The sequence below is a fragment of the Lampris incognitus genome, chromosome 5 (genome assembly GCF_029633865.1).
Source record: "Lampris incognitus isolate fLamInc1 chromosome 5, fLamInc1.hap2, whole genome shotgun sequence".
In the NCBI taxonomy this organism is placed as follows: Eukaryota; Metazoa; Chordata; class Actinopteri; order Lampriformes; family Lampridae; genus Lampris; species Lampris incognitus.
The window spans coordinates 62,768,443-62,912,621 of NC_079215.1; the positions used below are offsets into that span (position 1 = coordinate 62,768,443).

At 44.1% G+C, this 144,179-nt stretch overlaps 1 protein-coding gene and 1 pseudogene across 1 annotated transcript; both read right to left on the reverse strand.

The window, feature by feature from the left end:
- Positions 1 to 22,927: 22,927 nt before the first annotated feature.
- On the reverse strand, positions 22,928 to 26,065 carry LOC130113068 (myosin-9-like; annotated as a pseudogene).
- A 14,805-nt stretch (positions 26,066 to 40,870) lies between these two features.
- Positions 40,871 to 116,732, reverse strand: LOC130113258 (immunoglobulin mu heavy chain-like). The gene is made up of 14 exons (XM_056280818.1): positions 116,687 to 116,732; positions 116,276 to 116,576; positions 90,767 to 90,773; positions 59,033 to 59,090; positions 57,341 to 57,640; positions 48,186 to 48,503; positions 47,471 to 47,770; positions 47,075 to 47,389; positions 46,678 to 46,962; positions 46,064 to 46,387; positions 45,061 to 45,384; positions 43,532 to 43,819; positions 41,305 to 41,450; positions 40,871 to 40,920 (listed from the first exon to the last, which is right to left on the reverse strand). Exons 1-14 carry the CDS (start codon positions 116,730 to 116,732, stop codon positions 40,912 to 40,914), a joined length of 3,021 nt encoding a protein of 1,006 aa, XP_056136793.1. The 3' UTR covers positions 40,871 to 40,911.
- Positions 116,733 to 144,179: the final 27,447 nt, after the last annotated feature.

A 144,179-nucleotide genomic window follows, 5' to 3' on the forward strand; every position in this document is an offset into this window, starting at 1 on the left:
TCAGAAGCACCGCACCAATCAAGACACCATTAGATGGAGGTGCTGGAGGTGGAACTGTAGAGTGCCACTGATCACAAATAGATTTGAAGTGGAGGACGTGGATGCTAACATTATTGTGCACGATGTTGGGGAACACGTGCATCCCCCTGACGGAGAAATGGTGCACCGTGCAGAATTCCGACGGGGTGATTGCAGAAGTTGCGAGGGAGCCAACAGTCCCAATCAGAAGGATCTATAATGCGCAAAGGGTCCTGCAGCGTCGGCAATGTCAAATCCAGGGTTTTAGCCCCTCTTTGTTGAGTAGCCTAATGGACTAGGACTACTCATTTTGCTTTTTTGAAGAAGAAAAAAGCCTTAACGTTAGGCTAGTTAGGCCTTGGAAATTTTTGTTTTAGACCATGCCTTTTCTGGGGGGCTTCTGCCATAGACCAACCCTTTTTCAGCCAAACTTTTACTAGAAGCATTTTGTTATTAATAGCCTATTATCAGTGTTACTATTGATAGTATTATGCCTGTAATTGTTATTTGCTATTAGGCCTCTCTTACAATTAGGCTATTATTATTATTATTATCATTATTATTAGGCTGTTATTATTATTATTGATATTATTATTATTATTATTATTATTATTAAAGAAGAACATCAAAGGATGTAAGGTAGCACTCATCAAATGAAAAAAAAAGACACAATTCTCTATTTTACCATTTCATTGTTTGGCATCAGTCATTAACTTGGCCGGGTGATCTTCTTCAGAAACCTTAATGACTGATGCCAAACAATAAAATGGTGAAATAGAGGACTGCCTCTGTTATTTCTTTACCATTTGGTGAGTGTTACCTTACATCCTTTGATGTTCGTCTTTGATTCATGTTTTTGGTTTCGCACCTCCACAAGCCTTTAGTTTTTTGAGAAGCACATATTATTATTATTAGGCAATTAGCCTATTGTGTAAGGTAGGCGGCCCCCGTTGATGGATACTTTGTGCTGGTCCTAAATTCCCAAGCCCTGGTCTAAGTTCTCTGCCTAAAAAGTTAATCATTAAAGTCTTTTTGAAAGAAAGTCTGCCAAGTGATTTAATATGGAAAACGAACTGCAAAGTAACAAGAAAGTGGCTGAAGTGTCCAGTGCTGTGCAAATTGAACTTTGAGCGAAGGTGGAAATGGCTAGGTTATACTGGTAGGCGGGCCTACTGCAAGACAAACTTGCGTTGGTTGCCGACTGTCCATGCTGAGCCGTAGAGCCAACTAACTAGGCCTACTGCAGTAAATATTGGTAAGAAATAACAATAAAGCAAATTACAGCCTCCTCTAGGCCGAATTTGGATACGCACTCAAGGTGGCCTGCGATGTACAACAGCCAACAATGGTAATACGGCCTAATTTAATCAGCGGAGGAATAGATTGTCGTAGCCTACAACTCAGCCATGACCCCAGTTTTTATTATTTTGGACCCGTTAAGGAAATAATTTGCAAAAAGGGTTCTAAGTTCCCCGGTTGGTTCCTCGATTGGCAATAGCGGGGAATATAGGACCCTTTATTTGGAAAAAGGTCCTATGTTCCCCTGGAAACAGCGGGGAATATAGGACCCTTTTTCCAAAAGAGGGTTCTATGTTCCCCGGTGTCTATTGCAACGGGGATTATAGGACCTTTTTAGGGGAATATGGACCCTTTTTTTTCGAAAGGGTCCTATGTTCCCGACCCGGGGAATATAGGACCCGGGGACTATAGGCACGGCCCCGAAACAGAGATGGTCAGATTTGCAGTGAAACAAGGTGGAGTGATTAACATCTCCACAAACTCTACATGGCGGTGCGCTGAAAGGGCTGGGGCGTTTCTGACTACGCTCAGGATTGCGCGGCTCCACCCTGGCCAAGACTCTCTCAAGCATGCTCCTCATGCGGCCAAGGACTCCATCATCAGGCTGCTGAGCATTCTGTGGCGGCGGGACGTGCTGTGGTCGCTGGACGTTCTGCTGGACACATGCAGAGTCTGAGCATGAGCTGGGAGTCTGAAACAAAGATGTGGCATGAGAACATGGTGGACAAGTTGACTGGGGGTCCATCCGATGAGAATCAGAGTGAGCGCAGGTGTTTGAATCATTGTCGAACGCAGCTGCAGGGTGACTTTTCAGCTGTGGGACACTGTAAGATGTTGCAGACGCACCCCATTCCCTTTGATATTCATCTATCCTGAGCTGGATGTCTTTAGAGGTCCACTCACTGACAGGCTTGCATTTCAAAATTGAGGAAAGCTGCGGATCAGGGCAGTGCTTCGCGAACATTTGTGCCACCTCTCCACTTATGTTCTCCATTCTCCTACCCTGACGGTGCAGTCCCTCATCAGCTGTGTCTGCTGCTTTGTTTAGTCTGATCCAGTAGTCGACTGGATTTTCTTTTGGATTGGGCAGTGTGGTGTAAAAATCTTGCAACGGAAGTGATGATGAAGACTGACTGAAATATCGCTTTAGAATGTCATACATGAGATCTGGGTTCTGCTTCACATCAAGTGTGTCATCACTCCTCAGAGCTACTTTGACCACGTCTCTTGCCTTTCCTAAAAGCCTTCCTTGTATCTCATCCGCCTGTTCAGCTGTTGTGTAAGACTGTTTCCTAAGGTGAGCTTTCGTCATGGCTGTCCATTCCTGAACAGAGTACTTGTCAGAACTATTTCCCCTAAAAGTCACAGGTTCACGTTCAGTCTTGACATGAACTACTACTGGCATTGTGTTATGTTGTGTAGGGCCTGAAGTCAGAACAGTCGCTGGTTTGTCAGTCAAAGGTGTATCATGTGTATTAGTACGATCAGTAAGTCCAGAAAAGAACATTCTAGCTGCAATGGAGTTACCTATTTGCTCTCCCAGTTGGCCTACCATATCAGTCAGGCGTTGCATGGCAATGCTATCATTCACCGGAGTAGAAGTCTGTGCATCCACCCTCAAAAACTGTTCACTAGGAGACCAGCCCGGGCTCACACTATGCTCCCTGTCCCAAACATCACTAACATGTTCTTGAAGACCGCCTGCACTCTCACTTCCATACCCACTAGACTTGGGGTGCCCAACCAGTCGATCGCGAGATGATTTTGAAGAATTGAGTTAGATTTTGAAAAAAAAAAAAACGGCAGTCCCTTGTGTTCACATCTTGATTGACATCGAATCTGACCAACCATGAAGAGGCAAGGTCAGCACTGGTCCTGTATTAGTCAGATTCAACATCAATCAAGCTATTATTGGTCTCTCACTCGCGAGCTCTGACGTAACTTAGCGTCAAAGTGGAGAGACGAGAGCCGCGGCTAACGGTACCGAGACCGACTTCTCTTTAACTTTATTGTGTGTGTTCAGCGACAAACAACAAAAGTGGCAGAAGCCAACGATCGAAACCTTATCATTTCCACAGTGAATGGGAGGAAGCTTATTTTTTCGTTTACTCAAACACAAAATCCATCTGTCTGATCTGCGCCGCGATTCTGTAACCCAACCAGCTACAAAGAACTGGTAAGCATCCAGACTTTTGTATGCTTTTAGGTCAGCACCTGTGTAAGGGGACACTCCGTTGGTAATGTAACCGGTTATTTTCTTGCCCGGTGCGGGATTCGATACGGGGTGTACTGCACCACAAGGTGACATCACTAACCGCTCGGCTAAAAGGTCAGACTCGTTAGCTAGGGACTAACGTGTCTTATTAGTAGTTTACAGTCGTCACCCTCCCCGGAAGCGCGCCCTCGCGCTTTGTTATTCCCGCGCTCCGAAGAGACTTCTGAGGATCTGCACACTTCCGGATCCCACCGCTGCCACCAATGTAACCGGTTATTTTCTTGCCCGGTGCGGGATTCGATACGGGGTATACTGCACCACAAGGCGACATCACTAACCGCTTGGCTAAAGGGTCAGACCCATTAGTTAGGGACTAACGTGTTTTATTAGTAGTTTACAGTAACATAGTGGTACAGATCGTGTGGATTGAACTCGGACAGACTGGACGGTTTTGCTAGATCCGTGAACACATCGGTAGGAAGAAAGCACGGGTCGGTAGCTAACCCTGCTATCGCTAGCTTCTCCACATATCGCTCTTTGTGCCGTCCTACAAGGTGACTCACTTCACAGGACAACTCCACAACATTACTCTGACTATTGGTAGCCATCTCTTAAATTTAAACTATAATAGCTACTCATCCGTTGCATTTATTTTTTTTTGTTCGCTTTTGAATTTCCCGGTCTATCACTTCCTGCCGTCCGTCATGGCGTTCATATTCCCCACGAGTGGGACGTGACGTCACGTGCAAAGGGTCAATACCGAAGAAGGGTCATTGGGAGCGCCATTTTAAAACGGTGCCCAAAAGCCGTGATACAGATTTCCCGGTGAAAACAGCTCCACCAACCAGAAAACTGCAGGAGTTGAAGTCTCAGCTAGCAACGCAGCAGTCCACTTTTACGAGACCCAGCGCCAAGGGTGAGGCTGCAACGACAGCGTCGCATCGCGTCAGTCATGTTCTTGCTAAACTGTGGAAGAGGCGTTTGCTGTGGCTGCACGCTTCGGTGATTTCAAGAATAAAACGGACATTGTGAATGCCATTAAAGACGTTCAACTACTCCGGAATACTGTCACACGGCGCTGTGAGGAAATGTCCGGGAGTCTTCATGAGCAACTGAAGAAAGACGCTGAGGCATGTGAGTGTTTTCCCCTCCAGTCCGACGAGTCAACCAATATGGCGGATGTGGCGCAGTTCTGCATTTTCATTAGAATGGCCTTTGACGACATTATGAGCGCAGAAGAAGAGCTGCTCACTATTTTGCCACTTAAAGGACAGACTAGAGGCGAAGATATTTTTCAAGGATCCATGGAATTCGTTAACCAGAATAAACTGGCCCCTTTTTAAACTCATCTGCATTACAACTGATGGCGCACCTGCTATGGTAGGCCGTACTAATGGGTTCGTTGGATTGTGCAAGCAAAGTGATTATTTCCCCTACTTCCTTAATTATCATTGCATAATTCACCATTAAGCGCTGTGTGGGGAGATCTTAAACATGAAAGAAGTAATGGATATTGTTATGAAGATTGAGTTCTCGGCAGAACACACACATCTGTTGATGCATACGGATGTAAGGTGGCTGAGCAGAGGCACATTTTGTGGAGAGATTTAGTGAGTTGTTGCTTGAAATCAGAGATTTTCTCAAGCTCACTAAATATACACAGCTAGAGGACAAGTGGCTTTTGGATTTGGCATGTTGAATGAGCTGAATTTAGAACTACAGGGAAAGGATAAATGCGTAATAAACATGATCAGCTCAGTGAACGCGTTTAAAAGCAAGCTCCGACTGCTGTCAAGTAGGTTGCAATGCAATGACCTGCGAAACTGCTCACATGCAGGCAGGACTTAAACGTCAGGGTAACAACACAGCACAGCTTGGTAATGCACATTATGAGGAGCAAGTTCAGAGCATCTTGTCAGAGATTGATGGGCGCTTTACTGACTTTGCATCCATTGGACCTGTTGCCAGCTGTCTGTGTTTTCCATTTGGAAGTATTGATGTGGATGACATTGCCTCCAAAGTGGCATCACTGTTTCACATGGACAGCCCTGCTGTGGAGAATGAGATCCTCACACTTCAAACTGACATTGAGATTAAATCCAGGGCAACACAAGGGGTGAAGGGAGCTTTCTGGGAGCTACTGCTGCAGGAAAAGTACCCCATCCTCAGGAGATGTGCCATGAACTTCGCAGCACTTTTTGGATCAACCTACCTGTCTGAATATGCTTTTTCTCACATGAGGATCATCAAGTTGGAAGTACAGAGCCACAATGACAGATGACTGCCTTCTGGCCTGCCTAAGGCTTGCAACCAGCTGCTACAACCCTGACTATGAGAAACTATCCTCATCCTCCCAGTGCCAACGGCCCCACTAAGGTAGAGAATGACATTTATTTCTGCTTTTTTAACAGAGAACTATACAGTATAGTGGCTGTACTATTTTCTGTTTGTCGTGTGTATTGAATGGGTATTACAGTAATGTGGTTCCATATTTGGGCTGGTAGATGTCGGCTGGCTGACAAATGTAAAAGTAGATCTTGGTTCAAAAAAGGTTGGGCACCCCCGCACTAGACAATGTGTTAGCATTCAGATCATTAAAATGAGCACCCCTGCCCCTATTCACGGAGAAGCCTTTAAACCCATTGACCTGACTGTTATTTCCCTCAGCCATGATACCTTTAGAAACATAAAATGAGAAAAAGAAATAATTATAAAACTAGAAATGACAAATGCAGAAAATTGCTGTCACACCACCTGAAAAATACTGAACACTAAACTGTAGTGTGATGTGAGAAAAATATTTCTAAATATAGCAATATAGTACACTGAAATTAAAGAGAAATGGCTAGACAATGTACAGTGTAGTTACACTTCCTCGTATCAAAACTAGCATGGATATATCTTAAATGCAGTGTTAGAGTGTCCCCTAGCGGTCATATACGGAATCACCAGAAAAATCACGCTGTACATTCCAGGAAGACAGCGCAGCGTAGCCCCCTCGGCGATCTGCTTGCGGAGCTGATCCAATTGATCCAGAAGAAGTCACGGCACCAGTGTAACGACCCTCACTTGTGCAGGTGTTCGTGATAGAGATTCAGACCAGGGGTTCCTAACAGTGGCTTTTATTGCCTGCATTCACAAATAAAACAACAATCCATGAGATTTCTGCTGCAACGCGACTGCATACAAGTCTCCAGCGGAGATGGTCTAGCTCTAAGGTACGGGTCGCGCAAATGCCCAAAATGTGTCAAAGCGAAAGTAAATAGACAAACAGTCGCGCAGCCTCATATTTAACCTTAGTGAATGCGGTACAACATCTGGGGTTTACACAAACCATCAAAAAGCATTGGATTACAATAACATGTTAAAATACAAATTTTGGGAGAATTCACTTTATCTGAGTGAGGTCATTTTCAACTTTTACACTCACCTCAGACCAAAACTCCCATAACCCAAACCTGGCCCGGCATTTCATTCCCTGGTCCAGTCCATTGCACTTTACTCAAATCAATCAACTGCAAAAATACATCTAACATCTTACAATAAACAACTCTATCAAAAGACAATTACTCAATTCATTACACAACACCATAAATATCTATCATAGCCCCAAACACCCCTCTAATCCCAGACACTTAACCCCATCTCAATTATGACGTCACGCCCTCCACAGTTCAAATGTCCGCTACGACTTTCTGTCGGGTTCTCTCCCCATCCAAAACCGGAAGACTGTCAACTGCAACAGTGAGTACCTGATGAGTTCATGTGATATGGCTAAACAGTCCATAATTTCTTAACATTCAGCCGGCCGATCTCAACACCAAGTAATATTACATTTGCGTTTAGGTTTATGTCTTGCAGACAGGGGAACGATCGCGTTGCGATGCCGTCCGTATATTGTGGAGCGACGTTGACTGTCGGAGTGTGTGTGTGAATCGTGTGCGCTAATAAACACTTGTTTGTCAATATTGTTGTCCGTCTAGTTTATTCTGATCCGGAATGTAGGATGCCGGCTAGTTCTGCAGTAGCGGGCAGCCGCACCGTTACAAATAACATATATTCCTGTTCAAATCACAGCATTCACTTTTGATCTACCTTCTCAGTTTCCCGTCGTTCTCGGTTGTCCTCTTCTCGCGATATCTCATCAACTCTGTCTAATCAGCTATACTACAGAGTGGATGGAGGGTAGAGGCTAGTTCCAAGCGATGCAGAGAACGGTCAACTGAGCATGCGCAAGTACTCGTTGCCTCCGTTGTTTGGGTAGGTTAGGGTTAGGGCGGAGTTAGGGTTAAAGTTAGCTAATCAGACGCAGAGTAGGGGTGGGTCTTCCTAGAATCCTAGCGCCTGGATGCTGCGCGGGGCGTGTGGAGGCATGGTAGAGGCATTTCGCGCATGCTCAGTTGACCGTTCTCTACTCCATTTCCGTTCTCTGCATCGATGGGAACTAGCCTCTACCGTGGATGGAGCCTAAGGGGTCAAGGATCAGTCTAATTCGCCAAGTATGTTTGTGTATGAGGAATTTGACCTGGTACCTTGCTCTCTTAATATATTAATCATAGAGAACGATATGCCAAAAAAAAAGACACGGTAAAAAGTAAAGACGTGTTAGAAAATACAGTTATGGTGTGAGCCCCGGCCGATCCAAGTTTTTATTTTATTTATTCATCTATTTATATATTTATTCATCTATTTTTTGTTTTTCAGAATCAGAATACTTTATTCATCTCTGAGAGGAAATAGTTTATTTATCCTTTATTTAGCCAGGAAGGCCCCATTGAGATAAAAGATTTCTTCTTCCAGGGAGCACTGGTCATGAGTATCAAGTATGAGAAATATACTGTAAAATTATATTTTTAAAAAAATCATAATTTCGAATCGCAATATTGTGATATTTGAAAAACTGTAAGATGTAGTGACTCATCAGTATTCACTAGTTAGTATTGGTAACTCAGTTCACAGATAGTATGCGCAGTTGCCTCACAGCAAGAAGGTCCTGGGTTCAAACCCCAGCGTTGTCCAACCTTGGGGGTCATCCTCTGTGTGGAGTAGCATGTTGTCCGCATGGGTTTCCTCCGGGGGCTCCGGTTTCCTCCCACAGTCCAAAGATATGTATAGGTCAGGTGGCGTCCACCTTCTCTCTCTACTCTCCTATCTCTGCGGTTATTTTTGGAAATTTGTAATCAATGTCTTCTTTGAATTTTGTCAGTTCTGTAATGTTTAGTACTGCCAGATAAAGGGACGACTACTACATTTCCAATAATGCGCTAACCGGATGTAACGGAGGTGGTTAATCTAATGGGACCATGCGGTCTACCACGAGTGTGTGTAACTAGCAGGATGACATAAACGAGCGGAAGAATCAAACTCCCAGACAACTGAGTGTACCTGGCATTATTGTTTTATTAGACAGTCACGACAAGTTCGTTTCTCATTTGGACGATGATTGTCAGTGAAACTAGGATGAAATAGGAACTTTATTTACAAAAATATATAACATAGAATCAATAAAAACAACCAATAAAAAAAATCAAAAAACAATCAGTTAAAAACACACCTCAGTCAAAAAGCAGATGGGCGATGATTTTGTCCTTGACCGATTTCAGGTCTGTTTTCAGTTCATTTCGCAAGGCTTGAATCTGTTTGCTAATGCAATCCAGGGTCGTTTTTTTCCCCTTTCCATTCCTTAATGTCTCCTGCGCCAGACACAGCTCCGCTACCTAGGACACATCATAGACGAGGACGGGGTCCACCCAGCCACAGCGAAGGTCGAGGCCATCCCACAGCTGTGCCACCAAAGAGCACCACAGAACTCAGACGGGTGCTAGGGATGGTCCACTACCTGGGCAGGTACCTTCCACATCTATCGGAAGTGACAAAACCACTCAATGACCTACTGAGAGGCGACACGGCATGGGTCTGGAGTGCAGTACAAGACGAGGCCTTCAGAAAGGTGATACTGCAACCTACTATACACTTAACATCCTTCTTTTTAAAAAAAATAACCTTCTTTACCAAGGGGCAAAAAAAAAATTTTTCAAAAAAATAATCAATAAAAAAAACAATTAATTAAAAAAGAATCCAGGCTAGTTTGAAATGACACCATAGTGTTATTAGCATGCTTGTCATCGGCTGAACGGGTTATTTATTTATTTATTTTTAACTTGGGTTGTTTGGGTTTCTTTTGTTCTTGGTTTTTTATTGAACCTCCAATCATTGTCAGGGGTCTTAGGTCCTTCTGCGTTTACTTGTCAAGTTTTGGCGGAGTTTAATGTTTTGGCGCGAGAGTGTTCACAGCTCAAGCGTGCATGCTGCTCTACCGTCCCACTGGAAGTCCTATCTTTATCTTTTATATCGTTTGGGGTTTCTTGTTTTCTCTGTTGCTGCTCCATCCTGCTCTTTCTCTGTCCTAAAGCTCTTGTTTTGCAGGGATGGATCTCTGCTGGTGAGGTGGGTCTTTCTCTTGGTGGCGCCGTCCTTTCTGGCACTTCCTGCCTGGCTGGTTTTCACCGGCATGACTGGCACCTCTGCAGTGTTGGGCAGCAGTGGGAGGTTGGGCTATTCTACTCTTGCAAATGATGGCAGCGGGTAAGTTTGGCATTTAATTTCACTAGCCATTCTGTTCGGTCTGCCACTCATCGGCCTGGATGGTTTGAAGCTCTCGACTGAGATTCCCCCTGCCTGAGGAATCTGGGGGAGCTGTAATCTCAGGGATGGCTCTTTGCTGGTTAGTTGGGTCTTTCTCTTGGTGGCGCTGTCCTTTCTGGCACTTCCTGCCTGGCTGGTTTTGACCGGCATGACTGGCACCTCTGCAGTTTTGGGCAGCAGTGGGAGGTTGGGCTGTTCTACTCTTGCAAATGATGGCAGCAGGTCAGTTTTGTCTTGTACTTAATAATACTTATATTAGTAAAGAATGGACCGGAGACCAAGGCATAACGTTGACCTTTTGCTAGGCATATCTTCAAGTCTCAACACTCGCGCATGCGCGCTCATTACATATCAAAACCTGCTCACTACATCGCCCCCTTTTAAACTGATAGTTTCAGGATCTTTACAGACAAATTAAATCATATGTTAATAAAGCCTAATGCTGATTTTACCAACAAGGCAGGGGAACAGCTGGCACCTTAAACATCTCTGTAAACGTGAGCATATGTAAACTGGTTAAATGAACTTCACATTTTACATCTCATATCTAGACACATTTCACATCTCATTTTCTTTTTTCTTTTTTTTTACCTATCAACATATCAAAACAAGTACATAACCTAACTGAGAGGTAGGGTAGACTACCTGATCCTCTCTGTTGTGGTATGGAGGTTATTCTGCTCCGTGTATACTTACAACACTAAACTACAAATTCAGTCTTTTAACAGGCTTGACTGCCCTGCCAACTCTGGTGTGTAGTCCAGAGTCTGGCTGGCTTCCAGACGGTGAAGGCACTACTCTCAAATGCGAACGGTTTCTTCGGAGACTGCCTGTTGAGGTTTGGATCACGTATGAACATGGTGTCCCTGCTGATCCAGAAACGACTCCTGTGTGTGGAACATTCCGTATCCAAACTCTCTGACCTGGTTGGAGTGGTGGTGTCTCCCGTGCTCTATGTCATCTGTTGTGTCCTTCAGCCTGTTGTCTTTTAAGCTCCTGGTCTTTCAACTCAAAAGCTCTCAAGTCTCGCCATGCTGGTTTGAGAGTGCGTGGACATGCCGGAAGGGGTGTTTGGATGTTGCGGCCCATCAGGAGCTGTGCCGGTGATACTCCATGGGCAAGAGGAGTAGCTCTGTACGCCATAAGCGCTTTGTGAGGGTCCTCACTCTTCTGCAACAAGGATTTCACAGTCTTTACTGCAAGTTCAGGTTCCCCATTGCTTTGCGGGTAATGGGGGCTATTGGTAACATGTTGAAAGTTGTAATCTTTAGCAAGATCTGCGAACTCTGCAGCAGCAAACTGTGGTCCGTTGTCTGTGACGAGTGTATACGGCACCCCGTGGCGGCTAAAGATGACTTTTATTTTCACAATCACAGACAGCTGTTGCTGAAGTGCTTGTTAAATTGGTAACCTCAATGTATCTTGAATAGTAATCAATGACTACTAAATACTGACCCTTCTTCCACTCAAATAAGTCAGCTGCTAGCCGTTTCCATGGGCGTGATGGCAAGGGTGTGGTCATCAGAGGTTCGGTGGCATATTGACTCTCTTTAGCACAAATTTCACACTGACGTAGTACCTTCTCTCTGATCTGTTTTGTCAGCCCAGGCCACCACACTGCTTCATGGGCCCTGGCCATGCATTTCACCATTCCCTGGTGACCCTGGTGAATTTTGTCCAAGATGTCCTTTTGCATGCTTGCTGGAATCAGTATTCTCTTTCCTTTCATCAACGGGCCATCCACCATCAACAGGTCGTTTCTGTATTGCCAGAAAGGCTTTAACTGTGGCGCAGAACTGCTTCTTTCCCATCCTGTGTGGATCAGGGAGGACAGCTGCTTACACACTGGATCTTCTTCTTGTGCTCTTCTTATTTGTAGCAACTTCTCAGGTGAGGCCGGGAGTTGCTGGATGACCTCATTGATTTGAGCTGTGACGTCGTTCTGAAGCGCAAGGTCTTCCTCTGTTGCAGTACGCTGGAGTGGAGCTCTTGATAGAGCATCAGCTGCAATAAGATTTTTCCCTGGTTCACGTACGATTGAGTAGGAAAAACGCAGAAGTCTCAATCTGAAGCGCATTATACGAGGCGGGACGTCATCCAGCGGCCTTGAGCTGAGAAGGCTGATTAACGGTTTGTGGTTGGTTCGCATCACAAAGTGTAGGCCCAGGAGGTAGGTCTGAAATCTTTCGCAAGCCCAGCTCACAGCAAGGGCCTCCTTTTCAATTTGGGCATATCTGCACTCTGTTTCAGTCATGCTGCGAAATATGAAAGCCACTGGCCTCCAGTATCCAGGTTATTGAAGCTGAGATAAGATCCCTCCTAATCTGTAAGACGATGCATCTGCTGACATCCTGGTCAGTTTCTCTGGACTGTACCGGGCAAGGACAGTACATGAGCTGAGCTCGTTTTTCACCTTTTCAAAGGCACACTGCTGCGCTGCTCCCCACATTCACATGTTTTCTGCTTTCAGGAGTTCTCTGATTGGCCCATTGAGCTCTGCGATGTTAGGAGAGAATTTCCCCACATAGTTGACCATCCCCATGAAGCGTTTTACGTCAGCCACATCTTTGGGTGGTGGCATCTCTCTAATTGCCCTAATCTTCTCAGGATCTGCTTGTATGCCCTCTGAACTGACAACGTGTCCGAGAAATTTGACCTGCTTCACTGCGAACTGAAATTTGTCATTCAGACTTAGGCCCCGCTGCTGCAGTCTTTGCAACACTTGATGCACCCTGTCATCATGCTCTTTGGTCGTGGCACCGAACACCAGGATGTCCTCCGCATGACACAAAATTCCTTCTAGGCCATCAAGCATCTGCATTAAATGCTTCTGAAAGTGTTCTGGCGCAGATGATATTCCAAAGGGAAGCCGATTAAAACAGTAACGGCCAAATGGTGTGATGAAGGTGGTGAGTGGGGCTGAATCTTTGTGCAAAGGCACCTGCCAAAAACCGGCAGTGGCATCCAGTTTGGAAAAAATCCTAGCTCCTGCTAGCTTAGCTAGCGTCTCATCAACAGCTGGAAGAATATGTCTCTCCCTGCACACATTTTTGTTCAGGCGGGTTAGGTCGACACATATTCTAATTTTTCCATTAGGTTTTGGTACTACGACCATTCCTGAGCACCACTCTGTAGCTTCCTCTATGGGAGAAATAACGCCCATTTCCTCCATCCTTTTTAACTCTTCTTGAACTTTTCCTCTTAAGGGCAATGGCACACGGCATGGCACAGCGAGGGCAAAGGGAGTGGCATTTTCTTTTAATTTAATTTTGTATTCTCCCTCTAGCTTACCTAAGCCTGTGAAAACTCTGGGATATTGTTCTTTGTAGCTTACCTCAGCTGCTGTGATAGCTTGCACAGGGCTGAGCAGGCAGAGGTCTTGTATCGCTGGTAAGCCAAGCAAAGGAGTCACTAACTCTGGCACAACATACACCTGCTGCTTCGCTACAATTCCATTGTGACTAATATCCGCAGTAAAATGTCCCTTCCCTTCTATGGGAGAGTTACTTGGTCCACACAGTCTTTTGGTTGTCAGTAGCAGCTTTCCATGTCGCTTTTGTGAATACAAATTTGCCGGGATAGCTGTCACTGCAGCGCCCGTGTCCAACTTGAACGTCATCTGCTGACCATTCACTGCAACCGATTTCTGCCAGAATGTGTTGGATTTTGTACAATTCACTGTGCCCAGGAACAATGTCTCTACGCTTTCATCCAAGTCATTTTCCTTAATTTCTTCCACTCTCATTTTCGTTTTACAAACAGCGGCAAAATGCCCCCTTTTCTTACATTTCTTGCACTCAGCAGTGCGCGCGGGACATGCATTGAATGAATTTTCATGTGCCTTCCCATATCTGCCACATTTAGTATTTGCATTATTTTGCACTCTTTCCTTTGGTTTAAAACCACTTTTTCCGTGTGGAGAGTATTTCTGTTTGAACTAGAATCTAACTGCACCCATGTTTGCATCTGTGCCATCTGTGCTACTCTGTCTCAATGCAGGCTGTTGCTTTTTAATTTCCTCACTTTGGCGGATTTTTGTGATAGCTTTCACGAGAGTCAACTCAGAATCTAGCTGTAACTTCTCTGAAAGTCCACGGTCTCTGATACCTACGACAAGGCGGTCTCTGATCATCTCATCTTGGAGAATTCCATACTGACAATGCTCAGCCAGTTCATGCACAGCAGTAATAAACGCTTCAACCGTCTCACCAGGCTCCTGGCTACGTTTGTTGAATTTAGCTCTTTCGTAGATCACGTTATGCTTGCATATGAAATGTTTATCGAATGCTTGCTTTACTTTGTCGTACTTTTTCTTGTCCTCACCCGTCAGTGCTAATGTGTTCAGAACGTCATCCGCCATGTCTCCCATAGTGTAAACTAGCGAGTTAACTTGATACTCTTGACTCTTTGCATTTAGTCCTGCCACTATGTGGAATCTTTCAAAACGTCGGATCCAATTAGGCCAACTACCAAAGTCTCCGAAGTCAAATGCTTCAGGCGGACTTATTGAAAATAGAGAATCCATTCTGTTTTACCTTCCGAATGCTCCTCTCAAACGTTGTATCAACGCAGCTCCACGTTAGCGTAGCTCTGCTAGTGCACTCGGCGAATTCAAGTTCTTTTCTCACGTAGTCAAACTGCACGGATCATGCCGGTCACTTGCGTCGGGTGATTATATTTATCTCAGAGGCGAGGACGACGACTTTTGACACCATGTCTTGTACTTTATAGTACTTATATTAGTAAAGAATGGACCGGAGACCAAGGCATAACGTTGACCTTTTACTGGGCATATCTTCCAAGTCTCAACACTCGCGCATGCGCGCTCATTACATATCAAAACCTGCTCACTACAAGTTTGGCATTTCATTTCACTAGCCATTCTGTTCGGTCTGCCACTCATCGTCGTGGATGGTTTGAAGCTCCTGACCGAGACTCCCTCTGCCTGAGGAATCTGGGGGATCTGTAATCTCATGACCTGATTCTCGTTACTTGTGGAGGGCCTCAAAACGACGTCGCTGGCCTTCTCTGCCCTGTCGGCCTTTTGCTGAGCTTTGGCTTTTTTGGTGGCCTCCAACTGGGGCAGACGTGCAGGAGACAGATTCCTTCGGCTGAGCAGGTTGGCTTCCATGCCAACAAAAGAGTTTCTGGCCAGTGTGAGAAAATCAAGTCAGTAAAAACACATCTTGAAAAGGCTTTGAGAAGAACCACAAAACAAGCGACCTGGGTCAGGAACTGAATATATTTGAGATGATTATCAGGCACCTCAATTGTCTACAATAATCAAAAAGTATTTGTAAATGAAGTTTTTTTTTTCCACAAAGAGATGGCCACTATTTGGAATAGAATAATGGGAATAGTGGATATCACAAGTTCCTTGTTGACAAACTGATGATTTGCTTACAGACCAGATCTTTTATTTATTGATTGTTTTGTTGATGTTGAACTTCAGGCAATGCTTTCTTTTTTTCCAATATTTCAATATTATCAATTGATAACAGTTTAACCCATATACAGTGGCTCTGGAAAGTATTCAGACCCCTGACTTTTTCACGTTATGGCGTTAAAACATGGCATTAAAATCAATTTAATTGGGACTGTTGTCTCATTTATCTACACATAGTACTCTATTATATGGTGGTGTGAAATATTTTCTAAAAATTTTCAAAAGATTGGTAAAAATGAAAAACCCAAATATTCTAGTTTCAGACCGGTTTCAGACCGCTATTTACTCCCATGTATTTTGGATAGCCTAATTTAGCCTACAGATTTAGTTTTTCATTTTTAAAATAAATGTCAATACATTTTTAGTCAATTTTATTTTGACACTGACATATTCCTCGGTTTATGCTGATGACAAGCATACCATTAACATGATGAAGCCACCACCATACCTGAAAATAAACATGGGGCAAATTTGTGTGAGGTTCCCTGCCATTTAATTTCCATTGATTTCTATGGGCCACAGAGTGGCAGGGAACTCTTAGCTCTTCTACCCCCCATTGGAAACACATGGTACTACATGTGGTGGAACTGATGTTGGGACGGACCCCATGTTCATTTTGAAATACGGCAGTTGGTCCTTTTTTAAATATGAAAAATCTAACAGCTCCTGGATTTAACTGTCACGTTCTTAACGTAAACTAAATATTTTCTTACGGCGTGGCCTCGTGGCCGGAGCCGTCTGGAATAGGGTCTGTCTGTCTGTCTGTCTGTCTGTCTGTCCCCACGAAAGTAGACCGCTATTGATCAAATCTTAGCTATCAATTCCCATCCCTTGTCACTGTTGAGGTCCCCCTCTTGGTGATTTAAAAGGGTTATTTTATGTTTTGTAATGTGCGACAATTGACCCTAACTACAGATGGATGTTTACCTTTTATCATTTGATTATTTGCCAGCTGACAAGTTCTTTTTTATATATCATTTATACATGACCAGAAAAAGAAAATCACAGAAAGAAGCCCTCAACCGGAGTCTTTGACGTGTAAGTGAAGGAAAAGAAAAAAACAACAGAAGAAACCCTCTTGTTTCCATAGATCTTAGTTAGTTAGCTGTTGGATGGAGTTATTAAAGTAAGAATGTGCATAGATAGAAATAGAATCAAACTTGCAGTATATGTTTGAAATTTACAGAAATGTTGCTGACAGCATAATTTCTCATAGTCTATCATCTTAGTCTTCCTCATAGACTGCAGGTCTTCATTTAGAAATGTATTTGGATTTGCAAATGAAGGAATTTTTTCTCTGACATTTTTTAGGGCTTGACACAGAGGGACTCCATGAAGAGCGAAGGCAAATGAAATAAGTATGCACACATCACATATGTAATAACTCGATAAAATGTAATACATTTTCACCTCATTATTTAATAACCTCCGTCTTCCTTTTGCAACGATGCAATATGGAAAAACGGGGGGGGGGGGGTCGTATATGTGATAACTAACGCACGCAGAGTGCACGTGGCATTACGATGAGATGATGCAGAATCTTATCTTTTCCCTTTGTCAAAACATGTTTTGACTCCTCTCCTGTCCTCCTTCCAAACCAGCTGTAACCATTTTATGAAATCCCGACAAACCTGTCCGAAAAGGTGTAGAGCTAGGGGTTCCCGTTTTATATCCCAATGGTTTTGTTTTGGGGTTTTTCTGCAAAAAAGGCCTCAATGACTGCTTCCCTCCCTCCAGCCTGAGCCCGCATGTCCAGTTTTGCTATATACCCTTTTTTATATCGCCCCATGGTCTAACTCGGGATCGCCGACTTCTGAGAAATAAAACCTAAATAAAACGCTCTCATAACTCGCAGTTCCTAGTCGGGAAATCGGACAATCTCTCAGCATTAAATTAAAAAAAGAGAGAACATCCATCTGCAGCGGTGCATTAGTGCAGGTCAAGGTAAGTCATGTTTTTCAGCAATAAATATTTTGTGCAACATAGAAATTAATGGCGAGCTCACAAGGTTCGTATATATGATTCATAGCATCTTAAACTCTCTTCATATACCGACCACACAAACAACAGAAAATGTGTCCTTAAACTTAAAAATATACCTGTGTCTCTGTCACTGTAACTCCTGTTTAGGATCATTCAATCTTTCTGAGAAGTTTTTTTTCCCTCACACACACCAATCAATCTTTTTGAGAAATGTGGAAATATCGTGACACTACCTAAAGTGACATAGTACTAGAACCAGGCATTGGGGGTAGTGAGTCAAAATGGGCACAATTCTTCCTATTACAAGTCGGAACCATCAAAATGATTTTAAAGCTGTTATTTCAAGGTCAAAAGGCTACATAGATCTCCTCTGATTAAATGGAATAACATGACAGATAATAGCTGATCCTTATTTCTGTCATATCTTCCTCATCTAGAGACAACTGATGCCCACTGTTGTCCCCACCCCTGAGGACCATGTGGCTGTTGATACAGTGTCATCAAGTTCCATCAACTTACACAAATCTCCTTGCTAGATGGTGTGAAATTGTGCATGTTTAATTCAATCGTTAATAACATTGTATATGATTGTCTCGCAGTAAAAATACATGTTATGCGTTTTCTCAAAGTGTAATTCATGACAATGTTGAATTGTATGTGTTCACCCATTTCTACTGTAAATATCTAGCCTAAATATCGCTTAGAAGCCGAAGACAATTTTTACTGCATTAAAATGTATTGTCACTCTCACGCCTACCCATTTGTCTGATTTCTACCAGGTGGAGTTGGCTGAGGGGGTGTCAGTCAAAAAACATGTCCTTTCCCGGCCGAGCAAGGAGCCAAAAAAGAAGGTAACGGAACTAATGTCCGTCTTGTTGAGCCGGGAAACCATGGCTGCATCATCACTGTCTGGCAAGCAGGCAAATGCCTGGAAAGGGTTGGAGGCAAAAGCGCAGCTCCACCCCAAAGCTGTGTCTGCGATTGCAAGTGAGTAGACCCTTTTCCGAGTCCACCAGTAGTTATTTCTGGTGTTGTGTTTTGCTAAATTCTAATAAGTTTTCTGTTCTGTCCCCTACAGAGTATGTGCAGGAGCAGCACCCTGACTCCACCTTCAATTAAAGTTTGGCCGTCATGAGAATGAAACGGAACAATGAGAGTAAATACTTCAAAATGTAAATTGATTAATAAATAGATTAAAATGTGGTTTTGTTTTCACTTTTCTTTCTGTGAATGTGTTTTGGTTAATGTGTAATCTTACCCATTGAAACTGCTCTGCATTCTAGTGTAACCCAGAGTGGGCAAGTAGGGAGTAAGGACAAGCTCTGGTCACACCGACACTACATATGCTTTCATTTGTGTGAGACCATATTGACTATAGGGCTGACTATACAAATATTATAGCTAATTCACTAATATCAGTATAGCTAGCTGTATGCTATTACTATAGTTGTTTCATATAGTGGAATACTACAGATAACATTATAGCAATACTATATAAAACTCTACAGTATAACTATAGTTATACTATAGTTGCTATAGAAATACTATAGGGAACACTATAACAAACACTATAGTATAACTAAATCATCACCATAGCCAACTCTAAAGTATTACTATAGTATTTTTCTATAATGCGTCCCAAAACACTATAGAAATACTATAGTAAATTTTGATAGTTTTTTTTTCTTTTTTGTGGTATTTCTAAAGTAATTTTCTTGCGCCGCCGTCTTCCGACACTTGAAGCCAGAAGGAGTTACACGGTGTCTTTGTGGAGTTAGAGAAGCCATATGACAGGGTGATGAGAGAGGAGGCGTGGTATTGTATGAGGAAGTCGGCAGTGGCAGAGAAGGTTTGTAATACATCAGTTATCAGTCAAGTCAACAATAATGTGGTTTTAAACATGAGTAGATCCTGCCAATTTAACTTTACTAGATTCAAATAAAAATAACCTTGTCCTCTTTCATCAAGTCTGCATAACGTGATTGAAACAGATTTCTATACCAACTAACGACAAAAGACTCAACACATTCACCCTGTGCTTTAATTATGTTTATTGTAGCGCTTTTAATTTTTATTTATCAACCATAGGTGTGGGAAGATGGCGGCGTGAACTCGCATTTGCGGCAGCCTCACCCAGTGCCGACTATGCAGTGTCTTTGTCCATGTCTACGTCTAAGTTTGTGTCTCCGTGTGAAGTTGTTTATTTTCATTTATTTATTTGTTTATTGTTCATCGATTTTTTTTCTCTCTGTTTAATGGCTAGGAGAGCTGGCGCTGGATCAGCGGAGGGGGCTTACAGCCCTTTCCGGAGCTGTACGGCCCTGCCAGGAGCTGTACACGAGATGAAACACTGAGGCGGTATGACGGCGGCCTTGCCTAGCGTCGACTGTCCAGTGGTTTTGTCTGCGTTTGCGTCATCGTGTGGAGTGCGGGGGAGGTGTGTCGAATGTATCTGGGTGGGAGAGCTGGCGTTGGATCGGCTGACGGAGCCTGGTGTCACGGGATTAGCAGGGAGAGGACCCAAGTGTAGACGGTGGAGGCCACCACCGGTTCAGACAACTCTTTTATTAAAGGAAAATGACAAATAGCAAGTACAGACAGCGGGGAAAGCTGACAACAGATGCAGCACTCTGGCGAACAAAAGTCTCTGTGTGTCTCAGTGTGTGAGTGAGGCGAATCAACAAAGAGCAGAGCAACCAAGGGGCATATATACCCTGTGGAGGCCAATCGGGGAGATTGGGCGCAGGTGAGCAGAACAGGGCAGAAACCGGAGAGCCAATCAGAGAAGGGGGAGGTAAGGGAAGCCGGGGCATAAGGGTCATTCAGGCAAATGGACGAGGATGAACAAAGCCACCAGTCGGGATGGGAAAGCCCAGATCACAGACCATGACAGGACCTCCCCACCTTAAGGGACGGATTCCAGACACCCCAGACCAAAGGACCCAGAGTCCCCAGCAGGATGGACGGAGGGGCCCAGGGGGAGAAGGAATAGGGCCAGGGATCTCAGGCGGACAGGCCAAGGGCTTGGACCAATCGGGAGGGTGACCAGGACGTAGGACCAGGACGCACAGCAACTCCGGTGGACGGGTTGATGGATGACCCGCAGGCCAGTGATGCCAACAGTATCACCATGGCTTGAGGGCCGCTCGGGAAACAAATTTCGGAGGCGGCTGGAGGGCCGCTGAGCCAACAGAATTTGGAGGTGGCGGGACAGCTGCTGGGCAAACATACATCGAAGGCGGCGCGACGGCCGTGGGGTAAACAGATTTCGGAGGCGGTTGGACGGCCGCGGGACAGGCAGACTTCGGAGGTTGCGGAAGGGCCGGTGCTGAAGGACCAGACCTCGGAGGCGGCGGAAGGGCATCAGCTGGGCGACCAGACCTCGGAGGTGGCGAGACAGCCGCTCAGGGGACAGGCTTCAGAGTCGGCAAGAATGCCGCTCGGGAGACAGGCTGTGCAGGCGGCGAAACAGCTGCTCGGGGGACAGCCTCTGGAGGCGGCGAGATAGCCGCTTGAGGAGCAGGCTTCATGGAGCTGGCTTCGGAGGCGGCCCGGAGACGCTGGGCAGCTGAGACTCCGGGACGCTGGGCAGCTGAACCTGACAGGTCGGCTGGTGTGGCTGGCCAAACAGGAACTCATAGACGTATTCGGCCAGTGTGGCCGGCGGCTGTTAGTTGGACAGGACATCGGCTGGCTGCCGAGGGACATGGGCCTGGAAGAGACTACGGGGACCTCCCCTGCCAGGCGGGTTCCCCAGAATGGGTCCTGGGCTGGAGCTGGCTCAGCAACACCCCTCGACTGGTGGTTTACCCGCCGGTGGGCAGGCTGGTGGCTAGCGGGTTCAGGGCCAGCAGACCGGGATACAGGCTGCTGGTTATCCAGCCGAACAACCTCCTGCCGGAGGCCATTCACCCCAGACACCGGCCTCAGCCTACGTTGTCTCCGTTACGTTGAACCATCTTCAGGGTCCATATTGGTCGGTTCGTGCTGTCACAGGAGTAGAAGGGAGATTACCCAAGTGCAGATGGTGGAGGCAACCAGTTCAGACAGCTCATTTATTACAGGAAAATGACAAATAGCAGGTACAGAGAGCGGGGAAAGCTCACAGCAGGAATGACACAAAACTTACACAACGCAGGAATAAAACGGCAGGAACAGACAACGGGGAAAGCTGACAACACACACGGCACTCTGGTGAACAAAAGTCCCTTTGTATCTAAATGTGTCTCAGTGTGTGAATGAGACGAACCGACAAAGAGCAGAACAAACAATGGGCATATATACCCCTTTGGAGACCAATCGGGGATTGGGTGCAGGTGCGCAGGACAGGGCAAAAACCGGACAGGCAATCGGAGAAGGGTGAGGTGAGGGAAGCCGGACCATCAGGGGTCATTTAGGCACACAGACGCAGGTTAACCATCCCACCAATCAGGGGATGGGAGAGCCCAGATAACAGACCATAACAACACCCCCCCCCCCCCAAGGGGCAGATTCCAGACGTCCCAAAACCAAAGGACCCAGAGTACCCAGAGGATGGACAGAGGGGCCCAGTGGGAGGACGAATGGGGCCAGGGATCTCAGGCGGATTGCCCGAGGGCTGGGACCGATCGGGGGGGCGATCAGGATGCAGGACCAGGAGGCAGAGCACCTCCAGCGGGTGGGCAGATGGATGACCCGAAGACCAGCGATGTCGACAGTACCGCCATGGCTGGAGGGCCGCTCGGGAAGGCAGCTGGATGGCCACTGGGCAAAAGAACTTCGGAGGTGGCTGGAGGGCAGCTAGGCAAACAGTCTTCGGAGGCGGCTGGAGGGCCACTGGGCAAACGGACTCCGCAGGCAGCTGGCAGGCCGCTGCGCAAATGAACTTCAGAGGTGGCTGGATGGCCGCTGGGTAAACAGACTTAGGAGGCAGCGGGACGGCCGCTGGGCAAACAGACTTCGGAAACAGCGGGACGGCCGCTGGGCAAACAGACTTCAGAGCCAGCAGGAAAACCGCTGGGCAAAGAGTTCAGAGGCGGCGGGACAGCCGCGAAGCAAACAGACTTTAGAGGTGGCGGGACGACCATCGGGCAAACAGACTTCGGAGGTGGCAGAATGGCCGCCGCTGGGGGACCAGACCTCGGAGGCGGCAACACAGCCGCTCGGGGGACAGGCTTTGGAGGTGGCGAGGCAGCCGCTCTGGGGACAGGCTTCAGAGGAGGTGAAGCAGCCGCTCGGGGGACAAGCTTCAGACGTAGCGAGTTAGCTGCTCGGGCGACAGGCTTCAAAGGTGACAAGACAGCCCCTCGGGGTACAGGCATGGAAGGCGGCAAGGAAGCCATTCAGAAGACAGACCTCGGAGGCGGCGTGGCAGCCGCTCTTGGAGCAGGCTTCATAGGCGGCCCGGGGACGCTGGGCAGCTGAGACTCAGGGATGCTGGGTAGCTGAGGCTTGGGGACGCTGGGCAGCTGAGGCTCGGGGACGCTGGGCAGCTGAACCCGACGGGTCGGCTGAGGTGGCCAGCAGAACAGGAACCTGTAGAAGGAGTTGGCCACTGTGCGGGTTCCCCAGAATGGGTCCAGGGCTGGAGCCGGCTCGGCACCACCCCTTGACTGGTGGTTTATTGGCCGGTAGGCAGGCTGTCGGCTAGCGGGTTCAGGGCAAGCAGACCGGGAAACAGACTGCTGGTTATCCAGCTGAACAACCCCCCCGACGGAGGCCATTAACCCCAGACAAAGAGCAGAGCAACCAAGGGGTATATATACCCCATGGAGGCCCATCAGGGAGATTGGGTGCAGGACAGGGCAGAAACTGGACAGCCAATCGGAGAAGGCAGAGGTGAATGAAGCCATGCAATGAAGGTCATTCAGGCACACGGACGCAGTTGAATCAAAAACCATGGCATGAGAGAGCACAGATTACAGATCATGACACCTGGTATGTTTTTCCTCGTCGCTTTCAATACCGGCACGGCTAACAATCTGACACATGGTGAGAGGAAGGTGGTGCTAACTTCACGGTTCATGGCATCCGCGGACTCTGTGGCATCCTCCAGCTCCCGCTGCAGTTTCCTATGGTTCAGCATGTTGTTGACCACTTCTTTGTTATTCTGCTCCTCCTCGAGCTCCTCGTCTAGCTGAACAATGCGCGCCTTAAACGTTCTCTTCTTTTTTTATTTGTATCCTTTTTATTATTTATTTGTTCGTCGATTTCTTTCTCCCTTTTAATGGCTATGAGAGCTGTCGTTGGAATGGAGCTGTACGGCCCTGCCCAGAGCTGTACCCGAGGTGAAACATTGAGGCGGTCTGGCGGCATTCTCCAGCTCCCACTGCAGTTTCTTATGGTTTGCATTTGCTCTCTGTGCCTCTTCCTCAGCCTCCTCCAGCTGCCTCTTCAATTGCTTTATACGAGATTTTTAACTTTTCTGCCTGGTCTTTGTACCGCTCTGTGTTGCGTATCTCACCCTCCACCTACACGATGACTTCTTCCATCTTCTTCTCGATGCGTCTGACCAACTTGGAGGTGTCCTGCCTCTCCCTGGTCTCTATGTACAGATGATCCTCCGGCTGGGCGATTTTGGTCTCCAGGGCGGAGATACTGGACTTGGACTTGACAATTCCCTTCAGCTCCTTGTTCAGGTGCTCCAGCTGGGCTCGAACCCCCTCGATGCGCTGGGAGGTGCTGCGCTCAGCAGTAAGCGCCACATTCATCTGGTCATTCTTCAGCATGGCTCTCTTCAGCCTGTCGTTGACCAGTTCTGTGTTATTCTGCTCCTCCTTGAGCTCCTCCTCGAGCTGAGCAATGTGCGCCCCAAGCCTTCTCTTCTCCGCTGCAATTTGCGTATTCTTGCTGGCCTGGTTGTTAATCTCACCCTGTAGTTCGTCTCTCTCCTGCTGGGCCTGTCTTTTCACATGCTTCACAGCTGTCAACTCCTTCTGCAGCTGGATCATGTCATCCTCCATGCCCTTCAGCTTCTTCTCGGTCTCCTTGGCCTGAGCAAGGATCTCTTCCCTGGACATACAAGTGTCTTCTAGCTTCCTGCTAAGTTCCTTCATCTGGGGCTGGAGTTTCTTCAGCTGCTTAAGGGCCTCGTCGCGGTTCTTTTTGGCCATATCAGTGGCTGCCTCCAGTTCCTTCAGGTACAGTTCAAGCTTCTTACGGGCTGCCACAGCGACAGAACGCTGTTTCCTCTCATCCACAAGCTCAAGCTCCATCTCTCGCACCTGTTTAATCAGTGCCCTTTTCTTCTTTTCACCCATCTCATCTCGTCCTGCCAGGTCCCTCTTGTACTGGGCCTTCATTGCCTGCATCTTGACCTCCAGGCGCAGCTTGGCATCCTCTGTGGCCTGCAGCTCATTCTCTACTTCCTCCAGCCGGGTCCTCATCTCATCCAGCTGCTGCCTCATTCCACGCTTGGACTTCTCCAGCTCCTTCATTTCAGCACGCAGCAGTTTATTGCTGCTGTCCAATTCATTCTTCATGTCGATAAAAGATTCCAGCTTACGGGTCAAAGTCAGGGCATGAGTCACCTTCTCCCTTGCCTTAACCTCAGCACGGTCACGCTCCTGTGCATAATGTGCAGAGATGTTCTTCTCTTCTGTCAGCGTCTGGTCAAACGTCTTCTGCTTCTCCGAGTTGGAGATGATCTGTCTGAGATGGTCCTGGCCCACGTGCAGGTCATCCAGCTCCTGCTGGAGATGCATCTTGGTCTTGTGCATCTTCTCAAAGGCAGCACACTTCTCCTCCCATCGCTGGTGCGCTGCCTTCAGCTCCCTGTGAAGCTTCTCCTTTCCTTCCTCAGCATTCTTCAGACAGCCAGCTTCTGCCTCCACTTTCTTTTTCATGTCAGCAAGCTGAGCCTGCACACTGAAAAGCTGTTTCTGTACAGATTTCTTGGCCTCTTCCTCCTCCTCCAGCTGCTCTCTCAGGCTGCTCTGTTCATCCTCCAGCTGATGCATACGTGTGTTGAGAGACAGCTTCTTGCGTGTCTCCTTCTGCAGCAGTTCCTGGACATCCTGTAGCTGGGACTCAACAGCAGAGCAGTATGTTCTTGCCTTGATCAACTTGCCCTCCACATCACTCAGCACACTATTGACATTTTCCAGCTTGGTCAACTTTTCAGCCAGCTCCTGGCGCTGATGCTCAGTCTCTGCTTGTTTGGCAAGCAGTTCCTGGACCTGGGCTTCAGCCTTCTTCCTGTGATGCTCAGATTCTCCTTTACTCTGCATCAGTATCTGCAACTTTATGGCAAGCTCATTCCTCTCAGACTCCAGAGCCTCCTTGGCCTTGTCTACAGACACCTTGTTCCTCTTAGCTTGCTTAAGCTGCTCATTGAGCTCGTCAAAGGCCTGGCTGTGTTTCTGTTTCATCTCGAGCACCTGCAGTTCATGGACCTTGGCCTCATCATACAGAGCCTTTTTTAGCTGAGCCTGTGCCAAGGGGTTGTTGACCAGGTTGCGGTCCACGTACAGGAACGACATGGTTGCTGTGGCTGCTTTTCAGATGCAGGACGATTTTATGGAGATGATAAACAACAACTGTGGGGATCTGAAAAAAAAGAATAATAAGAAAGATAAGATAAGATACTTTACTGCCATTGTGTGCAAACAACGACATTTTATTTGGTAACTCTCAGACCAGCAACACTAGACAAGGTAAATGATTAATTTTTTTTTAAAAAAAAACAAGCTAAAAACAAGAACAAACAACATTTAGCATAAATAAGTGAGGTAGTAAAAACAGTGAGGTAGCAAAATGATAAGAATAGAAGAAGCCCCTAAATATAATAAAAGAAGTGGCGGCTCAGACGATGTCAGCGTTGCTGTGAAACAAACTCCTTCTCAGACGACCGCCGCTTCGTTGTAGAGCTCAAACAAATTAGAGTGCTCACCACTTCCCCCCTCTTTCACTTTTTCAGTCACACTTTTCTTTTTCTCTCTCTCCCTGCCCCTCTCTCTCTTTCTGGGTCTCCCTCTCTTTACTAATCCCTCCCTCTTCCACGAGCTAGTTCACGTATATTCGAACCTTGCGCAGTCATTCGTTCTTTCGGCTAATGTTCGTCAAATGCACAGACGTGATGACGTCACTGTAGTAAATACTTCAGATCAACTGTCCCCACACTCAGATTACAAATTTCTACAACAGGTCAAATTCGTTTTGAACGGGCACTGCAATAAGTGCTCAAAAATCCAGGTGTAGAAATCCCAGAAAAAATTGAATCGGTTCATCTGGACACTACGTTTAGCAGGAAACACGTTTCATCACTCATCTAGTGACTTTGTCAGTCTCAGCTGACTGCAGGTGGTATCCCCAACATTATAAAGAATACCGCTGCACTATTTCCCAGTTTGGAAATCATCTGGTAGAAGGTGTGTAAATAGTTTTAATCATCTGATAGAATGTGTGTAACTAGTGTTAATCATCTGGTAGAAGGTATGTAAATAGTGTTAATCATCTGGTAGAAGGCATGTAAATATAGTGTTAATCATCTGGTAGAAGGTGTGTAGATAGTGTTAATCATCTGGTAGGAGGTGTGTAGATAGTGTTAATCATCTGGTAGAAGGTGTGTAAATAGTGTTAATCATCTGGTAGAAGGTGTGTAGATAGTGTTAATCATCTGGTAGAAGGTATGTAAATAGTGTTAATCATCTGGTAGAAGGTGTGTAGATAGTGTTAATCATCTGGTAGAAGGTGTGTAAATAGTGTTAATCATCTGGTAGAAGGTATGTAAATAGTATTAATCATCTGGTAGAAGGTATGTAAATATAGTGTTAATCATCTGGTAGAAGGTGTGTAAATAGTGTTAATCATCTGGTAGAAGGTATGTAAATAGTATTAATGATCTGGTAGAAATTGTGTAAATAGTGCTAATCATCTGGTAGAAGGTGTGTAAATAGTGTTAATCATCTGGTAGAAGGTATGTAAATAGTGTTAATCATCTGGTAGAAGGTGTGTAGATAGTGTTAATCATCTGATAGAAGGTGTGTAAATAGTGTTAATGATCTGGTAGAAATTGTGTAAATAGTGCTAATCATCTGGTAGAAGGTGTGTAAATAGTGTTAATCATCTGGTAGAAGGTATGTAAATAGTGTTAATCATCTGGTAGAAGGTGTGTAGATAGTGTTAATCATCTGGTAGAAGGTGTGTAAATAGTGTTAATCATCTAGTAGAAGGTATGTAAATAGTGTTAATCATCTGGTAGAAGGTATGTAAATATAGTGTTAATCATCTGGTAGAAGGTGTGTAAATAGTGTTAATCATCTGGTAGAAGGTATGTAAATAGTGTTAATCATCTGGAAGAAGACATGTAAATAGTGTTAATCATCTGGTAGAAGGTGTGTAAATAATGTTAATCATCTGGTAGAAGGTGTGTATCATCTGGTACAAAGTGTAAATGTTGTTAATCATCTGGTAGAAGGTGTGTAAATAATGTTAATCATCTGGTAGAAGGTGTGTATCATCTGGTAGAAAGTGTGTAAATAGTGTTAATCATCTGGTAGAGGGTGTGTATCATCTGGTAGAAAGTGTGTAAATAGTGTTAATTATCTGGTAGAAGGTGTGTAAATATAGTGTTAATCATCTGGTAGAAGGTGTGTAAATATAGTGTTAATCATCTGGTAGAAGGTGTGTAAATATAGTGTTAATCATCTGGTAGAAGGTATGTAAATATAGTGTTAATCATCTGGTAGAAGGTATGTAAATATAGTGTTAATCATCTGGTAGAAGGTATGTAAATATAGTGTTAATCCTCTGGTAGAAGGTGTGTAAATAGTGTTAATCATCTGGTAGAAGGTGTGTAAATAATGTTAATCATCTCGTAAAAGGTGTGTTAATAGTGTTAATCATCTGGTAGAAAGTGTGTAAATAGTGTTAATCATCTGGTAGAATGTGTGTAAATAGTGTTAATCATCTGGTAGAAGGTGTGTAAATAGTGTTAATCATCTGGTAGAAGGTGTGTATCATCTGGTAGAAAGTGTGTAAATAGTGTTAATCATCTGGTAGAAGGTGTGTAAATATAGTGTTAATCATCTGGTAGAAGGTATGTAAATATAGTGTTAATCATCTGGTAGAAGGTGTGTAAATAGTGTTAATCATCTGGTAGAAGGTGTGTAAATAGTGTTAATCATCTGGTAGAAGGTGTGTATCATCTGGTAGAAAGTGTGTAAATAGTGTTAATCATCTGGTAGAAGGTATGTGAATATAGTGTTAATCATCTGGTAGAAGGTATGTAAATATAGTGTTAATCATCTGGTAGAAGGTATGTAAATATAGTGTTAATCATCTGGTAGAAGGTGTGTAAATAGTGTTAATCATCTGGTAGAAGGTGTGTAAATGTTAATCATCTGGTAAAAGGTGTGTTAATAGTGTTAATGATCTGGTAGAAAGTGTGTAAATAGTGTTAATCATCTGGTAGAAGGTGTGTAAATAGTGTTAATCATCTGGTAGAAGGTGTGTATCATCTGGTAGAAAGTGTGTAACTAGTGTTAATCATCTGGTAGAAGGTATGTAAATATAGTTTTAATCATCTGGTAGAAGGTGTGTATCATCTGGTAGAAATTGTGTAAATAGTGTTAATCTGGTAGAAATTGTGTAAGTAGTGTTAGACATCTGGTAGAAGGTGTGTAAATAGTGTTAATCATCTGGTAGAAATTGTGTTTAATAGTGTTAATTATCTGGTAGAAGGTGTGTAAATAGTGTTAATCATCTGGTAGAAGGTGTGTATCATCTGGTAGAAGGTTTGTAAATAGTGTTAATCATCTGGTAGAAGGTGTGTATCATCTGGTAGAATGTGTGTAAGTAGTGTTAATCATCTGGTAGAAGGTGTGTAAATAGTGTTAATCATCTGGTAGAAGGTGTGTAAATAGTGTTAATCATCTGGTAGAAGGTGTGTATCATCTGGTAGAAGGTATGTAAATAGTGTTAATCATCTGTTAGAAGGTTTGTAAATAGTGTTAATCATCTGGTAGAAGGTGTGTAAATAGTGTTAATCATCTGGTAGAAAGTGTAAATAGTGTTAATCATCTGGTAGAAGGTGTGTAAATGTTAATCATCTGGTAAAAGGTGTGTTAATAGTGTTAATGATCTGGTAGAAAGTGTGTAAATAGTGTTAATCATCTGGTAGAAGGTGTGTAAATAGTGTTAATCATCTGGTAGAAGGTGTGTATCATCTGGTAGAAAGTGTGTAACTAGTGTTAATCATCTGGTAGAAGGTATGTAAATATAGTTTTAATCATCTGGTAGAAGGTATGTAAATATAGTGTTAATCATCTGGTAGAAGGTGTGTAAATAGTGTTAATCATTTGGTAGAAGGTTTGTAAATAGTGTTAATCATCTGGTAGAAGGTGTGTATCATCTGGTAGAAATTGTGTAAATAGTGTTAATCTGGTAGAAATTGTGTAAGTAGTGTTAGACATCTGGTAGAAGGTGTGTAAATAGTGTTAATCATCTGGTAGAAATTGTGTTTAATAGTGTTAATTATCTGGTAGAAGGTGTGTAAATAGTGTTAATCATCTGGTAGAAGGTGTGTATCATCTGGTAGAAAGTGTGTAAATAGTGTTAATCATCTGGTAGAAGGTGTGTATCATCTGGTAGAAGGTTTGTAAATAGTGTTAATCATCTGGTAGAAGGTGTGTATCATCTGGTAGAATGTGTGTAAGTAGTGTTAATCATCTGGTAGAAGGTGTGTAAATAGTGTTAATCATCTGGTAGAAGGTGTGTAAATAGTGTTAATCATCTGGTAGAAGGTGTGTATCATCTGGTAGAAGGTATGTAAATAGTGTTAATCATCTGGTAGAAGGTTTGTAAATAGTGTTAATCATCTGGTAGAAGGTGTGTAAATAGTGTTAATCATCTGGTAGAAGGTGTGTAAATAGTGTGTTAATCATGTACTTACACTTTCTGAAGGATGTTGTGATCCTTTAGACTGTTGTGAGTCTCAAGGTACCGCTGGTCTTTCAGTCTCAGGTGTAAGTGCTCTGTAAAGCATAGATAGTCCTCACTTTAGATGAGGTCATACAAAACACTTAACTAACAACTAGTAACGACCTGAATTAATCATGAGTTGCAGTATTGAGTGTTGATAAAACATCTGTTAACACACTCACTAACCATTGGTGCATGTCTTGCTTTACAAATGATGAGTTTTTGTGACTAATGGAAGCAACAAATTCCATTCATCCTCTACCTCTTCACTGAAGGTACCATCACCAGGATGTTCTCATGATCGGTTCGTATGATATCGTACGAAAAGTAGTGCACGGAAATTCGTATGTATTCCAAGTTATTCTGGGCCACGCCTACCCCTACCCCTAACCTTAACTCCCTCCTACGCAGAAAAGCCCCCCCGGCAAACCCTAACCCCCCCGCAGAACAGCCCCCCCGCAGGCCGGGCAGCTCCCCGAACAGCCCCGAGTGTCCCCTCAATAGACCGAACAGCCCTGGGTCACCCTAACCCCTCTTGCAGAACAGTCCACCCGGCCCAACCCGCCGAACCCTAACCCCCCCCCCACACACACACTGAACAGCCTCGCGCACCCTCCCAAGGACACACTAACCCCCCGCAGAACAGCCCGGGCGCCCCCCCCGTGCACCCTAACCCCCCGGCCTGCGAGGGGGCGGAGCGCAACCCCCCGGGCACACTAACCCCCCCAGAACAGCTACCCGGCCCCCCCGCCAAACCCTAACCCCCCCAAGAGAACAGGAACCCTGCTAAACCCTAACCACGCTCCCCGCAGAACAGTTCCCCTGCATCTTACCCCCCCACTGGCACCCTAACTCTTCCCGCAGACAGCCCAACCGGCCCACCCCGCTGCACCCTAACCCCCCCCCGGCCTGCTATGGGGCCAGGCGCCCTCCCCGGGTCACTCTAACCCCCCCATAGAACCGCCCCCCCGCCAATCCCTAAGCCCCCTTGCAGAACAGCCCCGGGCCACCCTATTCCCCCCGCAAAACAGCCCCCGCCGCCAAACCCTAAATACCCCCCGCAGAACAGTTTCCCCGCAGGCCGGGCGACCCCCGAAAAGTTCCGGGCGTCTCTCCAAGAGGGCACACTAACCCCCCCCCGCAGAACAGTTCCCCCGCACCCTAACCTCCCCCCCCCACTGAAAAGCCCCGGGCGCCACAACCTGGGACAACCTAACTCTTCCGGCAGAACAGCTCACCCGGCCCTTCCCGCCGCACCCTAACCCCCCCTCCCGCCTGCGAGGGGGCCGGGCGCCCCCCCGGGGCACTCTAACCCCCCCGAAGAACAGCCCCCCCCCGGCGCCCCGCCAAACCCTAACCCCCCCTGCAAAACAGACCCCCCACCAAACCCTAACCCCCCCCCCCCGCAAAACAGTTTCTTCGCAGGTCGGGTGCCCACCTGAACATCCCAGGGCGTTCCCCCCAAGAGGGCACCCTAATCCCTCCCGAAGCACAGCCCACCTTGCCCATCCCGCCGCACCCTAGCACCCCCAATGAAAAGCCCCGGGTGCCCCCTCGGGGCATTCTAACCCCCCCGCAGAACAGCCCCGAGTGTCCCACTTCACCCTTACACCCCCCGTAGAACAGGCCTCCCGGCCCCCCGCCAAACCCTAACGCCCTCCTGCAGAACAGAACCCTGCATACCGGGCGCCCCCAAGAACAGCCCACCGGCCCACCCTGCTCCCCTGCCGCACCCTAACCCCCCCCAACTGAAAAGTCCCAGCCGCCCCACCCTGGGGCACTCTAACCCCCCCACAGAAAATTCCCCCTGGCCCCCCGCCGCACCCTAACCCCCCTCCACTGAAAAGCCCCGGGCGCCCCAACCCGGGGCACCCTAACTTTTCCCGCAGAATAGCCCACCCGGCACTATAACACCCCCCAATGAACAGCCCCGGGCTCCTCCCGGGACACTTTAACCCCTCTCCCCAGGCCGGGCGTCCCCATGAACAGCCCGGGGGGGGGCACCCGGGTCGGTCTAACCCCCCCCCGCAGAACAGCCCCCCCGGGCCCCCCGCCAAACCCTAACCTCCCCCTACAGAAAAGCCCCGGGCCCCCCGCCAAACCCTAACAGCCCCGGGCGTCCCGCGGCACCCTAACCCCCCCGAAGAACAGGCCCCCTGGTCCCCCGCCTAACCCTAACCCCCCCTGCAGAACAGTTTCCGCAGAGGCCGGGCGCCCCCCCCCCCCCCGAACAGCCCCAGGCACCCTAAATCTTCCCGCAGAACAAGCCGCTGCGCCCTAACCCCCCCCCCCCGGGGCCTGCGAGGGGGCCGGGCGCTTTTCCGGGGCACTCTAATCCCCCCGCAGAACCTTCCCCCCGGCCCCCCCGCCGCACCCTAACCCCCCCGCAGAACAGTTTCCCCACAGGCCGGCGCCCCCCCGAGCAGGCCCAGGCGTCCCCCCAAGACGGCACCCTAACCCCTCCCGCAGAACCGTCCCCTGCCCCCCCCCCGAAGGCGCGCCCCCCACAGAACAAGCCCCCCCGCGGGGGGAGGTTGGGCGACGGGGGGATTGCGCATGCGTTCTGAATCGCAGAATTTCGTAGGATATCTACGAAAATGTGGACCTCACTTTTCTTACGATATCATCCATGAGAATACGTTGCACTCGTGACTTTTTTAAGGAGAATGTAGAAAATGATGGAGCCATAAAAGTGTGACGATACTTACCTCGTAGTCTTCAATGGTCGCTTTACAGTTATCTCTTCACAGTGGACGCGTTACTCTCGTTGTTCTCTCGTAGAAGTCTAGAAGCAATGGTGCGGCCGCGCTGAGCGCACCAGTTTATATACACTGCGAGGCGCAGCGGGGGAGGGAACGCCGTGACGACACAGAGGGGGGAGGAGCTGAGGGCACGTTCCCTTCCTGTCCGTTATCCAAGTAGTCTGGTCAGTTAAGGGCAAATATGGGGTCAAGGCTGCAAAAAGTCATTCACATTTGAGCCAATGTTTTTCTGTTAATTTAGGGTCCAATAAAGAAAAAAATGCAAGGAGCCCAAAATTTTAGGTGGGGGAAGTCTCTGAAATGGCCACGCCCACTTTTTAGGCCTGGAAATCAGTATCTCGGCTCCTGAATGTCGCAGAGAGCTGATCATGGGCTCAAAAGAAGCAGAAGCACCACATTTATATAAGCATTATGAACAAACATATACCCCAAAACCTTTACTTTTTCAGGTATTTACAAAAAACTAATTTTCACTGGTCACATACATGGCCACGCCCACTTTTTAGCCCTGGGACTATATCTCAGGCTCAGCTCTCGGAGGTTGCCCCGAGTTGATATTGGGCTCAAAAGACGTGGAAATAACTATTTATATTAGTGCTCTGAACAAATATACTGTATGCCCTAAAACCTTCACGTTTTGAGCTATTCATGAACATGTTCTTTTTTCCATTGAATTGATCAGCAGCATGCAATCAACTTTAGCCAAATCTGTGCAAGAAGGCTATACAGTTTGTTTGAGTAAAAGTGTTACATCTACTCATGGAGTGCTAGTATTCAAGTTGACTCTTTGTTATAAGAGGAGGAACCCAGTAACCACCAAAGAAACAAAGCAAACCATGTGAGGTCCAAAAAAATCTTTATTTTAACCTCACACATCCCATCAGACTGGATTCAAACACTTGCTGAGGCACTTGCAATAAATGAGACATTTCATCCCTCTGCCAGCACAAGAACATGAGGTACACTTATTAGATCTGCAACTACACACCCCTGTTACTTGAGACAATGTATCTCTTGTGGAAACTGTGCTCCACTTGACGAAGAGTTCCTCTCCTTCGGTAGTCCAACCCCATTCAATGACAGGGGGACAAGGGAGTTGTAGCAGGCTGTTTCCCCACAGCCATCCTGCCTGGAATGTAGCTCTCAACAGATGCTGTAGAAGCGCATCCTGACTTGGGGGAAGGTCTCTCAGCTCATCATTAACTGAGTGCTTGAACAGCTGGAATCTGAGCTCATCTATACTGACACAGTTGTACAGTCCAGTCTTGTTGTACCAGCTCATTACCCAGGGCTCAATAACTTCCATGCTTTCCTTAACTGTCTCGATACTAGGGCAGCAACTTAGTCCTCTCAAAGCAGCAGTGAGTTCTGTGGACTTACTGTGGTTTATCCAGGCTTTGTATTGAGCAGTCTTTGAGTGGCCAAAGAAGGCGCTCACAGAATCACAGCCACTAAAAGAATGGAACACAGGCATGGCATCGGCCACATCTCCACCAAGCTTCTTGTGTGCTTCTGTGATTGAGTAGAATTGGCGTTTGCCAGGAACTGCAAAGTCAACTATAAGTTGCAAGTCATTACATACTGATAGGAACTGTGTAGTGAACCCTAGTAGGATGACTACCACATCGGAGTCGACTGTTCTAACTGTAACTGACTTGATCCCCTTGTTTAGCATGTGCATCACATGGCAAACGATGCGGTTGTCAGCCTCCTCAAGCATATCTATGCTGTCATAAAGCTGGATCTCGAAGCTTTCGCCGAAGTTTGCAAGCACCTTTCTGCCGTAGGTGATGCTGAACTCCTTGTCCCAGTTCCACGCTTGTGCCTGAGCAATCCTGGCGAACATTAGATTCAGGGCTACTTTGTTGTCTACATTAGACAGAAAAGCTTCAAAGAATTGCTTAGATTCTGGCATGGTGTCATTCTCACTGAAAGCCATCTGTGAACTACCTGCTGATCCCCGGTTCTTCCTAGTCGCAGTCTTGATACTCATATTCTGGTAGAGGTCAGCCACAATGTCAATACGATTGGCTTTCTTCTCATGACCGATCCTGGCAATGCTGTTCAACACTTTGATTACAAAGTCTTGGAATGTCATGCCTTTGGTGAGAGACTTTGCCATGATTCGTACTTGCACAGACAAATCTATCACAAGTCCTTCTGAGGATGTAGATTGAACTTGTACACCGATGTCCTTAAGAATTTGAGACTTTTGGCTATGATAAATATCTCCATCCTTTGTTGACAAGGCGTCGGGTAAACCTGAAATTGAAATGAATAGTTAAGCTAAGTGTAACTCTTGGGCTTACTGTCAAATCAATTAACTTGAATGTGAAATTGAATCAATGAATATCACTGTATTAAAAATCTGGTAAGACTTAAGTAACATCTAAAATATTTGAATAACTGACTTTACAATGGTGAAACAATTAGTTTCACCTGTGAATTCACCACCAAATAACTTCCTTGTCTCTTCTTCTCTTGATCTGCAGGCCTCCTTCAGCTTTGCAAAGGTTCCTTTGGGTGGCTTGATTGCAGGGCTAGCGAGTTGGACTTTTGCACATGAACTTGGGAGTTTCAGGGCATTTCGTGAGATGGTTGCATTGACATCCTTCTTACTTAATACAATTCGCTCCTGCACAAACTGGTCATGCTGAGTTTTGCCGACTGTAAAGACAAAACTGGAGTCTTTACTTATGACATCTGGGAAGGGAATGGATGAGTTCAACCTCATGAACTGAGCTTCATCGAACGGGTTGGTAAGGATACCCTGGTACACCTTGAGGGTGTGGCTTGAAAATGTTTCCTTGAAGGAATCCAGCATTTCTTTGTGCCCGTGTGATGGATCTTGACCTTCGACCTCATCTAGGTAGCGCTGGATTTCGGGTAGCGCAAGTTCGAGTTTCCTGAAGAACTCTTGATCTTCCCGATTGATGATATCGACATATCCAGTGTCAGACTTGATGACCTTTATGTTATGTTCCTGCTTTTGATCACATGCAATCTTTGAGAATGGGTTGTCTCTGGTGTTTACTGTGAAAGAGCCTGAAAGAAATTCCTTGAACAAGTATGGGTGTCTCCATTTGAGCTCTTTGAGATCCTGAAGAAACACTGATGCCCATCTGGCATAGTGTGTATGATCAAGTGCAAAGAAAAGAGGAATGAGCTGCTCAAGTGCACTGATCATCATGATGAAGTTTGCCTCTCGAAAGGATCTTATGAAGATAAGAACCTTCTTGATTGTGTCAACAACATTGTTCCAGTAGTGAAACATAACTCACTGATATGAAGGCCAGATGAGGCATGCATGTCATATTTTGGCAAATGTTTACAGTAAACTAGCTTTACTGAAACATGTGCACTTCTGCTTCCTTTCCTGTAGAATCAACCACTTGATAAACAAACAGCGCCAATTTGTAATTGTGATCAGAGGCGGCATTACATCCCAAGTGATAAGAAGAACCACAGACAACTAAGATATTTTCTAAACTCATGATTCGTGTGTGTATTGTGCTTCATGCTTTATAACATAGGCAGCGAATGAGATTCATGTCAAATATAGCTTTTTACAACCTTCAGGAGCTGATACGTGAAACGTGACCAGTAAAAATTAGTTTTCTTAAAATATCTGAAAAAGTAAAGGTTTTGGGGTATATGTTTGTTCATAATGCTTATATAAATGTGGTGCTTCTGCTTCTTTTGAGCCCATGATCAGCTCTCTGCGACATTCAGGAGCCGAGATACTGATTTCCAGGCCTAAAAAGTGGGCGTGGCCATTTCAGAGACTTCCCCCACCTAAAATTTTGGGCTCCTTGCATTTTTTTCTTTATTGGACTCTAAATTAACAGAAAAACATAGGCTCAAATGTGAATGACTTTTTGCAGCCATTTTGCCTTAACTGACTAGACTAAAGCCGGCTTAAGGCCGCTTCATAGTCTTGCGGACCATACAGACTGTACTCGGCTGGGGTCCTCGCGGACTAAAATGACGCAATGGCGGACCTCAGCGTACGTCCTACTGCCGATGTCCCCGCGAAGCTCAATTTTTGTGACCACGCCTACCCGATCTGTTACGGAAACCCGATTTGTTTTGCGCATGCGCGACCATTCGTCTACATCCTGGCGGCGTCTGTTGAAGCAATTTACGGTAGTCTCTGGGATTTAAATAAAATAATGTTAGGTGAATCGGCTGAGGGACCTGGTCTGCTGCGTCCTGTGGGCCCAAGAACCACGGCCTTGCCTGGAGCAGCGCCCGAGAGGGACGCACTGATCGAGGGCGTTCTGACAGGACGCGGAAGCGGAGCAAGCTAAGCTAACTGCTAGCCCATACAGACCGGAAGTTCCGACAGTCATGCTGCTTGGCTTCATTATCCAGACAGCGGAGTTTTTGGACTGTGTTGCACTGAACACACTGTGTTGTTAACTCCGTGTGTGTGTGTGTGTGTGTGTGTGTGTGTGTGTGTTTGGCTTTGTTTTCTGGTTTTGGTGCTTTTGGAAATGTGGATGTTTTTATCTTTTGTGTTGCACTGCTGTGGGCTGGTGAAAGGAACTTCCGTTACATGATAGAAATGACAACACATTGTTCTTGATTCTTCATTGATTCTTGTTATCTTTGTTTTTATTCATGTTGAAACAGATTATATGTTTCATATTCAGTAAATATGCATGTTTCTTGTTTTTGTAAGGAACGTCTAACACGTGGCGCTAATGAAACAGAAGATGACACGTTTCCTTCTTGAATGACCACCTTGTTCCTGTTGTGATGAAGAACAATATGTGGAGCCAGTTTCGTCCTCCATGAAGAGAAAAGGCAGGTAAAACGCTGACGTTGCTTTAAGCTGCTCCGATGGCGGTGAGCTTTCAATGAAGTGTGTGGGCGGCACGGTGGCGCAGTGGTTAGCGCGGTCGCCTCGCAGCAAGAAGGTTCTGGGTTCGAGCCCCGGGGTAGTCCAACCTTGGGGGTCGTCCCGGGTCGTCCTGTGTGTGGAGTTTGCATGTTCTCCCCGTGTCTGCGTGGGTTTCCTCCGGTTTCCTCCCACAGTCCAAAGACCTGTAGGTCAGGTGGATCGGCCGTACTACATTGTGTGTGTGTGTGTGTGTGTGTGTGTGTGTGTGTGTGTGTGTGTGTGTGTGTGTGTGTGTGTGTGTCTCTCTCTCTCGGCCCTGTGTTGGCCTGGCGGCCTGTCCAGGGTGTCTCCCCGCCTGCCGCCCAATGACTGCTGGGAGACTCCAGCATCCCGCGACCCCAGTTGGATAAGCAGTTTGGATGCTGGATGGTTCACCCCCCCCCACACACACACACACACACACTCAAGTGTTCGCAACCACAGACAGTTGTCCCCCCCTCTCTCTCTTTCCTTCGACTGTTGCTGTTTGTGTTGTCCAGGAGGTGCTGCCCTGACTTCTGCCATTAGATATCTCCAGATGATTTCAAACCTGTGAGCATCTGCATACAGACCAGTGCCACTGCCACACATGACTTGACTTGTCTTTCACGTGGGGACAGACGAAACATTACAGCTGAAGATAAAATGGAGTTCGACACCTTCAGGTTCGGCACTTTGTACAAAAGGCTATCACCCTTTCCCAGAGCCACCTCCAAGCATCCCCTTAGATGCTCTTTTAGGATTTAACACTAGTCTCACAGGCGCCATCTCCTGGATGCATGATGTAATTAACACTTTTAACCCACAGTCTCTAAACAACCTAAGGACAGTTGGGGAACAAGACCTCGGCCTGTCTTTTGCAGAGGACCGGTGGACTTCAGTTCTCGACCTAGTGCACTCCTCATCTCCTTGTGCTAGACTCGGTCTAATACAATTCAAGATAGTTCACCGTCTTCATCTCACTAAGGAGAAACGGGCAAGGATGTACCCAAACACTGATCCCACCTGTGACCGGTGGAAGACCACCACTGCAAACTGGCTGCACATGTTTTGGTCACGCTCAAGCCCTCAGACTTTTTGGGAAAAGGTCTTTGAATCCCTTAGTGACGTGTATAATAGGACAGTTGTCCCTCAGCCCATTAGTGCCCTGTTTGGACTGAGGCCAGAGGACGCAGTGTGGTCGACTGAAATGTGCCACGTGGTTGCCTTTACTACCCTGTTAGCTCGCCGTCTCATCCTCCTCAACTGGAAGAGAGCGGGGCCACCATCCCAGACCAGATGGCTTAAAGAGATGATGTTTCACCTGAAGCTCGAAACAATCTAGTTTACATTGAAGGGGAAAGCAAATACATATGAAAGAGTCTGGAGGACTTTTCTTACCTACTATGAGAACCTAACCCAAATAACAGACTGGATAGTTCAGAACCTAATCTTTTCTTGGTTGGAGCAGAACTGCAGCAGAACAATGAAGAATTAGTTTAAACAGATAAAAATGAGTGTATTTTTATCATTATTTTTTTTATTTTCTCCCTTGTGTGTTTTTGTGAATGAGGTCATTGTATATCTGTCATATATTTATTTGTACTCGATGTTATTTGGGAGGATGTTGGTTGGGGGGGTAGGAGACATGTTAGGGAGCAGAGGAGGGATGGGAATTATACTGGATTTATTTCATGCTGATTCTGTGATTTATAAAATGCAACGCCCAATAAATGTAAGTTTGAAATGGGGTTATGGCTCCCTCTTGTCGATACTCTTGGTACAGCAGCGGTTAGACAAAATTGAAACTAATGCCTTGCATAGATGGTCCCGAGGAGTGAGTTGAGTGGTTTGTTTTGATATCAAGCAAGCAATCAAAATGTTATTTATACACCACTTTTAATATCCTATCAGACACGGAATAATCAGCACGCCGACACACAAATTCATGTAAACAGTTTAATTCATTTCACGAGGTGAAAATGACACGTGACTGCATTTTCAACCATCAGCCATGACAAGTTAAATACAACTGTAATGTTTTAGTATTTGTGTTACTCTCTGCAATGTAGAAAGCAGCGAAAGCTGCGATGACAAATTGCCAATATGCACATTACTACACCAGATATGACACTGAAAAACTAATGAGATGACATAATTTGTTATACTCCATCCATGCGTCCATTCATCCATCCACTGTCCAGTCACTGTCTTGACCTTATTCGGGGTTCTGGCTGAGGGTGGAAGTCAGAGAGGAACAACGGACACGTCCATTGTCACACACGCACATCCCACACACAATTAAGAGTTTCCACTTCATCTAAAATACACACCTTTGTGCAGCGGGAGGAGAGCATGTGTAACACAACCCCGTGCACACACAGGGAGCACGTGGATCTCCACACAGATGGGCTGGGATACACAGGGGCCCTCTGGCTGGGTGGAAGCGGTGCTGACCACTTGGTGTCCACGTCACTAAATCAAGCTGAGTAGTATTGAAAGACAGGTCCGGAGAGACCGGAGTGGTCTAAGAGGGGTCTGGACTGAGCCGTTGTTGTTCTGGCATAAAGATGTGAACAACCCTCGAGTTGTCAGGCTGTTCTCCACTGAAGCGGGTTCGACTGTACAAGATGGAATTACTCAAATCAGCTTACATGAACAAACATTAAGAGAATGGGTAAACTTTATATATACGTATATATCTGCCCGTTAAAAAGGAAAGAAAAAAAATCCACATTTCCGGCCATAGACAGGAATCCGTTGGATCTGTCTTGGGATGTCATTTAGTCTGAAAGGAAAAATATATATTAAAAAATGTAAATTGTCTTTTGTAAGATATGTGCAGAAATTAACTAAAAATAACACATTTTTTGAAGTCACACACACTTTAGATATCATAAGACACCATATCAACATCTTGTTTGTCTTATTCTGATTTCATCTTGGTTCTGGCACAAAACTGAACAGCATGTGTAACTGCTGTGATACCAGAAAGTTCCAGCAGGCTGGAAACACATCAGGATGGGTGTTGTCTTACGTTTTAGACCATAATGAATATGGATAAATAGTTTACCTGCATATAACCAGCATGTATTCATGTTAACAGAGGTAAATCATACCAGTGACACAAAATGCTGCCAAAGCCCTTCAGAGCCGCTGCTCATATGCTCACCTTTATGAGGGTGACTGTCACTCCATAGAGAAGGGAAATGAAGAAGAGCAGGAGGAAAGTGAAGGCCATGTACCAGTCTTCTTCCTCCACATCTTGAATAACAACATCATGCTGGTTCTGGTCAACGTACACATGGTCTAGAAGTTCTGTAACAGTAGATGATGTTTGCCGAATTAAAGACCATCTTTAATGAAATGACTGCACCACAGACATAAAACCCCTGCCCAGATGTTTCTGAAGGGACATTTTACCCCTTGCAGGGGTAACATGCTCTCACAATGCAAGTCATCTGTCATGCAGCACACTGGTGTATGTACGTAGTCCATGTGTATAAAGTGGACGACGTCGCCCGTCAGAGGCCTGGACATTCTGCAGAGCTTGCAGACGGGGTCTCGGTGTGTAGAGGGTCTGGAGTAAAATGCAGAACCCCTGAAACTCTGTGGTCATAAGTGCACCTTTCCATGTGGTCCAAGTGTGTCCTACATCTGAAAAGCGTTCAGCCTACAGTCCACGTGACCGACACTGGGTGCACCCTGATGCTGATACCGCTCCAGAACAGTGTCCAGAGTCACGTGTAGCCACCATGTTGCTGCCGGTGTTGGAGGAACAATGGCTGCCGAAACGACGGACAAGAAGTGTTTTTAATGTAGGCTATCTTTTTAACACCTGTTATCATCTTAGCACAGCTTATTACACATTTACTACACCTCATTGTTGAATATTTGATGACTAATCAAAAAAATGAGGCTGAGGTAACAAACTCAGCCTTCCGAGCCGTCCCGCTTGCTGCTCCACCCTTCTGCTGATGTGGGGAGGGCTGCAGACTACCACATGCCTCCTCCGACACATGTGGAGTCCCCAGCCGCTTCTTTTCACCTGACAGTGAGGAGTTTCACCAGGGGGACGTAGCGCGTGGGAAGATCACACTATTCCCGCCAGTCACCCCCCCCCCCCGAGCAGACCAACCACAGGAGGCGCTGGTGTAGCGACCAGGACACACACCCACATCCAGCTTCCCACCCGCAGACACGGCCAATTGTGTCTGTAGGGACGCCCGTCCAAGCCGGAGGTAACACGGGATTCGAACCGGCGAGCCCCGTGTTGGTAGGCAACAGAATAGACCACTACACTACCCAGACGCCTCGTGAGTCAGTAAGTGTGTTAAAGTTGAGAGCAGATGTCACTGAATAATCTTGAAGTCAGCAGCCCACAGCTTGCCGGTGGCTAAAACAAGTGTTTAGCTGTAGCGTGAGTGACGTGGTGACAACAACACCTCAGTGTGCGACTTTGTTTCACAAGTTCTGCACAGCCTTGGTCCACACTTGCCGTCTTACCAGACAGGAAAGTGCAAGTCAAGTAGGGCCTAGCTTACTAGGAACCCTGGTAACTTAGGTGCGGGTAATGGGACAGGCCCAGTATGGTCACGTGATCATTACAATGATCTGTCCTTGTCCAAGCAGTTGTGTGCTGGTGTGCCGGTGAAGTCCAGAAGCCACTAAGCAGCAGAACAAGAGGCGGCGACAGAAGGAGAAGGCAGCAAGTGACCGCTGCAAGTCCCACTCCTGTCCATGGTGAAGTCCTGTGGTGCAAGATGTGGTGTTGTTACAGTAGTGCTGAGCCCATCGTCCCGTTAGAGAGCTCATTATTTTATAGAATACTGAGTTTGTCCTTTATCAGGTCGACTGTGTTAAGTCCACCCAGTCTCTAAGATTTGAAGCCCTTTTTGGAAGCATTTTAACATTTTATGATTGTTTTTATTGTCTTGTTTACATTTATTATACAACGATATCTTGTAAGAAACTGGTAAAATAAGTAAAAACTTAAATTTAGACAGTTAATCAGAACCAGCACTACTTTCTTCACCCCCGAGGGGACATGGGACAAGTGGCAGTGATTAAATGATTAAATCTATACAGTTAAACAAAGAAGAAAAGAGAGAATCCAGGAAAAAAGAAAACCGGAAATCCCGAAACTGGGAAAAAATAAAAGGGAATGGAGAAAAAAGTAAAATGGGTTTTATGAGGCCCTACTACCCCACAGTGCAGAAACCCACATCTCCCCCTTTCAACTCAGAGCAAGAAGAGTTCAAACTACCGTGGCTTACGGCCGCGGGCTACAGGGACCACGTGGCGCCAGTGCACGAGACATCTTTCTGGTCGAGCTTTGATATTTTGTGGGAGAACCGTTTCATCTTCTCGTGTGACGTGTTAATGAGTCGTTTACTTACTTGGTTTGGTGAAATTTAAGGCCAGTGTCAGGGTAACATGTGTCACCCTGCAAGTGTAGACTGCCCCGAGTGGCCAGTCAACAGGGGGCAGGCGGAGTCGGCTCTGGACGCTGAAGTCCCCCTGTGGTCCTCTGTGTGGCTCACTGGTGTTGTAGCTCCACAACTCTGTAGTCTCATCAAGGAACCAGCTGATGTTCACCGGTGCAGGCCTGAAACCATTTGCCAGACACACAAGCTCGCCAGGGCCATGGAGGAGGGTGACTGAAGGTGGACTCGGTGTCACTGGAGCTGGGGAACACGTGTCACTTTTATAAATGTTCTTTGAATATAGAGAATTAAGATCCACTATGTATGACACCCATGAGAAAGTATGTTCAGCCCAGTGAAATGAAACCTTCCGGCTGCTCCGGGAACGCCTTTTAAACCTGATGTCTGAGTCAATAAACCTTCACCTGCACCTGCCAGCAAACGGGTGGAAAGGTTCAAGTTGTACATATCCAGTTACGTCCACAATCCCGTCCGTCTGCTCGTCCTCATAATGGTGGCCGTAACTTGATATGTACAACTTGAACCTTTTCACCCGTTTGCTGGGAGGTGCAGGTGAAGGTTTGTCGACAGTTGTGTGCATGTCGTTGACATTGATCCACGGCAAATCTTGCAGGCATCGCGGAAAATATGCCACTGTCAATAGCACGCGCCAACAAACAGGAAACTAGTATGACCACTGCAGTAGAAACCGGAATCGGCACTGTGCAGCTGTCCAGGTCGCTGCTCCACCCCCTCTGCCGATCCGGGGAGGGCTGCAGACTACCACATGCCGCCTCCGATACATGTGGAGTCACCAGCCGCTTCATTTCACCTGACAGTGAGGAGTTTCACCAGGGGGAGGTAGCGCGTGGGAGGATCAGCTAATCCCCCCAGTTCCCCCTTCCGCCTTGACAGGCGCCCTGGCCGACCAGAGGAGGCGCTAGTGCAGCGACCAGGACACATACCCACATCCGGCTTCCCACCTACAAACACGGCCCATTGTGTCTATAGGGACGCCCGACCAAGCCGGAGGTAACACGGGGATTCGAACCGGCAATCCCCATGTTGGTAGGCAACGGAATAGACCGCCATGCCACCCGGAGGCCCTGTTATATCTGTGTGTAGTTTGAAGGTACGTTGAACGGTGAGTTTAGCCTAGCTTAGCTCAGATGGATATCTACTTGGACCATTCGTAGAATGAAGAGAAATGGTGAATGGCAGGCTAGCGAGTAACAAGTATGAACACTCGGTTTCAAAGAAAGTGTGTTTCCCTTCTTTTAAGAGGATCCCGGTAGACCTGCAGCAGCTGAGCTCAGCGAGGCCAGACTCCCTGTCAACCTACCTTCACCCTGCAAGCACAGCCACATGCACCCACGAGTTGTCTGACTTTGTCTAAGTAGGATACACAATAGAAACCCTGGAAACCCAACTATTCTTTTAGACAACTGTACATTACAAGTGCTGATGCTTCCTTCTACTAAATATTATTATTTACTGCTTACCAAACACAGGTTGTACTGTGCTTTTGAATAGTTCCTCATATGACTCGTGTTTTACTACACAGGAATATGCAGCTTCCTGGTCCCTCTCGGACCGCCGGGATATGTTCAGTCTGCTGTTCAGTGAGAAGGTGTTGCTGTCTGTGTATTTCCAGACAGGGCTGATAGTATATTGTGATACTGGCAGCCTCAAGGCGTCCTTCTCCCAAAACACTAAGATGCCAGAGGGGGAAAATCCAGTCACAAGGCAAATGAGCGTTTCCATGTTTGAGCCCGGCAGGTCCGTGTCATTCAGCCTTGTTATCTTCACAAATGGCGGCTTAGGATCTTTTGAAAGGAAAAAGGAAGACAACAATGAGCAGAGTATTTTGCTCTTTTCATTTCCATCATTTCATTTATGGGAGCACAAGCGACAGTTTAGATAATGGTGAGGTATTAATGCAGGGTTGATTATTGATGCCACCCGTTTGTCCTGCAATATTAAGGCCCTGGTCACACCAGCATTTACGACAGGGATGTTTCCCGCCAAAACCAACTACTCTGAATGAAACTGTTGCTATCAGTGGATTTGCATCCGGTAGCAAAGTAAATTTCTCGATGACGTCACGTAGAGTTCAGCTTTGAGGAACTCTGACATGCAAATTCACACTGTCAACCAGTAGCAGAACTGCTTGGACTGCGTTGGCATCTGATGGGGCAGTGGCTAGTGAGGATCCAAAATGGAGGAAGCTCCCTGTTTCACTAGCGTTAAATCATCCAGTTTTAACTATTGTGCTCTGCCAGAAGATAAATTACTACACAAGAGAAATGCAGCGTGGTTTGCAGTTGGTTGTGAAGCAAGACTGGATGGTCTCACCATGTTCCATTCATTTCACTGTGCCGAGTGTTTTTTGGTCAGCAAGTTTGTTCCCACAGGAGCACGCAACATTCTTTTGCACTGCCAGTTTCTGGTGTGACCGGGGCCTGAGGCTGCAGGTCAACTGTATGCTTGTGTTGGTAAGGATACCTCTACTTCTGCTTATGTGCGCCTCGTAACCCTGTGTGGAGCATAGGTGCTTCCCCTCACAGGATACTTGCGTATATGTGAGCCAAGCCTTTGCTGATACGTTCAGGAAGCTACGAATGGTCTCCGTCCCATTGTCGTGACTCAGCCGTGGTTCAGTCAATGCCCTCTGAGACTTATTTCCACCAACTTTCCAAGTGATGGAGAAATCTTCAAGATTTTGACCAACCAGAAGACAGGTGAAAGCCAACTGTTCATCTGTCTGCAGTTCCTGGAGAGCTGGACCCTGAATGAAGACACCAGCTTTCCGAGATGATGCTGCTGTTATTGAAAATAAAATAAAAAAAATGTTCCTTGTCAAAGTGAACAAGACTATGATGTACATGTCTGACTGGCATATCATTAAATAAAGACCAAATGATATATAAAATACAGCTCCTTAATACTGGATGACTCATCGTGGAACTCTTATTGATCATGAAAATACATTTAGAAATATTCTGAACGTACAGTTATAAGTGGAATTATAAACACTATATTTTCATATTTACTTCGGGGTAGTGACTGTTATTCTACAGTTAGTGTAGGTTTTTACTTCCCTTTTTGTTTCACTTTACCTGAACAGAAGCCCATTTCATCGCGGACAGTTTTATTTAAAACCTTGTCAGAGACTTCACAAGTAAAGACCACTGCTTTTGTCCACTCGTTTTGAGGCACATTGAGATGACTGATTACTGCCACACGACCGTCTTCACCTAATAAGATGTCTTTAGTTGATGCCGATCTGTCCTGAGACCCAGAAAGCCATTTGATTTGGGGACTGAAACCCCAGCCAATGCACAAGAGTTTCTGTTGTCCTGAGTCTTTACTGGGGACCAGAAGAAGCTCCATTGACAGGTCACCTAAATGTCCCCACACAAAGTCAAGAATTACTATTGAAAGAGTTTGACAAAGAGACATTGGACACCAACAGACTAAACACAACTGACAACAGAAGTTCAGCTGGTCACCTACCAAAAATCCGTCCGGTTGAGTCTGATACCGAGCTGTTGACGAAGCCTTGGTTCACTTTGCAGGTGAACGTGTTGTCTTTTCCCTGGTGGGTTTTTGGAACTGAGAACTGGAGAGTGGTTGAAGTGAGGCCTGTGACTTTGGAAAGATCAACAAATTGTTTTTCAGATATGTCACTTCCGTTGGCCTGAAAGGTGACGTAGAGGTCGCTAGAGGAGAGTTGTCTGACATCACACTCCAGCACGGCATCTTCTCCATGAAGCAAGTGTGGCAGAGATCTTCTGATCAGCACCGACGGGGCCCTGTCCGCTGTAAGCCCTTTGAAACAAACACAGGGGTTGCTGCAGAGTTCAGTTGTATCAAATATCACATGAACATCATTTGGTACAGGTGACTTACTTATATCCACCGTCTTTTCAGCTGGAGGGGAGCAGGGGTGTTCAGCCCTACATGTCACGCGACTGTACGTCATCCACTTGTCTGTGGAAACAGTCAGGTTGCTGCTGAAATAGGTCTTGCTGCCGGTCCGGTTCGGCACGGTTCTTGTGGCTGAGATTTCTTCCCCATCGACATGCCAGGTCACCTTGGCATCATAGACAGTCTCAACCACACACGTAGCCGTCACTTCAGGCTTTGCCATCATCACTGTTTTGAAGCTGGGGGTCTCCAGGTGAATGCAAGGAGGGGAGGAAGGGTAAACTGCCAAAAGATCACTTGTTTAGCGAAGTCGTGTTTATCTGACTCCATAACAGCCATATCATATCTTTAAATCTTTATATCCAGTGGCAACATCTCTCATGATTATCGTTCAAATCATTTGCTGGTCAAACGAGTCAAAAATCAAGTTCATTTAACTTGAAAGCATTGATCAAGTCAGACCAAACATCCTGGATGTTACTTCTTGTAACTTCTTATCTTTAACTTCATCAATCAAACATGCATTTGCCAAGCTCAACATCTTCTCTCTGAATGTTTAGACTTTTGTCATCAGTTGTGTTCTGCTGACGCCCCTAAATGTACATTTTAAAGGAGTTGTAGTGTGAAACGCGTATGTTGAGAGGAGTGATGGAGCAACGACACTGCTGCATCGTCACTGAGAAGTAGCCGCACTTACTTGCACAAATACTGATTGATTTGCTCAACTCGGCGTCGTGGTGTTTGGACTTGCACGTGACATTTGAGCCATTTGTCCAGTTTTTCCGGTCCAACTCAATCTGGCTGCTTAGGCTGAAAGTTTTTCCCTCCTTTTCCACAGCTTGAAACTTCTTTTGGACCGGAACGATGTCGACAGCACGGCTGTCTATTTGCCACTGCACCTCTAGGTCGTCTGGGTAGTAACCGCTGTAGGTGCACACAAGGCTCACTTCTGCAGCCCCAGAGACCCACCTCCAGTCAGGGGACATGGTGACGGTCGGATGGACAACCCGCTGCACTGAGACACAGGAAGTATGTATAAGATAAGCGTTTCTTTTCATCTAGTGTGTTCAACGTGAATGTTTGATGGCTCGGGCCCTTTTTCAGAGCCGCTGGAGATACACATACCTGTTGTGACGTGTGTACATGTCACCAAGTCTACCGTCAGTACTAAGTCTGTTGTCTTGTTACCCAGGCTAGAGGGCGCAGATGTACTGTCACAGTGGCAGGAGCTTAGTTTCGGGTGGAGCTGGATGGCTGTTGCACAAAAGCTAGAGCGGGGCAGGGCTGAGCGAAACAGGCAGGAAGCAGGCGGAAGCGTTGGATAACATGCTGGTACCAAAAAAAGCTCCCGAAAAACAGAAGTGAAAGACTGAACAGAGCAGCGGTGCGTCGCCAACAGCAGGTGTGAAGTTTGGCTCTGCCAGATAGGGAACTAAAGTGTAACTCTAAATATCTCAGAAGTATTTACATGTGGGCTTCTCTCTCTGTTGTGCTGCTTGACTGAGTTCTCTGGCCTGTTTTTACCACCACACCGCAGTAACGGTCCATTTGAATATGGAGCTGGACATGGTCTGGTAAGTCCAGCTGCGGGGCGGTGCAAAGTAAAATACACATTTCAAAGCAAACAAGCTGCAGTTAAACACGTTTCAAAGGCAGAACCAGCACCAATATGAGAGGCAGATATTAAATTAGATCTGATCATTTAAAAGCCAACAGGACCCCAATGAGAACCTACTCGAAGAAGTAGGAGAGAAAAAGTACCAGTTCCCTAAATCATTTTCTTCAGTTCCACATTTATTATTTTCAATGAGAATACAAAGCCGACATAGTGAATGAGAGAAATGACGGTTGTGAACACTTACATTCTGAACAAATGAGTAGACAAAGAACCAACATGTGAAACATTACTTTTTAAAGCAATCACTCGTCACCTTTTCCACGTTTTCATTTAATCTGGAAAGGAAAAAGAAGAGAAATACTGACTCAGAAACAGAAGAAGAATCACTATGTTGTGTCTCTAGTAATGACATGTGTTGTGTCTCAGCCATCTTTTATAACATCATCCTTCTTCTTTTCCTCACTGCCACAGGACAACAGCTTTGTGTGTTTTCATTCTTGATCGTTTCTCTTTGTTTCATTTAACCTTATTCAAACCCTGTTGTTGTGTGTAGTTGTACTGGATTGTGTTGCATTACCACATCTCCCGGACCACAAGGGAATCGCAGTATAAGTCTCACTCAGAGAGAAAAACATGTTGTGAGGAAACAACAAGTCTCTTCGGTGTCTATGTATACTCGGGGTGTAGACCCCTGCACGGCACTGTTTTCTTAATCCTGCTCCCACTGCATTTATTCCTTCCTTTTTTCTCTTTTGTGATTTCCCCCCTTTTCTCCCCAGTTGTACCCGGCCAATTACCCCTCTCTTCTGAGCCGTCCCGGTCTCTGCCCCCCCCCCCCCCTCTGCTGATGCGGGGAGGGCTGCAGACTACCACATGCCTCCTCTGATACATGTGGAGTCACCAGCCGCTTCTTTTCACCTGACAGTGAGGAGTTTCACCAGGGGGACGTAGCGTGTGGGAGGATCAAGCTATTCCCCCCAGTTCCCCCTCCCCCTGAACAGCCACCCCGACCGACCAGAGGAGGCGCTAGTGCAGCGACCAGGACAGCGCCGTGTGTATAGAGAGAGTCTGGCCATCCTTTGATCTTTGCAAAACGCGCTGTGATTGGCTGAGATTGGCCCCTTTGGTCGAGCGGTTAGCGATTCCGCCTCGTGGTGCAGTACAACGCTGGTTCGAATCCCGCAGCGGGCGGAAGATATGCTCGGTTACATTGGTGGCAGCTGTGGTGTCCGGAAGTGTGCAGATCCTCATAAGTCTCTTCAGAGCGCGCGGGAAAAACTAAGCGCGAGGGCGCACTTCCGGGAGAGGGGGACTACTGTAACCTACAAGAAGACTCGACCTCCTGCATCTGTGGTGTTACAGGACTGAGGTTTATTTGCTTCGGTTACATGTTCAGGTGTTCTGCTTGAAAGAGGGAGATGTGATGTGTAGTAACTAGGCTTAGCCTGTGGTGGCGCTGCTGCTGTAACGTACCTGTTGAATGACATGTAACACCACAGAAGAAGGCCTTCAGTAAAAAGACAGTCAAGCTGAATCAGCGTGCTATCCGTCTGAGTTATTGTGTCGCCTCATTGTTAATCTAATTAACAATACGACTCTTTTTATGACTGCTGGGATAGGACCTTGTGATGGACTGGCGGCCTGTCCAGGGTGTCTCCCCGCCTACCGCCCAATGACTGCTGGGATAGGCTCCAGCATCCCCGCCACCCCAGTTGGGACAAGCGGCTTGGATAATGAATGAATGAAATGGCTTTGGAATATATATCGCAGGAGCAGCCAGACGAGCAAAAGAACAGCGACTTATAGTCCGGGAAATATGCTAAATCCAAGTTGCATGATATACCAATGCCAGATATTGAACTCTAACTTATCAAACCATGCTGTCTCAGAAACTATTTCATCCTTAATGTTTTGTAATGGAGGCTCACTACCTTGATGGCAGTGGTTCCGACGCTATAGAACAGAGTGATGAGGAAGAGGATGATGAAGGTAATGGCTGTTTTCCCGGTGCTATCTTGCTCCGTCTCTGTGGTGTGACCCCACTGGTTGTCTGTCAGAAAAATAAACTCTGCATGAAGAGATTAACGTGGTGTTACATTGGCAGTTTTACCTTTGTCCTCCACTGAATTTCAAATAAATTAAGATTTCATACAATAGCCACCATATAGAGACTACACATCCTTACACGACCCAATATTATTACTTGATAGCTGTTCCTGGTGCCCTTTGTACACTCGCAGAAAATATACCCAGAAGCTGTCTTCTCATTCACACTGATTCTGTTGCCTTACAAAGAACATGGTTTATTCTGCAGCTTTAACTAGTGCACATGGTGTAAGGGTTTTGTGTGCTTCTTGTGTGCTTATTCTTTGGACTTGACTGTATTTGAAACTAATACTCAGGCGTGCAAGAGGCAGTGACCAGACTGCCTTACGTCTTTTCATTCCCAGCTCTCCAGTTGTGTATTATGGATTACTAACTGAACAATACGTTTGACCTTAGTCCTAAGTCCACAATACATATTTGTATAATAAAATGGAGATGTTGGCAAAAACAGTGATTCCTGACTTGCTCTAGAAAGACCCTTCTTTACAAAAGAAAAATAAAAAGAAAAGATAATGGCATGCATGTGGCTTGGCTTGTGGAGTACTATTGTGAGTCCTTAAAACACAGTGATGTCTTGGGAGCCCAGGCTAAGTGATTTAGTTCTTGAAAAGATATCTATTTTGACAGGCTAAAACCAACAGAGGTAACACAGGCACATGAGACAAGACAATACAGTACAAATAAATGCACCATAACAACAGAAAACAACAACTAATAAGTTATTATTAGTCATCTAGTCATGTAGTTGTTAAGATTAGTGTCATTTAGGCTTTACTTGTTAGGCTGTTTGGGGGATTTTTCATTTTTATGGTCAGTGATGAGTATCGGACGCTTCATTTTAGAGCATTTAATTTTGCATATAAACATGTCTATGGCCTACTGGTCACTATACTTTAAGCTGCTGGTATGCTGATACCTCCATCTGATGTGTACTTTCTTCAACTTGTATGTTAACTAAACATATGGCATTGCAAAAATGTTGAAATGAGGATACAAACTGAATTGAACATACATCAAAACAGTCCTGAAGTAAATCTTTTTTATTTTGATTTTAGTTCTGCATTTAAAGACAAACAGCATGTCATATCACAGGCAACAAACAAAACACACACATAGCAAAACACACATGGACACAACATCACATCTACTCGGCCTTGCAAATTTGAGGGATGTTAAGGCTGACGTTAACCAGGTTGGGTTTTTCATTGGTGTTTTGTACAAAGGACCTAATAATGACTCCTGTTGTTTTCATCATAGACTCGTGGTAGACAACGCAGCTGAACACCTTGTCATTTTTCTTCCAAAGGTCCAAGCTCAACGTAAGCTCACTATATACAGAGTAGAATCCGCTGTTTTCTAAAAGATTTGTGGTATTGAATGTATAGGTAGCTGGATCTGCTGCCACATCATCAACAAGCCAAGACACTACAAGCTCCTTGGGGTAGAAATCTTTCACATAGCAAGTCAGGATCACCACGTCATTACTAGTTTGTTCTACTGGACTCAGCAGAAAAACAGATGGACGCTTAATCGTTTCTCCTGCAAGCATGAGAGAACAATCACAACTTAGTGCCAGAACTGAGAATGCTTCACACAAACATATATATGTGTGTGTGTGTGTATATATAAATAATCCAGTAATTCAAGTAAATTCTTTATGAGACAGACAGCACAAGCCTGTTTCCTGCCATAAGCAATCATCAGCTGATGATTACTTATGGCAGGAAACAGGCTTGTGTATATTTTATAGATATGTTAACATATTTGACATTTAACATTAAAATATACTATATGTAAAACATGCACTAAATGACAGCACAATACATTGTTAGTCTTTCATGTACTGTAACCAAAAACATTCTCACCTTTGTCCCTTTGAAAACGCTCCCTTACAGCTTGAAATAAGTCTTTGTGTTCAACAACACAATAATATTCCATCCCCTCGCTCCACTCCTCAAACAGGACATCCACTTCAATTCTGTAGAGGTTGTGGGGTCCTCGGCTGCTCTTATGACTGTCCTTGTTTAAAGGTTTCCCATCTTTGTCCTGCCACTCAACAGACTCAACGGATCCTTGTTTTTCCAGCACTTCACAAACAAGTTTTGCTTTTTTGTTCAGAAACAGGTCTTCCAAACTGAGGGGCAAGATCTCAATGTCAACATATACACATGGGTCAGTACATGTGGTGGAACCTGTAGAGAGAGGAGTGGTTAAGCAAGACTGAACTGTTACAACTGGGAAATCATTAGAATTGCAATTATGATCATTTCTGCTTTCCATAGGTTTACTCACCCGGTGTGGTATTATAGGGCACAGATTTGTTGACATTTTCTTCTTTTTGCTTAAACACACATGTAATCTTGGCTTCCGATTCCGTCCAAGCACTTTTATCAACCTGGAGATAGTTTACGACACTGTACAAAGTCCCATTCTCATTACGTTTGGGCTCAAAGGAGGTCTGGATCTCAGAGATTTTGTCACGGATTTCCTCATCGTCTCTGAGCCATTTGATTTCATGAGCATTTGGTGAAAAATCAGTGGCAAAGCAGGAGAAGGAAGCTGATCTCTCATTCTTCATCTCAGGAGAGATCAACACGTTAAGAGTTGGCAACTGATGAAACTCGACTGAAAAACAAACATACACAGATATATGTATGCAGAAGCAGAGAATGATATATATGCAGAAGCTAAGGGCAATACATGTGCTAAAGTGGAGAGTAAGAGACTAAAACTATATTCATTAACTTTTTATGCCGTGTTAGTAAGAGCTTAAACTGGTCACCCCCCCCCCCCCCAACATGTTTGGTTGTCACTAGAGTGTAAATGTGGATTTTTTTTAAAATTTACAACATATACAAAATCAATAAGGGGTGGGGCTTCAGTACATGCTTCTGCATATCCATTGACTGTACATACAAGCTAACACTGACAGAGTCCCACACAGCTGGAAACCTGCCCTTGACTAAACAGTCGGCCTGCAACAACAACCTCATCACCATTCTAACAGCCTTTCCCATATTCTCTGAGAGCTTCACTGCCCAACATTGTGCACAATCTGCTCTCTTTGTCCTCTCAGTGTCCCTCATTCAGTTAACACTAAGAGGCTCAACTTCCTCTGAAACTACAACAGACAAACCAAATAGAAACCACAACTAAATGCACATCTGTGAGGAGGAAAAAAAACAAGTAACAAGTCAAATTCAGCCTAGCAACTAACTGTACCACATGCTTTTACATAATTGTGCGGTGCATTTCAACTGGACTACTTTAGCCTGCTGGAGAACTGGCTTGCCAAGTGGCTCCAAATACTTTCTTGACTTAAATCACACACTCCCCCAGTAAACATGGCTTTACTTTTTAGGCAATGCGATGCAACTGACGTACTAATTTGTTTTTACGATTTGCAAGTTTGATACCAACTGACTGACTTCTTGTGGTAGACCTGTTAAATATTCAACATTTTGTGGTGTATTTGAGTTGCACATGCCATGAACACGCTTGTCGAATTATGACCAGAAAGTCCATCAGTTAGCCTGATAATCCCGTTTTGAATGGGGTCAAGCAGGGGGCAGGTAACACAACTCCAAATCACAAATTATCTCTGCAATTATAAGAAATTACTGGGCCTCCCCAAAAATTAAAAGCCCCATGTGAACAGAATATAAATGAGCGGGTAAATAAGTATTTAGGTTAAGCCCGCTTGTTGTTGACATTCGATAGCTATCTTCTGCCTATTAACATTTCTTAAAGAGGGATTTTGACACTTGTTGATGTATGTGTTGTACATTCGTTGTACGTGTTGGTGTAAACGCGAGTCTGGAACGGCTGCACTGACCCCCCCACAACTTGTAATATTATTAAACCTGCAATATTACTCTCCTCTAATACTGCGGTAAGAAGATTTCCATGCCATGGCAGCTGTACTAAACAGGATTTTGAACTGTGATTGTTGGTGAAACAAAGTGCAGGAAGACAACAATAAGAAAACCAAAGGATTATGCAAGTAGATGGAAGGAAGCAGACATATTACTACACGGTGCATATGTTAAGTGCAGATGGCCTACGTTAGGATGGAAAGAGAGGAAAAAATACGAGCCAGTATCTCGGTTTGCATGGGCAAGCTTAAGCCTTTCCTTTCCAGCAATGTTCAGCTTGCCACAACCTGCCACTGTCGCAGTACAACGTGCTGCAACTTGTCACTGTCGCAGTACAACTTGCTACTGATACAGTACAACTTGCTGCAACCTGCCACTGTCGCAGTACAACTTGCTACTGATACAGTACAACTTGCTGCAACTTGCCACTGATACAGTACAACTTGCTGCAACTTGCCACTGTCACAGTACAACTTGCTACTGATACAGTACAACTTGCTGCAACCTGCCACTGTCGCAGTACAACTTGCTACTGATACAGTAAAACTTGCTGCAACTTGCCGCTGATACAGTACAACTTGCTGCAACTTGTCACTGTTGCAGTACAACCTGCCACCGACGCAGTACAACTTGCTGCAACTTGTCACTGTTGCAGTACAACTTGCTACTGATACAGTACAACTTGCTGCAACCTGCCACTGTCGCAGTACAACTTGCTACTGATACAGTACAACTTGCTGCAACTTGCCACTGATACAGTACAACTTGCTGCAACTTGTCACTGTTGCAGTACAACTTGCCACTGTCGCAGTACAACTTGCTGCAACTTGTCACTGTCGCAGTGCAACTTGCCATTGTCGCAATACAACTTGCCGCAACCTGCCACTGACGCAGTACAACATGCCGCAACCTGCCACTGTCGCAGTACAACTTGCCACTGTTGCAGTACAACTTGCCGCAACCTGCCACTGACGCAGTACAACATGCCGCAACCTGCCACTGTCGCAGTACAACTTGCCACTGTTGCAGTACAACTTGCTGCAACTTGTCACTGTTGCAGTACAACTTGCCACTGTTGCAGTACAACTTGCTGCAACTTGTCACTGTCTCAGTGCAACTTGCCATTGTCACAATACAACTTGCCGCAACCTGTCACTGTCGCAGTACAACTTGCCGCACCCGGCTACCGATGTAGTACAACTCGCTGCAACCTGCCACTGGCGCAGTATAACTTGCCGCAACCTGTCACCGGCGCAGTATAACTTGCCGCAACCTGTCACCGACACAGCACAACTTGCCGCAACCTGTCACCGACACAGCACAACTTGCCGCAACCTGTCACCGACACAGCACAACTTGCCGCAACCTGCCACTGACGCAGTACAACGTGCCGCAACCTGCCACTGTTGCAGTACAACTTGCCGCAACCTGCCACTGATGTAGTACAACTTGCCGCAACCTGCCACTGACGTAGTACAACTTGCCGCAACCTGCCACTGACGCAGTACAACTTGCCGCAAGCTGCCACTGACGCAGTACAAATTGCCGCAACCTGCCACTGACGCAGTAAAACTTGCCACAAGCTGCCACTGACGCAGTACAACTTGCCACAAGCTGCCACTGACGCAGTACAACTTGCCGCAAGCTGCCACTGACGCAGTACAACTTGCCGCAAGCTGCCACTGACGCAGTACAACTTGCCGCAACCTGCCACTGACGCAGTACAACTTGCCGCAACCTGTCACTGACGCAGTACAACTTGCTGCAACCTGCCACTGACGCAGTACAACTTGAATAACATGGAATTACAACTATCATGAGGTTCTTTGTGTTTCCTTTGTTCCTGTTCCAATCTCTCTTACAACAACATAGCTTTGTAACTTTGCAGATATTTCTAAGACACCTAAATTAGTTATTGATTTCAATACTGAACCTTATTTTTACTTTGGTCACTTAAAAAAACAACTGGATGACATAAGATATTCTGTTTGTTACATTTTTTTCTTATATTTTGTCAAATCCAATATATTTATGAATTTTTTCTGCACATACACTTTTGCATTAGAAATCATTTCTGTTTAGAAATATAGAAGACAATTAAACATTTCTGTAAGGAAAAGATAATTGTAAAAAATACTTAACAGAAATTTCTTCATTATACGCGAAGTACTGATCTAATAAATGTAATTTAAACCAACTCAAATGTTGGATTAAAAAAGTGTTTGAGTTTTTCATCATCTACAAGTAACTCACCTTTCTTCTGAAGGCGGCATTGTTTTTGTCCTGCTGAATGCTCAACAACACAGTTGACAACTTTCCTGGCGTCCCAGTAGTCTCGCTGCACGCGGACCCGACTGACTCCAAAGTAAGCCCTGTTTTTCTCAACAGCGGGGTACTGAAGTACATCAGTCAGGGCAACTCCCTCGGCGTTGGTGCATCTGAAGCCCAGTGAGGCGGGTGTAAAGTCGGTGGCGAGGCAGCCGAGAGTCACGGTGTCTCCGGTCTCGGGGCCACATTGCTCCAGAGGAAACACAGTAGGGGCCTTTGGTGTGGCTGACAGAGGAGAGACAAACCGTCCTTACAACAGCAATACACACATTACATGTCTCTCTTACTGACAAGTCCTCCTGCAGGAAGTCACACACATTCTGGTGTTGCTCGACTAGAACAGGGGCACAACAACCTCCCTGTGATAACAAAGGTCGTGTTAGTTTCACACCAGTAAGCAGTATATTGAAAGTAATATTTTTTACCATTTATGTACTCAACAAAGTCCCCTGAACATTCCTCAAACTACATAAAAAGTGTTGGTTAACTCAGGCTTTGGAAAACCAGAGAGGAATCTGTGACACTGTCAAATATTGGCTTAGGCATTGCTGTAGCTTATACTGCACATCACACAACCCATTTTAATTTCCACATTTTACACAGCTGAAACACTGCATTCTGCTTTTTAAACTGAAGTTTGCCCTGGATAAGCTCGGCTTTGGTGAAGGCCGTCTGGTAGCAAATACACAGAAAATACCTTTTGCTTTGATTTTACCAGCAATTAGATATAAAAGAGGAATATTTATCACTGCAAAACGCTTGCTAGAATATATTTAAAAAGAACTGTGAAAAATTGAACATTTATATGAGAAATGACACCGACTAAATTAATGCCTAATTAAAATATTTGTTTGAATATTGAAATATTTCCAGACAACTATTTACTGTTATTTTTCATTATTATTTCTATCTGTTTGTATATTTTACTGTTCTGTCCATATCTTTTTAAAAACTTAAGTGAGAAAAAAAAGAAAAACGCTTGCTAGTTCGTACTTTCCTAAGTAAGCTATTCTATAACGATAATAGTGATAATAATGACAGCACTGTGCTGCGTATCTTTACACTTAATTAACATTTTAAACACATTACGTTGCAACGGCAGAAATCTGAACCTGACATTTGCCAACTCAACACAACCAAACTGCCTCTGGCCGCTCAAACACAAAGTAGAGAAATCTAAATCCTGAGCAAATAATCAGTGTGGGTTTCAAACTGTGCATGATGTTAAAAGTCTTACCTGATGAAATGGTTACTAGTGAGTAGTTAACACCCAGCTATCATCATTACACAATTCATTTCACACGGCCAACCAGAACTACCGTTACCGGCATTATCACTACCTAGTATCCACATCGGTAGTGCCGTGGACCGGCAACTATAACAGCACAGAACATTTTGCAACTGCTGATAAATGAGATTGTAAATGAGCAGTAAAACTACTGTTTTACAGTAGCAACATGTGACCGCCAGATTATATAGGTGCAGTCGTTTCATTTCATCTCTACTTAATCCCAACAGAAAAACACCACAAATTCCAAACTTGCTTCTACCCTAAAATGTGTTATGTTGAAGAAATGAAGATGTGTGTGTGTTATCAGAAATAAGAGTTTCTCTTACCTGATGAGACCGTGACCACCGTGCCTTTTCCCCAGTAGTCAAAATAAGTGTCACAGTGCTGTAACGTCACAGTAACACTGTACAAAAACCAGTGCCCACAAAAGACTCGACTCTACGTTATCCGTGGCACTTGGCCATTTCAGGAATGTGTTCTCGTTTACTTCTGTGTCTCTGATTGGGTCTATTTAGACACGTCACAAACTGATGTTTAACAAAATACAGAAAAAACACAGAACTAGAAAAACCCACACTGGATGTGCTAATGGCTTATTGTACAAAATATGAAGCTTTGAGGAAATTAACCGGTTTATTCCCAAATGTTTCTTTGCAATTTGAGTACATGCATTTTACTCCTTTGACCTCCCCAACACACAAACTTGATGCCCTTTTTGATTATTTGTTGGTTAAGTTGGTGAAATATTAGGTTTTATACTCGGTCACAATAGTGACCGGTGGAAAACAGCGTAGTCAGAATTCATACAAACTGTTCAGTTAGACCGATTTACACATTTAAAATCATAACAGCAACATATGCAACACAGAAGAATGAGACATGGTTAGAATTTACTTCATAACTATTACTGTTGTTCACGTAACACGTTTCAACTTACAATAACACAAAAACCGCCGTTGGCAAGCTCATGTGAGGGTGGCTCATTGATTTATGACCAACAGAAGCCGGGACATGGAAACTAGACACCACGTACAATCCAACGCTGTAAAAGTAAAATAAAAGGTGTCATCCATTATCCATACCGCTTATCCTGCTCTCAGGGTCGCGGGGATACTGGAGCCTGTCTCAGCAGTCATTGGGCGGCAAGCAGGGAGACACCCTGGACAGGCCACCAGGCCATCACACAGGGCCGATACACCCACATTCATACCTAGGGACAATGTAGTACGGCCAATTCACCTGACCTACATGTCTTTGGACTGTGGGAGGAAACCGGAACATCTGGAGGAAACCCACGCAGACACGGGAAGAACATGCAAACGCCACACAGTGGATGACCTCGGGCGACCCCCAAGGTTGGACTACCCCGGGGCTCGAACCCAGGACCTTCTTGCTGTGAGGCGACCGCGCTAACCACACCCCTTTGGAGCAATAAACAGTAAACCAAAACCCGAATAAACATTAACATTGAAATAGGCTACTACAGTCTGAAATTGTACATTAGCTTACTTCTGATGATTACAGCAGGAGACGACGGGGCTTCGTATTGAACACTGAATTTATGTCATTATAGTCCAACGAGTCTGTCAGGATTTTTTTTTTGGAATTTTCTGCTTTCATTGGATAGTGATAGTAGAAAGAGAGGGGATGCCATGCAGCAAAGGGTGCTAGGCTCCACAATTTATATCCAAACCGGATTGTTTTGCCCCTGATGAATTGCTTGCAACATGCCTGCCACAATAAGTATCATAATTTCGTCAACCGATAACCATTTTGACTATGGCATCGTTTTGTAAGACTCATTCAGTGCACTGAAGATGGGCTGTACTTTGTAGGAAGGGTCGCTGTTGGCCTTTGAGTCATCTATCAGATGGATTGACTGCAGGAGTGGGAGGTGGGGAACACCAATTAGTTCTCATGGACATCTGTCTCATCCTCCAGAGAGTTCACCTCTGCATCGCCATTCATAGTCTACCTGTAATACACCCGCCGGTCCAACGTGTCAGGGTCACGGTTTGCCTTGCTCAGGCGTGAAAAGTACACGCGTGTCTGAAGGTGCAGTGCCAGCAGGGGGCGATGATTAGGGTTAGGGGTCGACTCTCTACCGCCAAATGAAATGTAATTAACATGACAACACTCATAAGCAACAGAAAAAATATTTAAAAAAATATAGCAGCCACGTATACCTGATGGGGAGGGATTTTGGAAAATGCTGCATGCTTCTTTTCCTCCGTGGGGAGTTGCTGGCATTGTGCTAATCATCGCCCCCTGCTGGCATTGCACCGTCATATACGCGTGTACTTTTCACGCCTGAGCGAGGCAAACCGTGACATTGACACGTTGGACCGGCGGGTGAATTACATGTTTTGGCGTGATACTGGGCTGCGGTCACAATTGGGACCATTAACAAATTTACACCTCTTACGACCAAAATATATATGCAGGAGTACAATTCTCAATATATTTCAGTAGTACAGCCTTTAAAGAATATATGTACCAAATATTATAGTTCTATCTGTTAATTAAGGTGTTTCACTTACTTCCTTTTGTAGAAGTCTGAGGAAGACATCTTCTTCCTGAGGCGCAAGCAGGAAGGGTAGAGGCTAGTTCCCATCGATGCAGAGAACGGAAATGGAGTAGAGAACGGTCAACTGAGCATGCGCGAAATGCCTCTACCATGCCTCCACACACCCCGCGTAGCATCCAGGCGCTAGGATTCTAGGAAGACCCACCCCTACTCTGCGTCTGATTAGTTAACTTTAACCCTAACCCCGCCCTAGCCCTAACCTTAACCTACCCAAACAACGGAGGCAACGAGTACTTGCGCATGCTCAGTTGACCGTTCTCTTCATCGATGGGAACTAGCCTCTACCAAGCAGGTAGTAAGCTGGTCTGGTCATGTGACCTTTCACACTCATCACATGACATTGATAAGTTTTAGTCAAGACAATCTATTTTCCATTTAAAAGTTGAATTTCTTGCCCAAAGCCAACAACAGCACTTTTAGAGATTCTAGAAAAACAAAATCAATTCATGTTAACCGGGGCTGCAAGGCTGAACCCAATATGCCGACACAGACAGACTAACGACCGGAGACAGGGGCTGGGCAGAGCAGGCAGGACTGTGGGAAACATGGGGAGCCGGGTCTAGATGAGGAAACAGGCAATGTCCCAACATAAAGGCCAGAAGTGTAGGCTGAACTGCGCAGGCACTACGGTCTGACAAGGTGGATGTGGCAAGGCTGGGTACATAAGGGGTAGGGTTGATTGCTGTAAATGAGATGCAGGTGGTGTACCTCTGCTCTGCTTGCCGCACACCTGCCTCCAATCCTGAAGACACATACACACACAAACAGGAGACAGCGAAACTAGGGCAGGGGGAGTAGCCAAGATAAGGGAGACAATTAGGGAGACTGGGTCAAAGAGGGTGAGTCCTGGGAGGGCCCCTCCCCACAGGCTTGTCATCCCCCCATGGGGTTGTCAGGATGGAGCTCATGGAAAGCTCGGATGAGCGGAAGGTCCAGCATGTGATTTTGAGGGACCCAGCAGCATTCCTCAGGACCATATCCCTCCCAATCCACCAGGTACTACAGGGTGGCCCCGATGGAGTACGTCCAGAAGCCACCGGATGGGATATACTGGGCTGCCATCCCATGCATGGAGGGGCCACTGCTGGGGGGAACAAGGGACTGGAGAAGACGGGCTTCAGATGGGAGACATGGAACATGGGGTGCACCTGAAGGAAGGCTGGGAGTTTGAGCCGTACTGCCACTGGGTTAATAACCTTGTCCACTGGGAAAGGACCAACGAAGTGGTGAGAGAGCTTCTTGGATTCCACCTTCAGCAGCAGGTCCTTGGTGGAAAGCCACACCTCTTGATCAGGGACATACGCAGGAGCTGGGGTGCGGTGACGGTTAACCTGGGACTGGGTGGAGACATGGAGCAGGGCAGCGCGGGCTTGATTCCAGATGCGCCAGCAGCCTTGTAGGTTGGCCTGCACCGATGGCACTGCAACTTTACCCTCCGACTTTATCAGGACTTGGAACACAGCAGGTGCATTCATCAGGCCGAATGGCATAATTAGGTACTTAAAGTGTCGGAGAAGTGTGTTAAATACCATTTTTCATTCATCCCCCTCTCGCATGCACACAAGGTAGTAGGCATTGCGGAGATCCCACTTAGAAAGAAAACACCACAGCACCGTGGAGGGAGAAAAAAGCAGAGCTAATTAGTGGCAACGGATATTTGTTCTTAACAGTAATCTGATTAAGGCTGTGAAAGTCAATGCATGGTCTAAGTGGGCCATCTTTCTTACTTACAAAGAAAAACCCTGCATCCACTGGAGAAGAAGAGGTGCATATATCTCTCCAGCCAGGGAGTCACAAATGTATGTTTCCATGGCCTCTTGTTCCGGCCAGGAGAGGTTGTAAAGCCAGCTGCTGAGCAGAGGCACTCCAGGTTCCAAGTCTATGGCACAGTTATAGGGCCGGCGGGGAGGTAGAGACAGAGCCTGGTGTTAGCTAAAAACTGAGGATAGATCATGATATACTGAGGGAACTGTGGAGCGGTCTAGTGGCTCAGGAAAATACTGCAAACTGGGGAGAGTTGGAGCAGAGGCTGAGTGCAAAAAGTTACAATGGCAAAATTAACTCCATGCATTAACCCTACCCATGATCCAGTTGAAGTATGGGTTGGGGAGTTTCAAGCACGGGTGCCCAAGAACTACGGGAAAATGGGGGCTGTCAATGATGTGAAAATTGATCTTTTCCTGGTGGTAGCCGGAGAGATGGAGGAGGACAGGAATGGTCTTCTCCATGACATGGGCAAGGCCATTTAGAGAGTTGGCCTCCAGAGGTGGGTCGATGGGAGTGGTGTCCAGAGTGAACTGTCTGGCCACTTGCTGGCCTAAAAAAACTCGCATCAGCACTGGAGTCAAGAAGAGCAGACAGAGGACAATGCTGGCCCCGCCACACCAAAGTGGCTTCCAGTTGATGGCGAGAGAGGGAGGAGTAAGTGGTTCAGCTCAGCAGTATCTCTCCCACAACTGCCGAGCCGACTCTTGCTGGGTGCACCGGCCAGCGGCTACAGACAACAGTATAGACAAGCAGTATAGACAACTCCTCAGGTTGAATGACCACTGACATTGCTCTGTGGAAAGGCGAGTCCGGCCCAGCCGCATGGGTTCCTGGTTGGGTGGAGTCTGGGGAACAGAAGCAATCAATACAGATGAAATAGGCATGGAGGAGACAAAAGCAGACTGCTTTTGCCTTCTCCCTTTGGTGCTCCTGAAGGTGGTTATCGATTCGGATGGCTAAAGCAATGAGTTCATTGAGCCCACTAGGCTCCTCCCGGGACACGACTCATCCTTGATGTTTTCTTTAAGCCCATGTTGAAATGTCTCCTTGAGAGACTCATGGATCCAGCTTCTCTCCACGACGAGAGCCCGGAATTCAATTTCGGCCACACTACAGTTACCCTGCCGGAGAGACATGAGCTGCCTTGTTGCATCCTTACCTCGAACTGGATGATCAAAAACCTTCCTCATCTCCAGAGTGAAGCTGGCATACATGGCGCAGACAGTGGTTTGCCTCTCCCACACCGCGGTTGCCCAGGCAAACTTGGGACCTCGGAGCAAACCAATCACATAAGTGATTTTTGCTCTCTCTCACTGGCATACATACGTATGAGGTTGTTGTTCCAAAACTAGAGAACACTGCAACAGAAAGGCTTGGCAAACCCCTGAGATCACCATCATATCGCTCAGGAGCAGGGATAGATGGTTTGCGAGACAGGGGTGTGGAACTGGACACTACAGGGAAGTTCAGGGCAGCCACATTGCTTTGGAGGTCAATGAGGGACTGCACAACGGCACTGATTTGGTCCATAACAGGTCTCAGGGTCTTGTCATGCTACCCGAGTAGTATGTCCTGATTGGCGAGCGCTTGCTGGGGCCCGTCTGTGGTGGCTGCGTCCATACTGGCCAGATCGTACCGTTAACTGGGGCTGCAAGACTGAACCCAATATGCCAACACAGACAGACTCAAGGCAGGGTTTCAGTAAAACAAGTCTTTTAATGCCAGGCAAGATGAGAGGCTGGCAGAGTGAGGAGCAGACAGGAAACATTGGGTCCACGGCAAGAGCTCATAGGGGAGGGGACCTTGACCAAACCGGGAAGCAGAAAGCCAAGCGGTGTTCCCTGGAAACAGACCAACGACTGAAGGCAGGGGCTGGGCAGAGCAGGCAGGACCAATATTTGATAAATAAACTGTGAATACCCCTCCTTGAATACCAATCTTTTCAAGATGGAGAAATTTAGAAAAATGCTTGGATGCCTGTAGCACACTAAGCTGTGCTAATATTTTGGATTTGCAGTCTGTTTATTATTACCTGAAGTTACATTTTAAAGGTTTATCTAATGGTTTTGTATGTTTACTCAGTCACTGCCCTCACACTCATGTACAATACACTGGTTGTGCAAACTCAATGCTTGCTAAGCTGACTGATAGTTTTGACAGGACTCTCTATACTAGTAGTTTTCAATCCATTCTTCAGCGATCTCCAGTACTGCTAGTTTTCTATTCTGCCCGGTGGTTAATTTGATTCAGCTGTAGTGTCAGGTATTCCAGTTTTCAATTAGGTAGATTTTAGATTTGGCACAAAGGCAATTAGCGAGAAAAGAAATCATAGGGATGCTTTCCAATAAGGCAACACAACCGATCATGTTACATGGAGATGAACTGCTAATGATCACTACGCTTGTGCAAAGAACTGAAATAGTTCAACTCACCAAGTCAGAGCACACTTCAGAGGCTTTAATTAATACATTTCCTTAACCCCCCAAAAAAGTCTTGTTTTGCAAAAGCCAGTCACTATAGCCAGTTAAACTGAAACTTGTAGATGAGAATGACTATAGCTACTCCACCACAAAGTTATTTAAAACAAATATTGCAGCAGAGTATGGGGTGAAACATTATCAAACGATCTCAAACTACGCCAGCTACTGAAATGAACGTATTTAGGTCAAGCTGTAGTAACAAAGCCAAAAACAACTGCACCCCTGTGGACACATTTTGGTTTTAAGCCAAATAAAAAAGGAGAGCTCAATAACTTGGAGGAAGTAATATGTAATTTCTTTGTCTAGTTCAGTAATGGGCTTGGTCTACAAAAGTGATTACAAAACATAAAAGGCAAAGAAAAATGTCATATATTTATATGTTCCAGTGTTTGATGTCAATAAATGGTTGTTCCTCGTAAGGTGTATGTGTATTATTACATTGTTATTAGGGTTATACCATAATCATTGCATAAAATGGATAAAAGACAGTTATCTGACTGACAATCAGTTGTCAGCTAAAACATCATGATGGTGAAAGCACTAGTTAGAGTTACCATTAACAGTTAGCATGGACAGCAACCAGAGTAGCGCTAGTTAGAGTTAGCATTAACAGTTAGCATGGACAGCTAGAGTAGCATTAGTTAGAGTTAGCATTTACAGTTAGCATGGACAGCAACTAGAGTAACACTAGTTAGAGTTAGCATTAACAGTTAGCATGGACAGCAACTAGAGTAGCACTAGTCAGCGTTAGCATTAACAGTTTGCATGGACAGCAACTAGAGTAGCACTAGTTAGCGTTAGCATTAACAGTTTGCATGGACAGCAACTATAGGGGAAAAGTATTGAATCATTGTCATTGATACCTGTCTCTAAAATCATTGTTGTCTTACAGTATATTGTCTTTCTTATGTGTATCCTGTTTGATGCACCTGACTTGAAAAACAATTTACTTTCAAGGGCAATAAACCAACTATCTACTCAGGGCTCATATTGGTGTCCAGGCTATATCACACTCCTGTAGTCAGGGCATTACAGTTTAAGTGGATATGATCAGGTATGCCATAATATATTAATATGGTGATTTAACATACCTTATATAGTGAAAAGAACAATTGCAAAAAGTGACATAACATAAACAACCCACTAGCTTGCCTGTTGCAACAATGTGATTGGATAATTAAAATCACAATAAACTTGGTTGAGACAGATATTTGTAATATTTTCTGGTGTTGCAGCATTTTCAGTCTCGGAGTTAGAACCCTTGGTTGCTGCCTTTGTTTCAACGTGAAGTTCCAATTTGTTGACATGAAGCGGAAGCACCTGGTGTGGTGAAGATTGTTTCCTGTCTGTTACATAAACATTAACCAGTGAGGAAGTTGCCTTATGCCTTGCTCCCACAACCACAACGTATGCACACTTTATTCAGTTTCTGTTCCGAGACTCCATCATGTTTTGCCTGTTTTGACTTTATAGCTTATTGCTTATGTTTCACTTAATAAGCAGAATTGATATTGCACCTTCATACTTATAAATAAGTTAAACTTCACATACATATGAACATAACTTATGTATTTATTAATCCCAGCCATGGCTGGGAGAAATAAATACAAAATAAATACAAGAGAGAAAGAAAGAAATACAAACACTCCTTCTTCAGCAGTTACTGTTAGGGTGACCACAAGTGATACCCAACAGCCCTCCAGCAGGGCATCATTGTAAATATGTTGCATGCTTGGTCCACATTCCCTGCATAAAAAATCTAAAAATAAAACTTAAAACCTAAAAAAGATACAGATCTGTGCACTTCATGTTATTTTTGGTCATTATGGCATTTCAGTGTTTTCCACGGGTTGACCATTTACTTGTGGTGGTGGTTGTCTGACCTGTGGGATGGGGGATGGGGTTTGGGGGGTGCTACTGTAGTTCAGACAAGTAAAACACAAGTTTATGAATTACTCAGTAGTATTGTATGGATATTCATACAGATAAACAACTTCTAAGGCTGGGCCCGAATATCGATGTATTTTTCAATTATTATTATTTATTTTTTTGCTAAATGTAGGCTATCAATAAAGGTGAACTGCAAAATATACACTCACTGGCCACTTTATTAGGTACACCTTGCTAGTACCGGGTTGGACCCCCTTTTGCCTTCAGAACTGCCTTAATCCTTCGTGGCATAGATTCAACAAGGTACTGGAAACATTCCTCAGAGAGTTTGGTCCATATTGACATGATAGCATCACGCAGTTGCTGCAGATTTGTCAGCTGCACATCCATGATGCGAATCTCCCGGTCCACCACATCCCAGGTGCTCTATTGGATTGAGATCTGGTGACTGTGGAGGCCATTTGAGTACAGTGAACTCATTGTCATGTTCAAGAAACCAGTCTGAGATGATTCGAGCTTTATGACATGGCGCGTTATCCTGCTGGAAGTAGCCATCAGAAGATGGGAACACTGTGGTCATAAAGGGATGGACATGGTCAGCAACAATACTCAGGTAGGCTGTGGCGTTGACACGATGCTCAATTGGTACTAAGGGGCCCAAAGTGTGCCAAGAAAATATCCCCCACACCATTACACCACCACCACCAGCCTGAACCGTTGATACAAGGCAGGATGGATCCATGCTTTCATGTTGTTGACGCCAAATTCTGACCCTACCATCCAAATGTCACAGCAGAAATTGAGACTCATCAGACTAGGCAACGTTTTTCCAATCTTCTATTGTCCAATTTTGGTGAGCCTGTGCGAATTGTAGCCTCAGTTTTGTTAGGGCTCGGTCTGTTGACCAACCTGGCAACCAGCAATGAGAGCGGGGGAAGGGCGCGTCTGAAACACCTGCAGCCTACCTACTCGTTAACCACTCTAGTATAAGTTTGTTTGCTTTCCAGAACTCGTCGCGAGTTCGTCCTGAACAGTCCCGTGAGTAAATTCTTCGTCTCGAGTTTTGTGACATTTCTGTGTCTCCCGGTGGAGTACAGATTGTAGTATTCTCCGTGTTTTTGCTTGTTTGATTATTCCCTTGTGTCAGTTCTCCTTGAGAGCTTGTTCGGAGAAGAACTCTCTTTGTGTTTTCCCCATTGGATTTTCCCATCGTGATTTTCTAGTTGAGATCAAGTTTTTGATATTCTAATTTCTCCTCTCTCACTGTGGATCTTATTACTCGGTTGGACTTCTACCTTAAAGGAGCAGTTTGTGTTTTTTCCCCTTTCGGACTTTAAAGGAGCAGTTTGTGTTTTTTCCCTTTCGGACTTTAAAGGAGCAGTTTGTGTTTTTTTCCCTTTCGGACTTTAAAGGAGCAGTTTACGTTTTTTCCCTTTCGGACTTTAAAGGAGCAGTTTACGTTTTTTCCCTTTCGGACTTTAAGGGAGCAGTTTACGTTTTCCCGTTTTTAAGAAGCTATTCTCAAGTTCCGCCTGAAGCGCCTCCCCCTTCTGTCCAGGCCCGGCCGGCTCTCCTCTACGAGTCCTGCCAGGTTGGTGCTTTACTTTGTCTTGTGTTGTCGCTATTGGGTTCGTTCTACAAACCTTAACAGTACGAACTCGCCCTCACTATGAACCCAGACAACCTAGACGCCAATCCTGTCCAGGCTGCTCTCTATAAGCAGATCCAGCTTACAGCCTCCCACGGCCAGCAACTACAAGAGGCCGCTGTTGCCATGCAGGGCCTCCGGGCTCAGGTGCAACCCCTCCAGGCTTCGGTGGATTCTCTTTCGGCCCAGCAAACGGCGCTCGCGAGCCAACAAGAGGAGGTTCTTAAGCAGCTGCAAACTCTCACAGCGGCTATCACCATCCAGCCAGCTGTCCCACCAGTTCCGGCCGCCCCTCCTCCAGCAGTGCCCGCAGCCGTTGCCTTAGACAATCCTACCGTTTATGTTTCGGATTTCCGGGAGCCCAGTATCTCCAATCCCAAGCCTTTTGATGGCAACTTTGAGACCTGTGCCACGTTCATCATGCAGTGTGAGCTTGTCTTCGCCCACCATTCCAGGGGGTTCACCACAGATGCTGCAAGAGTTGCTTACGTGACTAACCTGCTGACTGGCCGCGCTGCTCAGTGGGCCACTGCTTCCTGGTCCATGGGGGCCAGTTTCTGCTCTTCCTACGATGACTTTGTGGCTGAGCTTCGGAAGGTATTCCATCATCCAGTGTACGGTCAGGATCCGGGTGTCCGATTGAGCAGGATCCAGCAGGGCAGTGGCAGTGTCACTGACTACTCAGTCGAGTTCAGGCTGGCTGCGGCTGAGAGTGGCTGGAACGACCAGTCACTTCGGGTAACCTTCCGTAGGGGCCTCAGCGATGCCGTCAAGGATCAGCTAGCCACCCGGGAGGATCCTACCTCTCTCGACGACCTTATCAGCCTTGCCATCCGCATCGATGGACGTCTCCGCGAGAGAGGGCGCGAGCGAGGTCTACGGGGAACCGTTTCTACCTCTCAGCCATCCAGAGCTTCCGAAGGGGGCTCTTCTTCGTCGCACTCCACTTCCCCTGTGGCAAGCCTCTCCTCCTCCCAGACAGTGACAGAGGAGGAACCTATGCAGCTTGGGCGTACACGACTGACTCCCGCTGAACGTGAGGCCCGGTTCAAGGCAGGTCTCTGTCTTTACTGCGGTCTTAAGGGACACCGGATCAGCGAGTGTCCTACGCGGCCAAAAGATTAGGCTCACTGGGACCCCGGGAGATCCTAGTGAGCCGTCTTTCCTGTTCCCGCCATCCTGCTCCGGCTAACCATCTTGTGAGCGTTACCCTGGCTTGGGCAGACCAGCGGCTCACTGTAGGCACACTCATCGATTCGGGAGCTGATGGGTGTTTCTTGGACTCTACGTTTGCTGCTCAAGCTAACATTCCATGTGAGGAATTGGAGAGGCCAATAGAGGCCTTTGCTCTGGATGAGCGCCGCCTGGCCAGTGTTACCCGACAGTCCTGTCCCGTGTCTCTCACTATTGCTGGAAACCATGTGGAGAGCCTTCAGTTCTTCGTCATCCAGTCTCCCTTAGTTCCTGTGATCTTGGGGCGTCCCTGGTTGGCTCAGCATGAGCCACACATTGCTTGGTCGTCTGGTAACATTTTGGAGTGGAGCTCCTCCTGTCACGCCCGGTGTCTTCAGGCCGCACCTGGTCCAGCAGTCCAGACTGTTCCGATTGCCCCTCCTCCCGATCTTTCCTCTGTTCCTCCCGAGTATCATGATCTCGGGGAGGTCTTCAGCAAGACGCGGGCTCAGTCTCTCCCTCCGCATCGGCCATATGATTGTGCTATCAACCTCCGTCCTGGGGCCTCTCTCCCTAGCAGTCGTCTTTACAGCCTTTCCATTCCCGAGAAGGCTGCTATGGACGATTACATTTCAGAATCGTTGGCGGCAGGGCTCATCCGACCCTCATCCTCCCAGGTGGCAGCTGGTTTCTTTTTCGTTAAGAAGAAGGATGGTGGTCTCCGACCCTGCATTGATTATCGCCAACTCAACGACATCACCATCAAGAATAAATACCCCCTGCCTCTGATGAGCTCCACCCTCGAACCCCTGACCCAGGCGACTGTCTTCACTAAGCTGGATCTCCGGAACGCCTACCATCTCGTTCGGATCCGGAAAGGGGACGAGTGGAAGACAGCCTTTAAGACTCCCCGTGGTCATTATGAGTACCTGGTAATGCCGTTCGGCCTCACCAACGCCCCGGCGGTGTTCCAGGCACTCATGAATGACATCCTTCGCGACATGCTCGACCAATTCGTTGTCGTCTACCTTGATGACATCCTCATCTTCTCCAGGTCCCTCGAGGAGCATGTCCAGCACGTGCGGCAGGTTCTCGAACGCCTCCTTCGTAACCGGCTGTTCGTCAAGGCTGAGAAATGCCTGTTCCATTCTGAGTCAGTGGACTACTTAGGTTTTATCGTGGAGGGAGGCAAGACTGGAGCTGATCCTCGCAAGATCAAAGCGGTGGTGGAATGGCCGGATCCTAAGTCACGTAAGGAACTGCAGAGCTTCCTCGGGTTCGCGAACTTTTACAGGAGGTTCGTCCGAAACTACAGCTCTGTAGCAGAACCCCTCACCCGTCTAACCTCCCCCTCTCAGCCGTTCGTCTGGTCCCCAGCTGCTCGCTCTGCATTTCTGTCGCTCAAGGAGAGGTTCACCAGTGCCCCCGTCCTACTCCATCCCGATCCCAAGAGGCAGTTCATAGTTGAGGTGGACGCTTCGGACACCGGATTGGGGGCTGTGCTCTCCCAACGATCAGAGACCGACCAGAAGGTTCATCCTTGCGCGTTCTTCTCCCGCCGGTTCCTTCCCGCCGAGGAGAACTACGATGTTGGTAATCGGGAGCTTCTCGCTGTAGTGGCTGCACTTGAGGAATGGCGCCATTGGCTGGAGGGGGCAGAGCATCCATTTACCATCTGGACTGATCATAAGAACCTGACGTTCATCCGGGCAACCAAACGTTTCAATGGTCGGCAGGCACGGTGGGCCAGTTTCCTCAGTCGGTTCGACTTCACACTGACTTATCGTCCTGGCTCCCGCAACACCAAGGCAGATGCTCTGTCTCGTCAACACCTTAAGGAACCTGTAACGGTGGAGCCAAGTCCCGTCCTCCCTGAGACCAAGGTCGTTGGCGTGGTGACCTGGGGCCTTGAAACGGTGGTCAAGCGCGCCTTGCGCTCCAGTCCAGCCCCGAGCAACGTGCCGCCTCGCCGACTGTTTGTTCCGGACTCAGTGAGGTCTCGGGTCCTCAAATGGGGCCACACCAGTCAGCTCGCTTGCCACCCTGGAGTCCACCGCACTTTCACTTTCATAGCTCGACGGTTCTGGTGGCCCACTATGAGGAGGGACGTCAAGGAGTTCGTCATGGCCTGCACCATCTGTGCCCGCAGCAAGGCCTCTCACCAGGCACCGGCTGGTCTGCAGCAGCCCCTTCCTATTCCCAGTCGGCCCTGGTCCCATGTGGCGTTGGATTTTGTCTCTGGACTTCCTCCGTCTCAGGGCAACACAGTGATCCTGACGGTGGTGGATCGCTTCAGCAAGGGTGTTCACCTGGTGGCTTTGCCTAAGCTTCCTTCTGCTTCAGAAACCGCTGACCTCCTGATGAGCCACGTCTTCCGTTTGCATGGACTTCCCAAGGACATTGTGTCAGACAGAGGGCCCCAGTTTGTTTCCCGTGTGTGGCGTGCTTTCTGCAAGGGGTTGGGCGCCTCGGTCAGCCTTTCGTCGGGATATCATCCGCAGACTAACGGACAGACTGAGAGGATGAACCAGAGTGTGGAATCTGCTCTCCGTTGCGTCGCTGCCAAGAAGCCAACCTCCTGGAGTCAGTTTCTCCCCTGGGTCGAGTATGCGGTCAACTCCCTGGTCAGCTCCGCCACCGGCCTCTCGCCCTTTGAGGCATCCCTGGGTTACCAGCCGCCCGTCTTCTCTGCACAGGAGTCCGAAGTGGAGGTTCCCTCCGTGCAGACTCATCTGGACCGCTGTCGTCGTGTCTGGGAGATCACCAGGGCTGCGCTGCTCCGTGCTACGGAACGTGCCAGACGAGGAGCTAACCGTCGCCGAACCACAGCACCAGCTTACCAACCCGGACAGAGAGTCTGGCTGTCCACCAAGGATCTCCCCCTTCAGTCCTCTGCCAAGAAGCTGAATCCCCAGTTCGTTGGACCCTTCGAGATCCAGGAAGTACCCAGTCCTGCAGTTGTGCGTCTTAAGCTCCCGGCCTCCATGAAGATCCATCCGGTTTTTCATGTGTCCCGAGTAAAGCCTGTCTCCGAGAGCCCCCTTATGCCTCCGGCCCCAGCTCCGCCTCCCCCTGAGATTGTGGATGAGCATCCACAGTGGAAGGTCCGTCGGCTGATGGACGTCCGACGCAGGGGACGGGGGTTCCAGTATTTGGTTGACTGGGAGGGCTATGGGGTGGAGGAACGAAGCTGGGTATCCCGCCAGCTCATCATGGACCCTGGTCTGCTCGCTGAGTTCTATCGCTGTCACCCTGACAAGCCTGGCAGGTCGCCTGGTGGCTCCCGTAGAGGGGGGGGTACTGTTAGGGCTCGGTCTGTTGACCAACCTCGCAACCAGCAATGAGAGCGGGGGAAGGGCGCGTCTGAAACACCTGCAGCCTACCTACTCGTTAACCACTCTAGTATAAGTTTGTTTGCTTTCCAGAACTCGTCGCGAGTTCGTCCTGAACAGTCCCGTGAGTAAATTTTTCGTCTCGAGTTTTGTGACATTTCTGTGTCTCCCGGTGGAGTACAGATTGTAGTATTCTCCGTGTTTTTGCTTGTTTGATTATTCCCTTGTGTCAGTTCTCCTTGAGAGCTTGTTCGGAGAAGAACTCTCTTTGTGTTTTCCCCATTGGATTTTCCCATCGTGATTTTCTAGTTGAGATCAAGTTTTTGATATTCTAATTTCTCCTCTCTCACTGTGGATCTTATTACTCGGTTGGACTTCTACCTTAAAGGAGCAGTTTGTGTTTTTTCCCCTTTCGGACTTTAAAGGAGCAGTTTGTGTTTTTTTCCCTTTCGGACTTTAAAGAGCAGTTTGTGTTTTTTTCCCTTTCGGACTTTAAAGGAGCAGTTTGTGTTTTTTTCCCTTTCGGACTTTAAAGGAGCAGTTTACGTTTTTTCCCTTTCGGACTTTAAAGGAGCAGTTTACGTTTTTTCCCTTTCGGACTTTAAGGGAGCAGTTTACGTTTTCCCGTTTTTAAGAAGCTATTCTCAAGTTCCGCCTGAAGCGCCTCCCCCTTCTGTCCAGGCCCGGCCGGCTCTCCTCTACGAGTCCTGCCAGGTTGGTGCTTTACTTTGTCTTGTGTTGTCGCTATTGGGTTCGTTCTACAAACCTTAACAAGTTTCCTGTTCTTAGCTGACAGGAGTGGCACCCGGTGTGGACTTCTGCTGCTGCTGTAGCCCATCTGCCTCAAGGTTCGACATGTTGTGCGTTCAGAGATGCTCTTCTGCATACCTCGGTTGTAATGAGTGGTTATTTGAGTTACTGTTGCCTTTCTATCAGCTCGAACCAGTCTGGCCATTCTCCTCTGACCTCTGGCATCAACAAGGCATTTTCGCCCACAGAACTGCCGCTCACTGGATATTTTCTCTTTTTCGGACCATTCTCTGTAAACCCTAGAGATGGTTGTGCGTGAAAATCCCATCAGATCAGCAGTTTCTGAAATACTCAGACCAGCCCGTCTGGCACCAACAACCATGCCACGTTCAAAGTCACTTAAATCACCTTTCTTCCCCATTCTGATGCTTGGTTTGAACTGCAGCAGATCATCTTGACCATGTCTACATGCCTAAATGCATTGAGTTGCTGCCATGTGATTGGCTGATTAGAAATTTGCGTTAACGAGCAGTTGGACAGGTGTGCCTAATAAAGTGGCCGGTGAGTGTATTTGTCTGCCCATTCTTTTCTCTTTTTCATTTTTGGACCCCCCCCTTTTCTCCCGAACTGTACCCATCCCCACTCTTTCCCCACTTTCTCTGCCGATTCGGGAGGGCAGCAGAATGCCACGTGCCTCCTCCGATACATGTGGAGTCACCATCCGCTTCTTTTCACCTGACAGTGAGGAGTTTCGCCAGGGGGACGTAGCGCGTGGGAGGATCACGCTATTCCCCCCAGTTCCACTCTTCATCCTCTTCATAGCTGCCCTCACTTCTTCCTTGCTAATCCAAAGCACTTCCTGATTCACTATCCCCTCATCATCCAACCTTCTCTCTCTATCATGTTCTTCATTCATCAGCCCCTCAAAGTACTCCTTCCACCTCCTCAGCACACTCTCCTCGCTTGTCAGCACATTTCCAGCTCTATCCTTGATCGCTCTAACCTGCTGCACATCCTTCCCAGCTCGGTCCCTCTGTGTAGCCAATCGGTACAAGTCTTTTTCTCCTTCCTTAGTGTCTAACCTCTTCATCTCTCTGACTATCCCACTTCTTCTTTGCCAACCTCTTCCTCTGCATACTTTGCTGTACTTCCTACTCTACTGACCCACCTAAGCAAATCCCATCCTGCTCAACAATCCTCACAAAACGATAGCTTTTCACCATTCAAGTGCCACATTTAAAACAACAATCTTCTTTCTACTGAAACTATTTCGACACATTGGGAAACATTTGAAAATCATGACTCGGTCAGTTGTATATTGGCTGGTTGCTCATACCAAACAAATCCTAGTGGCGCTTTCAATACTCACAAATGGAGAAAGCATACGCCCAAGGCCGGATTAAAGTAACATAAATATATATATATATATATATATATATAGAGAGAGAGAGAGAGAGAGAGAGAGAGAGAGAGAGAGAGAGAGACAAAGAGAGAGAGAAAAACCGGCATGTACTGTCTCAGAGAATTTACTTGAATCGCTGGATTATATATAAATTCTCATACACACACACACACACACATATATATATATATATCATTTTGTTAAAATAAACACTTATCAGTAGAGAAAGTGCTCAACAAATAAGGAGGAAAGTAAAAAAAATTGTTTACTTGACTCACTAGTATGTATATATATATATATAATGCTATCTAATAATTGTTGATATACATCCTAAGCTTGTACAGATCTTTGTCTCTCATGTGAGGTTTTTGTCATGGTGTTTATCACTGTGTGTATCCCCCAGTTCACAGTGATAAACACCATTACAAAAACCTAAGCTGCTGCAGTCTGTAGCTGCCACAGGCTTTTCTGAGCAACCTGATCTGAAAAACTTGTTATTTTTCTCATAAATCAGTCGACCTTTACCTACAACACATTTTATATATTCATGCATAGACAAGAAAAAAACAAAATCAATGAAATAGTAATATAAAAACAAGAAGAAAATAATCAGTACCAGAGCACTGAAAGATTATAATCAACCAAACAAGAAGAATAGGCTATGGAGTTTCAAGATTAAGTTAAATAAGAAACAGAGCCAATCAAAAGCCTCACTAAAATGTCACCGAGTGAAATCCAGACTGATAAGTTTTTAGTTAGTAGTGAAATTCTGGCTCAGTGTTAAAGCAGCCCCACCTTGCTTTTTATTTATTTATTTATTTATTTATTGGATTATTAAAAAGGGAGTTTACAGATATCAGTGACATACAGCAACATATTCTGGGAGCATATTATTCCATAGAGTAATAGTAAAATGTATTTTGACACAGCTGGTAACTAGTATAAAGAGTATAAGACATGAGTCATATGGTCTCTCTTCTTCTTGTCAGTCTAAACCTTGGCAACAAAATTATGTACATGTTGTAGTTTTCCTATTTTCTTTTTTGGGAGGCTTGAAAGCAACACATTTTAGTGGTCCATTCTGCTCATAAAGAAGACTTTTTTTTGTGTCAGTGAGGCAGAAAATTTGATTTACTTCATTGATATATTTCAGGTGGCAAAACACACTTTTGGAGACATTTTTCATCCGGTCAACCTCTGAAACAATCAAACTGACAAATTGTTTGAAACAGGAATCAAGCAATAGCTATGTTCAAAAATGACTGTCTTCCACAATAACCAAACAAGCAGACAAACAAATGAAAAAAAAAACCAAACAATGTTAATTGGCTAGGCCTTAAAGAGGGCTTCCTTTTCCCCTAATCAGCTGTCAAAATTTATATATATATATATATATATATATATATATATTCAATTTATTGTCATTAAAAACAATGGTCGGCACATGTTAAAAATGAAAATATATATATATGTTATGTAATAATTGTTGATATACATCCTGAGCTTGTGCAGATCTCTTGTCTCATGTGAGGTTTTTGTCATGGTGTTTATCACTGTGTATCCATCCCCCAGTTCACAGTGATAAACACCATTACAAAAACCTAAGCTGCTGCAGTCTGTAGCTGCCACAGGCTTTTCTGAGCAACCTGATCTGGAAAACTTGTTATTTTTCTCATAAATCAGTTGACCTTTACCTACAACACATTTTATACATTCATGCATAGACAAGAAAACACAAAATCAATGAAATAATACGAAAACGAGAAGAAAATAATCAGTACCAAAGCACTGAAAGATTATAATCAACCAAACAAGAATAGGCTATGGAGTTTCAAGATTAAGTTAAATAAGAAACAGAGCCAATCAAAAGTCCCACTAAAATGTCACTGAGGGAAATCCAGACTGAAAAGTTTTTAGTTAGTAGTGAAATTCTGGCTCAGTGTTAAAGCAGCCCCACCTTACTTTTTATTTATTTATTTATTTATTTATTGGAATAGTTAAGAAAAAGGGAGTTTACAGATATCAGAGACATACAGCAACATATTCTGGGAGCATATTATTTGTATAAACAGATCAATAGAGTAATAGTAAAATGTATTTTGACACAGCTGGTAACTAGTATAAAGAGTATAAGACATGAGTCATATTGTCTCTCTTCTTCTTGCCAGTCCAAACCTTTGCAACAAAATTATGTACATGTTGTAGTTTTCCTATTTTCTTTTTTGGGAGGCTTGAAAGCAACACATTTTAGTGGTCCATTCTGCTCATAAAGAACAAAATGTTTTGTGTCAGTGAGGCAGAAAATTTGATTTACTTCATTGATATATTTCAGGATGTAAAACACACTTTAGGAGACATTTTTCATCCGGTCAACCCCTGAAACAGTCAAACTGACAAATTGTTTGAAACAGGAATCAAGCAATAGCTATGTTCTAAAATGACTGTCTTCCACAACAACAATACAAGAAGACAAACAAGAAACAAATGTTAATTGCCTAGGCTTTAAAGAGGGCTTCCTTTTCCCCTCATCAGCTGTCAAAAAAAAAAAAATATATACACACACACACACACATTCAATTCAATTTATTTTCATTAAATCAATATGCAGGCACATGTTACAAATGAATTAAATAAATAAACAAATATATATATATATATATATATATATGGTATCTAATAATTGTTGATATACATCCTAAGCTTGTACAGATCTTTGTCTCTCATGTGAGGTTTTTGTCATGGTGTTTATCACTGTGTGTACCCACCCAGGTCACAGTGATAAACACCATGACAAAAACCTAAGCTGCTGCAGTCTGTAGCTGCCACAGGCTTTTCTGAGCAACCTGATCTGAAAAACTTGTTATTTTTCTCATAAATCAGCCGACCTTCATCTACAACACATTTTACACATTCATGCATAGACAAGAAAAACAAAATGACAGAAAAAAACAGAAATGACTTGAAATTAGCCTTCTTCCACAAAAACCAAACAAGCAGACAAACAACTAAAAAAAAAGCTCATTGGCTAGGCCTTAAAGAGACCTTCCTTTCCCCCTCATAAGCTGTCCAAAAAAAAAATATATATATATATATATATAAATTTATTAAAAGAGACACTCAATGGTAGGGAAAGTGCTCAACAAATAACGATCAAAATAAAAAAGAATTTGCTTGACTCACTGGATTTATATATACACACACACATACATATGTGTTATCTAATAATTGTTGATATACATCCTAAGCTTGTACAGATCTTTGTCTCTCATGTGAGGTTTTTGTCATGGTGTTTATCACTGTGTGTCCCCACCCAGTTCACAGTTATAAACACCATGACAAAAACCTAAGCTGCTGCAGTCTGTAGCTGCCACAGGCTTTTCTGAGCAATCTGATCTGGAAAACTTGTTATTTTTCTCATAAATCAGTCAACTTGTACCTACAACACATTTTATACATTCATGCATAGACAAGAAAAAACAAAATCAATGAAATAATATAAAAACAAGAAGAAAATAAACGGTACCACAGCACTGAAAGATTATAATCAACCAAAGAAGAAGAATAGGCTATGGAGTTTCAAGATTAAGTTAAATAAGAAACAGAGCCAATCAAAAGTCCCACTAAAATGTCACTGAGTGAAATCCAGACTGAAAAGTTTTTAGTCAGTAGTGAAATTCTGGCTCAGTGTTAAAGCAGCCCCACCTTATTTTCTATTTATTTATTTATTTATTTATTGGACTAGCTAAGAAAAAGGGAGTTTACAGATATCAGTGACATACAGCAACATATTCTGGGAGCATATTATTTGTATGAACAGATCCATAGAGTAATAGTAAAATGTATTTTGACACAGCTGGTAACTAGTATAAAGAGTATAAGACATGAGCCATATAGTCTCTCTTCTTCTTGTCAGTCCAAAACTTTGCGACAAAATTATGTACATGCTGTAGTTTTCCTATTTTCTTTTTGAGGAGGCTTGAAAGCAACACATTTTAGTGGTCCATTCTGCTCGTAAAGAACAAAATGTTTTGTGTCAGTGAGGCAGAAAATTCGACTTACTTCATTGATATATTTCAGGTGGTAAAACACACTTTTGGAGACATTTTTCATCCGGTCAACCTCTGAAACAGTCAAACTGACAAATTGTTTGAAACAGGAATCAAGCAATAGCTATGTTCAAAAATGACTGTCTTCCACAACAACAAAACGAGCAGACAAACAAATTAAAAAAACAAAAAACAAATGTTAATTGCCTAGGCCTTAAAGATGGCTTCCTTTTCCCCTCATCAGCTCTCCCAAAAATAAATAAATAAATATTTATATATGTATATGTATGTATATATATGTATATATAAATAATATAGTGAGTCGAGTAAATTATCTTTTATTTTGCTCCGTATTTGTTGAGCACTTTCCCTACCGTTGAGTGTTTCTTTTAAGTTATATATACAGTGCATCCAGAAAGTATTAACACCCTTTCACTTTCCCCCCATTTTGTTATGTTACAGCCTTATTCCAAAGTGGATTAAATTCCTTTTTTTTCTCATCAATCTACACACAATACCCCATAATGACAAAGTGAAAAAGGTTTTGTAGACATTTTTGCAAATTTATTAAAAATAAAAAACTGAAATATTGCATGTATATAAGTATTCACACCCTTTGCTATGGCACTCAAAATTGAGCTCAGGTTCACCCTTTTTCCACTGATCATCCTTGAGATGTTTCTACATCTTGATTGGAGTCCACCTGTAGTAAATGCAATTGATTGGACATGATTTGGAAAGGCACACACCTGTCTATATAAGGTCCCACTGCTGACAGTGCATGTCAGAGCAGAAACCAAGCCATGAAGTTAAAGGAATTGTCTGTGGACCTCCGAGACAGGATTGTATCGAGGCACAGATCTGGGGAAGGGTACAAAACATTTCTACAGCTTTGAAGGTCCCAAAGAGCACAGTGGTCTCCATCATTTGTAAATGGAAGAAGTTTGGATCCACCAGGACTCGTCATACAGCTGGCCGCCCAGCCAAACTGAGCAATCGGGGGAGAAGGGCCTTGGTCAGGGAGGTGACCAAGAACCCGATGGTCACTCTGACAGAGCTCCAGCGGTCCTCTGTGGAGATGGGAGAACCTTCCAGAGGGAAAACCATCTCTGCAGCACTCCACCAATCAGGCCTTTATGGTAGAATGGCCAGACAGAAGCCTCTGCTCAGTAAAAGGCACATGACAGCCTGCTTGGAGTTTGCCAGAAAGCACTTAAAGGACTCTCAGACCATGAGAAACAAGATTCTCTGGTCTGATGAAACCAAGATTGAACTCTTGGCCTGAATGCCAAACGTCACGTCTGGAGGAAACCAGGCACCTCTCATCACCTTGCTAATACCCTCCCTACAGTGAAGCATGGTGGTGGCAGCATCATGCTGTGGGGATGTTTTTCAGTGGCAGGAACTGGGAGACTAGTCAGGATCGAGGGAAAGATGAATGGAGCAAAGTACAGAGAGATCCTTGATGAAAACCTGCTCCAGAGCGCTCAGGACCTCAGACTGGGGCGAAGGTTTACCTTTCAACACGACAATGACCCTAAGCACACAGCCAAGACAACTAAGGAGTGGCTTTGGGACAAGTCTGTGAATTTCCTTGAGTGGCCCAGCCAGAGCCCAGACTTGACCCCCATTGAATATCTCTGGAAAGACCTGAAAATAGCTGTGCAGCGACGCTCCCCATCTAACCTTACAGAAATCGAGAGGATCTGCAGAGAAGAATGGGAGAAATACCCCAAATATAGGTATGCCAAGCTTGTAGCTTCATACCCACGAAGACCTGAGGCTGTAATCGCTGCCAAGGGTGCCTCAACCAAGTACTGAGTAAAGGGTGTGAATACTTATGTACATGCAATATTTCAGTTTTTTATTTTTAATAAAATTGCAAAAATTTCTACAAAACCTTTTTCGCTTTGTCATTATGGGGTATTGTGTGTAGATTGATGAGGGAAAAAAAGGAATTTAATCCATTTTGGAATAAGGCTGCAACATAACAAAATGTGGGGAAAGTGAAGGGGTGTGAATACTTACCGGATGCACTGTATATACACACATTCAATTTATTGTCATTAAATCAATGTGCAGGCACATGTAAAAAATGAAATAAATAAATAAATAAATAAATATGTTATCTAATAATTGTTGATATACATCCTGAGCTTGTGCAGATCTTTTGTCTCATGTGAGGTTTTTGTCATGGTGTTTATCACTGTGTGTACCCACCCAGGTCACAGTGATAAACACCATTACAAAAACCTAAGCTGCTGCAGTCTGTAGCTGCCACAGGCTTTTCTGAGCAACCTGATCTGAAAAACTTGTTATTTTTCTCATAAATCAGTCAACCTGTACCTACAACACATTTTATACATTCATGCATAGACAAGAAAAAACAAAATCAATGAAATAATATAAAAACAAAAAGAAAATAATCGGTACCACAGCACTGAAAGATTATAATCAATCAAACAAGAAGAATAGGCTACGGAATTTCAAGATTAAGTTAAATAGGAACAGAGCCAATCAAAAGCCTCACTAAAATGTCACTGAGTAAAATCTAGACTGAAAAGTTTTTAGTTAGTAGTGAAATTCTGGCTCAGTGTTAAAGCAGCCCCACCTTACTTTTTATTTATTTATTTATTTATTTATTTATTGGAATAGTTAAGAAAAATGGAGTTTACAGATATCAGAGACATACAGCAACATATTCTGGGAGCATATTATTCCATAGAGTAATAGTAAAATGTATTTTGACACAGCTGGTAACTAGTATAAAGAGTATAAGACATGAGTCATATGGTCTTCTCCTTGCCAGTCCAAACCTTTGCAACAAAATTATGTACATGTTGTAGTTTTCCTATTTTCTTTTTTGGGGAGGCTTGAAAGCAACACATTTTAGTGGTCCATTCTGCTCATAAAGAACAAAATGTTTTGTGTCAGTGAGGCAGAAAATTTGATTTACTTCATTGATATATTTCAGGATGTAAAACACACTTTTGGAGACATTTTTCATCCGGTCAACCTCTGAAACAGTCAAACTGACAAATTGTTTGAAACAGGAATCAAGCAATAGCTATGTTCAAAAATGACTGTCTTCCACAACAACCAAACAAGAAGACAAACAAGAAACAAATGTTAATTGCCTAGGCTTTAAAGAGGGCTTCCTTTTCCCCTCATCAGCTGTCAAAAAAAAAAATATATATATATACACACACACACACATTCAATTTATTTTCATTAAATCAATGTGCAGGCACATGTTACAAATGAATTAAATAAATAAACAAATATATATATGGTATCTAATAATTGTTGATATACATCCTAAGCTTGTACAGATCTTTGTCTCTCATGTGAGGTTTTTGTCATGGTGTTTATCACTGTGTGTACCCACCCAGGTCACAGTGATAAACACCATGACAAAAACCTAAGCTGCTGCAGTCTGTAGCTGCCACAGGCTTTTCTGAGCAACCTGATCTGAAAAACTTGTTATTTTTCTCATAAATCAGCCGACCTTCATCTACAACACATTTTACACATTCATGCACAGACAAGAAAAACAAAATGACAGAAAAAAACAGAAATGACTTGAAATTAGCCTTCTTCCAGAAAAACCAAACAAGCAGACAAACAACTAAAAAAAAAAGCTCATTGGCTAGGCCTTAAAGAGACCTTCCTTTCCCCCTCATAAGCTGTCCAATATATATATATATATATATATATATATATATATATATATATATACATACATATATATATACATATATATATAAATTTATTAAAAGAGACACTCAATGGTAGGGAAAGTGCTCAACAAATAACGATCAAAATAAAAAAGAATTTGCTTGACTCACTGGATTTATATATATATATATATATATATATATATATATATATATATTTACATACACACATATATGTGTTATCTAATAATTGTTGATATACATCCTAAGCTTGTACAGATCTTTGTCTCTCATGTGAGGTTTTTGTCATGGTGTTTATCACTGTGTGTACCCCACCCCAGGTCACAGTGATAAACACCATGACAAAAACCTAAGCTGCTGCAGTCTGTAGCTGCCACAGGCTTTTCTGAGCAATCTGATCTGGAAAACTTGTTATTTTTCTCATAAATCAGTCGACCTTTACCTACAACACATTTTATACATTCATGCATAGACAAGAAAACACAAAATCAATGAAATAATATGAAAACAAGAAGAAAATAATCGGTACCAGAGCACTGAAAGATTATAATCAACCAAAGAAGAAGAATAGGCTATGGAGTTTCAAGATTAAGTTAAATAAGAAACAGAGCCAATCAAAAGTCCCACTAAAATGTCACTGAGTCAAATCCAGACTGAAAAGTTTTTAGTTAGTAGTGAAATTCTGGCTCAGTGTTAAAGCAGCCCCACCTTACTTTTTATTTATTTATTTATTCATTTGAATAGCTAAGAAAAAGGGAGTTTACAGATATCAGTGACATACAGCAACATATTCTGGGAGCATATTATTTAAATGAACAGATCCATAGAGTAATAGTAAAATGTATTATGACACAGCTGGTAACTAGTATAAAGAGTATAAGACATGAGCCATATGGTCTCTCTTCTTCTTGTCAGTCCAAACCTTTGTAACAAAATTATGTACATGTTGTAGTTTTCCTATTTTCTTTTTTGGGGAGGCTTGAAAGCAACACATTTTAGTGGTCCATTCTGCTCATAAAGAACAAAATGTTTTGTGTCAGCGGGGCAGAAAATTTGATTTACTTCATTAATATATTTCAGGATGTAAAACACACTTTTGGAGACATTTTTCATCCGGTCAACCTCTGAAACAGTCAAACTGACAAATTGTTTGAAACAGGAATCAAGCAATAGCTATGTTCTAAAATGACTGTCTTCCACAACAACCAAACAAGCAGACAAACAAATTAAAAAAACAAAAAACAAACGTTAATTGCCTAGGCCTTAAAGAGGGCTTCCTTTTCACCTCAACAGTTGTCAAAAAAAAAAAATATATATATACACATTCAATTTATTGTCATTAAATCAATATGCAGGCACATGTTAAAAATTAAATGAATATATACAGATATATATATGTGTTATCTAATAATTGTTGCAATACATCCTGAGCTTGTACAGATCTTTGTCTCTCATGTGAGGTTTTTGTCATGGTGTTTATCACTGTGTGTACCCACTACCCCAGCTCACAGTGATAAACACCATTACAAAAACCTAAGCTGCTGCAGTCTGTAGCTGCCACAGGCTTTTCTGAACAACCTGATCTGAAAAACTTGTTATTTTTCTCATAAATCAGTCGACCTTTACCTACAACACATTTTATACATTTATGCATAGACAAGAAAAAACAAAATGTCTCTAAATTCTGACTTTTTTTATACAAGGCTGCCCTGTGTCAGACAACCATCGCTGAAACGCCTTCCCTATCAGCTGCACACACTTGTTATTTCATATCCTTATTATTAATAGCTCTCTATACAATTATTTTCTAGATGTTTTAATTCAAGTATCATTGTTCATTTTTACAAATCTATACAAATGTAGAGTTCACAAAGGTATGCAACTGTTTGTGTAGCTGAATTGAAGTGTTTAGTAATGGACTTTACAAATCTACACAACATGTGAATTGATATTTATTGTTGAGTTTTAGACCTCTACTTTGCAGTGACATTTTTTGTTCATTTTTACAAACCTATTCAAATGTAGAGTCCACAAAGGTATGCCAACGTTCTTACATTCATGCGCTTTTGCGATTGTGTAGCTGAACTGAAGTGTTTAGCTGCAGTGGATGCTTGCATCCATGCTGTGCATCCAGTATCATGTATTATGCTTTTGTCACTTTGTGTTTTCTAAGATACTGGCTAAATGTGAAATTGAGTACCGTTAGGTGCAGGAAAATAACTTTGTAGTTTCTGGTGACCATTCCACTACTGTCGACAATCCATTATCTGCATACCGACTAAGGTCTGTCACTGGTCTGCTTAATGTCAGTAGTCTCAAACGGCCCATGTCAAATCTTTTTGTAATACATGTGTGAATAAGTTAATTGTTGTAAATCACATTTCGGTGGCCTTGCAATACGACATAGGCAGCGATTGTACAGAAAATGGCTTGTAACAGGTGTCTGAAATTCAGACTTGACCAGAAATGAAAAGCGCTTCCAGTGGCTGTTGCAGCTAGAAAAGCGCTATATAAAATGCAACTTGATTGACTGATTGATTGATGCTGTGAATGACATGAGTACATGGGTCATATATGGCTTCCCAAGTCACACTCTTTCTTTTTTTTTTACTTGTAGTTTTGCAGTTTTGTTTTGTTTTTTCTTTTCAGGCTGGCTCAAGGCATCATGTCACGTTTTCTTTTCATTGATTGAGAATTCATCTCTCACTAATACATCAAAAACAGCCCTGAAAGTTGTCAACCATTTTGAAGTCTATACAGATTTGTACAAGTCATCTCAGTTTGTCTTCCATTTCTACAAATCAGTGCAGTTACTCATAAATAATATTTACTGTTCACTTTCACTATACAACGTTTGTGATGATGTTGATTCACTTTTTAAAAGGTTTACAAGTTGTTACATGATGTAGTTGAACTGGACTGGGGTCTAACTGCACAGGAGAAGCATTAATGATGGGATACATGCTGTTATATGTTGACCTTCTCACCATTTGTCTCCCAATATGCTGTTGACACTTTGTGTCTTAAAAGTTTGCTTCTACATCGTTTTGGGTAAAAGCACGCCCTAAGTGACTAACTGCTATTTTCACGTTGCCCAAAAAATGAGTGTTTTAATTGATCTGTAGGTGACCTCAATACATATGATCTCATTGTTCTGTCACCTCAGCACCCAGTTTATTTGCATGAATTCACTCTCAGTTCTACTATCAGTCATTTTATTATACATCATAATACTGGACATGAATTAATGAAATGGTACATCATTTAAATATATTTTACATATATAAATTACATATTTTTACCACAAATGTTATGTCTTTGTGTTGTGTTTGTGTTCTTCTTTTCAGGTGATGTTCCAACAACATTTACAAATAGTATCTCATAACTGCTGTTTGTAGTGAACACAATGAAATCCACAATGGTTTGGGAGCTCTGAGGAAAGGCAGCAGTGTTACTTGGTCATTTCACAGCTGTGATATAAACCAAGAAAAAAATTACTTCATAAATACTTTGACAATATTCGTGTTTAGGTTTTCATTTGGAATGTAGTTCAGCCAGGGGGCCACAGTATTCTAGAATTCTGTGGCTTTTGGAAGAATGAAGAAGGATCAGATTGTTATAAAACCTTAGCGAGCACCAAAGGATGTAATTTGGATTTGGGAATGCCCACTGCCCACCCAGCCACTGACCTCCCTCCACCTCACTGGACTGAACGCTGGATTGTTTAAATAAACACAGGCATGTTGCTACCTGTTCATACTCATACTCCCACCTGGTCATTTGCAACTAAAGCAGATACTGTGCCATACATCGTCCAATCACGAATCTGGGACAATTCATAGTTTGCATATTGAAGGTAAAATAAATTAGGCCACACCTTCCCTTGCATATTGAAGGTTAAAAAAAATTAGGCCATGCCCCTAAGGAAATCATGTTGAAGGAAAATAAATCCTGCAAGGGAAAATAAATTCTGAGATGACAGTGAACAACAAAATAAATAATGTGAAATAAATTAATTTACACATTTATAAATGTACTCAATTTCTTTGTGTTTTATTTATTTCCCAATTTATTGGAGCTTTTTTGAATGCGTGAAATATTTAATTAATTATTGCATTAACTCATTTACTTATTTCTCAATTTTTTTGAGCATTTTAAAAATTTAGTCATTGGTCGATTTATTTCCTAATAAGTCAGGTTTGGTCAACCATGTTACATAAGTTCACCACGTCATGGCTCTGGCACAAGGGAGAGCTGTTCACCTGTGGCTGGAGGGGCAAAAGACTTCTGAAACACTGCTGACTCAATCACATTTGGGATTTAGTTGGAGTGGCATAGTTTTACTGGAGTCACAGAGGATGGGAAGTGTATCCCATGGTCTATAGCTGGCCAGTTTGTTCCCCCACTTAATTCTCCAGCATGTCTGTATCAAGAACAATGACTGAGTTATCCTTCCTGATAATCCTTGCCAGTTTCTTGGTGTCACCTGTGCTGATGTGTCACCCTCCCATCGCACAGCAACACATAATAAACACTTGCCAATACAGACAAATAGAGTGTAAAACATGTTTTACATAACATTGAAAGACTTGAGACAGGGGGCAATTGAAAAGATTGCATCACTGACATGTTTGAGCCAACATTCCAAAAGTTTAAATATAGACAAGTAACTTAGAAAAAGGTCTTTAATCTGATGCCAAGGTATTAAAACAAGCAGCCCATTCTAGTTGCAACAGACTATAAAATGCCCTGGGTTTAAAATGTCTAATAATACTGCATAGACAGTTACTTTTCACTAGATCTCTACAATCAAAGAAATGTACTTTTTTGTCCTCTACTGTTGTTCCCCATTTCTAAATACTTCATGGCTTGATAAAGTCCCATAACAAGCCTTCCATCATTTATTTACACATTCAGAGATGCAACCACAACTCTACCCCACTAGATGCCAATGTTCACTTGTTAAATTTGTTAGATGTAGATTTTACCACTGACAATGTCAACATTGTGAAATCTCTTTCAAATTAAGTAAAGATACAGGTCATGGACATTTTTTTTCAGTACATCACTGTGTTTCAGTGTTTATTGGGTAAAGTTTTGAGAAAGCCTCCTCAGCAACATACTAAAAACAACACCTTTTTCTTGATTTTGCTGTTTGGTTATAACAACAACAGCAAAAGTCAAGTCAGATTTGTATCGGCCATGGACGTAATAGTGGAACCGGATACGGCGGCGCCGCTCAGCCTTGCAACCAAGTTCTTTTCCAGTGGTCACTCGCGGAATTGCAGCGAAAAATCCTCTGCAGCCCAAAACGCATTTTCCCTATAGACCACCATTGTAAAAGAGACGCCTGTAAAACTGTTGACAGGACACTTGCAGCTATAATCACGGCCAATTATTACTCTTTGTACTGTATATTTTCAAGCCATGGGGTTTTAATCTTTTTAAAATTTTCCAAAGCCCAGAATGTTTTTCTGCATGACGTCACGGCTGTGTACGAGCACTCGTGTTGCCGTCTGTATAAATACATCCATGGTTTCAACTCGCAAATAAGTCCCGTAGTAGTCTTATTATGCATCCATGAAGTCCGCTCGCATAGCATTCATGAACGCGCTGCACCGGATCCTGAACGCGGTTCGCTCGTTCTCATAGCCTAGAGCAGGGGGTTTCAAAGTGTGAGGCGCGCCTCCCCTGGGGGGCGCCAGAGAGCTTCAGGGGAGGCGCAGCGTGAGAAAAAAAACGTGAAGAAAAGGTAACCGTAAACATCTAGCTAAGTTTAGTTAAATTCAGCAATGCTTGGAGCAAAATGGATCGATTTTTAGTAACATTACCTACAACATTTGAAAATATTTGAAAAAGGTGTTTATAAAGATGTTTAAAACGTTTAAAAATATCTTTAAAACATAAAGATAAAGATGTTTAAAAATGTTTGAAAAAGATGTTTAAAAAAATAAAAGATCATCTTCAAAGATATATCATTTATTGTTGAAACCCGTTTTTATACCTGAGTGGAACATACATTATAGCAACAACAATAACAGTAATAATAGCAATAATAATTAGGAGGGGGGGCGCAGGCGTTTTTATGTTCTCTGAGGGGGAGGCTCACTTTCCTACACTTTGAAAACCCCTGGCCTAGAGGCATGATGGGAGTAACACTACTGCGCATGTACCCGGAAGTAACCCGGAAGCCTGAAACTTTTTCAGCGTATGCACCAGGCGAGCAATTCTTATAGGAATGAACAGGCGCCATTTTTAGATCTGGCATCTTCTACTATAATTCATCCATGGTATCAGTCTAAACCATAATTCTGTCCCAGAGGGTTTTACAATCACATTACATTCTGTGCAATGAACAACGGCCTCTATCCACAGACCCTCAATTCAGATGAAGAAAAACTCCACAGAAAAAACCTTAACAGGAGAAAAGAAGGGCCATAACGTAAAGGAGCCTTTACAAGATGCATCAGTCCTGTAGACATACTCTTGACAATTTTGTCATATTCCTTCTAAGAAAGGTCTGCACCAGTTTTTTGCATAACATCCTCATAACTGTAAAGTCGACCCTGGGAATTTATCAAATCCAATCAAATAGTATATCATTGTCCATCCAGTTCTCAAAAACTATAGACTTGTTTCTAAATAGCACATACTGGTTGTTCCAAATAGTGTGGGTATGGGGGGGGGAGAAATTATGTTTGAATGCTAATTTCCAGGCTTCAAGAGTTTTTTTTAAGTTTGTTAGTTTAAGGGGCAATTTACTACATTTATAATAGCAGGAAAGTAAAAATTTTAAACCACAACATTTCTGAAAAATCAGGTTGGGCATATAATACCATGGGGAATCATTATCAGCAAGGCAGTGCTTTATCCATATGATTTTAAAGATATTATTAATAGTAATGTAGTCCAAAGCATCAAAGCCAACTTCAGAGTATCTTCTAATGATTGTTTTCCTTTTTACATAATCAGTCGTATTTTTCCAAATAAATGTAAATAAGAGTGAATTAATAACTGAACACATTTTATTGTCAACATAAAGAGACAATGCCGGGTACACCAGCCTGGAAATGCCTTCCGTTTTAGATAGCAACACTTAAACAGTAAGATCTCTCTGTAACCAGCAACAAAAGATGTTTTTTGCTTTTTCTAATTTGGGCCTGAAGTTCCCTATAATTCTATCAGAGGACACGTTGTCTATCTTAATACCAAGGTATTGAACTGATTGTTTTACTGTTAACCCACATATAGATGTTTTGTCAGTGTCATGTACATACATTACTTCACTCTTGATCTGACTGATAATTAGACCAGAGGGATTTGGAAAAAACCCTTTAAAGACTCTAGGACGATTGGAACCTGATTTTCATTTTTTAGAAAAAGACATGTATCATCAGCCAGTTGGCTTATCTTTACACAATTATCCCCAATTTGTATACTCTCAATATCTGAACAGTGAACAACATATAAACTATAAAGTTCTGCAACTATCAAAAATAAATAAGCGGCTATTGGGCATCCCTATCTCATTCCTCTTTGAAATTCAAAACGCAGAGAGGTGCCTTTAAGCAGTGAGACATTACTATCGATGTTTTTATACAGAGTTTGGATTATTTTTTTAAGTTATTTTTTACCAAAAGCAAAATGAGCTAAAGCTTCAAAAATAAAGGGGTGCTCAACAGTATCAAAGGCCTTGTAAAAATCTAGGCGTAAGTGTTACAGTTAAAATACAATAAGGTACATGCTGAGGCATATAAAGGGCAGCCTGACACAACACTTGGGTCTTAACATTTATGATGAGAGAAATTATTTTCTTGCCATTGCTGACGAACCATACGGAGATTATTTCTTACAATAAAATGTTTTCAAGTGCTGCATATATTATGTGAAAGGTCAATAATTGACGTCTGTAGCCAAAGCAGACAATCAAAATAAACTTTCAAAAGACTCTCAAGTACATAAGAACGGCCAACGAGTTCTCACAGACAGGTCGGCTCTGTGAAACGGGCGTGACTGTCTGTGTTGTCGTGAAGACAGCTACAGTGAGAACTCGCCTGCTCAACACGGGTAGGAGAGACGACAAGATTGCAGCGGGTAACGACGCGACGAAGATCCAGCATATCAGATAAGCAAAGCAAATAACGCATTGTCAGCATAGCAACTGCAAGCAATAGCGATTAGACTGTGTTGAAAGCGCAACTTTTCATGCCAAATCCAAGTGCTCCGCCGCAACCATTAAGTTAAGGTGTTGTGAGAAGTGGTTCGACTTGGAAATTGCAACTAAGGACTCAAGTCTATTAACCTTGCATACTATGCTTAGCCTATATGTTTGGGGATAAATCTAATGTGCCATTGTTCGTGGTTGTTACATGTCATAAGGTTTAAAGGGGAACGCCACCCCTTAAGCAAGGTATAATAACAATTTAACCCCATAAGCAAGTAAACACATTTTTCGTAAGGGTTAAAGAAAAGGACATTATTATAAATTGAAATTTAAGAATTGTTCAAATGTTGTATTTTATTAAAAGTAACCGAGCTTAAAAGGCAACTTAAGTGAAGCTTACCATTGATGTGAAAACCTTTCTTATGTGAAGGATAAGTGACTTAACGCATTTCTAAGCATATTCTCTCTGCAATTAAGGTTTATACTTGCATATTTGTGACAAAGTAATTCCCAATCTTCTTATTTTTTGTTTTGAAATTGAAGTCAACTCGAAGTCTAGATAATTTAAATAATGGTAGTTATCTTGATGCAATATTGAAGTCTATATTTAGGAAATTAGGTTCCCCACATAGTCTTCACAGTTGTCAAGGAATTCATACAGTTATTAATAACCTTCCTAGCGACTCACATTTAGGCCTACCGTAGCTTACATTTACACACAGCCTAACGGAAATCCAATTCAAGCTCAATAGTTACATACGTTTGATAGCCATTCAAGTTATCTTAAGATGTCTGACACAAGCACTGAGACCTGCCGTAAACATGCCAAACCACCTGCTCAACCTGAAGCTACTGACACCAAATCTACAGAAGAAGTGGAAAGGCTACATAGAAGTGAAAGAACCCGAACCCTAACAGAAAAGGGAAAAGAGCTTCAAAAAGAAAGGCTGAAGAGTGTACAACGTCGGTATAGAATCATCTATGAGAAATTGAGGTATGATGTAAGAATAGGTAAGGAAATACTGACTGATGAGGCCTCCGAAGACGAATTGAATGAGCTGACTGAGAATATGGAAAGCACCTGTTCTGATGTAAAGGTCATTTATAAAGCGGTACGTCGAATGCAAACTCCTGAACCAGACCAGCAGTGCAGAGTTGACACGTGCATATCACTTTCAGCATTCATTATTTGAAAGGCAGAAAGGCAACTTGAAGGGCGTACAACAGATGAAGAGGAAGCACCACCTTGGCCTGATGTTGGATCGATCCTAGACTCACCGAGTTCTTTATCAAAGCCATTGTCTCATCGATCAAAATATGGTTCTTCCCACTCTAGCATCCACTCAGTCAATAAAAAGGAGGCTCCGGCTGAAGCTGCCGCATCCCATGATGTTTTGGCAGTGTTGGGTGAACAAGAAAGGGAAGCGACAGAACTTCAAAGGCTAGAGGCTGAAGATAAACAACGGCTGGCACAGTTTGAATCTGAGAAGCTAGTTAGACAACAAGCAATGCAAGACAAGCGTAGAAAGCTTAAACGCCTAGAAGAACTGAAGAAGTTGAACGCTGCAAGAGCTCGAATAAAGGCCTACGATCAAGTCGAAGAAAATTTTGAACCAATCGATTTGCTGCATGATGTTGAACCAGCAGGAGAACTTCAAGTTCTTAACCTCACAATTCCTCCAGTTATTCCTCAGTCTCTGCCAGTCATAACCCAAGCCCTCCATGCATCAAATCCCCTATTCATTCCTCAATCTCTACCAGTTACAAGTCAAGTCCTAGTCCCCAGAGTCTGCAACTGGTACCTCAAGCTCCACCAACTTTGATGCCTATGCCCCAAGTACAAAACATCTCTGATTTGGTCAACATACTAGCAGAAGCTATAAGTGCCAATCGTCTTCCAACACCAGAGCCTGCATTATTCACTGGAGATCCTTTGAAATTCAAAGACTGGCGACTATCTTTCGAAACATTGATGTTACGGCTCGCTCATCCCGCGCCTGCAGCCAATCAGCTCGTCAGGGCTGGGCTTAGTCGTCAGGGCTGGGCTTAAGTTTGCTGGTCTCCCGGAGCCCATTGCCAGTTCGTGCCGTAACATCCTCATTGAAGTGGTTACGCTTCCCTCACTCTGTATTCTCTCCGAGTTTATCTCGACCCGTGGATTTGCCATTTTCTCTGCGGAGTTTTTTTCCCTGCGGAATCATCCTGCCGCGTCCGTAATTTGGATTACCCGTGAGTTTTCCCGTATTTCCTCTGTTTGTTGGTGACTACCCACAAAGCGACTCGCCAGACTCTTTTTGTTGCCGTGCATGTTGTCCCGTTGGACCTTTGTATGAACTGTTAATAAAGTACGCCAGTTTCGGTGAACTCTATCCCTGCTTGGTGTCGTGCGCTTGGGGTCTTCCAGGGTCACGCCATGGTGGACTGGCCCGATCCCACATCCCGGAAGGAATTACAGAGCTTCCTCGGGTTTGCGAACTTCTATAGGAGGTTCATCAGGAACTACAGCCACGTGGCAGAACCTCTCACCAGGCTGACCTCCCCTTCCCAGCCGTTCATCTGATCCCCAGCTGCCTGCTCGGTGTTCCAGTCCCTCAAGGAGAGGTTCACCAGCGCCCCGGTCCTGCTCCACCCCGACCCCAAGAGGTAATTCATCGTGGAGGTGGACGCTTCGGATACCGGGTTGGGGGCTGTCCTCTCCCAGTAGTCAGCGTCTGACCAGAAGGTCCATCCATGTGCCTTCTTCTCTCGCCGGTTCCTCCCCACCGAGGAGAACTACGATGTCGGGAACCGGGAGCTACTGGCAGTGGTGGCTGCTCTGGAGGAGTAGCACCATCGGCTGGAGGGGGCGGAACAGCCGTTCACCATCTGGACTGATCATAAGAACTTGACGTTCGTCCGAGCAACCAAGCGTCTCAATGGTCGGCAGGCACGGTGGGCCAGCTTCCTCAGTCGGTTTGACTTCAGGCTGACCTATCGCCCCGGGTCCCACAACACGAAGGCAGACTCCCTGTCCCGACAACACCCGAGGAGGGAGCCAGCTACAGTGAAGCCGGCTCCCATCCTTCCTGAGGCCACGGTGGTGGGCGTGGTTACCTGGGGCATCGAGACCGTGGTCGGGCAGGCGTTGCGCTCCCATCCAGCCCCGAGCCACGTGCCTCCACACCGTATGTTCGTCCCGGACTCAGTCCGGCCCCGGGTTCTTCAGTGGGGCCATGCCAGTCAGTTTGCGTGCCACCCGGGTGTCCACCGCACCTTCACCTTCCTGGCTCAGCGTTTCTGGTGGCCCACCATGAAGAACGACATCAGGGACTTCGTAAAGGCCTGCTCCGTCTGTGCTCGCAGCAAGGCCTCTCACCAGGCACCCGCGGGTCTGCTGCAGCCACTCTCAACTCCAAGCCGGCCCTGGTCCCATGTGGCGTTGGATTTCGTCTCTGGACTGCCTCCCTCCCAGGGTAATACTGTGATCCTGACAGTGGTGGACCGGTTCAGTAAGGGCGTGCACCCGGTGGCCCTCCCCAAAGTCCCATCGGCTTCGTAGACGGCGGATTTCCTGACGAGCCACGTGTTCCGTCTTCACGGCCTTCCCCTGAACGTCGTCTCAGACCGAGGGCCCCAGTTTGTCTTCCAGGTATGACGGGCCTTTTGTAAGGTGGGTGCCTCTGTTCGTCTCTCCTCTGGATATCACCCACAGACTAACGGGCAGGCGGAGAGGATGAACCAGAGCATGGAGTCCGCCCTCCGGTGCATTGCCGCCAAGAAGCTCAGCTCATGGAGCCGGTTCCTCCCCTGGGTCGAGTATGCCATCAACTCCCTGGTCAGCTCTGCCACCGGCCTCTCACCTTTTGAGGCATCCCTGGGCTACCAGTCGCCTCTCTTTGCTGCACAGGAGTCGGAAGTGGCAGTTCCCTCCATGCAGGCCCACCTGAACTGGTGTCGTCGTATCTGGGAGGTGACCAGAGCTGCTCTGCTCCGGGCAGCTGAGCGCGCCAGTCGGGGAGCCAACCGACGCCGGTCCCCAGCGCTTACGTACCAACCAGGCCAAAGGCTGTGGCTGTCCTCCAAGGACCTCCCGCTTCAGCCCACCGTGAAGAAGCTGAACCCCCGGTTCGTCGGGCCCTTTGAGATCAGGAAGGTGCTCAGTCTCGCGGCGGTGAATCTGAAGCTTCCGGCTTCCATGAAGATCCATCCTGTTTTTCATGTGTCTCGGGTTAAGCCTGTCTCCCACAGTCCTCTGATGCCTCCGGCCCCAGCTCCGCCTCCCCCTGAGATTGTGGATGGGCACCCCCAGTGGAAGGTCCGCCGGCTGATGGACGTCCAGAGCCGAGGACGGGGGTTCCAGTATTTGGTGGACTGGAAAGGCTACGGTAGCTGGGTATCCCGCCAGCTCATCCTGGACCCTGGGCTGCTCACTGAGTTTCATCGTTCCCATCCCGACATGCCTGGCAAGTCACCTGGTCGCTCCCGTGGAGGGGGGGGTACTGTTACGGCTCGCCCATCCCGCGCCTGCAGCCAATCAGCTCATCAGGGCTGGGCTTAGTAGTCAGGGCTGGGCTTAAGTTTGCTGGTCTCCCGGAGCCCATTGCCAGTTCGTGCCGTAACATTCTCGTTGAAGTGGTTACGCTTCCCTCACTCTGTATTCTCTCCGAGTTTATCTCGACCCGTGGATTTGTTATTTTCTCTGCGGAGTTTTTTTCCCTGCAGAATCATCCTGCCGCGTCCGCAATTTGGATTACCCGTGAGTTTTCCCGTATTTTCTCTGTTTGTTGGTGACTACCCGCAAAGCGACTTGCCGGACTCTTTTCGTTGCCGTGCATGTTGTCCCGTTGGACCTTTGTATGAACTGTTAATAAAGTACGCCAGTTTCGGCGAACTCTATCTTTGCTTGGTGTCTTGCGCTTGGGGTCTTGCACAAACCCTAACAATTGATAGGCAGGAAAAACATTCCAAAGAATGAAAACTGTATTATCTAAGAAAGTACTTACATGGCGCTGCAAACAAAGCCATTGAAGGATTTTTCCTACTAGGTACCGAAGCAGCATATGACTCAGCCTGCCGGCTGTTGGAAAAACGTTTCGGAGACCCATTTATTATTGGGAAGTCCTTCAGAGACAAGCTGCATGGATGGCCAAAAATATGCTCTAAGGATGGTTGTGAAATAAGAGAATTTGCAGACTTCCTCAAGAGCTGCGAGGCCGCAATGCCCCACATTAAGACATTGGAAGTCCTCAATGACTACAATGAGAGTCAAAAAAATTCTACTGAAATTGCCAGATTGGTTGGTATCCAGATGGAACCGCAAAGCGATAGAAGCTAGACAAGCAAACGCTGGGTACCCACCATTCAATGAGTTTGTAGACTTCCTATCGAAGGAAGCAGATCTCGCTTGCGATCCCATATCCTCAATACAAACGCTCAAGAGTGTGGAAAGCGAGAAAACAAAGCATGTACAAAGCCAACCCATTCAAGCAAAGACACTGTCCACAAACACAACACAGAGTAACATCCCACCATGCATGTTCTGCAGAAGAACAGGACATATCCTTGCCAAGTGCAAAAGGTTCTGTGAAAAGACAGTTCAAGATTGTGTCAAGTTTGTACATGCAGAGAAGCTTTGCTTTGGCTGTTTGAAGACTGGTCATCACTCATGAAGTTTTAATAACAAGAGCACATGCGAAAAGTGTCAGAAGAGACACCCTACATGTTTGCATTATGACAAGTTCAAAGAACATCAAATGTCGACACCTATGAAAGGAGACGACAACTCAAAGGATAAAGCAGACACCCAAGAAATGGCTGCAACAGCAACTACAAACAGAGTCATACAAGAAGGCCTAAGCACACAAATGTCCTCAATCATACCAGTCTTGGTCCCATCCACAGAACAGCCAGATCAAGAAGTTCTTGTCTACGTGCTCTTAGACATACAGAGTGATACAACTTTCATCCTAGATGATGTGGCCAAAGACCTCAACACAAACGAAGAGAATGTCAGTTTGCGGCTATCCACAACGTCTGCAAGATCAACAGTCATACCCTGTCAGAAACTGTCAAATCTACAAGTGAGAGGATACAACTTAGAGAAAAGGATTCCATTGCCATCAGTTTTCACACAAGAGTTCATTCCAGCAGACAGGTTGCACATTCCAACTTCTGAAACGGCTCTGATATGGCCTCATCTGGAACAATTGGCAGACAAGATTCAACCACCACTGGATTGTGAAGTAGGCCTTCTGATAGGCTATAACGGCCAACAAGCACTTCTTCCAAGGGAGATCCTGTCCAGTGAAGGAATTCATCCGTATGCACAGTGAACTGATCTCAGCTGGAGCATCATTGGCTGTGTGACTCCAGCAAGTGACTATGGCAATGCAATAGGAACCAGTCATAGAATCATAGTGTGACAAGTAACACCTGCTGTGCTGTGCAGACTTCATGTGCAGAACTCAAGTCAAAGAGCTCAATCCAACAGACATAATCAAGGCTCTCGAATCTGATTTCACAGATATCACTGCAGATGATAATCCAATTTCTCAGGAAGACCTTCTCTTCTTGTCCAAAGTGAAAGAAAATATAAGGCAGAAGGAAGATAGCCACTACAAACTCCCACTTCCTTTCAAGACGGACAGCCTAATCTCCCAGATGATAAACGAAGTTCAGTTCAGCTGAAAGAGTCTAATTGGTTGAAAGGGCCCGACTTTCTTTGGCAGCAGAATCTTCCACATGAAGAGGAAATGGCGGGAGAAGTAGAAATGACTTACCTTGAGGTTCGCAAAGCCCATGCTCATGCAGTCAAGACAAAACTGAAGCTACTAATCAGTGACACTACACTAGATAAGGGAAAACCACTTACTGGATCAGTTCACCTCGAAAGACCTATTCACATGGTAGTTACCTTACTTGAAGCCAACTAAATCACATACTTAAAGTCAAATTGATTCAGACTTAAACCATTTGATAATAATCTTTGTTTAAAAGTAAATCCCACATTCCAAGTTAATGAGTGATTTTGGTGGCAGCGTAAGTGTGACAATGAAAATACAATACAAAATACAATGGGTTGATCTAAATATAACATGGAACTTATTTCCTTTAAAATGTTAGAATTTCTAGAAGCCTTCGTTTTTGAGAGTTCTCTGCTATATTTACAAAACAATACGGCATTCAAATTTTAATAGTTCCTATTTCAAAACAGGAGATATATTCTTAAATACTATTATTTTTTTCCTAATATTTTCACAGTAAGAAGGCTGCTGTAAGAGCGAGCGGTTCAATTTCCAACACCCCGGATGTCTACGCCGTCTATTAGCTGAATTAGAAATAACAAGGTCAATGTAGGCATGATCTGTTAAGGGAGCATGAGACATTTCACTGGAAAGTAGCAAGGGTGCAAGACAACCACATATAAGCCAAAAATCTATCCGTGATTTCTTTGATAAATCTTTCTTAAACCATGTAAATGAATCCATATTGGTTGGATGAGTACATCTATAAGCATCTAACAAGGAAAGGTTTCCAACAAAACTAATTACTGGATAAAGGTTGTTCACACTATCTCTTGGGGGGAATCTGTCTAAATATAAATTGGGTGCCTCATTTAAGTCCCCACCTGCAATTACTGAGACAAAGACATATTTTTGTTTTAAGGAAGACATTTTGGCGGGTACATTCTCAGGAAGTACAATGTTCAAAGGAGATCTATTAAACTCATAAATACTTGCTAAAATAAAGAAATAATCCTCACTTTGTAAAACCAAAATTATCCATCTTCCTTCCCTAGGAAAATGTGTTTCAACTGAGCTTCCACTTAAGTTGCCATCAAATAAAATTGCTCCCCCACCAGAGTGATTTGATCCATAAAAAACAATATTTTACCTCCCCACTGACTTCGCCCGAATTTTTCATCACTTTGGCATGAGTGAGTTTCCCAGGAAAAAATAAATATCCCTTTTCTAAGATTTGCAAAATAAAAACAAAGCTTTGCATTTAGTGACTTCACGAATCCCCCGCACATTAAGAGAAAAACAAGAAAAATTAATATTACAAATGGAACAATATGAAATTGAATTGAATGAAAAGAGAATTAAAAAAAACCTACCCTTTTGGTAGATATGGAATATGTTTAAGTTTGAGAGTTAGAGAGAGAGAGAGAAAAAACAAAGCGCAAAATATAACTTAATCTTATACCCTTTCAAAAACAATAACTTTGTCAGCGGTGGGCTATCTCAACATGGACCCAAAAAAATTTTATTTTTAATCACCCTAAAACTTACACTGTAAATTCTAAAAGCCAAGTCCACCCAAAAAAAAACAATAACCAGGAAACCGACCACACCCGGGAAAAGCAAGCAAATTAATCCAACCGCGCCAAATTAATTTCACATAAAATAATTTCACATAACTTGACACAATTAAATTCATTCAACCCCCCGTCCCCCAGTGCAATCGGCCCCTCAAGTAAACTCAACCCCCAGACCCACAGTGCAAGGGGATAAACTAAATCAAGAGCTTGCTACAGTATAAAGGGAGATAAAGATTTTTTTATAAGTGACAATGGAACTGAACATACAATAACGCACCCCCGTTGTTTTGCACTCAAGAGGTAAAGCAAGCAAGTGAAGGGGAGCGAGAAATCCTTTAAACCCAAACCAGCACAACATGGAACTTATCAGCATGTGAGAGCCATACTAAACAACATTGGGTTTGAAAATTTACCTGCGCACCAAGTAGTAATAACTAGAACATTTGTTCATCATTTGAAGTCAGAAGCCATAAAAAGGTTAGATATCGTCTGCCGAGACTCTTTTCCCAGCGATGATTGCATAAGGACCACTGCAGCCAGCCTGCTTTCCTTCCTCTCTTGCTTGCTCCAAGAGCGGCCATAGTTTGCTTTGGTCATCCTTTGTACGCTGAGTTAGGTCTTCCATGATCCTGATCTTCTTTTGTTTGAGCGCTTCAGAGTTCTTGGCATTTTTCCAAATGTGATCGCAGTGAGACCGTGAGGTGAATTGAAGAATGATGCGACGTGGCTGCCCATTATCATTCTTTGGTCCCAGTCTATGGACGACACCAACGGATCCCTGAAGGGTGTCGGCTAATCCAGGGGACACACACATGTAAATACACCAATCATAGACATTTTCACATTTTCTCCTTCGCGCTCTGGGATACCTGATATTCGTAGGTTCCATCGTCTTTTGCAGGCATCCAATTCATCCACTCGGTCCTGAAGCTTTTTGTTCACTCCCTCCAACTTTTTAACTTCTCTTCTAGAATAGCAACTTTATTGCCAGCATCACCTGCCTGCTTTCCTGTCTCATACACCAAGGCGGTAAGATCCTGGATGGTCTTGGTATTGGCCTCCCCAGTAGCTTCGATTGATTGCAGCCTCTCTAGAAACTTGTTCCGTCTTTCACTAATCTGTTCAATTGCGCAAGTAGCATGGAGTTTGTCACGTCAGATTGATTGTGATCAATTTTACCCATTTTTTCAGATGAGTCCTCAATTGAAGTTGAGGTACATTCAGTAACATTAAATCTGAATGCAATACCCTTGTTGCTGAGCCCTAATCAGAGTTTCATCAGGATACCCAATAGATGGTCCTCGAGGGTCAGAGAGCCACGCACAACCTCAACACTGTCTTTAACTGTTTGGAGCAACCACTCAAAAATGACACTGGTCAGACTTGTGAAAAACAGAACCCGTGCTGCTTTGCATTTGATAGCGCTAAAGGAAAACTGTGTGTTCCTGAGTGTTGCATTTAGTTGTTCATTCTCGGCTTTGAGTTTGTTGATGTCCAAACGCAGGTTATCACATTCGGTAGAAAGTTGGCTGTACTTCTGTTTGAGGTCATCATGGAGAGCCTTCGGGACAGTGGCTTCTGAAAAAGAGATTAGCTACAAAGATAAATAGAAATTTCACAGTCCTATTTTTCATATCTGGGAAACGGCTATACTCTGGGTGATCATTCAGAGTGTGCCAAACAGAATCATGGCCAAATACTTTTTCACAACTAATATATAAACAGGACAACCTAATTAATCCTGGTAGTGAATGTCCTACTGTACAATAGTCAAGATGTTAGAAGTTCTTACCCGTGCAAGGACCAGCACCAGGCTCCATTCCGCAATCATTTGGGGAGAGGGAAGCGCATGTGGATTCCGATGCAGCCTCATAAACAACTTCTGTGGACTTATGTCTATTGTCTGGCTGCCTGGGGCGGGGGGTTATCCCTTCTACTTTTTCTCTCATATCTAATACACACAGAAGAGAGCAAGTAGCTAGTACAAAAACAGTTAATTTACTCAGCTGACCACAGGTTTATCACATCCTCAATTCAAGTCAGTGGAAATCACATAGCACGCCTCAAAGGGCTTCATGAGATAATAAATACATAACAGAAACTACCTGGCCTAACAGATAATCCTTACAAAAATATAGCTACATTAAATTACTCACCCTTTCTTCATTTCGACTACTTCGAGTTATGCTATGTTGAGTCACGGTGGGTGATCACAGTGAACAACAAATCACAAGGAAGTGACCATATTTACCTTTCATGTTTTGCATCACCTTTGCTGGACTGGGTTGAGTAGACGACAGACGGGGCAAAATCAGGACTGTCGAAGTCCTCAGATGCCTCTTCTGTACAAATAAAGTGTGACTAACAGTAACTTAAAGTAACGTTAACACACCAAAACAGGTCATTGGCCTACCATTACTACGTTAACAGTTACTAACAACACAACTTTAGCAAAATTGAACCAAGGTACACTAGCTTCTAAGCTAGTTCAACTCAAACTTGAACATAATTACTCTATTGCTTGCAAACCTTGTCAGTTATATATGCACATGACTCAATAATTACATTATTTAACGTTTGTTGTTCCAAGTTAAAACGAGCGATGTAACGTTATGTCTGATTAGCCTGTTAGCTGAGGCCTAACGTTAACTTACCTGTTATGATGTGATCACTGTAAATGTAGGCATTTTCAATTAGTTCCTCGCTCCAATCGCCTCTTCTGGTTGCTTGCAACCAAAGACGTCTCCGGTTCGTCTTAAAAGGGGTGTGAGTTGATGGAATTCGGTAAAACTTGAGCGTTTTGTTTGTCAAAATGATTCTGGCAACCGACTGCACAACACAACACGATGATGCCGGCCGCTTCCTTGCTGCAGCCGACATGCGCAGTAGAAGCTGCGTGACGTTAGAGTGACGTAGACTGATAATTCCCCCCTAGGTTCTCTCACTCACTGCCAGAAATACTCAACACATAGAGAAAAGCTGAAGAAGGAACTCAAGACATGTGGGTGGGAGTATTTAATCTTAAAAATGTATTCAGCATTGAGGGGGAGAAATATAAGCCATTGTTTGTGTTCTTAAAAGAAATTGGCATAATGAAGAGGATCTAGCGCTATAATTATTTATTATTATTAGAGTTTTTTTTTCTCTCTCTCTTGCCTTTCATCCTTTAATATTCTGGCCCACACTCCAGCTCAGTAGGTGGCATAATGCACCTTAAACGCTAGTTGCCACCCGCCATTAAATACGAGGAGGAGGAGGAGGAGGGGGGGTTCTCTCACTATAATCCAATACGCCCATTTCACGCCATGGCCATCTTGGATTAAAAAAAAAAACAAGTGGTGGGAATTTAGCCACGCCCCCTTCTTAATCAATGGGAAATCAGTGCAGCCGGGGCCAGCAGCAGTAAACATGGTTTGGACTACCAACCTCGAGCACCTACCGTCATTTACCACAACATGAAAACTAAGCTGGATCTTTTCTTTCTCGAGTACTTTCTGCCTCTCCTGTGCCAGTGAGGAGAGACACACACACACACAGGGCTGTATTCAAAGAAGCTGTTTAATCACAATAAAATAAAAAATAAGATACATTTCATTTTTATACTGTACATTCAATATTTATACATTAGATTGTCCCACCTACAATATTTTCATTCTTTGTCCTTTAACTTTAACAAAACTGTTGGTTCATTTTAAACTAAAATATGTTCGGTCAACTGTCATTCTGTTGTACCAATAAACTGGAACTCGCTAAAAAAATGGGACTGTACTGAAATGAAGTTAAATATGTTTCAATCTATCTAAGGTTTGTGTGCACTATTTTCTTGTCAGCTGAATTTAACAAAGGTTTAAAACAGTGGTCCCTGAAAATGTGTTAGGAGAGCACACACAGTCCACAGTTGGGTGACTGTTCCACTTAGTGGAAGGGGTATGACTCCATCAAAAATGTGGTAATCCTTTATGCGTCTTATTGACCATTTGACGTGTATTCTCAAGCCAGCAGTACTCTGTGTGTCTGTGAGCTCATCACAGCTAAACTGTCCACTTGGGCCAAAAATGCAGGGATGACAAGTTTTACATCTATTTCATCGAGCAGGTCTTTGATAAGGAAGCCCTTATCGGCCATGACCTCATCACCTGACTCTTAAGAGGTCCAGAACACCTGACCTCTTAGTTATCTCCTTATCAGAAATACATCCTGTGTATAGATTACTTACCAGGCTAACTGACCCTGAGGGAGTGATCCCAATTAGGGATTTCAGTGTAGTGTTACTTTTATGATGGGAGTATATCATGGTGTTCAAAACCTTCAAACTAGCTCTCTCGATGTGGATCTCTGTGCAGTCTAGTATCACTCTTGCGTTTGGGTAGAATTCCCTGAATACTGGTGGCATTAGCTCATCTACTGCTGCTCTACTAGGCCATATTGGGAGGGTCCCTAACATAAAGAGCAAATAGTTGGCCCACGTCGTACAGTTCCTGCTGACTGTGGCCGGCGACACATTGAATCGTACAGATAAATCCAGAGCAAAAAAGCCCTGCCTCACACGGCACAAGAACAGGAAAAACTGATCAATCAGCGATAAATGCTCTGCATGGAAGCCAGACACAGAAATGTGTTCTAGGTTATGGCTGTTTCTTTGCATTTGAGTCCATCGCACCATGGACTCTGCAGTAGGCTGTAAAGCTAGGAAGAGTGCTTTGAGGGTGTGGTAATCCTTAAAACCAGTGTAAAACCTGATCAGATTGGGTGCACACTGGAAGCGTTCTAGACCAAAACGCTCACTTTTCAGCTTTTTATTTTTGTCCTCCAGGAGAGCGATGCGTTTCTTTACTGCGTCAAGCTGGTCTTCCACAGAAAGGGGCTTCACGTCGTAGTCATGATCAGGTAGAGTCACCCAAACCTCACTGGACACATGAGGATATGTCATACATGTGGGAAGCAATATAAATCCACACATTTTCCTGTTATCAAGATGATGTGTCAAAACAGAGCTATCCACTATTGAAAGATTAGTGAATATATATATACATATTATACAATGCAGTAATCTACATGTTTGAAAAATTGTATTGTACTGACAGTAACAACTCACCTATCTCCCTCATGTTCCTCTTCATGTTCCTCTTCATCTTCTTCCGCTATTAAGTCACCAATGTGACTACAAACAGGAGCAAACATTTTTCAACGTCAAACTTAGTCACAGTGAAACTGGTCACCCCAATATTATTTAACTGGCTGTACATGGTGCAACCTCTGCAGCTCAATGCATACAGTAACGTTAAATGTACATGCAACCTCTGCAGCTCAATGCATACAGTAGGCCTACATGTACATAATGTCTGTTGCAATAATAGCAGGAGGAGTAAACATTTAGCCATATGGCATCTTAATGTGGAATTTAGTTGTAAACATGAGTGCACAACTGTAAACGTTACTCACTCATCTGCTGACTCAGGTGTCACCTCCCCAGCAGGTTGACCACCACGAACAGGAACCCTAAAAATACAAGCTATTAATGGCAGGTATTATGTTTCATTTCATCAACATCCTAAAATCATTTTCAAGACAACATCCAGCTAACGTTATTATAGCTCTGCATGACCTACCGTGATGTCTGTCTGCTAGTAAAGTTAGTAAACTTAGCTACCTCCTCGGCGTAGGTTGATTTGACCATGGGAAAATGGTCGGTAGAGTTCCGGGTTTCAGTTTTGTCAGCCCAAGAAACGTCTTGCGAAAACAGTCCTCGGTGAAGTGCTATGAGCACACCCTGGTGTTGTCTGTGATCTATAATGACAAATGATATCTGACGTTACTGTCAGCAACATGTTAACTGTCATGGTCGTAGCTAGCTAACAACGTTGCTAGGGCGCTAGCTAGCTAGCTATCCAGCCAGCTAGCTAGGTAAAGGTGAAGGTATTGGTAGTTACCTGAAAATGTGGCCCTGTATCCCTCTTAATTTTCACCACCCATGCCTTACGGGTGTGCAGGCGTTTGGGGAAGCGGTGAAACGTCAAGGATTTATCTCTTTCCCTTCTTTGATAGGAGTTGCAGGATGGTACACAGCAGTACGACATGTTGCTTCCAGCAGCGTTTTCAACGAAGAAGGGGGCGTGGCTAAGTTCCCACCGCTTGGTTGTTGTTTTTTTAAATCCAAGATGGCCGAGGCGTGAAATGGGCGTATTTACATTAATCTTAGTTTGGGTTCCCTAAACATACAAATTCCGATGAAATTAATAACCTTTAGATGAGTAATCAAACAAGACAAAGTTGCAACTCGAAATGTTTAGTTATTGCAACAACAACAAAAACCAACACAACAAAACAAAACAAAATAAATAGTGCACTTTCACTATATCAAGCTCAATACGGTTCAAATACAAAATTAAAGTAGGGACCTTTTTCAGTATTCCAAACCAAGCACATTAAACATGAACTAAACTAAAGCCGGCATCTATCAAACTAATGAAGAGGTCCTCAACAACCCACCCTCGCTGCAGGTCTGGTTTCACGTGTCCCACCGATGTGACCGTCCCTCTTGCGAGCTAAACGGACAAACGTACTCACTCAGGTCAGGAGAAGGGCAGTTCCGCAATGGTCAGGACGTGGCGCTGCGCACGAATGGCCCAGCAGGCGCGGTGGGGACGAGACAAAGGCCTGCTGCTGGTGACTTGTTCCAGCGTGAGAACCCCACGTAGCCGGAGGAAGGGGGAGCAAACCCTGGCGGCGGCTCCACCCGCTCTCTGGTGTGTCTGATCCCGTACGAGTCTTCTTTTAACAGCTGCGCATGTTCACGGAACTAGCAAACAAGGCTACCATAGCAGCTGCTAGCTTAGCTACCTAGCTGGCTAACGAGTCACGGCGAACTGGAGAAGGACGCAGCAACATCTAACCGACGTCCACTTCACATCCACCGGTATCACACTTACAGCTTACGCCTTCGAATATTGTGCGATTAAACTTGTAAATTATAAAACTGACGTTTGCTACGTTTTCCAACTATCTCCTCTTCACCGGCCTTGAATCTCTCGTCTCCCCGCTTCTCTTCTTCTGCGTTTTCTTCTGCGTCTTCTTCTTTTATAAATGCTATGTAGAGGAATTGAGGCCGCTTATGCAACAAACAGCTGTCAAAGCTGGAAAGGTCCTTTCCCGAGGAGCTTTATTGACAGCTGGCTGCTTGTGGCATGATACAGGCTTGTACTGTCTCATAAAGAATTTGCTTGACCCACTGAGTTATTTTTCTCTTTATTTGTTGAGCACTTAACCGGCCGTTGAGTATTTGTTTTAACAGTTGTATTTATTTTATGGCGAATGTGAAAATAGTGACAAAGGTAACCTTTCAGTCTCCTATATTGAACTCACGCAGAAAGGAACTTGACAGAAACACGAAACAATACATGGGGGTCATCTACCTGAACAACAATGTTGATCATGGTTTCAGTACCAACGTTACACAACATAACAGAACGATAACTACAATTATACCACACTAAATAGGAATCACATAAACACATAAATAAAACCACATAAAACACTTGCAAAACATTTAATAACATAACTGACCATCTGAACGCAGTGCCTGATGGGTGAAACAGGAGGGCACAATTCTAACGGGGTAGCCTCTTCGCTACATTACCCCCCTCCAGCGTGTCGCCTGTCCTCAGCCGACAACAAAGTCCCTATAGCGAAGGGGAAGGCACGGGTCCCTGTTCCCCACTGTCCGTCCGGTTGGTAGGGCCTGTGGGTGTAGGAGGGACCGTCCCGGGTCGGCTAAGCTGATCTGCAGGTTCTTCAGCCAAGGGGCGGTAAGGTGCCAAACGGTCCCGGTGCAGAACTACCACCCACCCCCGGACACACATTTTCACCCGGTACACAACACCCGAAAGCTGCTCCAACACCTCACAGGGCCCCACCCACTGGCTGGCGAGCTTGGGGGAGACTCCTCTCTTCCGAGTTGGGTTGAAGACCCACACCTTCGCTCCTGGGGTAAAGGAGCGGCCCTGTCAACGAGTGTCATACGCCCGCTTTTGTTTGCCGAGCAAACTCGTGTGCCTTGGCCAGACGTTGTTGGAGGTCCCGCAGGTACTCGAAGCCGGATATCTTGGGAAGGTCAGTGCCAGGGGGCGTGCCAAAGGCTAAGTCCACAGGGGTCCGCAGTTCTCTCCCGAACATGAGCGCGGCCGGTGAACACCCAGTACTTTCTTGTATTACCGACCGGTACGGCCACAGGACCAGGGGGAGATGACAGTCCCAGTCTCGCTGGTGCCGTGAGGTGACAATAGCAAGTTGTGTTGTGAGCGTACGATTGAACCTCTCCACCAGTCTGTCGCTCTGGAGGTGGAGGGTCGTTGTCCTGGTCTTCTTCACCCCCATGCGTTGACACACCTCAGCGAACACCTGTGCCTCGAAGTTCCGCCCCTGACGGACAGAACATCTCACACACCAGCCACTCGGCTGTAGTGGCAGCGCTCTGGTCTGGGACCGCATATGCCTCAGGCCATTTGGTAAAGTAGTCCATGGCCATAAGGACGTAGCGGTTTCCATTGTCTGTGGTGGGAAATGGGCCAAGAAGGTCAACACCGACCCGCTCCATGGGGCCCCCCACCTGGTATTATTGTAGAGGGGCATGAGAGCGTCTGGTTGGTCCTTTCTTGGTGGTGCAGGCATCACAACAGTGCACAAAAAGTTCAGTGTCGTACCTGCATCCGGCCCAGTAGAACCGTTAGCGCAGTTTGTTCAGCGTCTTGGCCACCCCATAGTGACCCGCCCCCACCGAGCCGTGGGCCACCCGTAGCACTCGTTGACGCTAGTCCTTGGGCACCAGTAACTGCCACACACTTCTTCCCCGGCCCGGCGCTTGCCAGACCCGGTACTACAGTCCAAGGTGGCCCACTGGGAAAAGTAGGCCTTGGTCTCCACTGACATGGCAGAGACAGCGTGCCAGTGGGGGCGTGCCTTGGTGTCGACCCACTATCCTGCGCTGCTTGCCACTCCTGGTTGTCAATTGCCATCAGCCACGCCTCCTCTGGCTCAACCTGCCACATGGTGGACACTTGGAGGATTGCTTTGTCTTGCTCCTCTTGGCACTCACAGTGTCTGCAGTCCTTGCAGGGATGACGGGAGAGGGCAACTGCATTGCTGTGCAGGTGCCCGGCTTGGTGCTGGGTCTCGAAAACGTAGCTCTGCAGCTCCTCAATCCACCTAGCCACGTGGCCTTCGGGCTCCTTAAAGCTGAGCAGCCAGATCAGGGCCGCATGATCCGTCTGCAGGAGAAAGGCCTGGCCACAGAGATAGGGGCGAAAATGATCGAACACCGCGACTACCGCCAGGAGCTCGCATCGTGTAACGCAGTAATTGCGTTCGGGGCAGCTCAAGGCATGACTGTAGTAGGCCACCACTCTCTCTCTCCCAGCAAACCTCCTTAGACAAGACGGCCCCCAGCCCCACATCTCTGGCGTCTGTGTCCACAATGAAGCGGCACTTAGAATCAGGAAGGGACAGGATGGGTGCAGTGATCAAGGCGGTGTGGAGCCGCGCAAAGGCGGCTGCACAGTTGTCGATCCAGTTGAACTCCCGTCCCTTCTCGGTGAGACGTTGTAGGGGACTGACAATGGAGGCAAAGTTGCGGACAAAACGTCGGAAGTAGGAGACGAGCCTCGTGAAGCTGCGCACCTCGCTGACGTTTCGCGGAACTGGCTATTTCTCCTCCACCTTAGTAGGATCAGGGGCCACGCCCTCTGTCCCCACCACATGCCCCAAAAACTTGGTCTCACGTCAAAGGAGGTTGCATTTCTTGGGGTGCAGGCGCAGACCCGCCCCCTGAATGGCTTGGAAGACCTGACGGATGTTCTCTAGGGCCAGCTCGAAGTCAGCGGCATGAACCAGAAGGTCATCAAGGTAAACCACGCACCGGTTGTGGGGGATGTTAGCCAGCACCCTCTCCATTAGTCTCTCGAACGTGGCGGGGGCATTGCAGAGACCAAAGGGCATCACGCGAAACTGCCAGAGTCCCTGGCCGATGGTGAAGGCTGTCTTGGGTCTGGCTTCTGGTGCCAGCTCCACCTGCCAGTAACCGCTCCGTAGGTCAAGTGAGCTGAACCACTGCGACCCTGCGATGTGGTCCAGAGCGTCGTCAATGCAGTGCAAGGGGTAGGAGTCCTTACAAGTTGCATTATTCAGTTGACGAAAGTCCAGACAGAACCTCCAGGTGTCATCCTTCTTTTTGGCCAGGATGGCAGGGGCGGCCCAAGGGCGGTTGGATGGCTCTATCATCCCGGCCGCAGCCATCTCTAGACTCATCCTCTCTGCAGCTTCACGCTTGGCAAGCGCTAACCAGTAGGGTCGCAGTCTAATGGGCAGAGTTGTGCCAGTGTCAATTGTTTGCTGCACCAGGTTGGTCTGGATGCACTCCTCCTCGTGTGCAGCGAAAATCTCAGTGAACTGTTGGAGCAGGTCTCTCAGCTGTTGGCTCTGCTGAGGGTCCAGCCCTTCACTGCTCCGCTGATACAGATCCTGGATGGTGGCAACAGTGTCCGATGAGGGTGTCTGAGGAATGGTAGCCTCAATAGGGGTTGTCGTCATTGCTGGTGGGCCGGGCAGTGTCGTCATCACCTTGGGTGGCAGTGGTGGTGACAGTGGGGGTGGGGGTGGGGGCGGCGGCGGCGTGGTGACAGGTGGAGTTGGCTGGATGTGGATACATCCCACCTTCCCTGGCCCTCCGGCGCCGTCCAGAGAGGTCTCTGTGCCGAGGTGAATGGCATTACTCGACACATTGACCAGAGCCCCCCAGCGAGTCAGCAAGTCCAGCCCGATGAAGCAGGGTCTTGTATTTCAGCCAACCAAAACTCGTGGTTGGCTGCGGCTTTCCCTGCCTGCACCTGCAGTGCTCTCTTCCCCAGCATGCTGGTTAGTTCCCCAGTCACAGTTCTGATTTTACAGGTGGTGGGCCTCCACTCTGTCTCTGGCAGCACCCCTGGATGCACAATGGAGATGGTGGACCCTTTGTCCACAATGGCCCAGTAGTGGTGTCCATCAATGGAGCAGCAAAGATAGAGACCGTGTGCGTGGCCCACTCTGCCGATCTGGGAAGAGTTCTCAATGGGGGATATGGTCGGTTGGCTGGGTGGCAGTCTCACTGCGGTTACACCCCACTCTAGTTTTCCGACTGGGGAGCGCTTCCGATGGAGGGAACCGTCGCAGCCGGGAGGCAAAGCCTGTATCTCCCACTCCACATCCCCAAGCTGGCCACCGAAGTCACTGCCATATATACAGTGCTGCTTGAAAGTTTGTGAACCCTCCAGACATGGTCACTGTTTTTGTAAAAAACATTAAAATAAGCTTATTACACATACATCCAAATCCCAATTTGTAAAGCACACCTTCCAAATAATGGACACACACACACAAAGAGATATATTTTCATTATTTAATTCAACAAAGGTAGTTTATTTCACAAAAACTGAAAATTTAACATGTGCAAAAGTATGTGAACCCTTGTATTAGTAGCTTGTGGCTCCTCCTTTTGCAGCCATTACTTCAACCAAACGTCTTCTGTAACCACTAACCAGTCTCTTGCATCTGCTTATGGGGCTTTTTGCCCACTCCTCCTTGCAGAACTCAGCCAGTTGAGAGAGGTTGGAGGGACATCTGGTATGTACCAACTTCTTCAGGTCTCACCACAACATTTCAGTTGGATTAAGATCCGGACTTTGACTGGGCCTATACAGAGTACGAATCCTCTTTCTCTGAAGCCGTTCCTTTGTAGTTTTGCTGGAATGCTTTGGGTCATTGTCTTGTTGCATAATCCATTTTCGTCCCAGCTTCAACTCCCTGACTGATGGCAGGAGATTCTGGTCAAGAATTTGTTGATATGCCGGAGAATTCATGGTTCCTTGGATAATATGGAGTCGTCCAGGTCCAGAAGCAGAAAAGCAGCCGCAGACCTTCACATTTCCACCACCATGCTTCACTGTTGGGAGGAGGTTCTTATGCAGTGTTGGCTTTTCTCCAAACATGTTGGTTTTGATTGTGACCAAATAATTCTATTTTGGACTCGTCTGTCCAGAGAATGGACTTCCAGAAGGTCTCTGGTTTGTCCAAGTGCTCTCTGGCAAAGTTGAAATGGGCAGCTTTGTTCTTTTTTGAGAGCAGAGGCTTCCTTCTAGCAACCCTCCCATGAATGTCATGGCTATTCAATTTCCGTCTGATTGTAGATGCATGCACATTTGTCCCAGATGCTACCAGAGAGGTGTGCAACTCTCTAGAGGTGATGTGTGGGTTGGCCTTTACCTGATTTATTATTTTTCTGGTGCTTCTGGGTGATATTTTTGATGGGCGTCCACTTCTAGGCAGAGTTGCTGTCATGTTGAAGGCCCTACATTTGTAAATTATTTGTCTTACAGTAGATGGATGGAGCTGGAATCTATTGGAGATGGTCTTATATCCCTCCCCAGACTGATGGGCTGTCACTACCTTCTTCTTCATGTCCTCGGATATCTCCTTTGCTCTCGGCATTGTTGATTTGTATGGGAGCACAGTGGTTTGGTTGGTTTCCTCTGTCTTTTAATTAGTGCAGGCCAAACCCTTTCCCAAGGATGTCTCATTTCATTGGTCTGCTTAAATGATTAATTAAGCACCCAAATGTGTTTCACCTCAGTCTGTTACCTGCTTGACTTAACCAGTGCAGCTGGGGGTTCACTTACTTTTGCACATACACTAATTCCATGTTTCATGTAGTTTTTGGGCTACTTAAACAAGTCCCACTAAACAAGTACATGCAACTGATAAACATATATCTGACATTTCATACATAAAAACTGGTGATGATAGAATAAGAAAATCATGGTAAAACAACAGAAACATCTAAACTGCTCAAGGGGATCACATACTTTCAAGCAGCACTGTATATATCAACACAGATACAGGAAAAAAGGTTTTAATACATTGCAGTACAGCCCTGTTTCGTTCGTCGCACACTCGCCAGCTGCTGATGAGTGCGCGACGCACGAAACAGGGCTGTACTGCAATGTATTAAAACCTTTTCTCCTGTATTTGTGTTGATATTCCGCTCCTCATTGTGTGTGTGTGTGTGTGTGTGTGTGTGTGTGTGTGTGTGTGTGTGTGTGTGTCACGGTGGGTAGCGTGCTCGCCTCACAGCAATAAGGTCCTGGGTTCGAGCCCCGGCATAGTCCAACCCTGGGGGGTCGTCCTCTGTGTGGAGTTTGCATGTTCTCCCCGTGTCTGTGTGGGTTTCCTCCCAGAGTCCAAAGACATGTAGGCCAGGTGAATCCAAATTGTCCCTAGGTATGAAATGAATGTGTGTGTGTGTGTGTGTGTGTGTGTGTGTGTGTGTGTGTGTGTGTGTGTGTGTGTGTGTGTGTGTGTGTGTGTGTGTGTGTGTGTGTGTGTGTGTCACGTCCCTCGGTCCGATGAGGGTGCAACAATTAGTGTACTGGGTAACATTGAGGTGAAGGTGCAACACATGAGACATAAACGTTTATATATAATAAAATATAAATATTTATTAACACCATGACAGGACAAGGGAACCGAACGGTTGCCAAAACAATACACTACTAACAAAAGTAACCCCCCCCCCCCCCGACAGTGCTGAAAAGCACCAAGCCTAAAGACAAAAAGTGGCAGCCACTGCTAACCTAGTGTGTCTAACAGAGGTAAGCTACGTGATGGGGTGTTTGCTCATGGGCATCTTACCTTGACCCCCATGCCCAAAAGAACTAAACAAATTAAAGGCTAAACACAACTCAAAATACTCAAGATTTAAACAATGCAAAACTTAAATGAAAACGGGCCAGACATTACAAACACAAAGTAGCTACAGAGACAAAGACATAAACACAAAGTAGCTACAACACACAAAAGAAAATCACACAAACTAAACCAGCTGGCCGGGGACCTGAAGACACGTGGGGGGGGGGGTTTACATGGGACACTGGACAGCTGATGGAACTGGACGATTTGTTGCCCGGTTGGTGAGGTGAGGAGGAGCACCTGGAGGATACCTGGATGTAGAGTCAGAGGGAGGGTTAGATACAGGAGGCAACACAACACAACTATACGGACACGGACACACCCGTGGCCGTAACAGTCGGCCCTGTGTGATGGCCTGGCGGCCTGTCCAGGGTGTCTCCCCGTCTGCCGCCCAATGACTGCTGGGATAGACTCCAGCATCCCCGTGACCCTGAGAGCAGGATAAACGGTTTGGATAATGGATGGATGGATGGAAGATATAAAACAACCCAGATATACACTAATATAAACATTTTATTAGGAGTGTTTGCTGTTTGGAGATCAGTAAACCTTAGACAGGTAGCACATCTCTTCATCATGCCTATATCTGTTGATAATCACACCTTGGTGCTTCTTCTTGAACTGTGTAGTGTTTGTACGTTGTTTGAGTTCCATGCTCACACTGCTCCACAATTTTACCCCACAGATAGAAATGCCCATGCTCTTCAAAGCTGTACAAACAATAATGTCTTGAAGTTTAATTTCCCTCTCAAATTATATTCCCCTTCTCTATCTGGGAATATTTGTTGTACATTGCTCGGTAGTAGATTGTTTCTTGCTTTGAACATTATTTGTGTTGTGTTAAATTCTACTAAATCCCTGAACTTCAAGGCACTTGACTTTAAAAATAGCTTGTTGGTGTGTTCATGATATCCTACATTATTAACTATCCTTATGGCTCTTTTTTGTAGTGTACATAATGGTTGTAGGTTGGTGTTGTAGGTGTTACCCCATACCTCCACACAGTAGATCAGGTATGGTAAAATAAATGAACAATACAGAGTGTACAATGACTTATGATCCAGAATGTGTCTTGCTTTTCTCATGACTGCAATGCTCCTTGCCAGCTTTGCTCACACATATGTTATGTGAGGTTTCCAGCAGATGTTGTGGTCTAGTATCACACCTAGACATTTATTTTCATATACTCTTTCTAGTTGGACATTGTCTATTACTACTTTTACTTTGCTGTTTATTTTATAATTTCCAAACAACATAAATACACAATGTAGAGCAAAATATAAAGTTTCTTATAGTCCCAATATGGAAACCTTTTATTTGGACAGCAATAAGATGCAAATCTAGTTAAGATTAGTAATTTTTTAGATATTTAGATATTTCTTCATGAATAGGGTTATATAGGAACTCTCAATAGAATGCTATTTTCCCTCCACTTTTTTTTTTGGTCTAGTATCACACCTCGACATTTATTTTCATATACTCTTTCTAGTTGGACATTGTCTATCACTACCTTTACTTTGGTGTTTTTATTTTATAATTTTCCAAAACACATAAACTTTGTTTTGTCCAGATTTAACGATAATTTATTTTTGTCAAACCACAGTTTTAATTTTTCCATTTCTATTGTGATCACCTCCAAAAGCTGCTGTAAATTCTCACCAGAACAAATATATATTCGTGTTATTCACAAATAAAACAAATATTAATATTTTTGGTATGTTGCATATATCACTTAAGTAGAGAATGAACAGTTTTCGGCCTAAAACCAACCCCTGGGGTACACCACATGTAATAGCCATGCATGACAATTCATGTTTGCCTATCAAACTGCTGCCTGTTACTTAAATATCTTCTTAGCCAATTCTGTACCACCCCTCTGATACCCTACCTTTCCGATTTGTCTATTAATCTATTATGATAATTCGTGTCAAATAGATTTTTTTTTTTAGATCTATAAATATTCCCTCAGCAAACTTGTTTAGTCTATGCAATTAGTTATTCCTTCAATTAATTCGGTGAGTGCCAGAGATGTCGATCTGTTTGGTCAAAACCTGTACTGTCTACCGGTCAACATATTGTGCTTCTCAATGAATTGAGGTTAAATGTGAGGTTTCCAGCAGATGTTGTGGTCTAGTGTCACACCTAGGAGTTTATTTTCATATACTCTTTCTAGTTAGCGATTGTCGATCACTTCTTTTACTGTGGTGTTTATCTTATAATTTCCAAACAACATAAATACATAATCTAGAACAAAATATAAAGTTTCTTATAGTCCGAATATGGCAACCATTTAGTTGAACATTAATAAGATGTAAATACGGATAAGATTAGTATATTTTTAGATATTTCTTCATAAATAGGTTTATCTAGATACTCTCAATAGAATGCTATTTTCCCTCCACTTTTTTACTTTTACATTTATTCAAAGGGTGTTTTTGTGTTTCATCAGGAAACAGTGGTTGAAGTTTTTAGTGAGTTGAGGTTGTGTCATCTGGTGGATCATCTCTTAACTGTTCAGGGACAGATAGGGTTTTTGTACAGGTCTACCAGTGGTTTGTGTTACTGTGTGTCTCCGGCACAATAATACACAGCTGAGTCTTCAGGCTGCATATTCTGTCCTTTTAGAGTCACTATCTTACTGGAAGCTTCTAAAGAGATACTGAACTTGTTTTTTAGTGAATCTTTGTAGGATGTGTCCCCGGTATATATCATTCCAATCCACTCCAGTCCTTTTCCTGCAGGCTGTCTGATCCAGGCTGTCCAGTAGCTACTAACAGAATAAGAGACCTGACAGGTGATGGTCAGTGGTTGTCCTGGCTGGACAGTCAGAGACGCTGGTTGATTCAACTGCTGACTGTTCACACCTGTAGAAGAGAGAGAAAAAAGTTGAAAACTCAACTTTGTACCTCAGTGCAGAAAGGATAAACAGAAGAAGCTTTGTGGCCCTGAATGTTTCTCCCTCAAAGAGACTCACAGGATCCAGCTGCCAGCAGCAGCAGCAGCAGAGCTACAGACAACATGGTTTGTGTTGAAGTTGAACTGCTGGGAGCTGCTCTTCTTCTGGTCCATCTAAGAGCCTGGTATGAACTTCTTATAGTGGACTAACAAGGAAGTATACTTTGCATAGAAAATCACCCCGCCACAATAATGTATTCAAAGAACGTGGAGTACTTATTTACAAATATTAACAGATTGCAATTGCTGTATTTTATGATTAATCAATAAACACGTTTAAGAGAGGGTCATAATCATTCAAATGGGTATGTCCTGGTTTTGGATTATATCCAGTATTGTGAACTATGGAGTCTAGTTTCACAAACAAAGTGTCCAAATTTTCTGCATTTAACAGCAAACCTTACATTTCTTTCTGAAGGTAGATGTGGACAGTATGCTAGTTGGTTAATTAAGATGAATATGGAAGTGCTCCTTTTGGTTTCATCAAATCTTTGATTTCGGTGAAAATTTCTTTGTCGCGATCATTTCATTTCCGACCATGAAAAAGTCAGTAGGAAGGTTTACTTTGTAGGTGGAGGACATTTGGGCTGTTTTGGTGCATTTGTCTCAGACAATAACAAGTCTGATTCATTCAGATAACTTAAAGGTGGAGGTCCTGACCAGCATGGTAAAAGAACAGGTTTTAAAGTGTTTTTGTTTATTTTCTACTGGATTATATATTGCAGTAAATCCTATACACTAATCGGTCACTCAGATGTACTCAGCAACTTGTACACAAAAGATAAGATCAGATTTGTGTCACAAGTTGGCTGCTTCTTTGCTTATTGTTGTTCTTGGTTTTCATACAATATTGCTTACAGTTACACTACCGTTCAAAAGTTTGGGATCACCCAAACAATTTTGTGTTTTCCATGAAAAGTCACACTTATTCACCACCATATGTTGTGAAATGAATAGAAAATAGAGTCAAGACATTGACAAGGTTAGAAATAATGATTTGTATTTGAAATAAGATTTTTTTTACATCAAACTTTGCTTTCGTCAAAGAATCCTCCATTTGCAGCAATTACAGCATTGCAGACCTTTGGCATTCTAGCTGTTAATTTGTTGAGGTAATCTGGAGAAATTGCACCCCACGCTTCCAGAAGCAGCTCCCACAAGTTGGATTGGTTGGATGGGCACTTCTTTGAGCAGATTGAGTTTCTGGAGCATCACATTTGTGGGGTCAATTAAACGCTCAAAATGGCCAGAAAAAGAGAACTTTCATCTGAAACTCGACAGTCTATTCTTTTTCTTAGAAATGAAAGCTATTCCATGTGAGAAATTGCTAAGAAATTGAAGATTTCCTACACCGGTGTGTACTACTCCCTTCAGAGGACAGCACAAACAGGCTCTAACCAGAGTAGAAAAAGAAGTGGGAGGCCGCGTTGCACAACTGAGCAAGAAGATAAGTACATTAGAGTCTCTAGTTTGAGAAACAGACGCCTCACAGGTCCCCAACTGGCATCTTCATTAAATAGTACCTGTTAGAGCCTGTTTGTGCTCTCCTCTGAAGGGAGTAGTACACACCGGTGTAGGAAATCTTCAATTTCTTAGCAATTTCTCGCATGGAATAGCCTTCATTTCTAAGAACAAGAATAGACTGTCGAGTTTCAGATGAAAGTTCTCTTTTTCTGGCCATTTTGAGCGTTTAATTGACCCCACAAATGTGATGCTCCAGAAACTCAATCTGCTCAAAGAAGTGCCCATCCAACCAATCCAACTTGTGGGAGCTGCTTCTGGAAGCGTGGGGTGCAATTTCTCCAGATTACCTCAACAAATTAACAGCTAGAATGCCAAAGGTCTGCAATGCTGGAATTGCTGCAAATGGAGGATTCTTTGACGAAAGCAAAGTTTGATGTAAAAAAAATCTTATTTCAAATACAAATCATTATTTCTAACCTTGTCAATGTCTTGACTCTATTTTCTATTCATTTCACAACATATGGTGGTGAATAAGTGTGACTTTTCATGGAAAACACGAAATTGTTTGGGTGATCCCAAACTTTTGAACGGTAGTGTATAAAAAATCAAATAAAATATTAGAGCATTAGAAATTAGAATTGTACTACACTAACTTTGCCATGGCCCAAAATTAGACAATCTAAAATGTTAATGTAAGCATACTTTAAGGATAATTTAAGTTAATGGCATTCATAATTAAAACCAAATTACGACTTACACGAGCTTCAACTGGCTCTTTTAGTTGCCCTCTCTTTATAAATTAAATCACCAATGTGTGTGTGTCTGTGTGTGTGTGTGTGTTGGGGGATTGGTGCCACTTATAGGTCCCAGGTATTTTTGTTCAGCCCTTCCACTCACTAGTACCAAAAAATACAGGGCAGTACAGTGGGACAACACTTGAGTTAAAAGTATGTCCACCTCCAGCAATGACTGTTATGTGACACAGTTTGCAGAGTATAGTTTTCTGTTTGGTGTTGGGTTTTCTAAATCCAAACCATGTCCACACAACAAAAGTTGCAACCCTTTTAGTAACAAATTCATCTCCCCCATCTTGGGTTGGTTTGGATGCCTCCTCTTGTTCTGTATTTGTAATTTCACTCTCCTCCATGTATCCTCGTCACGTCATCTACTTCGTCTTTATCATCTTAACTTTTATGGCGGTTGGGGAAGGACCAAGATAGCATCGTAGGAACATCTCTATTTGGTAGCTCCAAAAAAATGTGCATTAATCTCTGCAACAGACATGTTACAATCTACTAGGTCAAGTCCAAGTACTTAACAATCAACGTTAACTACTTTTGCCCTATCAAAGCCCTATCAAAGTTTGGTTTTGTGGACTTCTTTTGTAAAACCATCAAACTCTTTATAATAATGGTAGTAGCTCAATTAAGTTAAAATATAGTACTTCTCCAAGTTCAACCTTTATCGCGGAGTTAGACAAGGTTGTCCCATTTCCCCTTATCGCTTTTTGATCACTGCACAACTTCTTGCTACTTACAGTTCCAATAGTGATTTGCAGGGTGTAGTGGTTGCGGACAGACAGGTCTTCATCAGTCAGCTGGCAGACGATACAGCCCTCTTCTTAAAAGATGCTACTCAAATTCCTCGTGCTTTGGACCTTATTAAGAATTTTCCAATGCTTCCGGTTTATGTTTAAACATGAACAAATGTGAATTAATGCCTCACAAGACATGTGAAATGTCATCTGTATGTGGTATTCCAATTAAGAATCAAGTTACATATTTGGGTGTAAATATTAGAATAGATGAATCTGTAAGATGTTCTTTGAATTTTGAGCCAGTCATTGAAAGGCCGGGCAAAAAAATGTAATATATGGTTACAGAGAGAGCTATCATTAAGAGGGAGACGTCTTCTCTCAAAAGCTGAAGGCATTTCAAGACTAACTTATGTCACTCTTTCCTTCCCTGTTGAGAATTCAACTGCAAAAAATATTGATAACCTTTTGTTTGAATAACAAGACACATTTTGAACTTTTATTATGAATACTACTGGTTGTGGAGGATTAAACATTTTGGATTTTACAACATTAAACAATACATTTAAGAGTAATTATATAAGACAGTTCGTGAAAAACACCGCTTCCTTATGGAATTTCATCCCTAATTATATTTTTTCTATAATAGGTGGCCTGAAATTTGTTCTACAATGCAATTATGATATTCTTAAAATACCCGTAAAATTATCAAACTTTCATAAGCAATTTCTATTGGCTTGGTCTCTCCTACATAAACACAACTTCTCTCCTCGTAAATAATTAATATGGAACAACAGGAATATCGTTCATAAAAATCACTCATTATTCTTTGGAAACTGGTTTAACAATGATATTAGGTTGGTGGGTGAACTGCTTAACTCAGAAGGTCACTTGCTGAATTACTCTGAATTTTTATCAAAATTTAAAATCCCAGTACCTCCAAAGGAGTATGCAGTTGTTTTTGATGCCATTCCTTCCGGTGCTCTGATGCTGATAAGAGACTCAACATTAAGAGTTTCTGTTGTTCCCTCTATAGAGCTGGATGGATCTGTAATCAGTAAACTGTGTTTCAAATTATCATAAAAGTAGAAATAGATGTATTAGAGCTTCATTCCAAAGACATATAGTATCAATACCTTATGTAAAATTCTTGTGGGAAAAAATTGTGGGGAATATTTCTTGGAAAAGAGTTTGGACTTCTCAAATACTTGTTAAATAATAAAGTGAGAGAAATCACGTTTAAACGGACTCATAGATTCTACCCTGCTAAGTTATATCTTAAAAGGCTTAAAAATGATGTTGATATTGGTTGCTCGTTGTGTGTTACTATGCCTGAAACTGCTCTGCATCTGTTTTGGTTTTGTACACATACTAAAAAGTTTTGGTCTGACGTCCTTTATTTTATTCAAATACACATTATTGCTGATCTTTCCTTTACCTTTACCTCTCTGAGCATCACATATTGCGGCGGATGTGTTCAGTTTAAAGTCAGGTGAAAGCCTGGTGCGTCTCACACAGACGCTAAGGGTGCGTCGTGCGTCAGTATCAGATGCCAAACATTTCCCATGACGCCAGCATCCTTCTTCTCGTAACTGGCTACATCTTGGACCCTGGCTGGTCTACAAGGGACTCGGAGGAGGTCTGGCCCCTACACGTGCGGTACGCAGGCCCACCGGGGTGTGTGGAGATTCCCTGATGCCCACCACCCAGCCCCCAGCTATGGGGTAAATAGTGCCACCTAGTGGATACATCGGGTCTGTGGGGTAAACCCCTACACAACTTCAACGTCTACACTGCTGTGGTTTTTTGTTTTTCTTGCCCTTTTGTGAGTGTTTAAGTGGGAGAGTACTGCTGCCGCCGTGTGTGGCTGCTGCTTCTCCCTCTCGTAGCCCCCCTTCCCCTCCACCCCTGTATGTCTGTTGTGTTTATCTGTTGTCTTCTTTCACCCCGTTTATTGTAAAGCCACTTTGAGTGTTAGAGAAGCGCTATAGAAGTTTAACTTAGTGGTATTATTATTAAAATATAAAGTTTCTTATAGTCCTAATATGGCACCCATTTATTTGGAGAAGAATGAGATGTGAATTTAGATAAGATTTGTAAACCTTTATATATTTCTCCATAAATAGGTTTATTTAGATACTCTCAATAGAATGCTATTTTCCCTCCACTTTTCTACTTTTACATTTATTCAAAGGGTGTTTTTGTGGTTCATCAGGAAACAGTGGTTGAAGTTTTTAGTGAGTTGAGGTTGTGTCATCTGGTGGATCATCTCTTAACTGTTCAGGGACAGAGAGGGTTTTTGTACAGGTCTACCAGTGGTTTGTGTTACTGTGTGTCTCGGGCACAATAATACACAGCTGAGTCTTCAGGCTGCATATTCTGTCCTGTTAGAGTTACTGTCTTACTGGAAGCGTCTAAAGACATACTGAACTTGTTTTTTAGTGACTCTTTGTAGTTTGTGTCCCCAGTATATATCCATCCAATCCACTCCAGTCCTTTTCCTGCAGGCTGTCTGATCCAGGCTGTCCAGTAGGTACTAACAGAATAAGAGACCTGACAGGTGATGGTCAGTGGTTGTCCCTGCTGGACAGTCAGAGATGCTGGTTGATTCAACTGCTCACTGTTCACACCTGTAGAAGAGAGAGAAAAAAGTTGAAAACTCAACTTTGTGCCTCAGTGCAGAAAGGATAAACAGAAGAAGCTTTGTGGTCCTGAATGTTTCTCCCTCAAAGAGACTCACAGGATCCAGCTGCCAGCAGCAGCAGCAGCAGAGCTACAGACAACATGATTTGTGTTGAAGTTGAACTGCTGGGAGCTGCTCTTCTTCTGGTCCAACTAAGAGCCTGGTATGAACTTCTTATAGTGGACTAACAAGGAAGTATACTTTGCATAGAATAGGACACCTACATACTAAAGTGTTCCAGGAATAGTCACTAGTCTTATGTAAATATGAATAGAGCTTGATTGCTGGTTTTCTAATAATCTTCCCTGAACACACACAGCAAAACCTTACATTTCTTTCTCAAGAGAGATTTGAATAACAACTTGGTGACCTGACACAAATACAGAAGTGGACATGTTCTTTGTGTCAGTCTTAGATTTCAGTGAAAGACTGGATTGCTGGATCATTTTAATTCCAGCTTGAGAAAGTGAATGTGAAGGATTACTTTGTATGTGGAGTACATTTGGGCTGTTTTGATGTGTCCGTCTTGCACAATAAAACACCTGCTTCACTCAAATAACTGACAGGTGGATGTCCTGAGCAGCAAAGCAGAGGAACTACAAGGTGTTTTGTACTGTATATACCAACTAGTAAAATGCTCCACACAAATACATAACTCATGTGTACTTAGTATTGTTACATAAATGATGAGATCAGGTTTTGCTGATCAACGAGACTCTTTTTAGTCATCGTTTTTGTTCTTGCCTTCATGCAATAGTACCAGCACTTATTTTACTTTGGTCCCTTTTAGCCCTTGGTGTTATCGAGAGTTATTTTCTGCTATTTTCTAGTGTACTTCTCTTCTCCAGCAAATATTCATATTCACCCAAATTACTGTTGACAGCAGGTGTTTCCTTCACAGTAAATACTATGTGTTAAGTCCCCTTTGCTAACATTACTGACTGACATCTTACTTCCTCAAAAAGTTGTCTTAGTGTCATGTGGGACATATTCCTCCCCACTACTGTCTGAGTGTACAGCAACAAAAAGACACAACACCCCATGCTATTTACAGTAACTTGAGACATTACCCATCTTTAATGCTCAGTATCATGTTTCTGCTTTGGCTGCTTCTGTCCACTGCTTGTATGTATTCTAAGAGGGGTTTATGCTCCATGTTTGGTGGATATAATGCTTCCACTATTGTGGACAGTAAGCGGATATATAGAGAGATCCTTTCTTTGTAAAAAAAACAAAACAAAACATATTTTCATTGGTATCCAGTAAATATCCTAACAGACATACTAACATATCTAACGCATTAATATCTCAGTTGGGTATTTATCTTGACAAATATAAAGTTTAAAAACTGGCCGTCATTTTGACCGCCCATGGTGGTTTTAGGTAGGAGTGAAATCCCGGTCGTTCTAGTGTTAAACAGGTAAAGTCAAACACTACAGGCAAGTATCCATGAGAAAGGTCCACCAATCAGCAAACACAATCCTAAACCATCAAACCCAAATACATTGAAAATAAACCAACACATCGTGCAAAACATTAGTAGCCATTGGTCTCTCCTTTATCATGACAGTTACTTAACTGAACACACAAACGCATTAGAAGTTAATCACACACATAAACATAGTAGTATGTGTCTCCTACTGAGCTAAACGCCACCAAAACTCAGGTGATGCATGCTGCACCTCCGCTGGCCACATGCCACCCCACGCCGGCCACTGAGAAAACGGAGCCCAGCCAGCTGCACAGCAGTATGCCAACCAGCAATCTAACAATCAAAATAATGCCTCCAAAACACTCAACATTCTGTTAATACAACTTAAACTACAGCTACACAGAGACCAGAGACCTTTCATTTGTCTGCCCAGTCCGCCATCTACAGGACTAACTGTGTAATAGCACCTAAACTCAATGCGCAGGTCTAATCAGTTGATAGTGAAAATGAATCTAGTTAGTAAACAAACATAAATTAAGAAAGGAAAGTAAAAATTAAATAGAAGGGTGTATGTTATTATAACCCAACATGTTACAGTCCTCTACATTAACACAACTCTTCATCATCTCTATATCTCTTGATAATCAGACCTTAGTACTTCTTCCTGAACTGTGTTGTTTGTACTTTGTTTGAGCTCCATGGTCAGACTGTTCCACAATTTTACCCCACAGATTGAAATCCCCATGCTCTTCGGATTTGTACGAACACATAATTTCTTTAAGTTTAATTTCCCTCTCAAATTATATTCCGGAGGGTGTGCTCCAATTATCGGGGCATCACATTGCCCAGCCACCCTGGGAAAGTGTACACTAGGGTGCTGGAAAGGAGGCTCGAACCGATTGTTGAACCTCGGATCCAGGAGGAACAATGCAGATTCCGTCCTGGCCTGGAACAAGGAACCGACTCTTTACCCTTGCGTAAGTGCTCAGGGAGGCATGGGAGTTTGACCAGCCAGTCTACTTGTGTTTTGTGGCCTTGGAGAAGGCTTACGACCATGTACCCCGGGGAAATCTGTTAGGGGTACTGTGGGAGTATGGGGTACCGGGGCAGTTACAATAAGCCATCCGGTCTTTGTATAACCAAAGTGAGAGCTGTGTCCGCATTCTCGGCACAAAGTCAAACATGTTTTCGGTGGGTGTTGGACCCCACCAAGGTTGTCCCTTGTCTCCAATTCTGTTTGTGATATTCATGGACAGGATCTCAAGGCGCAGCCAAGGTGAGGAGTGTGTCCGTTTTGGGAACCTCAGAACTGCATCCCTGCTCTTCGCAGATGATGTGGTTTTGTTGGCTTCATCAGAACACGACCTCCAGCATGCAGTGGGGCGGTTTGTGAAATGGCCGGGATGAGAGTCTGCACCTCCAAGTCTGAGGCCATGGTTCTCTACTGGAAAATGGTGGGTTGCTCCCTCCTTGTTGGGGATGAGTTGTTGCCTCAAGTGAAGGAGTTCAAGTATCTCAGGGTCTTGTTCACGAGTGAGAGTAGGATGGAGAGGGAGATTGACAGGCGGATTGGTGCAGCATCAGTAGTAATGTGGAAATTGTACCGGACCGTTGTGGTGAAGAGGAAGATGAGCCGGAAGGCAAAACTCTCAATTTACCAGTCAATCTTCATTCCAACTCTCACCTATGGTCATGAGCTTTGGGTAGTGACTGAAAGGGTGAGATCACTTATACAAGTGGCTGAAATGAGTTTCCTCCGTAGGGTGTCTAGGCTCAGCCTTAGAGATAGGGTGAGGAGCTCAGACATCTGGAAGGAGCTCGGAGTAGAGTCGCTGCTCCTTCGCGTTGAAGGGAGCCCGTTGAGGTGGTTCGGGCATCTGATTAGGATGCATCCTGGGTGCCGTACTTTGGAGGTTTTCCAGAAACGCTAACTGGGAAGAGATCCCGGTGGAGACCCAGAACTCGCTGGAGGGACGACATGTCCAATCCGGCCTGGGAACGTCTTGGTATCCCCCAAGAGGAGCTGGAGGGCGTTGCTGGGGAGAAGGACATATGGAGTGCCCTACTTACCTTGCTGCCATTGTGACCGACCTGAACCCGAAGTAGTGGCTGATGATGAGATGAGATAAGATTAAATTATATTCCCCTTCTCTATCTGAGAATATTTGTTGTATATCGCTCGGTAGTAGATTGTTTCTTGCTTTGAACATTATTTGTGTTGTGTTAAATTCTACTAAATCCCTGAACTTCAAGGCACTTGACTTGAAAAATAGCTTGTTGGTGTGGTCACGATATCCTACATTATTAACTATCCTTATGGCTCTTTTATGTAGTGTACATAATGGTTGTAGGTTGGTGTTGTAGGTATTACCCCATACCCCCACACAGTAGATCAGGTATGGTAAAATAAATGAACAATACAGAGTGTACAATGACTTATGATCCAGAATGTGTCTTGCTTTTCTCATGACTGCAATGCTCCTTGCCAGCTTTGCTCACACATATGTTATGTGAGGCTTCCAGCAGATGTTGTGGTCTAGTATCACACCTAGACATTTATTTTCATATACTCTTTCTAGTTGGACATTGTCTATCACTACTTTTACTTTGCTGTTTATTTTATAATTTCCAAATAACATAAATACATAATGTAGAGCAAAATATAAAGTTTCTTATATTCCCAATATGGCAACCATTTATTTGCACAAGAATGAGATATGAATCTGGATAAGATTAGAAAATATATAGGTATTTATTCATAAATAGATTTATTTAGATACTCTCAATAGAATGCTATTTTCCTTCCACTTTTCTACTTTTACACTTATTCAAAGGGTGTTTTTGTGTTACATCAGGAAACAGTGGTTAAAGTTTTTAGTGAGTTGAGGTTGTGTCATCTGGTGGATCATCTCTTAACTGTTCAGGGACAGAGAGGGTTTTTGTACAGGTCTACCAGTGGTTTGTGTTACTGTGTGCCTCGGGCACAATAATACACAGCTGAGTCTTCAGGCTGCATATTCTGTCCTGTTAGAGTCACTGTCTTACTGGAAGCTGCTAAAGAGATACTGAACTTGTTTTTTAGTGACTCTTTGTAGTATGTGTATAAAGTACTTTTCACTCCAATCCACTCCAGTCCTTTTCCTGCAGGCTGTCTGATCCAGCCTGTCCAGTAGCTACTAACAGAATAAGAGACCTGACAGGTGATGGTCAGTGGTTGTCCTGGCTGGACAGTCAGAGACGCTGGTTGATTCAACTGCTCACTGTTCACACCTGTAGAAGAGAGAGAAAAAAGTTGAAAACTCAACTTTGTGCCTCAGTGCAGAAAGGATAAACAGAAGAAGCTTTGTGGTCCTGAATGTTTCTCCCTCAAAGAGACTCACAGGATCCAGCTGCCAGCAGCAGCAGCAGCAGAGCTACAGACAACATGATTTGTGTTGAAGTTGAACTGCTGGGAGCTGCTCTTCTTCTGGTCCAACTAAGAGCCTGGTATGAACTTCTTATAGTGGACTAACAAGGAAGTATACTTTGCATAGAAAATCACCCCGCGGCAATAATGTATTCAAAGAACATGGAGTACTTATTTACAAATATTAACAGATTGCAATTGCCGTATTTTATGATTAATCAATAAACACGTTTAAGAGAGGGTCATAATCTTTCAAATGGTTTTGTCCTGGTTTTGGAGTATATCCAGTATTGTGAACTATGGAGTCTAGTTTCACAAACAAAGTGTCCAAATTGTCTGCATTTAACAGCAAACCTTACATTTCTTTCTGAAGGTAGATGTGGACAGTATGCTAGTTGGTTAATTAAGATGAATATGGAAGTGCTCCTTTTGGTTTCATCAAATCTTTGATTTCAGTGAAAATTTCAGTGTCGTGATCATTTCATTTCCGACCTTGAGAAAGTCAGCAGGAAGGTTTACTTTGTAGGTGGGGGACATTGGGGCTGTTTTGGTGCATTTGTCTCAGACAATAACACGTCTGATTCATTCAGATAACTTAAAGGTGGAAGTCCTGACCAGCATGGTAAAAGAACAGGTTTTAAAGTGTTTTTGTTTATCTTCTACTGGATTATATATTGCAGTAAATCCTATACACTAATCGGTCACTCAGATGTACTCAGCAACTTGTACACAAAAGATAAGATCAGATTTGTGTCACAAATTGGCTGCTTTTCTGCTTATTGTCGTTCTTGGTTTTCATACAATATTGCTTACAGTTATATAAAAAAAAACACAAGAAAATATTAGAGCATTAGAAATTAGAATTGTACTACACTAACTTTGTCATGGCCCAAAATTAGACAATCTAAAATGTTAATGTAAGCATACTTTAAGCATAATTTAAGTTAATGACATTCATGATTAAATCCAAATTACGACTTACACGAGCTTCAACTGGCTCTTTTAGTTGCCCTCTCTTTATAAATTAAACCACCAATGTGTGTGTGTGCGTGTGTGCATGTGTGTGTGTGTGTGTGTGTGTGTGTGTGTGTTGGGGGCTTGGTGCCCCCTACAGGTCTCAAAGGTGTTTTTGTTCAGCCCTTCCACTCCCTACCAATACTGTAGCACTCTGCCACAGTCATACACAGCAGAATCTTCTGGCTTTAAGTTGGACATTTCCAGATGTGCCCTGCTGTTGCTGTCACCTCTGGTAACTCCCATGAGCCCTTGTATTTTACTGCCATAAAGATTTCCACTGGCATCTGAACATCTATGCCCTATCCTTTCCAGTGCTCCCCGTGTTGGTTGTCTTATCCAAAACATAACACAACAGTTAAACGTAAAGCCACTTCCTCTACAGCCGGGCTCCCCAAGTAGTTTTCCCCAAGGATCAAATGATGTCATGCACACCAAGCCAAGGACCACAAAACAAATTGTTTTATGTGCAGTCAGTGACGTGCGGTCAGGGGAGTGCCTATCCTGTGATAATTAAATCAAAATAACCATACAACAAATTCATAACATATCAAGATCTCACTCTAGTTACAAGTACGGTGTGTTATAATGTATTGTAATGATATATTTATGTGCTTGTCCTTTTTAAGTTCTTAAAGGAGAAGAGGGTGGTGAGAATCCCCAACACCCAGTGACTTGATCATAAGCTTGTTTGCGATAAACCGCAGCATGTCTGTAAATCTCCACCCTCAGAGAGTATTATGTGTCTCTGTACAAATGCAGAGCAACGCCATAACAAAATGCCTGAATTTATTGCTGCGAATTTGAAATTACTCCCTCTTATTCATATTATAGGAATTACTGAAGTTAAGTCCAAAAATCAGAAGCACAAAATGAGCCCAGCAGAATTTAATTTGGATGATATATAGAACGTTATAATTTATTTTCAAGGAATATAGACAAAGATAGAGGTAGAGGTTTACTGCTTTATATTCATAAATCATTAGAAGTTAAAGAAATTGCATTAGCAACAGAGTTTGAAGAGAATTTTTTGGTGGAGATCAAATGCAATAACCAAGAGTTTTTGATGGTGGATTTAATTTATAGGTCTGATAGTGGTACAGAAACTAACAATAATAATCTTTTGGTTCTAATGGAAGAGGTGTCAACTAGAAAGTACTTACATAAATTAATTAAGGGTGATTTTATTTTGACAAATATAGACTGGAATTTTAATGATGCAAAGGGGGATAATCTTACATCACTAGATAATGGGTTTCTGGACTGTATTCAGAATGCATTGCTGTTTCAACATGTGCAAGAACCAACAAGGTGGCGAGGTGATGACACAACACATGTGTTGGATCTTATAGTTAGTTACAAATGAGGATAAAATGATAGATAACATTCAGTATTTAGGCCCTTTAGGTAAAAGTGATCATTGTGTCATAATGTTTAAGGTCATTTGTTACACAAAAACGGTGAGAAATGAAACAACAAGAAAAAATTACAACAAGGGGAATTTTGAGGAAGCACGTAGAGATTTGGAAATCTTTGACTGGACTGAAAACCAGGTCCCAGAATAAAAAGCATAAATTCCCCTTGGATGGTATTGCAAAAGGGAAAGTTGTAGAAAAAAATATTCTTGCGAGAAAGGCAATAAGAAGTAAAAAACCAGAGGTACAACATCAATATTGAAGAATTAGAAACTTTGTGAGAACAAGAACACGTTATTTAAGAAAGTTATACGAAGAAGACTTAGCAAGACAATCTAAACTGAAATCAAAGGTTATCTGGAATTATATTAATAAGAGGACAAAAATTAAGACGTCAGTAGGAGATTTATATAGTAATCAGAAGGATAAGAACTCCCCAAAAACAGACAGATACTGAAAAAGCAGAAATACTGTCAGATTATTTCAGTAGTGTATTGGTGATCGAACCTGTATTTGTGATTACCTGAGTTGCCAAGATTGGAAGTTCAGCAAACAGAATGTTTTATAATAACTTTTTAAGATATAAAACGGCTTCTACATGATATTAACGTCTACAAATCACCACGTCCAGATGTGCTACATCCTAGTATCTTAAAGGAATTGACTAGTGTGATTACTGAACCTCTAACAATGCTGCATAATAAATCATTAGAAGAATAAACTTTACCCTGTGATTGGAAAGAGGCACATATCAGTGCAATTTTCAAAAAAGGAAACAAGTCACTCCCAGGAAATTACAGGCCAGTTAGTCTGACATCTGTAGCATGTAAGACAATGGAAAAACTAATCAGGACATAGTATATTGTTGACCAAATGAAGTCTAACAGACTATTTAGTAACAAGCAGTATGGATTTTTATCTGGAAGATCGACTACACTTCAGCTTCTTACCGTTCTTGATAAGTGGTCAGCAGCTTTGGATAGAGGGGAATCAGCTGATTGCATATACTGTATGGGCTTTCAAAAAGCTTTTGATAAAGTTACTCATAAAAGACTGCTGTCAAAATTCAAATCTTATGGCATAGACGACAGAGATACAGGATTATTTTACATAATAGGAAACAGCAGGTGGTGGTAAATGGGGCCACTTCAAAATGGAAACCAGTGACCTCTGGAGTTCCACAAGGTTCTGTGTTGGGCCCTGTACTCTTTGTTGTCTATGTAAATGTAACCCACATGATTACATGTACCCTGTGACATATGTAAGTTCCACTAGTAGCCTCTAGGAGGCACACGAGCTACAGAGTTTAAACCATAACAAACAACCGTCAACAATAGAGAAGAGAGAATGAATCTGACGAGAGAAAGACTGGAAGAGAAGAGAAATACGGATATTTTGAAATACAGACAACTTTGGCTATGGATACTTTAAGTATTGATATTTGAACTACGGATATTTGAACTATAGGACATTTGAGCTACGACATAAAGATCCCTCCCACGAAGCTTCCTTGGTGAGCCGCTAGCCAAAGCTAAAAGTAAACAGCTTTCTGTGTTCCATGTAATCATAGCCATTTACGTAGGATATCTTGATTTTATCCAAAGACAGATGATCTCCTGTTGAAGGAAGAAGGAAGACTCTTGTCTCTTGTGTTTTGTACGCTGCTGGAATCCTGGTGAGCTAAGAGTTTAAAATCTTGAAATCTAAAGACTGACAATTTTCAATTGGTTGCTAAGCTAAGCTAACCCAGCTAAAATGTATATCTATGATCCTTAGCAGTTTCCCATATGATTCAGAGCTTTAAAACCAGTCAGGACACCCGATCCATCGGGTTTATTTGATGTAGGAATGTTAGACGTTTTAATATAATGATATGCTTGTTGCCACTAGCCACCGAGCCAACTCGGGCTACATGGCATCCATAGAAACCATAGCAGCCAGCTGGACGTGAATTCACGTTGATAGTGCCGTCTGACCGTCATGCAGCCTGGCTGCGATGACATTGTTTTTAACTGTTCTTACAGCAATAGGCTGTTGTCATTCAACTGCATATTAGTGATATGTAGGAAATGATTTAATTCTGAGAATTGACTCTAGATTTGTGTATTTTTATTTTGTTTGTAATTGTTTGATAGAGATTGCAATTAATAAGGAATCTGTACAATTTTGTGCAGACTGTTTTTTTTTAGTACCCTGAACAATCCCCCCTTGCTACACCTTTTGGAACCCTTGGATACCCCCTTTGGATTGCCCCCATCATCGCCCTGGATTTGGATTCATCATCATCGCCCTCTACATTAACTTGTCCCTGTGATTGTGGTAGGATCTGGACATTGCACCTTGCACAAATTGGAAGACTGAATCATTCCCCCTTTTCTTTTCTTTATTATTTTCTTTGAGTACACTCATACTTTATTTTGGATTATTTTCTTTAATTTGTTAGTGTAGAATATGGCTGCATAAGTAATATATTAGAAGGGTATAAAATAGAATATAGATAGATATAGACAATAAATAGAATATTAGGAAGAACTTTTAAAAAGTATAATATAGTAATATATATATATAACACATCTCATTTAGTATTGATATTGAAATAACTTGACTTTGAGCTGTTGAAATAAATTGTTTTTTATTGTAAACTATACCCACGAGTGTGTGTGTTGTCTTTGGGGTGAGTACTAGAATCTGGTCTAGAAAAAAACCTACACCAGTCTCCACTGAACTTAGACATTAGACTGTAAACTGTCCCTGCGCAAAGCATAGGCCCATTCCCCTGTTGTGCAGGTTACATAAATTATTTACCAAGTGTGATACAATCTGATTCATACCTTTTTGCGGACGATACAAAAATATTTAGAATAATTAATAAGGACCCTGCTACAGCCCATCTTCAAGCAGACCTCCATAGCACGAGCAACTGGTGTAATAGGTGGCTACTGATGTATTCAAAGAACATGGAGTACTTATTTACAAATATTAACAGATTGCAATTGCCGTATTTTATGCTTAATCATTAAACACGTTTAAGAGAGGGTCATAATCTTTCAAATGGTTTTGTCCTGGTTTTGGAGTATATCCAGTATTGTGAGCTATGGAGTCTAGTTTCACAAACAAAGTGTCCAAATTGTCTGCATTTAACAGCAAACCTTACATTTCTTTCTGAGGGTAGATGTGGACAGTATGCTAGTTGGTTAATTAAGATGAATATGGAAGTGCTCCTTTTGGCTTCATCAAATTTTTGATTTCAGTGAAAATTTCAGCGTCGTGATCATTTCATTTCCGACCTTGAGAAAGTCAGTGGGAAGGTTTACTTTGTAGGTGGAGGACATTTGGGCTGTTTTGGTGCATTTGTCTCAGACAATAACAAGTCTGATTCACTCAGATAACGTAAAGGTGGAAGTCCTGACTAGCATGGTAAAAGAACAGGTTTTAAAGTGTTTTTGTTTATCTTCTACTGGATTATATATTAGAGTAAATCCTATACACTAATTGGTCACTCAGATGTACTCAGCAACTTGTACACAAAAGATAAGATCAGATTTGTGTCAAATTGTCTGCCTCTTTGCTTATTGTTATTCTTGGTTTTCATACAATATTGCTTACAGTTATAAAAACAACTAAAACAAAAGAAAATATTAGAGCATTAGAAATTAGAATTGTACTACACTAACTTTGTCATGGCCCAAAATTAGACAATCTAACATTTTAATTTAAGCATACTTTAAGCATAATTTAAGTTAATGGCATTCCTGATTAAAACCAAATTATGACTTACACGAGCTTCAACTGGCTCTTTCAGTCGCCCTCTCTTTATAAATTAAACCACCTATGAGTTTGTGTGTGTGTGTGTGTGTGTGTGTGTGTGTTGGGGGATTGGTGCCCCCTATAGGTCTCAGGTATTTTTGTTCAGCTCTTCCACTCACTAGTACCACCACAGTATTGGTATTGTGTGGAAGGGCTGAAAAAATATACGGCGCAGTACAGTGGGACAACACTTGAGTTAAAAGTATGTCCACCTCCAGCAATGACTGTCATGCGACACAGTTTGCAGAGTATAGTTTTCTGTTTGGTGTTGGGTTTTCTAAATCCAAACCATGTCCACACAATAGAAGTTGCAACCCTTTTAGTAACAAATTCATCTCCCCCATCTTGGGTTGGTTTGGATGCCTCCTCTTGCTCTGTATTTGTAATTTCACTCACCTCCATGTTTCCTCGTCACGTCATCTACTTCGTCTTTATCATCTTAATTTTTATGGCGGTTGGGGAAGGACCAAGATGGCATCGTGGGAACATCTCTATTTGGTAGCTCTACAAAAATGTGCATTAATCTCTGCAACAGACATGTTACAATCTACTAGGTCAAGTCCAAGTACTTAACAACCAACGTTAACTACTTTTGCCCTATCAAAGCCCTATCAAAGTTTGGTTTCGTGGACTTCTTTTGTAAAACTATCAAACTCTTTATAATAATGGTAGTAGCTCAATTAAGTTAAAATATAGTACTTCTCCAAGTTCAACCTTTATCGCGGAGTTAGACAAGGTTGTCCCATTTCCCCTTATCGCTTTTTGATCACTGCACAACTTCTTGCTACTTACAGTTCCAATAGTGATTTACTGGGTGTAGTGGCAGACGATACAGCCATCTTCTTAAAAGATGCTACTCAAATTCCTCGTGCTTTGGCCCTTATTAAGAATTTTCCGATGCTTCCGGTTTATGTTTAAACATGAACAAATGTGAATTAATGCCTATCAAGACATGTAAAATGTCATCTGTATGTGGTATTCCAATTAAGAATCAAGTTACATATTTGGGTGTAAATATTAGAATAGATGAATCTGTAAGATGTTCTTTGAATTTTGAGCCAGTCATTGAAAGGCCAGGCAAAAAATGTAATATATGGTTACAGAGAGAGCTATCATTAAGAGGGAGACGTCTTCTCTCAAAAGCTGAAGGCATTTCAAGACTAATTTATGTCGCTCTTTCCTTCCCTGTTTAGAATTCAACTGCAAAAAATATTGATAACCTTTTGTTTGAATAACAAGACACATTTTGTAAAAATAACTTTTATTATGAATACTACTGATTGTGGAGGATTAAACATTTTGGATTTTACAACATTAAACAATACATTTAAGAGTAATTATATAAGACAGTTCGTGAAAAACACCGCTCCCTTATGGAATTTCATCCCCAATCAAATTTTTTCTATAATAGGTGGCCTGAAATTTTTTCTACAATGCAATGATGATATTCTTAAAATACCCGTAAAATTATCAAACTTTCATAAGCAATCTCTGTTGGCTTGGTCTCTCCTACATAAACACAACTTCTCTCCTCGTAAATACTTTATATGGAACAACAGGAATATCGTTTATAAAAATCACTCATTATTCTTTGGAAACTGGTTTAATAATGATATTAGGTTGGTGGGTGAACTGCTTAACTCAGAAGGTCACTTGCTGAATTACTCTGAATTTTTATCAAAATTTAAAATCCCAGTACCTCCAAAGGAGTATGTTATGTCTGCACACATCGACAGTGCTGCATTTGATTTGGTGCTGTTCTATTGTGCTGGGATCGATTGGTGATGCCTGCGGGCTCTGGGTTGTTTGATCGGGTCTGCCTGTGATGCTGTGTCAGTCTAAATAAGGAACGCAACGTAGAGGTTGTGTCAAGCGACAGCGCTGTGTCCTGACGTGATTTCTAAATACAATATTGGCGACGAGGATGGCTGATATCTCTCTCCCACCACCTGCCCCCTTCCTGGCATTACCTGGCGAGCCTCCGGTACCATGGACTCGCTGGCTACATAGTTTTGAAAATTACATCATCGCCTCAGGGCTCGACGACGTGAGCCAGGCTAGGAAGATGGCTCTGTTGCTACACTGCTTGGGAGCAGAGGGTCATCGTGTGCTCGGGACTCTGGGGAACGTCACAAGCTTTGACGAAGCTGTGGGGCTTATGAGCATCCATTTCGCTGCTCCACAGAGTGTCCTCCTTCGGCGATTTATATTCCGTCAGCGACAACAACTGCCTGGTGAGTCTGTGCAGCAGTATGTAGCTAATTTGCGAGGGCTAGCTAGCTCATGCAAGCTTGGCGCGCTTCAGGACGAGATGGTTCGCGACCAGCTAATCGAACACACCAACAACGCAAAGGTGCGTGAGACTCTCCTGCTGGAAAAAGACGATCTGCTGCTGTCCAGAGCAATTACCATCGCACTACAGGTTGAGAGAGCAGCTGAGTGTGCTGCTATGCTAAATACACAGCAAGTGGCCACCTCCAGTCAAGCTGCCAACGACTCCTCCCTCTACTCACGGCTGCCCCTCGGGACGCAACCCAACCAGAGCGAGGCGGGCGCCGACTCCACTGGGGACGTCTTGCAACTGCAACGACGGCGTTCTCGGCCCCGCCCTCAACAGTCCTGTGGTAACTGTGGATCTCGGTCTCATGTTTCAAGGGCTCAGAACTGCCCTGCCCGTGGCCAGACATGCCGTAGCTGCGGTAAGCACAATCACTTTGCCAACGTCTGTCGATCTTTCCCGGCTGGGTCAGAGGGCCACACCCCCCAGTCTTCAACCGCCGTCATTCACAAGGTGAGCTCTGGGCCAGTGTCATTCAAATCATGCACAGTCAACATTAATGATGTGTGCATCCCCCTGCTGTTGGACACCGGTGCAGGTGTGTCTCTCCTGAATGTTGATACCTACAGTCAATTTTTCGGTTCACTGCCACTGTCCGCACCTTCAGCTGTCCTCTGTGGGTATGGTGACTCCAAAATCGATCTGGTTGGCTCTCTCCAAGTGACTGTCCGCTATGGAACCAAGCTGGTGCCCAATGCAGTTTTTCATGTGGCACGCCGTGGGGCCAACCTGATGGGCCTGGACCTGTTCTCCGCTCTGGGGTTCTCCCTCTTAGACACAAGGGGCCAGCAATCCTGACTGTTGCCACGCCTTGGCAGCAGAAGTGGCCATCGCTGTTTATGGGGCTGGGCTGCCTCTCTGCCTTCGCCCATCAACCTCTCCTCAACCCTGCTGTGAAATCTGTCATCCAACCACTGCGCCGCATCCCGTTGGCTCTCCGTGATGGGGTCTCCACCGAGCTGCAACAACTGCTGGAAGCTGGCATCATTGAACCGGTGGACGCGTCACCTTGGGTCTCAAACCTCGTGGTGGCTAAGAAGAAGTCGGGGGGCCTGCGTGTCTGCGTCGATCTACGTGCAGTAAATAAGGCAGTGGTCCCTGATAAGTATCCACTGCCCACCTCAGAAGAACTCACTACTCAGTTCTATGGCTCTGAGGTGTTCTCCAAGCTCGACCTCAGACAGGGGTCCTTACAGGTGCCCCTCCACCCCAGCAGCCGAAACCTCACAGCCTTTGTGACACATGCAGGAGGGTTTCGCCACACCAGGATGCCTTTCGGTCTCAGCTCCGCCCCTAGCTGCTTCCAGAAAATCATGGTCTCCGTGCTGGCTGGCATACTGGGCGTGGCCATTTATCTGGACGATATAGTGGTACACAGGCCCACCAGTGAAATCCACGACAAGCGCCTCAACATGGTCTTCGCAGCCCTGTCCAAGCACAAGCTAACTCTCAATGCTGAGAAATGTGTCCTCTCTGCGCCAGCGATCGAGTTCGTGGGGTTCCGGCTGTCAGCGAGCGGTGTAACTCCACTACAATCCAACGTGGACGCCATTCAGGCCATCCCTGAGCCCAGCTTGGCCGCCCAGGTCGCCTCCTTCCTGGGTATGACAAGTTACTACCTGAGGTTTCATCCCCAGTACTCTGCGACCACAGCCCCCCTGCGCCAGCTGCTGCGTAAGGACGAGCCATGGGTGTGGTCAAAGGCATGCAGCGACGCTGTGCGTGATCTCAAGACTCAACTGACTTCACCACCAGTGTTGGCTCACTTCGACATCTCCAGCTCCACCTTTGTGACCTGTGACGCGTCAGCCACAGCAATAGGGGCTGTGCTGTCTCAAACCCAGAACGGTGTGGAGAAGCCCATTGCCTTCGCCTCCCGTGCCCTCAACCTGACCGAGCATCAGTACTCCGTGGGTGAGCGTGAGGCGTTAGCCTGTATCTGGGCTTGTGAAAGGTGGCACCTCTACCTCTATGGCCGCTCCTCCACCCTCAGGACAGATCACCAGGCCCTGACAGCACTGCTATCCACATCTGGGACAGGCCACAAACCCCTGAGGCTGCATTGCTGGTCTGACCGCCTCCGCCAGTACAACTTCAGCCTGCAGTTCACCCCAGGCAGAGACAATGTTGTCGCCGACCTGCTCTCTCACTCTGTCTCCACCCCAGCTCCACAGACGGACACTGACTGTGTGGAAAAGGACATTGTCCAAATGCTACACACACCCCTCCAGGCCACTGTCTCTCTGCAGGAGCTGAGGGCAGCCTCCGAACAGGACCCTGTCCTCTCCCAGCTCCGCACCTACATCCAGAACGGCTGGCCTCACAAGGTCCCAGAGGAGCTGGCTGCGTTCGCCCGAGTCAGACAGGAGCTCTCCTGCTGGAACGACACCTGCGTGGCACGTGGGTTTTGCACAGTGGTCCCAGCTGCTCTCCGTGCACGTGTTTTGAATACGGCGCATGAAGGCCACCTGGGCATTGTGAAACTGAAACAGCGCTGCCGAGACCTGGTGTGGTGGCCGGGGATAGACAGAGATATTGAGGCTCTGGTGAAGGACTGTTCTGCCTGCCTTGTGAGTGGCAAGACTGGGCACCAGGCTCCCCCACCCCTGCAACCTCTCGCCTGGCCCTCTCAGCCCTGGGAACACCTGCAGTTGGACATTTGTGGTGAGATCCATGGAGTTCCCCACCACCAACGCTTCATGGTGGTCTACACTCAAAATGGCCTGAACTCACCACTTCCGGCACTGTAACCTCACAGATCATCATCGACTTCCTGGACTCTCTTTTCTCTCGCTGGGGCCTCCCAAAGGCCATCACCACTGACAACGGCCCTCAGCTGGTCTCTGCTGAGTTCACTGCTTATCTCGGAAGCAAGGGCATCCGTCATATACACACTGCGTACTACCACCCCCAGGCCAATGGCAGCATCGAAAGTTTTCACCAGTCACTGAAGAACGGCCTCAGAGCACACATGGCCCAAGGGTGCTCTTTCACGCAGGCCATCCGTCACACTCTGCTGCACTATCGGGCCACACAGCACTCGACCACAGGCGTCTCCCCAGCCTCTCTCATGCTAGGCCGGGAACTGTGCATGCCCCTTGACAGGCTCCGCCCCTCCACACCTCAGGCACCTCCCTCTGGGGTCAGAGCCTCAGTCACTCGTCAGCAGACGCGGATGAAGCAACGGTTTGACCAGTCAAAACGAACCAGGGTGCCAGACATCAATGTGTCAGACTGGGTCAGGGTCCGCAGGCCCCACAGGGACAATAAAATGGCTTCATACTGGTCCTCTCCTCTCCAAGTCACCCGTCAGCTGGGCCCAGCCACTTACCTCCTCAGCGATGGCACTCGGTGGCACTCCAGTCGTCTACGGAAGGTGTCAGCTCCGCCACACACAGCTGGTGACACAACCATAGCCATTCCCTCAGCATGGCGAGACGCCCCGGGGCTTCATGCAGCTCCTACACGGGCCCCAGACATTTCTGGGCCTCAGCTTCCCCTGCCATCTCCCTCCCCACCTCGGCCTGCCCAGCCTCAGGCCGCCCCGCGACCTGTTCGCACACGTTTACGCCCTGGCCACCTAGAGGACTTTGTGTCAACCTTTCATGTTTGAAATCCTGCCGGGGGGGGGGGGAATGTTATGTCTGCACACATCGACAGTGCTGCATTTGATTTGGTGCTGTTCTATTGTGCTGGGATCGATTGGTGATGCCTGCGGGCTCTGGGTTGTTTGATCGGGTCTGCCTTTGATGCTGTGTCAGTCTAAATAAAGAATGCCACGGAGAGGTTGTGTCGAGCGACAGCGCTGTGTCCTGACGTGATTTCTGAATACAATAGTGATCATTTCATTTCCAACCTTGAGAAAGTCAGTGGGAAGGTTTACGTTGTAGGTGGAGGACATTGGGGCTGTTTTGGTGCATTTGTCTCAGACAATAACAAGTCTGATTCATTCAGATAACTTAAAGGTGGAAGTCCTGACCAGCATGGTAAAAGAACAGGTTTTAAAGTGTTTTTTTATCTTCTACTGGATTATATATTGCAGTAAATCCTATACACTAATCGGTCACTCAGATGTACTCAGCAACTTGTACACAAAAGATAAGATCAGATTTGTGTCAAATTGTCTGCCTCTTTGCTTATTGTTATTCTTGGTTTTCATACAATATTGCTTACAGTTATAAAAAAACTAATACAAAAGAAAATATTAGAGCATTAGAAATTAGAATTGTACTACACGAACTTTGTCATGGCCCAAAATTAGACAATCTAAAATGTTAATGTAAGCATACTTTAAGCATAATTTAAGTTAATGGCATTCATGATTAAAACCAAATTACAACTTACACGAGTTTAAACTGGCTCTTTCAGTCGCCCTCTCTTTATAAATTAAACCACCGATGAGTTTGTGTTTGTGTGTGTGTGTGTGTGTTTATGTGTGTGTGTGTGTGTTGGGGGATTGGTGCCCCCTATAGGTCTCAAAGGTATTTTTGTTCAGCCCTTCCACTCACTACTACCACCACAGTATTGGTATTGAGTGGAAGGGCTGAACAAAAATACAGGGCAGTACAGTGGGACAACACTTGAGTTAAAAGTATGTCCACCTCCAGCAATGACTGTCATGCGACACAGTTTGCAGAATATAGTTTTCTGTTTGGTGTTGGGTTTTCTAAATCCAAACCATGTCCACACAACAGAAGTTGCACCCCTTTTTTATTAACAAATTAATCTCCCCCATCTTTGGTTGGTTTAGATGCCTCCTCTTGCTCTGTATTTGTAATTTCACTCTCCTCTACGTTTCCTTGTCACATCTTCTACTTCGTCTTGATCATCTTAAGTTTTATGGCGGTTGTGGAAAGACCAATATGGCATCGTAGGAACATCTCTATTTGGTAGCTCTACAAAAATGTGCATTAATCTCTACAACAGGCATGTTACAATGTACTAGGTCAAGTCCAACTACTTAATAACCAACGTTAACTACTTTTGCCCTATCAAAGCCCTATCAAAGTTTGGTTTCGTGGACTTCTTTTGTAAAACTATCAAACTCTTTATAATAACGGTAGTAGCTCAATTAAGTTAAAATATGGTACTTCTCCAAGTTCAACCTTTATCGCGGAATTAGACAAGGTGGTCCCATTTCCCCTTATCACTTTTTGATCACTGCACAACTTCTTGCTACTTACAGTTCCAATAGTGATTTGCAGGGTGTAGTGGTTGCGTACAGACAGGTCTTCACCAGTCAGCTGGCAGACGATACAGCCCTCTTCTTAAAAGATGCTGCTTAAATTCCTCGTGCTTTGGACCTTATTAAGAATTTTGCAGTGCTTCCAGTTTATGTTTAAACACGTACAAATGTGAATTAATGCCTATCAAGACATGTGAAATGTCATCTGTATGTGGTATTCCAATTAAGAATCAAGTTACATATTTGGGTGTAAATATTAAAATAGGTGAATCTGTAAGATGTTCTTTGAATTTTTGAGCCAGTCATTGAAAAGACAGGCAAAAGATTTAATATATGGTTACAGAGTGATCTATCATTAAGAGGGATACGTCTTCTCTCAAAAGCTGAAGGCATTTCAAGACTAATTTATGTCGCTCTTTACCTTTTGAGAATGCAACTGCAAAAAAAAAAATTGATAACCTTTTGTTTAATTTTCTATGGAATAACAAGACACATTTTGTAAAAAAAGAACTGTTATTATGAATACTACTGATTGTGGAGGATTAAACTTTTTGGATTTTACAACATTAAACAGTACATTTAAGATTAATTGGATAAGACACTTCATGAAAAACACCGCTTCCTTATGGAATTTCCTCCCCAATCATATTTATTTTCTAAAATAGGTGGCCTGAAATTTGTTCTACAATGCAATTATGATATTCTCAAAATACCCATAAAATTATCAAACTTTCATAAGCAATTTCTGTTGGCTTGGTCTCTCCAACATAAACAGAACTTATCTCCTCTTAAATACTTTATATGGAACAACAGGAATATAGTTTCTAAAAATCACTCATTATTCTTTGGAAACTGGTTTAACAATAATATTAGGTTGGTGGGTGAACTGCTTAACTCAGAAGGTCACTTGCTGAATTACTCTCGATTTTTATCAAAATTTAAAATCCCAGTACCTCCAAAGGAGTATGCAGTTGTTTTTGATGCCATTCCTTCCGGTGCTCTGATGCTGATAAGAGACTCAAAATTAAGTGCTTCTGTTGTTCCCTCTATAGAGCTGGATGGATCTGTAATCAGTGAACTGTGTTTCAAATTATCGTAAAAGTAGAAATAGATGTATTAGAGCTTCATTCCAAAGAGATATAGTATCAATACCTTATGTAAAATTCTTTTGGGACAAATTTGTGGAGAACATTCCTTGGAAAAGAGTTTGAACTTTACCTCTCAAATACCTGTTAACTCATAAAGTGAAAGAAATCATGTTTAAACTAACTCATAGATTCTAACCTGCAAAATTAAATCTTAAAAGGCTTAAAAATGATGTTGATATTGGTTGCTCATTTTGTGTTACTTTGCCTGAAACTTTCCTGCATCTGTTTTGGTATTGTACACATACTAAAAAGTTTTGGTCTGACGTCCTTTATTTTATTCAAATGCACATTATTGCCGATCTTTCCTTTACCTTTGAAAATGTACTACTTGGCTTCCTTGATTTTAATAAGAAGAAAGCTGACCAACTTTTTTAGTGTAAATCTTATATTTTTACTTGCCAAATGTCATATTCATAAATGTAAATTTAGAAATTCTAAGCCTTCTTTCACCGCATTGACAAACGAACTTGAACATTATTTGGATGCTGTCATCTACCAATTTGAAAGCAGTGCAAACTATACATCTGCACTCATCTGTGGTGTCATAATATTGAGTTGGTATTTGTGGCATCTTTATAATGTGCATTCCCTCCGGCAAGTGTTTTAATTGTATCTGTTTATCAGATGTATGTATTGTTGTGTATAAATATATCTTGTAATGTTTTGTAATTGCAAAATAAAAAAAAAGTTTATGGCGGTTGGCAAACAACATTATGGTGTGTATTATTACCACCACTATATGGGCACGAGCTGCTGCCCAAATCACATGAACCAGCTCCCGTGGTTGAAACAAACACTTCCAGGTGATAAAGCGTCTCCTAATGCTGCGGTTGGGTTAATCTGGACCTAATGGATGGTCGGAGCAGTTGCTCTGAGCATTAAATATTGCGGCGGATTTGTTCAATTTAAAGTCAGTTGAAATCCTGGTTTGTCTCACACAGACACTATAAGGGTGCGTTGTGTGTCAGCATCAGACACCAAGGGGCGTGACAAAGCGCTGCTATTGGATGACCTTGGAATGCGACCGGGTTGGTATCCCCAAACATTTCCCATGCCAGTATCCTTCTTCTCTTACCTAAACCAGGATTTACATCCAGCTGGTGATAACCTGGGTTGGACATCAGTCTCAGTTGGAAATCTACCATGTTTTTTGTAAGGGAAGACAGACTGTCTGAATGTGTGTATTTGTGAATGTTAGTGGTAAATAGTAGCAGAAGGGTTGAGGTCGTGGTGGACGAATGCATGTTATGAAGTACAGGAAGAAATTTGTTTTAGTGGCTACAGAAAAAATGTAGCTTTAAACGAAATGATAATAAATGGTAAAGATGAGAATTAACAAATGGCGCCAAAATTAAAAAGGTCACCAAGTAAACTTCAAGCTGAAAAGTTGTGCATGTACTCAGTACTTAAAAACTTCAACCGGTTTAGATGCCCTCAGGTCCTGCTGGTCATCAGTCCAAAATCTGGGCCCATAAGAGTGAGACGACGCCTCACCACAAGTCTCATTTCTGGTTGTATGAATGGCTAAGAGAAGTGATAGTGAATCTGAGAGCTCTACCAGGGATGTGCTTCTCTGAGAAGCTCTGTCCAAGTTGTAGCTCACCAACTTCTGTTTTGGGATGGCCAAAGACCAACACATGACCCTAGTGCCATCTGTTAGTTATATATACATGCAAGCGTGAGTCTCTGTGTTGTGTGAGTGAAAGGAACAGTCTGACTCTCGCAATATTTCTCAAGTGGTGCAATGCAGTTTTGGTTGGATCCCTTATGTGTGGCTCAAAGTTTAATTCACAGTCCATAACAACAAGCAAAATCCTTACTTGTGCTTTAACATTTTGTGAAAATGAGGTTAACTGTGAAATGCCCTTCTCTCAACACCCTTGTGTGTATTGCTTAAAACCTCAATTTTGCTTTGCTTCAATTGGAAGATGTTGCAACATGTCCACACATCGATATTTGAAATGCATTTTTCAAGGCTATTAAATGGACAGAGGTCACCCGGTGTGGCTGAAATACTTTACCTGGCTTGTCTTCCAGGGGTAGAGTAGGGGATGTTAGTCGCAGTGTTGGGCTCATTTTTGTACAT

Bases quoted from the DNA above. Each gene is read 5' to 3' on its own strand.
- LOC130113258 (XM_056280818.1), bottom strand. From the start codon at position 116,732: ATGTTGTCTGTAGCTCTGCTGCTGCTGCTGCTGGCAGCTGGATCCT. The intron at 47,771-48,185 runs GTAAGTGCGGCT...ATCTTTTGGCAG, and splicing joins ATCAATCAGTATTTGTGCAA to TTTACCCTTCCTCCCCTCCT. The intron at 45,385-46,063 runs GTATCCTTACCA...TCCTTTCAAAAG, and splicing joins GCACATAAGCAGAAGTAGAG to ATCCTAAGCCGCCATTTGTG.